Source organism: Sesamum indicum, linkage group LG6 (genome assembly GCF_026168435.1).
Source record: "Sesamum indicum cultivar Baizhima isolate 11 linkage group LG6, ASM2616843v1, whole genome shotgun sequence".
NCBI classification, from domain to species: Eukaryota; Viridiplantae; Streptophyta; class Magnoliopsida; order Lamiales; family Pedaliaceae; genus Sesamum; species Sesamum indicum.
This window is the reverse complement of record NC_142662.1, coordinates 22,130,250-22,250,587: the sequence shown is the minus strand read 5'-3', so window position 1 is coordinate 22,250,587 and position 120,338 is coordinate 22,130,250. Positions and strand designations below refer to the sequence as shown.

The window sequence follows — 120,338 nt, the reverse complement described above, 5'->3', positions numbered from 1 at the left end:
GCTTTCGTACGAACAATTCTACAATCATTAGGCAACTTGACACAACTTGGATCAGTTGATCTCTCAATCAACCAGCTAAGGCGGAGATACCAAAAGAGCTTACATGCCTCACATTCCTTCAAGTCTTGAATCTTTCCAACAATTAGTTATCCCAAACGGCCCTCAGTTTCAAATATTTTCAGCAGATTCCTTCCAAGAAAACATGGGGCTATGTTGTTTCCCTCTCAACATAAGTTGCAGACACTAATGAAAACAACGATGTGCGACAACCTAAGACGGAATTAGGGACGACAATTTGGAGATGGAATTAAATCCGTCTTTATCAAAGACGGACTTAGAGACCAAAACTTTTCTTTATGATAAATTATTAATAATTTCTATATTAGAGGCGGATATATAATTCTGCTAAAGTATGTTACAATTCGTTTCTATATCCGTCCTGATACTATTAAATGATTGCTTCAAACATTGGGATGGCTGGCACTTAATTTTTTTTGGTTATTTCCGTTTGCATTTTCGTAGCTAATTTATTTTTAATTTAGCCACAAAAATTTCCGTCTTTGATGTTGTAAATAGGAACTTTTTTATTTATGAAAATATTAAAACACAAAATAAGAATTTTTTTTTATTTATGAAAATAATAATTAAGTTGTAAATTTTTATATAACATGATAAAATATATATGTATATTTGTATAATTATAATGCATTATTTAATTTTAATTAATTACAATAAACTAAAATTAAACTTTTTATTAATTTTTTTTATTTTAATAAAAAACACTAATTCCTTTTAATGTTTTCTGTCACCAGCCACCACTCCTATCTTCTTTTCTCTCAACATTTTATCTCTTGTCAACTCCTTCTTCCTCTCACTAAACCCAACTGAATGGAAAAACTAAATTTTTTTATATATATATATTTTAATTTTATTAATTATATATATTCTATATTCTATAATATATTATATATTATATGTTATATATTATATTATATATTATATGTTATATATTATAGATTATATCAATAAATATATATACATATATATTGAGAATTGACTAAATTTAACTCATGAACCCTCTCTCTCTCTCTCTCTCTCTCTCTCTCTCTCTCTCTCTCGTGTTAACTCAACTTCAACAGTCTCTCCTGTAACTCTCTCTCTCTCTCACGGCGGGAAAGGGAAAAGAAAAAGGAAAGCAAATCTCTAACTCTCTCTCTCGCTTGCGGCAGCTACAACTCCATCGAGACAGCTTCTTTCCGACGTCATTAACAGGTAATTTTTTTTCTTTGTAATTTTTTTTACAATTTGTAGAGAAATTTGAATACTTTGAAGGTGTTTGTTGAAATGCTGATGGAACACCGCTATGTTCTTCTCGCTGGAATATTCATTTTTTTTTTCCCGAAATATGTTGAAAAAAGAACGATTTGGCTGATTCACATGCTTCTCCACATGTATTGGGTCTCCATTCGGAACAAATTTTGTGCAGAATCTGTTCTTCACTTCTACATTAGGAGAATGGGTTTTGTGAAGGTGAAGCATTTGTTTTGATCATTACTTTTGTTCCTCCTCATGCTTTGCCCTCTCCATTCATCAGATTAGTTCAAATGATAAGATTCACAAGTAGGAATTATGCATATGAATGGAGCTAAATTCAAAATCTCTGGAAAATGAACTGCCTTGTACTCTGATGAAGGCCTAATTTATTAAAGCATACTCTGATTAAGGTCGATATTAGGTCTATCTCTGTCCTGAATTAACTCTCCCTCTGAACTAGTTAATAAAGCATACACAAGTCCCGATTTACTGTTGGACCCAAGTCAGAAGTTTATGTATGAAGCTTACTCAACTCAAATGTAAATATCGACCCTGCATCTCTCAACATTGAAATCTGAGCTGATTTGTTCTTTGTTAAAGTGTATTAATACCTCAAGAATCTTGAGTAAATAAAAAAAAAATAACTATGAAGGCAAGTTTGTTCAATAATGTACAATGAGTCTTGAGATCCGTCGAATAGCACATCTATTTGGTTTACTAAATGTTTGTTGGCTATATATTGAAACATGGTAGTTCCTAAGGCTGCAATAGCTAAAGAGAGGAGCTGCTCGTCTTAGTTTGTTGCCTTGGAAACTTCTGGACATACTTTAGAATGACTTTTGTGGTAGATTTGGCTTGAAGAAGCTTGAAATTGTTTCTCAGAAACTAAAACTTCTGGACATACTTTAGCATTAGAGTGCATTATGAGTATCTTTTTTGTTAATATTTAGTGTTCTTGGTTTGAAAAATTCAGATTTTGGTATTAATTGAATGTATTTGATGGTATAATGACCAGGATATTAATTTGGGTATAGAAATTAAAAAATCTACCAAAAGAAAAATAATAAAAAGTTCGACAGAAAATTTTGGGAGTTTAGAGGATTAGAGGCGGAAATATGTATTAAAAGCGGATTAGAGATGGAACATATTGTGTGTTTCAGAGACGGAATTAAAGACAGAATCAACAAACAAAAATTTTACTCTCAAAGACGGATTAGAGACGAAATGTACTTCTCATTATAGATGGAATCAGAGACGAATTACTCTAAAAATTTGTTCTTGTTTGCCGACAGAATCAGCCACGGAAATATTCGGTCTCAGAATTAAAGACGGAATATTTCTGTCGCTAATATTTAGCCACAGAATGCGGCGACGGATATTTCCGTTACTGTTTCATTTTACAGACGAAAATCATAGTTTTAAATATGAAATTACCCTGTTTTCTTGTTTGTTGTTGGCTTAGGACCAAAGCTTCAATGACCGAATTGAGCAAGCTTTCAAAAGATATTTAACCCCAAACACAGGAGAAAAAGAGACGGAGGAAGAACAACTAGAAGACGCCAATGCTGATACTATACAACAGAGTAAGGAAAATAGTCATAAATGCTATGTATGATATTCATGCAATGAATAAAAAAGGAGATTTTCCTGAGTATATTGTTTTAAAATCAAGGTATGTGATTAGCAGTAATCAACGAAAATGCCATACATCATTATTTTGAAAAAGGGTGGTTTTGTTGATGCTCTAATTCATTAATTCTTTGTGGCTGAAAGAGATACTAATTTTTCTTTTCTTGCAAAAAGACTGCATATAGGAAATTGGAACCTTCCTTGCAAATAATAAGAAAAATAATGACTCGTAAAATGATGGCTAATTGCAATTACAAAAGTTAGAATCTCACACATATAATACATTTAATATGAAGGGTAAATTACAACCAATTCTCTCAAAGTTTGACATAGTTACGAATATTATGTAGTTTAAAAAATTACAAATACCTCCATGATGTTTGATTAAATTATGTAATCCTTGGATGAAGGTATGAACTTATTACCTTTTCCCTTAATGTAAGTTTGTAAAAAAATCGGGCAGGATGGATGAAAAAATTATACAAATATTACCACTTAGTCCATAAAATAATTAAAAAATAGTTATAGTTCTTATTCCACAGGACATTTTGATCAGATCACCACAAAAATTATATCTTACAAAAATTATTCAAAAGTAAAATATTAATAGATTCCCATTTTTTAATTTATGTTATAGAAATTTGGATAATAATTAGAGATAGCATTTAAATTTACTTCACTAAAAAAGTGTAATAGGAAGGTTTATTGTTATATAGTTCTCTCCGTTTCATTTTATAGGGATAATTAGACTTTCCTCCCTTAAAATTTAAAGTAATTACACATAGACCCCCTATCGTTTGGGAAATTACATCCAATATTTCTAAAATTTGCTTAGATCTAACATGTAAGTCCCTGTGTTAGTTAGAATTCAATGAGTTTGCTAATATTAACGAAAATACTGAATGAAAATTAAAGTATTTATCTTTGATCGACTTATTACTAACTTACTGTTGGTCAAATAATTTTTTCGGACTAAACTACCCTTATAATGGTGAAGATATACCTTCTTACATGCATTATCGTATGAATACTGGGTAATTTAATTATAAAAAATTATTTAACTTGCAATAAGTTAGTAATAAGTCAATTGATATTAAATACATATGTTTTTGTTTTTTTTATTAATATTAGCAATTCGATGAATCTTAATTAACGGTGGGACATATTTGTTAAATAGAAACAAACTTTAGGAATGCTAGACGTAATTTTACAAATAATTAAAAATCTATATATAATTATATTAAATTCCAGGAAAAAAGAACGTAATTATCCCCATTTTGTATCTCCTTTTTAAGTACTTCAAAAGAGAGAATATCGAAAGCTGTTACATCATAACTTATGAACACTTGGTTGTGTTATATGAATAATATAAATGACTAAACTAAAAAAATATAGTATCTGAAGTTTTTTCAATAACAAATATACTAGGCTGGTCTCTAATTGTATTTAAGAAAATAATATTAAAAGTTCCAAAAATAATCTAATTAATTATATAGTAAAAATTGAATACTTACTCTGACACCCTCTAAAGTATAATGAATTGTGAAATTACATAAATCACACTTTCATCTTTCATAATTACACTCATATAAATGACATCCCCTGTATTTCAAAACTTGTGGTTGAAAAATGCGAAAAATGAAAAAATATGGACTGTTTTACCCTTAGCAAAATAATTCATCACCTTTTTCTTTTGGTTTCTTACATATGCTTTCTCATCGTAATTTTGTATGGACTTATTAACTATCTAGAAAAAATAAAATAAAATAATACATTTTATGTCTGAAGAAAATAATAATTGAGGAATACTTATTCCTTACTTATCATATAATTATATGAATATAGTCAGTAAATATAATACCATATAATAAAAAAAATAATTGCTTTTTTACCTTTAATGAAATCTAAATGATGGAATTTGTAATGCTTCTAACGTTGTAAAGGAATTTGGTGATTTCCTGTGATTGAGTTTATTGAAATCTATTTGTGTAAGAGTCTTCCCAGAAAGAAAGGCAGAAACAATTAGTCAATTCTGTTAGTCTTTTTTGGTCGTTAAATATATTTTTCTCTCTCAAACTATTAGTCAAATCGCACAACGATCCGATTTTATAATGCCTATTTCATCTTCCATTTTATTTCATATGCACAACCACGTGTATAAATTTTTCTTTTTAAATAAAATACATGATATTATTTTTATACACATAGCATGAGTATATTGAATGGAGTAGGAGAAGGAATAGAAATTGTAATTAAAAAAAAAAATACAAAAAACTTGATCGATGAAAAGTGTTCAACCCCTTATTTTGTGGAATTAAAAATGTATTTTTATCATATATTACATGAAGTAATTTTTTTTCCATACAAATTTTATATTATTATACTATTTTCTAAGCTAAATAAATATTATTTAGTTTTGCGTAGCATATCCAAATTGTTTCTTGTCCCTACTTTTTCATATTTTTGGTATCCTTCCATCTATATCGTATCGTAATCATGTTTATATATTTGTGTTCATACAAAATTTTATATATCTTAATTTTAAAAAAAAGAAAATTAATATAGGTGAAAATAAGAGGAAAGTTTGTACCCGAATTGTTGTTTATCATTAATTGTGCTATCACAACAGATATTAAATAGTCGAAGGTTTCTATATGAAGGTGGAATTATGAGGTTTTTCCTATGGAATTTATAAGTGAAATGTTTTAAGTGTTTCACTCATTGTGACAAGAACTTACCATCTTTAGAAAATAAGTGACATAATGACTAGAAAAATTATTTCTGCAACAATACGGTTTTATTTATGTTATGCAGATTAGAACACTAATCAGGTTTTATTTATTTATGTAATTTTACTTGAGTAAAACGTCTAATACGAGTTGATGATGTAGGCAAGAGTCGTTTTTACTGATGAAGTGCCTTTTTAGGACAAAAAAAAAAAAAAAAAAACCCTCGTATGGAATTAGAATGGATAATATCTCTCACAATGGGGCACCAATCGCGTCACATACTATATACATTGACATCTAGTTTGTTTTATTTTAATCTATTTAATTTATTTTTATTTTTACATTACAAAAGGGAGAATAATTTAGAACGTTTTTATGTCTTTTAACTCTTTTTAATGCCTCACGAAATATACATTATTAAATCCTATATCTTAATAAATAATTTAAAAATAGTATTTTATTTGGTGTTAGAAACATACAAAATTAAATGTGGCAAGATTCTAATGAAAATTATTTTCAAATTGCTCTCTTGATGTCGGCCATAATTAATTTTAAAAAAAAAAAGAAGTGAAAGAAAAAAAACAAAAATAAGTACTCAAATCAATTTATTGTTACTTGTCAATTGTGTGATGAAGACTAATATTCAATAGTCCAAAATCTGTAAAATCTAAATCAAGATGGAGTGTTAAAAGGGTAAGAAAATGGGTACATGAAAGAATATTGACTTGACTTAATTGGTCCCAACCTACTTATGTAAGAAATTATGAATCACAACAGCTGGCCAATTTTGAATGTTGCCCAAAATACAACTTACTCATCTGACTTCAGACCTACCTTGCAAGAAGCTTCCCACCACTTCAATTAAATCTTTTCTTTTTTTTTTTTAAGAAAAAAAACAGTAGCATAATAGTTTGATTTTAGAGTTAATTTATGCATAAAATTCCTAAAACAATGTGAAATTATATTTTTTTAATATCTTTTTGAAATTACACTTGCACTTTTTCAGAAAATTTTCTATTTAAATCTGACTTCCTTCTTTTAGAGTTTGAACGAAAATACTGACGCAGTAAATAAATTGCATAAATTTCAATTTTGCTCCACATTTGACATTCCCATGTATTTTATACTTATAAGGAGATAAAAATATCATATTTATATACAGGATGAGGTTAACATTATTATATTTCTCACTTATAAGTATAAAATTATTATATGAGAATGTTAAATAAGAATAAAATTACGGCGACAAACTTTGGGCGTCATCTGAGAAGCTGGAGGGAAATGAACTTTTGGAACAACTATAATTTAATGGCCATTTCAAAAGCCGGTCCACATAATGTTACTGGCGATAAAATTAAAAAATTTGGGGGCAATTTTTTTTTAATTGGCCGTTACAAAAGTTATTTAATATATATAATAAATAGTTCGAAAATTATATCTAATTTTATTTAAGATAATTTCTAGGATTCACTATTTTTTAAATTAAATTTATTATTAAGTCTAAAAATATATTAATATTTGGGCACAAACTATAAAAAAATATTTTTTGAGTAAAAGTATTAGATTATTTTTTTATTAAATAATAAATTATTTATTAAATTAAAATTATTTTTACATTCGATTATCAAATTTAATTATGATATTTTTACTATTTTGTTATTTTCTACTATTTTTATTTCTCTACATTTATAAGAACTCACTATTAATTAATAACTTGTGTTAAAAGAACAAACTCTCCATACAAAGACTTTGAAAGTCGTCGGCATGTAAGAAACATGTATGTTTATTTAAAGCCACATGCCACTGACTCATATTCGTGCAGCCATCCTTCACTATGGGAATTTCTTTGCATTCTCAGTGTTTCTTCTGCTTCATATGCATACTTTCAATATTTTGCATAACTAATTGTTTTATTCAAAATGCTTACAGCCAATGCCTGCAGAATCAAAGAACTTTGTTGCTTCAATTGAAGAACGATCTTATATTCAATAGCACTGTATCAACAAAACTGGTGTTGTGGAATCAGACTCAAAATTGTTGCAATTGGGACGGTGTGGAATGTGATGGTGCGGGGCATGTGATCAGTTTGCAGCTCGATAGTGAGGGAATTTCTGGTTGGATTCATAACATGTCTAGTCTTTCCGCCCTTCAATACCTGGAGGAGCTAAGCTTAACTTTCAATGACTTCCAAGGTCAGATTATTCCAGGTGGGATTCTCAACCTCAAACATTTGACGTATTTGGATTTAGCAGCTGCTGGTTTTGGTGGACAGGTTCCAATTTGAAGTTTCACTAATGAGGAGATTGGTCACTCTCCGTCTCTCATATAATGACGGTCTAAAAATTGAGAATCTGAATTTGAAGATGCTTCTTCAGAATCTAACTGAACTAAGATACCTTTATCTTGATGGCGTGCATATGTCATCAACAGTTCTTAATTATTTTGCTAACTTCTCACATCTGACTATCTTGCATCTCCGTTCGTGTGATTTAAAAGGCTCATTCCCTGATATGATCTTCCAAGTACCTACCCTAAAGATTCTTGATTTGTCGAATAACTTTTTCACCGGTTCAATCCCACCATTTTACATGTACAAGAATCTTCAATCTGTATATTTGAGTGGTAATTCACTTAGTGGGCAAATTCCCGAGTCTTTCTTCACACAAGAAAGGCTTGTCGCTCTCGTCCTTTCTGACAACTTCTTCAATGGTACGGTTAAGCTAGAAAGGTTTCAAAGGCTACAAAAACTTAAAGTGCTGGACCTTTCTTACAACAATTTGTCTGTTGACACAAGCATCACTAATAAAAGTTTGTCAACGTTTCCCCAGTTATCATTTTTAGCCCTAGCTTCTTGCAACCTACATTACTTTTTTGATCTTACAAACCAACACAGACTGGAGTTGTTGGACCTCTCAAACAACCAGATAACTGGGGAAGTACCTAATTGGATTTGGGAAATTGGAAATGGAGCACTTGACATGTTGAATCTTTCTGTGAATCAGTTGGTTGGTCTACAGAAGCCATACCACATTTCTAGTTCACTTACTTATGTGGACTTACACTCGAACCTGCTCCAGGGTGAGTTGCCCCCTCTTGCACTTAACACTGGAAACTCCACTACCAAACTTGTTTGCTTGTCTCTTGCAAACAATAGCCTAAGTGAAGCTATTCCGACATCCTTTTGCAATGCTCCTCTACTTAAAGTTCTTGACTTGTCTGCCAATAAATTGAGCGGGAGCATACCGCCTTGTTTGGTGGAAAAAGTTGAGCAACTTGCTGTGTTGAATCTTAAGAGGAACAACATCAGTGGCCATATACCGGATACATTTTCTGTCAATTGTAATCTACAGTTTTTGGATGTAAGTCAGAACTATTTAGAAGGGAGCCTCCCAGTGTCCCTGGCCAATTGCAAATCTTTACAGCTCTTCAATGTGGGAAACAACAACATCGATGATGGTTTCCCATGCATGCTGCCATCTAGCTTGCTTGTCCTCGTGTTGCGCTCCAATAGATTCCATGGAGAAGTGAGATGTAGCAGAAGCTGGACAAATCTCCAAATTATTGATATAGCTTTTAACAATTTCACTGGTTATCTGTAAACTAAATGCTTCTCGGGAATGATGCTAGAAAAGGATGCACGCCTGGAAAGTGACTACGTTCACTACATTAGACCATTTGGTGATGATTACGATGGGGGAGTGAACGTAATCGTCAAAGGGGTAGAACTGGAGTTTTCGAAGATTTTGACAAAGTTTAAGGCCATTGATTTCTCTTGCAATAATTTTCAAGGGGAGATACCAGATGCAATCGGTGATCTTAGATCTCTTCATGGTCTCAACTTATCCCACAATAATTTTATAGGAACAATTCCAAAATCATTGGGTAAGTTGACGGATATTGAATCAGTCGACCTCTCAATGAACCAGCTAACAGGGAAAATACCAGAAGAGCTTACATGCCTCACATCCCTTGCAGTCTTGAATCTATCCCACAATCAGTTGATCGGGCCAATCCCAAACGGCCCTCAATTTCAAACATTTTCAGCAGATTCCTTCCAAGGAAACACAGGGCTATGCGGTTTCCCTCTCAACATAAGTTGCAGGCACCCAGGCGAAACCGACAACATGCCACCACCTAATCCATATCAAAAGGACGAGGCCATCAATTGGGATTATGTATCTGTTGCACTTGGGTATGTTGTTGGCTTAGGAAGCATTCTCTGGCTGCTTTTTTTTTGTCGAAGCTTCAGAAACAAGTTCAATGATCGGACTGAGCAAGTTTTTGAAAACATATTTAACCCCAAAGACAGGAGAAAAAGACATCAAGGAAGAGTAAGAAGAAGACACAACTGCTGATGATGCAAATGCTCTTTGTTTTTTGTCACAAAAGCATGAAAAATAACCAAAGATATTTTCCTGAAAATGTTTTCTAAGATTTATCAAGTTGATTTTTAATGCAATAACTCTTGTTACATATACTGTTTAACATAATGTCGGATGCATGCAAAGGGCCGTTACACATATTTACATATACTTCTTGACATAATTTATTTACTTCATAAAATATATTTGCATATATTGAGCTTATAAATATTTTTTGTGTTTCATAATTTATAAAAAATTATAAATTATATATATTATTTTTAAAATAAAATGTCAGTAAAATTTTAAATTACTAAAAATAGTTTGGGGAGATATCTCAATAAAGCATAAAAAAATATAGAGGTAAGTGAGAAGGGCATTTTTATCTTATCAATATCAAATTATTTTGTGAGGGATATTTTTATTACCTTTCATATTTTAAGGTGTAAATTAGACAAAACACATAATTGAAGGGTGCAAAGTGTATTTAACCCTATTTTTTATCAACAAAAGTTGGTTACTCTAAATATAATAAAGTCTCAATTCCCTGTGCAAACAAAGAAGATTTGTAACTGATTAAAAAGTCAATAATATATTTAAGGTCAAATTTCTTCATTAATCCATCATTTTTATCTTTCTATTTGGCTTTAACTTTTCATCGTTTTAATACACTGTCATAATCTCTCATCTTCTAAATAAGTTTTAGGATAAATTATATTTTATCTTTTGAACTATTTGCTATCTAAATAATCTTTTTGCATCAACTTCCGTCTTAACTTTGTAAAATTTGCAAGTTACCATATATGATTGTTTCTTGATTGAGTTTTAAGCCAAAAACAACTCACATGCAATGTACTTGGGCAACTGAGAAATAAAAAATTTGTCTTAAAATATCACATGTACACAGCATTTGATGTTTACCTGACATAAAAATCAACCAAAAAATTTTCATATATGGTAACTTTTAAATTTAACAAAATTGAGATGGTAAGTTGATACATAAATATTCAGATGGCAAAAGGCAAAATGAACATAGCTCACCAATGGCAAAATATAATTTATCCTAAATTTTATTTTAATTCTTAACCATTAAATCATAAATAAAATTAATATAAAGTGGATAAAATATTTCACTCTTCATAAGTAAAATTGTAAAATTTCACGCAATAATTCACCCCAAGAACTTTTGAAATGACTTAAAGAATAATAATACTAAATATTTCAATACCTTAAAACCCAAAACATATATTTTTCCAAAACTTAGAAAAGCTATATAAAGACAATCCCAAATGAGGCGATTAGGACAGCAATTAATCTATAATTTTTTACTAAATCTTAAGAATTATAATTAGATTGTGCCTATTTTATTTTTTTTAACTTTTTATATAATTGAGGTTTTCTTTGAATAATTATTTAAATTTATGATTATATTATAAAATAATATAAGTAATAAATTGAACGCAAAAAATTATAACTAGAAAATATAATAGTTAAGTACATTTATGAACTTCAATAATAATTTTTTGAACAAGCCTATAATAATAAACTTAAAAATTTAGAAGTAAAATAATAAAGATAATGATTTTTAGAGTTTCAAAAGTATAAACAAAACTATTAGAATATCTGATGGAGACTGTCATGTTCGAATGGACCAACCAACAATTATTGAAGAATTTGTGGGATTCTATCAACGGTTATCGGGAGGAGAACGGAGAACAAGGTTTCTTGATCTACGGCACTTGAGACCTTGGCCTCGCCATAATATCACTGATACTAAGGCTAAACAACTCACTGCACTAGTTACTAAAGATGGGGTTAAAGCAGCCTTCATGTTGGCTCAGGAGTTGTTTATTGGTTATATAATCAACAGTGCCTGCCTCCACGATGTACCTTGAAGCTTGATATCAGAAAGGCTTATAATGTAGTCGATTGGGATTTCTTGATAGCGACACTGAACTTGTTTGGGTTTCCTCTGCTGTTCATATGATGGTTTGAACAATGTGTTACAAAATTGGCATTTTCTATTTCTTTGAATGGAGGTATCTATAGATTTTTTTTACCGGGGCCCGTAGGTTGAGGCAAATGGATCCCATGTCCCCTTATCTCTTTGTCCTTGTCATGGAAGTATTTCGGATGATATTGCAGCAGCTTGTTAAACAAGATATAGTGTTTAACTTCCATAGGCATTGTCGGGAGATTGGACTATTTCAATTATGTCTAGCAGATGACCTATTGCTCTTCTGCAAAGTGGATGAGTCGTCTATTCGATTATTTCATCGTGGACTCCAGTTGTTTGCCTCCTTATCTGGGCTTTGTGCTAATCTAGATAAGAGTCATCTCATTCTAATAAAATCAACACAAGGGAACAGCGAGACTCTTCTCCACCTATTGGGATTTCAGGAAGAAAGTAAGCAATATGCTATCTCGGGGTACCATTGTTATCGTCGAGACTTACAATGTCTGAGTTGTCAGCCTCTATTTATTAAAATTGACAAACGCATTAAGGGTTGGGAGAGGATCTAATTATCATTTGCAGCTAGAGTGCAACTTATCAAATCTGTCCTCACGACCTTAAGTGTGTATTGGAGTTTGGCATTTATTTTGCCAAAAGGAGTACATCGAGAATTTGAGAAGAGGATGAGGATATTTCTTTCTTTTTTTTTGGCAAAAATCCTCCTGTGTTTAGGCAGGGGGGTTTGGCAGACCCCTACCTATTTATTACCTCAAAAAAAACTATAACATGTACAATTAGAAAACAGTAAACAAGGAGTACTTACTCCCTTTATAGTCAAAAATTCTAATCTATGTGCAACTTCAGTGATGACCCAGAAACAAATAGAATATGACCTATAGACGTTCCCATCCCTTTTATACGGTGATCGGACTTGAGGTGTAGTCCCCACCGCCAATCTCTCCCCCAATACCCGACTAGAAATCAATCTCAAAGCATCACACAAGCTCACCGGTGAAGGTAGGGAGTGCCCAGTTTATGTGGTTTCCCTCTCAACATAAGTTGCAGGCATGTGGGTGACCGACAACGTGCCACCACCTAATCCATATCAAAAGGACGAGGGCGTCAATTGGGATTATGTATCTGTTGCACTTGGGTATGTTGTTGGCTTAGGAAGCATCTTCTGGCTGCTTTTCTTTGGTCGAAGCTTCAGACACAAGTTCAATGATCAGACTGAGCAACTTTTTGAAAAGATATTTAACCCCAAAGACAGGAGAAAATAACATGAAGGAAGAGTAAAAAGCAGACGCTACTGCTGATGATGCAAATGCTCTTAGTTTTTTGTCACAAAAGCATTAAAACCAACCAAAGAGATTTTCATGAAAATATTTTCTAAGATTTATCAAATTGATTCTTAATGCAATAATTCTTGTTACAAGTTGATATGTATGATTAGTAGTAATTAACGGAAATGCCATAATTTAGCATATTTTTGGCATTAAATTGGGTTTATATCCCCATATGTAAAAACCGAACCCACACCCAATCTATATTTTTTAATGGATTGGATTTAATAATATTTATTGAGTCTAGCTATGAATCGTTGAATTAGTCTATAAATCTGGATAGTATCTTACCTAATTAATTATATGCTAGCTTACAAACATACTTTTATACACAATTATAATAAATTTATATCATGATCTTTTTTTATAATATTTCATTATTTTAATATATATATATATATATATTGTTCAGGAAGCCTTTTATTTTTTCTTATATAACATAATTTAATATCATACAATTTATATAATATTATACTAATTTTCTTAATATGTACAATTAATAAAGCACCAATTAATGGCCTATGGGGTGTGTGTTTTTAATATATTGACAAATTACCCTATTTAAAAAAAAATAATTCCAAATTAGTTTTTCCTTTTATTTTTCAACCAACCTCTTAATTTAGTTATTTAATTTTTTCCTCTCTTATCTTACATTTCATTTTTACCTTTTTCCGGATGTTATTAATTTTTCCAATTTCAATTATTTTATTTCTACTTAGTCTTACTTTTTTTAACATATTATAAATATATAAGTAATTGTACAATTAAAAACATTATGTTATAAAGAAATTAATAGATTTTTATAATTTTAAATTTAGAAACTTAAGCACATGCAGATATAAGTACACTCGAAGAAATTAAAAGGAACACTCGAAGAAAGTCTTGCCAATGAAAGAAAAATGGCAGCTTAAAGCCACCTGCCATGAAACACGTTTGTGCAATGACAATTTCTTTGCATTCTCATCAGTGTTTCTTCTTCTTCCTCATTTAGATACTTTCAATAGTTTTACTCAACATGCTTGTTGGGTATCAATCCTCCAAATTTCGAACCAAGTCCAAATAACTATTATACATTTTGATAGGGTTTGAAAACCCCTTATACAACAATTTTCATAAATTATAATTTACAAATCTATACAGGTACAGTAATATAATTACAGAAAATATAACACAGAATAAAGAATAGTTAGAATACACAACGGTTTATAGGAATAAGGCTCAAATAGCCAGAACCAGTCAATGTAAACCAAAAGCCACAAAGGCCACAAAGGCCACAACACTCACTCGTGATTGTTTGGAACCATTGAGTCATAAAAACACCACCACTGCCACAAAGGCTATTAGATTAACTCAGGACCACAAAGGCTGAGATCTTTTAAGATCTATTCAACCACTAAAACTAGTTTACGAAAAACTTTAGAGAACATAAAAGGAGATTAGAGGGAGGAGAAGGATTTTAAGTTCTGGTCTCAAACCAGACTGAAGCCAACAATATATAGGGAACAACTCATTTAATTTCGAAAGAAAATCGAGGAAGAATGATGGTGGAGGGAGACCCAATAATATTGATTAATAATATTGATTACCATAATTTTTAAGCCTTAATTATCATAGTGTAGTGAGAGCTCAATTGTTTTTGTAGTGTTTCATATGCATTTATTAATGATTATAAATTTAAAACAATGAATAATCATTATTAATCATAACTACATAAAATTGATATAAAAAGTTACTAATGAGTCCAGTATATACACACACAAGTATATAAATACACACACAGATTAATAGCATTTAAAGTTCTATGGCATTCATTCAATGTACGTAGAGTTGATGAAATATTAACAAAAGATAGGAATTAACATTTTAACTCCACCATCAAATCGCATTTAAAGTTTGATGCCATTCATTTAATGACGTAGCCAAACAAATTAAATCACCCAAAAATTGCAATCTTTTAGAGTTGATGAAATATTAACAAATATAGGAAATTGAAAACTTAACTCCACCATATAACATTAATATTCTAATTATTTTAAATGAATATGAATTCATACGTTGAATTACTTAAGATGAAATTTATACTTATAATGGTGAAAATAAATTGACAGGGTTTGAAAACCCCTTATACAACAAATTTCAAAAATTATAATTTACAGATCTATAGAGGTACAGTAATGCAATTATAGAAAATATAACACAGAATAAAGGAGAGTTAGAAAATATCTCTATCGTTTGCATGATTAGAATCAACATATCCAACTAAGTTCACACCTTCAATACACTTTGTAAATTTTATCTCATTATTCATGGAACCATTTAAGTATCTTAACAATCATTTAAGAGCTTCCCAACGAGGAAGACCCACATTTGACATATTCTTACTAAGACAAAATTCACTGCATCGCAATATCAGGTCTAGTGTTGACCATTGAATACATTACTAATCCAATAGCATTTGAATAAGGGATCCTTTTCATGCATTTCTTCTCAAAATCATCTTTAGAACTTTGATTTTTACTGAGTCGAAAATGAGCAAATAAAGGAATAGAAACAAGTTTAAATTTGACTCTGATGTCATGTTAAATAACTACCTCACTATTTAATGCAATACATACATACATATACATTGATACAAAAAATAGAAAAAGAAAAAAGATAAATTTATTAATCACACTACGAAGTGAAACATTTGTTTCGATAAAGAAAAATCAGGTTTGTAGCAAATCCTTAGCGAGTGTGACCCTCAAGTTTTGTGTATATTAGGGGACCATTAATTGTATATTGGGAGACTTGAATTAGAATCAGAATTATGGGACCCTCAAGTTTTGTGATGTTCCACCACCACCACCCTCATCAGTCATCACAGAAATAAAATCCAAAAAACCCATCAATTTCTCCAAAAATGGGGGAACAGTCTTGTGATGTATTCTTTCGTACTTATGTAACAAATTATGAATCACTACAGCTGGCCAACTTTGTTTGTTGCCCAAAATACAACTTACTCATCTGACTTCAGACCTACCTTGCAAGAAGCTTCCCACCACTTCGATTAAATCTTTTCTTTTTTTCTTTAAGAAAAAAAACAGTAGTATAATAGTTTGATTTTAGAGTTAATTTATGCATAAAATTCCTAAAACAATGAGAAATTATATTTTCTTTAATATCTTTTCGAAATTACACTTGCACTCTTTTAGAAAATTTTTTAGTTAAATATGACCTCCTTCTTTTAGAGTTTGAACGAAAATACTGACGCAGTAAATAAATTGCATAAATTTCAATTTTGCTCCACATTTGACATTCCAATGTGTTTTATACTTATAAGGAGATAAAAGTATCATATTTATATACAGGATGAGGTTAACATTATTATATTTCTCACTTATAAGTACAAAATTATTATCTGAGAATGTTAAATAAGGATAAAATTACGGCGACAAATTTTGGGCATCATCTGAAAAGCTGGAGGGAAATGAACTCTTGGAACAACTATAATTTAATGACCATTTCAAAACCCGGTCCACATAATGTTACTAGCGATAAATTAAAAAATTTGGGGGCAATCTTTTTTTAATTGGCCGTTACAAAAGTTATTTAATATATATAATAAATAGTTCAAAAATTATATCTAATTTTATTTAAGATAATTTCTAGGATTCACTATTTTATAAATTAAATTATTATTTAGTCTAAAAATATATTAATATTTGGGCACAAACTATAAAAAAAATATTTTTGGAGTAAAAGTATTAGATAAATTTTTATTAAATAATAAATTATTTATTAAATTAAAATTATTTTTACATTCGATTATCAAATTTAATTGTGATATTTTTACTATTTTGTTATTTTCTACTATTTTTATTTCTCTACATTTATAAGAACTCACTATTAATTAATAACTTGTCTTAAAAGAACAAACTCTCCATACAAATACTTTGAAAGTCGTTGGCATGTAAGAAACATGGAAGTTTATTTAAAGCTACCTGCCACTGACTCATATTCGTGCAGCCACCCTTTACTATGGGAATTTCTTTGCATTCTCAGTGTTTCTTCTGCTTCCTCTGCATACTATCAATATTTTGCATAACTAATTGTTTAAGTCAAAATGCTTACAGCCAATGCCTGCAAGATCAGAGAACTTCGTTGCTTGAACTGAAGAAGGATCTTATATTCAATAGTTCTGTATCAACAAAACTGGTGCGGTGGAATCAGACTCAAGATTGTTGCAATTGGGATGGTGTGGAATGTGATGGTGCGGGGCATGTGATCAGTTTGCAGCTCGATAGTGAGGGAATTTCGGGTTGGATTCATAACATGTCAAGTCTTTCCACCCTTCGATACCTGGAGAAGCTAAGCTTGGTTGACAATGACTTCCTAGGTCAGATTATTCCAGGTGGGATTCTCAACCTCAAACATTTGACGTATTTGGATTTAGCATATGCTGGTTTTGGTGGACAGGTTCCAATTTGAAGTTTCACTAATGAGGAGATTGGTCACTCTCCACCTCTCAGACGATCTAAAAATTGAGAATCCGAATTTGAAGATGCTTCTTCAGAATCTAACCGAACTAAGAGAGCTTTCTCTCAATGGCGTGCATATGTCGTCAACAGATCTTAATTTCTTTGCTAACTTCTCACATCTAACTAACTTATTTCTCAATCGGTGTGGTTTAAAAGGTTCATTCCCTGATATGATCTTCCAAGTGCCTACCCTACAGAAGCTTGATTTGTCGGATAACTTTTTCAACGGTTCAATCCCACCATTTTACATGTCCAAGAATCTTCAATTTGTATATTTGGATGGTAATTTACTTACTGGGCAAATTCCCGAGTCTTTCTTCACACAAGAAAGGCTTTGCCGTCTCGTCCTTTCTGACAACCTTTTTAGTGGTACGGTTAAGCTAGAAAGGTTTCTTAGGCTACAAAAACTAACAACACTGGACCTTTCTTATAACAATTTGTCTGTTGATACAAGCATCACTAATAAAAGTTTGTCAACGTTTCCCCAGTTATCGGTTTTAGCTCTAGCATCTTGCAACTTATATAATTTTCCTGATCTTACAAACCAACACAGACTGGAGTTGTTGGACCTCTCAAACAACCAGATAACTGGGGAAGTACCTAATTGGATTTGGGAAATTGGAAATGAAGCATTTTACATTTTAGAACTTTCTGCGAATCAGTTGGTTGGTCTGCAGAAGCCATACCACATTCCTAGTTCACTTTTTTATCTGAACTTACAGTCAAACGTACTCCAAGGTGAGTTGCCCCCTCTTGCACCTAACACTGGAAACTCCACTTCCAATCTTGTTTACTTGTCTCTTGCAAACAATAGCCTAAGTGAAGCTATTCCGACATCCTTTTGCCATGCTCCTCTACTTCAATTTCTTGACTTGTCTGCCAATAAATTGAGCGGGAGCATACCGCCTTGTTTGGTGGAAAAAGTTGAGCAACATGCTTGGTTGAATCTTGGGGGGAACAACATCAGTGGCCATATCACTCGAAACTCCACTACCAATCTTGTTTACTTGTCTCTTGCAAACAATAGCCTAAGTGAAGCTATTCCGACATCCTTTTGCAATGCTCCTCTACTTGAAGTTCTTGACTTGTCTGCCAATATATTGAGCGGGAGCATACCACCTTGTTTGGTGGAAAAAGTTGAGCAACTTGTTGTGTTGAATCTTGGGGGAAACAACATCAGTGGCCATATTTCGGATACATTTTCTGTCAATTGTAGTCTAGAAATTTTGGATATGATTCAGAACTATTTAGAAGGGACCCTCCCAGCGTCCCTGGCCAATTGCAAATCTTTACAGGTCTTGAATGTCGGAAACAACAACATTGGCGATGGTTTCCCATGCATGTTGTCATCTAGCTTGCGTGTCCTTGGGTTGCGTTCCAATAGATTTCATGGACAAGTGAGATGTGGCAGAAGCTGGACAAATCTCCAAATTATTGATATAGCTTCTAATAATTTCACTGGTTATCTGTACGCAAAGAGCTTCTTGGGAATGATGCTAGAAAAGGATGCACGCCTCAATAGCGACCACATTCACTATAGTGGAGCAAATTATTTTGGTGATTATTACCGGGCAACAGTGAAAGTAATCCTCAAAGGGGTAGAACTGAAGTTTGAGAAGATCTTGACAATCTTTAAGACCATTGATTTCTCTTGCAATAATTTCCTAGGGGAGATACCAGATTCAATCGGTGATCTAAGCTCTCTTCGTGGTCTCAACTTATCCCACAATAATTTTATAGGAACAATTCCAAAATTATTGGGTAAATTGACGGATATTGAATCAGTCGACCTCTCAACAAACCAGCTAACAGGGGAAATCCCAAAAGAGCTTACACGCCTCACATCCCTTGCAGTCTTGAATCTATCCAACAATCAGTTGATCGGGCCAATCCCAAGCGGCCCTCAGTTTCAAACATTTCCAGCAAATTCCTTCCAAGGAAACGCAGGGCTATGCGGTTTCCCTCTCAACATAAGTTGCAGGCACGCAGGCGAAACTGACAACGTGCCACCACCTAATCCATATCAAAAGGACGAGGGCATCAATTGGGATTATGTATCTGTTGCACTTGGGTATGTTGTTGGCTTAGGAAGCATTCTCTGGCTGCTTTTCTTTTGTCGAAGCTTCAGATACAAGTTCAATGATTGGACTAAACAAGTTTTTGAAAAGATATTTAGCCACAAAAATAGGAGAAAAAGACATGAAGGAAGAGTAAGAAGAAGACGCAACTGCTGATGATGCAAATGCTGTTTGTTTTTTGTCACAAAAGCATGAAAAATAACCAAAGAGATTATCCTGAAAATATTTTCTAAGATTTATCAAGTTGATTTTTAATGCAATAACTCTTGTTACATGTACTGTTTAACATAATGTCGGATGCATGCAAAGGACCGTGACACATATTTACATATACTTCTTGACATAATTTATTTACTTCATAAAATATATCTGCATATATTGAGCTTATAAATATTTTTTGTGTTTCATAATTTATAAAAAATTATAAATTTATATATTATTTTTAAAATAAAATGTAAGTAAAATTTAAATTACTAAAAATAGTTTGGGGAGATATTTTAATAAAGCATAAAAAAAATATAGGGGTAAGTGAGAAGGGCATTTTTGTCTTATCAATGCTAAATTATTTTGTGAGGGATATTTTTATTACCTTTCATATTTTAAGGTGTAAATTGAAGGGTGAAGAGTGTATTTAACCCTATTTTTTATCAACAAAAGTTGGTTACTCTAAATATAATAAAGTCTCAATTCCCTGAGCAAACAAAGAAGATTTGTAACTGATTAAAAAGTCAATAATATATTTTAGGTTAAATTTCTTCATTAATCCATAATTTTTATCTTTCTATTTCGCTTTAACTTTTCATCGTTTTAATACACTGTAATAATCTCTCATCTTTTAAATGAGTTTTAGAATAAATTATATTTTATCATTTGAACTATTTGCTATCTAAATAATCTTTTTGCATCAACTTCCGTCTTAAATAAACTAAAATTTGCAAGTTACCATATATGATCGTTTCTTGATTGAGTTTTAAGCCAAAAACAACTCACATGCAATGTACATGGGCAACTGAGAAATAAAAAGTTTATCTTTAAATATCACATGTACACTGCATTTGATGTTTACCTGACATAAAAATCAACCAAAAAATTGTCATATATGGTAACTTTTAAATTTAACAAGATTGAAATGGTAAGTTGATACACAAATATTCAGATGGCAAAAGGCGAAATTAACATAGCTCAACAATGGCAAAATATAATTTATCCTAAATTTTATTTTAATTCTTAACCATTAAATCATAAATAAAATTAATATAAAGTGGATAAAATTTTTCACTCTTCATAAGTACAATTGTAAAAGGTCACGCAATAATTCACCCCAAGAACTTTTGAAATGACTTAAAGAATAATAATACTAAATATTTCAATACCTTAAAACCCAAAACATATATTTTTCCAAAACTTAGAAAAGCTATATAAAGACAATCCCAAATGAGGCAATTAGGACAGTAATTAATCTATGATTTTTTACTAAACCTTAAGAATTATAATTAGATTGTGCCTATTTTATTTTTTTTAACTTTTTATAAAATTGAGGTTTATTGTGAACAATTATTTAAATTTATAGTTATATTATAAAATAATATAAGTACTAAATTAAATCATGCAAAAAATTATAACTAGAAAATATAATAGTTAAGTACATTTATGAACTTCAATAATAATATTTTGAACAAGCCTATAATAATAAACTTAAAAATTTAGAAGTAAAACAATAAAGATAATGATTTTTAAAGTTTCAAAAGTATAAAAAGAAATACTCGAATATCTGATGGAGAATGTAATGTTCTAATGGACCAACCAACAATTATTGAAGAGTTTGAGGGATTCTATGAGCTGCTATTGGGAGGAGAACAGAGAACAAGGTTTCTTGATCTACGGCACTTGAGACCTTGGCCTCACCATTATATCACTGATACTGAGGCTAAACAACTCACTACACTAGTTACTAAAGATGAGGTCAAAGCGGCCTTCATGGTTGGCTCAGGAGTTGTTTATTGGTTATAATCAACAGTGCCTGCCTCCACGATGTGCCTTGAAGCTTGATATCAGAAAGGCTTATGATGCAGTGGATTGGAATTTCTTGATAGCGACACTAAACTTGTTTGGGTTTCCTCTGTTGTTCATATGATGGTTTGAAAAATGCATTACAAAACTGGCATTTTCTATTTCTTTCAATGGAGGTATCCATGGATTCTTTACAGGGGCCCGTAGGTTGAGGCAATGGGATCCCATGTCCCCTTATCTCTTTGTCCTTGTCATGGAAGTGTTTTGGATGATATTGCAGCAGTTTGTTGAACAAGATATAGAGCTTAACTTCCATAGGCATTGTCAGGAGACTAGACTATTTCAATTATGTCTTGTAGATAACCTATTGCTCTTCTGCAAAGTGGATGAGTTGTCTATTCAGTTATTTCATTGTGGGCTCCAGTTGTTTGCCTCTTTATCTGGGTTATGTGCTAACCCAAACAAGAGTCATTTAATTCTAAAAAAATTAGCACAAGGGAACCACGAGACTTTTCTCCATCTATTGGGATTTCAAGAAGCAAAGTTACCGGTATGCTATCTTGGGCTACCATTGGTATCTTCGAGGTTTACTTTCTCTGATTGTCAGCCTCTATTTATTAAAATTGACAAATGCATCAAAGGTTGGGAGGGGGTCCAATTATCATTTCTAGCTTGAGTGCAACTTATCAAATTTGTCCTCACGACCTTAAGTGTGTATTGGAGTTTGGTATTAATTTTGCCAAAATGAGTACTTTGAGAAATGAGAAGAGGATGCAGACATTCTTATGGGAGGGTACCTCGTCAATTGGGTATCAAAAGGTGGCTTGGAAACAAGTTTGCTTACCAGTAAGAGAAGGAGGACAAAGTATTCACGACATTATGGCCTTGAATTATGCACTCATGAGCAAACACTTTTGGGATGTCATCTAGATAAAACCTCGTCCATTTGGGTTTGTTGGATTCATCAATATCAACTATGTGATAAATCAGTATGGACACTGAATACTCAAACGGAATCTTGGAGATGGCATAAGCTACTTCGTCTACGCACGGTTCTTCAACCATATATTGAGTATCGGATTGGAAGTGGGGAAGATATCCTCCTATGGTAGGATCCGTGGCATGAGCTTGTATCTCTCATTCATAGATTTCCTCAAGGTCCTCAAGTAACAGAGACAACCCTCGCTGACCCGTTTAACTTGTTCAATTCCAATGGAGCATGGAAGTAACCCCTCACCACTGACTCGAAATGCTTAGAGATTCTTCATTCACTTCCTACTATTCATGAAGGTCATGATAGGATCATGTGGCGACTGGATGGGGGAACATTTATGAATAAGACGACTTATCGGCTATTCCTCCCATCGGGTCCCAAATAAATTCTTTGGTTGGCCATTTCGAGACGATTATCTACTTTTGACAAACCATGACTTAGTCATATGGATGGGATTTGTATTCTTTGAATTGGTGGACAACTTGAAACACACTTTCACTTATTTTTCAGTTGTCGATTTTCACGCAATGTATCAACGATATTAGACAGCATTTGCGGCTTACATGGCCTAACCGCAATTGGGACATGGATGTTGCATGGGCATAGAGTTGATTTGTCACCTAGTATTAGTATCATAGCGCTGTTTAGATCATGGAAAATACCTGGTTGCTTACTCATGCAAACACTCTATACATTTGTACCTTTATATATTTATGAAATTTACTTTACCGAAAAACAACATACAAATACCTCCTCGTCATTTGAAATATTTATAAATACCCCCTAATTTTAACATACATCTAACAACGAACCCGCTCCGTCAACCTCCATTAGGTTTTCACCCAATTTTTAAGTTCAACCGACCATAATGCCATTTTTAATTAAGAATTATAATTTTTTTTAAATTTTTTAAAATATTTTTATGAACTAGTATGAACTATTTATTTTAAACACCCTCAAATTTGTTTTATAATCTCTTGAATTTTCTATTTTTAAAAAAAAATTCAAGAAGATATCAATATTTATCTCACTGTCTCAAATGTACTGCATAATTATTTCTATTTGAATAGAAAATTTATAATTTTTAAAACAATAAAAATAATATTTATATACAATTATACCTAAGTACCCATAATTTAGCCTAATTTTTATGTTAAGTGTCTGAAGGCCCAAATAGGATAAATTTTTGGAAAGCAACCATTTTCAAATAGTTCAAATCTTCTCTACACTAAGACATCTTAGTAGATAGAAATACAACTCCAAAGGTTGATCATTTACAGATGGTTTTTTTATTGATACAGTGGAAAATTGTAAACCAGCTTTATAACACTATACTTTCCAGCCAACAATAGTGAAATGAGGTATGGTATTAATAAATTTACCAAACACCACATATATACCAGTAAACCTTGTGGCAAACACAACATTGAAACCCAAACCGAAGAGGCTGAAAAATTGAACACAATTCACAACATTGAAACAAAATCCTCTGTCAACAGTTTTAATAAGACTAAACAAGATCAGATTATCATAAAAGAACATCCAAAAAAAACAAATGGAAACAGACAGCTGTGTCAACTTCTAGCCCGCGGAAGATATCTTAAGCAGTTGGACCCTCGGATAAGAATGCCCTTCCTGGTTGACGATTCGCCAATGGCCCATGACATCCCAGAAGCTGCAAGAGACAAGTTTTAAGTTCCTTATGTCGAATGCAGGTCCCAAACAGCACAACAGAAGTTGCTATCAAAAATCAAACTGTGACAAAACGGTATGAAATTTTGAAATTCCATTGCGTCTTTTTTTTTTTTAACGTAACAAACCTTAGCATTAACACCATCAGGAAGAATCTTGTTTTCTGATTTCCATTTCACATAATCATTGCGGCTGAATTTTGTGAACCCCCTGAAATTAAGAACAGAGCAACACACACATCAGAGGTTCAGTATGAATCACATTTAATAGATCATTTATCACAAGTTAACAAAACTATTCTTGCACAAGCAGGCATTAGGAGATTAGCATACCACTTGCGGCTCACAATAATCTTTTGCCTGCCTGGGAATTTGAATTTGGCACGTCGCAACGCCTCCTGAGCATGGTTGCTGTTGCCATCTTTGCAACGAACAGACAGTAGCACCTGTCCGATAGCCACACGAGCACAGGTACCCTGAGGCTTGCCAAAAGCACCTCTCATGCCAGTTTGGAGCCTATCAGCTCCAGCACATGACAACATCTTGTTGATACGCAGCACATGGAAGGGATGGACTCTGACCCTCAAATGGAAAGCATCTTTTCCAGCAAACTTGGTCATGTACTTGTTACACGCAATACGAGCAGCTTCAAGTGCCTCACTGGAGACATTCTCCTTCTCCCAACTGACCAAGTGCACACAGAATGGAAATTCATCAACACCCTTCTTTTTCATACCAACATCATAAATCCTGATCTTGGGATCTGGCACACCACGGCAATACCGCGATTTTGGATATGGCTTATTCTTGATTTGACGGTAACATCTTGCAGGTCCTACAAACAAGAATCAGCCCATCATTGTTGACTATACATTTTTTATATCATTCTCTAAACATATGCAGTTTCCAACGTCCACAAGTCAATCTATCTTATAGACAAATTTATTAAAATCCAAACCATCTAAATACAGATAAGTAAAGCAAAAAAAACATTTTTATTTATTCCTTTCAAAAACTTCAATCATAAAATTCGTTCGGAGTTATTCCTCAAAACATACCACAAATACCTAGAATCTAAACAACGCTCACCAAACCCGTTTCTTCCGGCCCCGCCCACCTCCACCTTTCTCCCCGACCAACGCCAGTCCCGACCTTGCCCCGCCACCGTCCCCACTCTGTTGTCCACCCCTGCGCAGGCCAATCTCCCATGCCCGACACTTGCTCTCCATTTCTTCCCAGCAACTTAGGCTTCAAATAAGGAAATATGGTTGAACCGAATTTCTAGGGGCACCGAAGAGGGCGAAAGGGCGTGGATCCAACAGAGCATACAGACAAACACAACCAATCATACGCGCATACGAAAAGAAAAGCCAAATTCAAGAGAAACGAATCTATAGCTCAAATTACAAAACCCAAATCCCAATCCCATCTCATTCAAGGCAACACAAATCCATACATAGCCAATAGCTCAAATTACACCAGAAAAACCTAAAATCAAAAGCACAATTCATATATCTTTCAAGATAACACAAAGTAGCATCATTTCATTTTGTGCTCGAACAGAGCATACAGAAAAACACAGCCAAATACGTACACGTACACAAGAAGAAAACCCAAATTAAGGCAAGTTGTGGACTGAAGAAACTTACTTCTTCCCATGGCGAAGTCTCGGTGGCCAATCCAGGCTTCAAGAACGAGAAAAACAGAGCTAGGGTTTTGGGGTACGAAATGCAATTTATAAGAAATTTAGAGTGTGGGCTTACGTATGGGCTTGCGCCATGGCCGCCCCATTCTTTGAAAAGTAGCCCTCTGGAAATATGGGCTTACTTGTGGCATTTGGGTTCGGATTTTTAATTTAATTGCTCATATATAAAGAGAAAAACAAATATTTTTTCCTTTTCTTTATAGAAACAATAATTACATTATATCAAAAAATTGTTAATAATAAACCAAAAATAATAAAATTCGAGCTCAAAAAATTGCTAGTAGTATATTCTGTAATGCATATGGAACACCGTCTCAACTTAAAGTTTAAATGCTATTTGAGCGTATTACAGTTCGTTATAAGTATTGTAACACGTTTATCTTATGTGTTAATTTTATATCAGAAATTTTTTATTTTTTTTTTATAAAAAGAGTGACAAATTTACAATGAGATTCAGACCAAAATCTATTGCTTGGCCTAACTCTCATAACATGTCAGACAATCATTTTATCTAAAAATTTAAATTATAATGATAGAGAATAATTATATGATATTAATATCTCTACGGTATTCAATAAAACTATTGGATACCCCTCCAGCTGACTGGCCAGACTCATGCAACACTGCAGGTGTCTGGTTAATTGGGTTCGTCTTGGGCGAGTAAAAAAGTAAAAAAAAGAAAATTCGCACTTTACAATTATGTTTACATAGACCATAAAACTCGTTCGACCACGACCACAATAACAATAGTAACAACAACAATAATACATAAACTAACATCTAAGACAATAATAACAATTACGATAATTTTTTGTTGGTACATAATATATATGTATATATATGTAAATGACATATTAGTTAACTAATTCTTGGTTATTTCTAATTTTTTTCATTCTTTTATGCAAGTGATAAATGAAAGAATTTAATAGATTGTATCATTGTATTGTTGCAATTAATGTGTTTTATGATCATCTTATTTTATTTTAAATAATATTTTTTTTAATATTTAACATTATCATGATTAATTTTTTATATAATTTAATTTGAAATAAAGACTTTTCGCAACTTTATTCATAAAAATATTTGTAAATTTATTTTATATTGATATTCATTTGTATTATTTTTTTATAAATATATAACCATGCATAAGTATTTATTTTTTACCAAAAGTTAAATTGATAAGAAAACTGATAGTGACAATAAATCTAGAAATATTAATTATTGTAATCTAAATTAGTTAGTAATATAAAGCTGTAATAAGCCAAATCTCATAAGGTGACTATATACTTAGAAGTTATATTGTAGAATGCTTTTTGAAATGTGAGAGAGACTCATAGAGTGAATAATATTATTCTTTATGTATATTTTTATTTATAATTTAAAATATGTATTTTGAGACTAAAACTTTTAAATTTTATTTAATTGTACCAGTAATCGACTCTATACGAAACACTACAAAAATTGGCTAAATCCAATTTTTCAACCACAATTTTAATAATTGTCGGATTATATTTAGACACAGCTTTCTAAAAAATCATAAATATTAGAGCGCGTTTGGCTAAGTTTTTTTAAAACATCTTATAAGCTCCTACATCTTATAAGATAACGAAAGATGAAACATAAATTATGGATCAACTAAGCCCTCTTGGGGACTTTCTTAATATTTTTGGAGCTTATAAAATGTTGAATCTTATTTTAAAATTGCGTTCTAAAGTATTTAGGCAAAAGTGAAAACATCTCATTAGATGTTAGGGTGTCTGTCATAATAAGGTTTTTAATTGGTAAAATGATTAAAATGGACATGTAGACTATTAGAATCAAATAGATTGTAATTTCTTGACATATTTTATTGTAAATAAATTTTAAAAACTCTTTTATAATTAGTATAAATTAGTTTAATTTCAAATAAAAAATTAATAGATAATCTTTTTGCAATAATAAAAAAAATGATGAATTATTACCTAAACTTTTTGAATAAAAATAATATATACATTCATGATATTCTAACATTAACATAGATATATAGATATTTTCTTTATTAATGCAATGATTATTGCTAATTGTGTAATTTATAATATTTTAAATTTATATTTTTAGAGTAAATATAGTATCAATACTAATCTTATTTTTTATTTAACTATAATAATTTATTATTAAATAATAAAGTATTTACTTTTTCCGAATGTTAGAAAAATTAAATCCTAGAGAGAGAAAGAGTGTGTATGTGCCACTCGTATGAAATATTTTGGTTCTATTATATTTATGTCCTACTCTTGAACATCATTCTCATTTATTGAACTGATTTTATTAAAAAAAAAATAAATATTAGATAGTTTTTATTGTTTTTCATAATGTTTTGTCACAAGAAGTAAAATGCCCCTACAAAATTATGTTATTTAACATTATTTCATATAAATCTAATAATTCTTATAAAAAAATATTTATAAAATCTCTAATATTTTTTTTTAAAAAAAGAAAATCACTATCTCCCAATTAAGGGTGTTGTTGCCCTTTCAATTAGGTTTTATTTGGTTCAGTGAAAATAAATGAGAAATGAAAACGAAGAAAACGAATGATATTTCTTTAATTATTTGGTACGACTATAATTGAAAGACAATTAAATTTTAAATACTTTCCCGTGTTTTTTTTATGAAGAAAATAAATTGTGAATAAAAAATTATTTTTTTAAACTTTTATCAACTAACCGTTTTCTTATTATTTTGTATTAGAAATAATAAGTTAATAATAAAATAATTTTAAATTGCTAAAAAAATTAAAATATACATTCAGCTTCATTTCTCCTTCATTTATTTTTCTTAATTAGGCCTGTCAATGGACGGGTATCACCCTTCTCGGATACGGACCCAACTAATACCCATAGCATTTTTTTTCATTCTCTACCTATACCTTATCCTATAAAATACCCATAGGATCTTACCCAAATTATACCAAAAAAAAATTGGATACGGTTTCGGTCTTACTTATTTAAGACCCATTTGTTTTTTCTTTTACAATATGTTTTAAAAAATTAAAAGTTCTCAAATTTAAATTTACATTCAAGTCAAGCAATGAAGACGTAAGAGTTGTTTAGTGGATTCTTAAGACCCGTCTGGTTAATAGTATTAATTATTTATGATATCGAGAAAAGTTCAAACTAAGAATGAAAAGAGTTGATAAAAATAAATGAAATTAAGTATAACATATCTGACTTTCATGTAAACCTCATAAGTACTGTTTGAATTTATATTTGCATTCAACTTTGATTTGATGATTTTTAATAATTTGAGTTCGAATAAATTTTATTTATTCAATATATTACTCGAATTTAACTAAATTAATTTGCGTCTATATTCTTTTATTTCCTAAATGTCAAGTTAAATTTTGCTTAATTTGATCATACAATTAATTTTGAGTAATTACAGAATTAATATGAAAAACTCTTAACATATTTGATTAAAACTTCAATAAGTAATTAATATAAATAAAACATGTAATGAACGATAATATACTATTTAAAATTTTCAAATATTAAATAAATTTAGCCGATAAATTTAACAATTTTAAATTACTATATAAATATATATCTTTGGACATTAGACTATCAATACATGAGTATTTTAGCGTATTAAGCCATTACCTATACCCACAGGTATTTTAGGACATCAAACTCTATTCATACCCACTCATTTTTAGGATGTAGGATAGGATATGGATATGGATATCGATATGAAAATTATTTTTTGGGTATGAATAGGGTAATACCTACTCATTGACAAGTCGAATCCCTAACCAAATATAAAACTTCTTAATATACATCCCTTTTTACTTTCATTTTTCTTAAGGTAAATTACATTGGCATCCCTTGAAATTAGGCCAAAATACACAGACACCCCTTTTTTTAATAAAATTGCGGCTAGACCCCTAAGGTTATAATTGAATTACAACTACACCCTCTTACTTACACAAATACCTCTTGAAAAACATTACACTAACATCCGTCGGGGATTTAATTGTAATTTGCACAATACAGGAGGTGTTTATATAATTTGACTTGACCTCACACGGTGTTAATGTAATTTATCTTATACAAGAATAACAAGTTTTAAAGTTCAGCAATTCCATTGTTTTAGGAGATTTTCTGCTCATCAGTATTTTTCAAATGGAGATGTGTTGCATTTGACCCAATCTGATACAATCTATGTCTCTACACTAAAACCAGTAAGCTGTTTTCTGCTGATGCACAAATGCAACTAAAATAATCACTGTACAGAGAACTATGACAAAACACCATTGATGGAAATCACCTGGGAGCAACGGTGGGGATGGCTCCACTGACAAGATCGCTGCTGGAGACATCTTGTGAAACATAAGGAGTCCTCAATGTAGACGTTGATGATGATATTGATGACGGTGGAGTCGGCACCATTTCAGGCTTGCTGACTACGGATTCCGTTATCTTGGAATCAGATTCTGGCATCATGCTCCATATGTTTTCAAGTTCTCTGACCACTACTGCCATTGAAGGCCTCTCATCCGTTTCGTCTTGGCAACACTTGAGCGCTAGAATAACAAACTTTTCAACACATTCGGAAGGATAAGAGCCCATCCGCTCGTCAATGACTGAGAATATCATGCCTGAACGGTATGCAGTTTTGACCTGAGGAGATAGTCAACAATGAGAGAAAAGAAGTTCACCCCATCCAAAAACAAACTTTGAAGTATTTTAGTTGGATTGAACTATTGGAATGACGTAGAAGTAGGCAATGAAAGCCGGTAACATGATTGGGTTGTAATTAGGTTCGAAATAACATTGGGGGGGGGGGGGGGGCGGGGGGGGGGAGGTGAAAATTTACAATGAATCTTCAATGTTCTGTGTTACAGTTGTCCCTGAAAACCATATGGTCAGAAAGGAACTTGTAATATAAAACATGACTGCAGGTAGTGTTATTATAGTTTTCAAAATCATGGGTTTTCTTTGTTTCATGACCAAAAACCTTGGGATGCCTCTATGTAATTATCATTATTCCTTAAACGTGTCAAGATATGAGAAAAGCATTGTGGGAAATGACATAGTACCTCTCTCACGATGTTTTTGCCATGAAAAATAGGGTGCATTCCTGTTATCAGCTCCATGAATACAACCCCAAGGCTGTAGACGTCACTCTTATCGGTCAGCTCATGAGTTAGGAAATACTCCGGATCAAGGTATCCCTGCAAAAATCAGACATTGGTATTTGGTAAGTAACATAACTTGAGTTAGAGGGTGTCTGGCTAAAGCTTATTTGAACATCTTATAAAATGTTTTTAGATATGAGCTCGTCAGATGTTAAAACTCTTAAAATTGTTCGCATGAAAAAAGATGATGCAATTAATATTATCAAATAAAATTTTAAAAATAAGTTAAGATTTCCATACTCTTTCCAAAAATGAGCTTATAAGCTCCTAATATTTTAGATCTTACAACATACTTTAAAAAGCTTATAAACTCGCCCTTCGTTTATATAGTATATTATCATTTTAAAATCAAGATTAAACCATCAAAACCAGATGTTGCTTTATTATATATTAATGCTTGCTTTCTCTATGATTCTTACCGGTGTCCCCTTGACAACCGTAGATACATGAGCAGGCACAGATCCATCAAGCTCCGGCTCTGGAGCGAGACGTGACAGCCCAAAATCAGCAACCTTGGCGGTATACTTAGAGTCCAACAATATGTTGGTTGCCTTGATATCCCGATGAAATATTGGAGGATTGGCTTCCGTGTGAAGATAAAGGATGCCTCTGGCTGCACCTAATGCTGTTCTTACTCTCATAGAGAAACTCATAGGCGCTTTAAACTTACCTGTAATATCATGAATGTCGTATCCAAGCACCATACAAAAGGGTTTAATATCATGATATATTATTATGTTACTCCTACGTAACATATGTTATAAAGTAGAATAAAAGTTAAAGAAACGAAGTTGAGGAGAAGGCTTTCAATTTACCAGACAGGTGATCTCTCAACGTGCCATTAGACATGAACTCATAAATCAACATCTGCATCGCGAAACATACAAATAAACATGAGTAGCTAACCCTCGGGCAAGAATTGTTACGTAGTTGCAAAACAAATAAACGAACTAAGAGGATGTGTTGTCTGGGTGAATTTATAAGTTTTTTTAAAACATTTTAAGATGTTTTGAGAGTTTACAAGGTCATTTTTTTTTTTAAGAAAAAGAAGAGCTTATAAAAAATTAAATAAAAAAAATATTAAGAGCTTATAAGTTCTTTAGAAGAAAGTAATAAGTTTGAAGAAATATCTTCAATCTAATTATAAATTTGGCTGTTGCTAATATCTTATGAGCCCTACTGTTATATTTTATCCAAACGTTTGAAAAACTTATCTTCAGAATAAGATTTAACATCTTATACGCTCTGAAAACGTGTTATAAGATGTACAAGCTCATGAAATCTTTTAATAATCTTAGCCAAATACCCTCTAAGTTACAATTCACCAGGAAAATAATAATACAACATGAAAAACTAGAGCTTTAAAGGCGTACAAGTTCTGTTCTCATCTTAGCATTTAGTGACTTCAACGTGGTAGTTAAGTTATTTAAAAATGACTTTGATAGAAATATTATGAGTGCCATTAAACTCATTAATTATTTGTTATTTTTCTTTCATCTTGTATCGATAAAACATATATTATTAGCATATTTTATATGTTCAAAAAGAAACAAAATGTAACATTCGCATGGGGTATTTGAACTCCAACTTTGAACCGTATGTAAGTTATACGTAGAAACAATAACGGTACCTGTTCGCCTTCTTCGTCACAATATCCAATCAACGACACCAAGTTTCTGTGGTGTAATCTCGACAAGAGTTCTATCTCTGTAAGAAACTCCTTTTCACCCTGCAGTGATCCCTCTTGAGCACGCTTTATTGCCACAATGGTTCCATCAGCAAGAGTGCCTCTATACACCTTCCCGTAACCTCCTTGTCCAACCAGACTCAAGCTACTGAAATTATTTGTTGCCAGTGCCGTTTCAGCATAACTAAAATCTTTCACGCCATCGATTTTGATGGATATCCTAGATACTGCGGTAGAACGTAACGACGGATATCATATAGTTAAACATAGGGTCATCGAATAAATTATTTGATACACTTACATAACTAAATGAAGAAAATTATGGTACTCACGCAAATGTCTTTTCGAAGATTGGTGATGTTTCTGGATGCGGCGTCTCAAGATAAGAAGCGAAACAAATGCAGATAGAGTGACTGATCCAGCGATTGTTCCTATAATAATGCCTGCTAGTGCTCCCTTGTTTATGGACGATGGAGACCGGTGGAATTCTGCAACAGAAACCAAGAATTAAAAGCAGCTGCATATAAATGCTCATACTAATAAAATAACACTAAGCCCAGAATCAATTATTGGACAATGATCTTCATTTTACTTAAAAGACAAAGGTGCTTGAGTTCGAGCATAACTATGTTAGCAAGTAATTACAGTACACCATTTTTGGAGGAAATGCACATATAGTCTACAAGGCCTTTTCATTCCTCTCCAGATGTATACAAAAGATTCAACAAAATCTTATAATAGGAAAAGATCATTTTTGTCCATAGAGTATAGGAGAAAGCTAAATAAAATGAAGTGCTTCAACTTATAAATTCAACACGAATAAGTTTCTACTTTGATGGCAGTCAGTCCCTCCATAGTTCCTATAATAGTTTACTTTCTTAAACAGTATAAGCACGGGCAAAAATGACATTGTAAACAAAAGGTTGGTTATTATCAGCATGAGGAATGAAAGTATATTTTTCCGAAGAATTGCTGGCAGAAAATTATCTAATTTCATCAAGAAGGCGATATCTCCCAGCTAAGGCATGTATTGTGACTTCTATGATTACTTCTACTTCATGCAATTGTCTACTGAAACTAGGGGATATATAAGAAAAGGAAACATGCCATCTTCATAAGGATCTGGAAGTGTGTAATTGAGAAACTCGAAAGGTCCAAACACTGGGTTATCGCGAATCCTCCACCCACCAAACAGGCTAAGAATCCGCTCAACCTCACTCCTGTTGAGCAACTGTTTGCTCTTATTTGCGTATGTTGGGAAAATCTTCAGGTACATTCTAAGACGAGGCCCCTTTTGCCATGCAGCAGAATCGATCTGAAGCTGATGTAGATTCAACCCAAGTCCAGAACCTAGGTTCTCCTCAAATTTATTGAAATATGGAAGAAAATATGAGAACCCAGGACTCTTTAAGCGATATCCAATGTACAGCGGAGCAGCACAAAAGCAACGGATAGCAGGAGATGCTGGGGCATACTCGTACGGAGGTGGACAAGACTGAGGGCAATCATTGAGTCTTGTAATGTTTACGGTATTACTGAAATCTACTTCATGTGGCGCGCAGAACTGACTTACGTTCTCATTTGAGCATAGAGGATTCCCCTGAAGTCTGAAATAGTTCATACAGTATAAGATGAAGAAATGCACATCAAAAGTTCTTCAACTATCAGGAACATGACCAGCTTAGGAAAGAAATAGACTGCAAAAGTTGGAAGCTATATAAATGACGAACCCAATGGTGACGTTGGGAGGTACCGAAAGACTGCCTGAAATGTTTGAAAACTTATTGTTCTCAAAGTCCCTGCAATAAGAAGTACAAATTCACACATTACATTTGAGAATCACTTTGCAGTCTACTTCCTATTTGACCATCAATTTTCCCTGTTTGGGGCCTTACAGAATGAGCTTCTCGGATGCATTTAGAGTCCTGTTTTGCCAAATGATGGACGGGACAGGACCAATCAATAAATTATTTGCAAGTGACCTGCACCACAAATGTGCAGTTCCAGAACTACTTAGTCCACCAAATATTTTTAGAAACTAAAATTCTCATAACGAAATCTGGTTAACTAGTGAACTACTCAATAAAAGTAAACCACCAGGAAGGGAATTTATGGGTAGATGCCATTCAATCAAGAACATAAAATTGATAGGAAATTGATGAAGCCTTACAATTTCTGTAAATGGGGAAGCTTCGAGAAGGTGGCGGGAATAGTTCCATTCAGATTGTTGTAAGAGAGATCACTGCATAGAACAACAAAGTATTAGTTCCAGGCAAAAATTCATATGCTTTAAAGAATGTCCTTGTGAATATTGTTCCAGAGCATTTAACAAGCTATAAGTCTAGGGACAGTTTCTTACATAGTTGTGATATTCTCAGAAAGTGCACCAGTTGGTATGGGTCCACTAAGCTGATTCAGGCTTAAATCTCTGAAATAGAGAGTGCCTCAAATGAGAATATGAGATAATAGTTAAAGAGCATACTAGCAAACTAGTTAACAACCCGCAAATTGTCTTAGAATGCTGAAGTATAGATTCTCTTCCAATATAGATGTTCAAACAGGAAAATACAGAAGCTGGATAAATGTCAACACAGTAGGGTAAATGTACTAATCTAATGAGTATTTACTTACATGTAAGCAATATTAGACATATTGCTCCAGTCAGGAATTGACCCCCGCAAACTGCAGTTCCTTAGACTCCTGATACATCCAAAAAACTGAAACTATTACCAGCATTATCTCAAAATTATCTGGACTTCCCACTTTCTTCTGGAACTTCAACCTCTCAAAAAGATTGAAAGATCATTGAGACCATAATCTCACGTCTAAGTCTATCTCAAAAAAGCAATTGTAGGCATAACTAAAGAATTGGTTTATGCCATGCACAACTCAGAAAGAAATTAGCATAAAAGAACAAATATAGCATCACATGAACTTACAATTTCACCAGGTGAGACATGTTGCCATATGAAGAGGGAATTGTACTCCCATTAAAGTTATTATTGTCGAGTTGACTGGAAAACAAACGAACAAAACAACAAAACAAGATTAGAAGCACCTTGGTTGCATGTGCACTGATTTGTTCAGTAAATTTTCAGAAGTTATAGTTAATCTTCTTTCCCTCAACAATAGAAGAGCCTAATAAACAAAAACGTATGAAAACAAAATGCATGATATTTAGGTAAGAATATTTTTCAATCAAATCAGAACATTAATGAAGAGGAAAAGCAACACATGCATAGAGACTGCGAAAGAAATTTGGGATGGAAAGGCAGGAACTAAACAAGGTTTTACTTGGAAAAAGCCTGAAATTATGACTTGCTCTACAGCTTCGTTTAGAAGAATATTGGTGTCCTTGCAATTGTCAATTGATGAGATAACTATAATTTTATGATCAATTAGTTCATCGCATTACTGCAAAATGGTTTAAACATCACAAATTCTGTGTGATTCTCCTATATTAGAGCATAAAATGAGACCACATGCTAAGTAGAAAGGAAAAGGCATCCAGAAAGAATCACCAAGAAGTCCCTCCAAATTCAGCATAAATAAGATTTTACTGCATCCTTCTGAGTGATTCCTAGAGGCCTGACCCCATGAAGTTCACAAGATAGGTCGTAACGAAATTGTTGTCTAGAATAGGGTGCAAAAAACCAAACTTGGCGCAGGCTTAAAAATAAATCATTAAAAAAATATTACTTCTTAAAGTATTTATTAAATAAATGACTTTAACAAAATAAACTTTCATTTTGATTTTAGATATAGAAGATATTCTTAATTTTGTATTGGAACCAAGAAAGTAAATTAAAGAAGTAGAAGAGTAATGAACACAATTTAGATATTAATAATAATCTAAATATTCTTTTGTTAATTAATTATACAAAAAACTTGAAGAGGTAGAAAGCAGCATTTGTGAAACAATTAAATAATAACCTACTTTTCAAAAAAAAAAAAATCATGTTTTAATTGTTAATCAGTTTATCGATATGAACGTACTTAACAAAGACTTAGAAAATGCATTTACACGCACAGAGAGATACACACACATATATATATAACTTGGTTCAATTACATAAATTAAAAAATAAATTAATATGAAAATTTTCAGTAATTTTAGAATATATGAATTTTACAAATAAATTTTCCAGGAGAAAATTTTTATTTTAAGTTAAATTATATAAAAAGTTAATAACAATATTTAATATAAAAAGATAACGATTAGAAATTAAATGAAGAAGATTTTGAAAATAAATTCTAAGGTAAAATTAATAACAATTTACATATCACATATTTATCAATAAAATAAAATGTCAAAGAAGCTTATAAGTCAACATTAGTTCTTCTCATCTGTAAACTCATATGACATAGAATACACAATAACACAGAAAATTTTAATCATTATTACCATATCAGAATATCCTTATCTTTTGCCATTAATTTAGGGACATTACGAAATCAATACATATTTACAAAGCTTTGACAAAATTAACTATCAATATATACATATTTTGTAAAACATATGTACTGGATAATAATGAAAGGTCATTGTTATTCCTACGAATGTAAATATTTTGTCAATTTTATTTGCCAAAGTTCTTTTGGATTGAATAACAAAAAAGATAAATAACTGCAGAAACTATTAAGCTACTTTGTAGAAGTTAAATGAGAATCAACGAAAAATTAATATTAACACAAAATAAACATGATTTTATATTATATCAAATACATACTTTTTCACAAAAGAAAAGAAAAAGAAAATATACAATATGCAGCAATCGAGCTTATTTATATAGACGTTTCGCACAGCTTTAGAAAAATATACTCTTATGATGTAAATTTAAAAATATAATATTGATTGAATAATTTTTATATGCTTTATATTATTTTAATGTATGTATTTGATATAGTACCGAAAGTATAAAAGTACATAAAACTTCAAAAAAATAATATATATATATATATATGAGCTTCCAAACAGGGGCAACACTCAACCTTGCTTTTCAGCTCCAGTTCAACAGGACTCGACTCATCTTACATCCCAAATCTTAAGTGTAAATTTTTTTAATGCATTATAAACTATATATCCATTTATCATAGAGACTAAGGCAATTTCAGGAGGGAGAGAGCAAAATGAGAAGTTGCAAAATTTTGTAAAATTTTAGCTAGAAAGCAAACTAAGGATAGGGAATCAAAGTTCATGCAAGTCTACGGCTCCCTTGTCTTTCCTTTTCAAAGGATTAGTCAAACACCTATAAGATCATTTTTCCATCTCTGCTTGGCGTACATAGAAGAAAACTTGAAACTTCAAAGTGATGGGAATACTTCTGGCAAGAAGCATCCATACTTACTAGCTTCTAGACAGAAATCTTGTTGTCTGACTTCTTTCTTTTTCCTATTTTGTATGTTAAAATTTCCCACCACCTTTTTCATTTGTCTGTGGTTAACTTCGAAACAATCGGAACTTAACTTTCCGTTTGCTCAATATTCATCAATCAAAAGTACGAGAACCGCACCAAACTTTTCTCGGATTGAAACTCTGGCATTTGGAAAGATATAGTTGCCTCCTTTACAGTCTTTGGGAGTAAATTTGCATCTAAAATGCGGTGGCAAGTTTCAATTCATAAAGTTTTCCAATCATGTAAATTCTGCTTATCCTATAAAATAATTAAATAAATCTATCTTTAATCTTTGCCGCAGTTCGAGCTGTCCAGCAGCTATCAATTATGATAAAAGAGCAACAAAAAAAGCTTATGGATTCATCATCAGCTTCGTGACAGCTTCATATTTACCTTTATGCTTATATATCTCAATAGGTGTATGGTTTCAGATTAGTTGGCAAATTAAGATGCATCTCACTTCAACTTAGCAAAATTTTTAGTTAGAGCTTCTCAACCATTACCTCAAACATAAAAGAAGAAATCTTGCAGTTTTCAGTCCAATGTACACACATAACACCATACAAAACAATATGCACTTACAAGGTAACTATAGTAATCATATGGATTCCATACTCATTGAATATCACCATCCCCTGAAATATTCTAAAGGATTAAGCTTCCAAATTCCAATAGGTCATTTATTCTATACATATCTGGCATCCAATTAAGCTTTCATCGGGGTTCTAATGGAGTGTCTTTTCTGTACTTTATACAACTTGATATAGCTATCTAAATCACAGTAACAACCATTGTCAGTGGAACTTCTAATGCAGCATGAACAACACCAAATGAAAGCAATCTTAATATCTTGTAGTATGGAATTTTCATACTGGAGAACATTAATTCTTGAACTCCACTTTCACCACTGACCCACTGAGCCCCCTTGTTTATCTTCCATAAAGGAAGTTATTAGTAAATTAGTATAAGAAAATACAATTTTAATTTCCAAACATTGTAACATTTTCTAATAAATATCATCACAGACACTCATGTAGTATCAAGAAAATGCCAGTTTAACTATATCAGGTTACATTAGATTATCCCAGACCACCAAAGGTTCACTAGATTGGCAAACCTGCGGCTTCAAGCACTATCTAAATAGAAGATATAATGAGGCAAAGCTGGCATACAGTATTAGTAGATGAGGCAATTCAGACAGTTGAGGTGGAAGATCTCCTGAAAAGTTGTTATTGTCAAGCAACCTGCAAAAACTTCAAGTCAATGACTAAGATAAGATGTCATGTTAGTGTTAAAATAAACAGCTGTGTGACTCACAAATGAACAAGAACTGGAAGTCGAGACAGCACCGGTGGTATTTGCCCACTGAGTGAATTATTGTTCATGTGACTGATCAGAACATAAAGAAAAATATGAACTACTGTAAGGCCAACAACCACATCAGTTATTTGATGTCTGGAAATGAGAAATAAAGAAATATGATTACAAGTGTTTTGCTTTGCTCAAGTTAGCAAAGGACAATGGTATTGGTCCAGATATTTGATTCTCATCGATTTGAATTCTGTCCAAGTTGGATAGATAACCAAGCTCATCAGGCAAGAAACCAGTTAGTTTATTTCCACTTAGAAGCCTGAAACCAGAGAAAGGAAGCGACTGTAAGAATGGAAAATACATTGCACTTTTATTTTATGAAGCCAAAAACACAATCAGATCTGTGGCATCCGCAAAATAATAGATGAAATGTTTTTCTCAACAATGAGGATTGTGAAAAAATCTGTTCGATGGGATAACATCCGGTCATGAATTTAAAGGAAGTTATCCATGACCATTTATCAATCAATTGACAGAGTAGTATAATGGTAGGAAGGGCCGAGAAACTATTTCCACTCACAGCAGCTCCAACGTTGTAATGTTGCCTATCTCCTTTGGAATAGTGCCATTAATATTGTTCCACATAAAATCCCTACAAAAGATTAATAGAGCAATTCAAAAGAAGGTAAAGCCACAACCACTATAACAAATAAGTTATTGAGGCAAAATATGCCAAAGCCCGTTAAACGCATAGAATAAGAAATATTGTACTCACAGTATCTCCAAATAAGATAATCGACCAAGTTCTGGAGATAAACTTCCAGATAGATTGCTATTTAACAACAACCTGTTGTTGAAGGGAAAAATGGAAAAGGCATCATTAGGAAAAGTATAAATCCAGATGCACTCAAGATGATCTGACATGTGGAAAAATTCAGAATATCCACAAGAATATGGATTATGCACATCATACCAATAAAAGAAAGGAACTTATACGGCTATTTACATCCCAGAAACATATGAGTGATTTTTTTTTTAACTTCAAGAGAGATCATATTCCTTCTGCGTGCACATTTTATTCGTATCAACCCCATTTAGTCTAACGTAGACAGTGGGCAGCTTCTGCACATTGTACACTTGGTTTGCTCTCTCTCATGATTTTGTCATGCAGCATCTGTTTATCAAACTTGCCATTATCATAAAATGGACAGACCTCATTTCTGTGTATAGTGATATTCCCATTATGTTGGCTTCTTATCTAATGACATGGCACCAAGATAATATGTTATGTTAAATTATTAATCCAAAGCCAATATATGTGGTATACACGTGCAAGTAATTTAGTCGAAACTTTTTCCTCTTTTGTTGATTATTGTTAGATAGAAGTGACATTTAGTATCTAATATCTGTAACACTCTTCTGTTCACTACATCTTGGTAACTTCTTCAACCACTTAAACATAACCATGTGCAAAAGGTGAGTCCAATATTTTGTGAACTCAAACTACGAAGCCATCATGTATAAAAGTATAGTGTCTGGGAGCATATGCAAACATGAAATCATAGTAAGGCATCAACAAAAGGTTTTGTAGGAAACTTCTATTTTTTAAGTATAGTAATCATACAATTCTTTAATGTGGAAGTAACCGTCACTGAGTGTAATATTATGGCAGATAATGCCAGTCCAATTTGAAGTGCATGGATCCCCTCTGTTCCAGTTGCGGAGATTTTTGTAAGGATCAATCAAACTCCCCTTGATGGATCGCAATGCACTCACTGGAGACAACATTGAAAAGTCAAAATAACTTTAATAAAATTAAAACTATTTTATCATGAATCCATATAGCAATTATGATTCACTAAATTAAATTTGAATCAATTTTATGTTTTAGTTTTCTAATTAAGTTGAGAACTTGCACAAAACAAAGATAATCAATCAGGGAAGAACAACTTTGTCTTTCAGCTAATAAATATAAACTGAATAGTTCCATATCAAGAAACCACATGGAATTTTAGGGTTATAGTTCATACGATCTGACGACCTGATGCAAAATTGATGTCATGACCATTACATTTAGCCAGAGCATTAGCATGAATCATAAGACAACTTCTCCCAACAGATTTTCTGCACTAGTAACAGCCTAAGGGAGAGTACATTTCAAGATTTTGCGATGTGTAAAAGTAAGCGCAATCACATGTAAGTCAACTTTCAAAGAAAAACCTTATGAAAGCATGACAAAGCTGTGATGGCCGCTTATGCATATTGCAATAGAGTTTGAGAAAATGTGTCAAATATAAAGTGGAAAAGATGCTATTCTATACAGCTCAATCTAAAGGGTGCATAAAACTTGTCATTTACTACAGCAGTTCCTTAGGTTTCACTGCTACAGTCACAATAACACTACCAATGGCTATCATATCATATCTTCTTCCACATAAGTTAGTTCCTAGTGCCTTTTCTTTGGATGAGAGATGACCGATTCTTCTATGAGGCCATATTACAAGAATTCAGGCTACACATAATTGATAGAGTACTGTTAATCTGGAGCACTTTACATATATTTCCAACAGTATATTGAACACTTCCAAAATATAAGAAACTGTAAGAAATAGAGAGAGCAATGAAAAGGTATTGGAATTTCGGCATAAGAAATCTGAATGACTCTTAGTAGATCCTGCAAAGCCATCTTGCTACTAAAATTGCTTTCTCATTCAATGTGCTGTACGTTTTTGAGTTACGATAAGGTTAACTTTTAAGCACATTAAATCTAGTATTTATTAACATACAATCATCATTCTATGAATTTTTCCCCTTAATTAACAGAAGTTGGTGATTTACATGGCTTTTAGGCTAGATTTCCAAGAGGAAGAAAATAAGAAACTATACAAAAGTATACCTTCAGCTGGATGCGTTCTTTTGCTTTTTGCGCTGATAAACAACAAAGACAGACACAAGCAAACAAGTATGTTTCTTCCAAGCTTGCCAGAACTTAGCTGTGACGTTCCAAGACACACCATTTCCCCGAGATTGTTAGTCATCTCCTACACTTAGCTCAACCTGAAACAATCAATAATAAATGGAACTGAAAATTCACTCTCCATCACAATCTCCAACTGCCAAAACCTCTACTAATTGGCAAGTAAGAAGCAGAAGATTTGAAAAGTAAATAACTATTCCAAGTGAAAAACCCCTCTTGAGAGCTAAGAAAGTAAACCAAGAATCCACAAAAACAGAAACTTGACATTTCCAAGACAAACACAAAGAATCAAGTAAACACAGCCCATCTGTCTCCAACATAAAACAAACAACAAACCACAGAAGGGCTTGGTAAAATACAAGAGAAGTAAACAATTTGGCCTCCAAAGAACCCATTTTGACATAAAAACATCTTTACGAGTATATATTTGAAACAAAAACACAGAGATGGAATACATACTTGCACGAGTTTGCTGCAGGTGTTCTTGCAGACCAACAAAAAGGGGTTCTTGGAATCTTGAAAGGGAGAGGCAACAAACGGCAGGACACCCGGGTTGAGTTGACTGACTCGCCATTGATGGATATAGATAGCTACATAGATATATGATGGTGGTGATATGCTGGTGATATGCTGGTGATAACGGCAGCAGCCATACTTTTCCTTTTGGTGAAAGTTTCAACTGTAAAATATTGAATTTTATACACAACAATGAAAAAGATCATAGCACATAGTGGCTCGATTCCTGTAATTTAATCCTGCATTGGCTTTATTGACATTTGACTTTCTCAAAGGGAGTTGTTCTTGTTGAACGGCCTTTCCCCCTGTACTTTACACTCTTTTAAAGTTACATTATGTGGTAATGATTGTGATAAAAGTGTAGGATGGGAAGAAAAGGAGAATCTTCCCAGTTCACATTTTTACTTATATTCAAGGGATTATTACATCTACCTCCCGTTAAGCACGGTGTAATTATAACTAAACTTTCTGTAATTTAGAAAATAGGTAATTATATTTACACCCCTTAAATTACGATTCGTTTACATAAATTACTTGTATCTTTTAAATAATTACATATACATCCACTAAAATGTCAATATTACTTACACAAACTACCCTTTTTTTAAAAAAAATTACACTCAAACCCTAAAAACTTTAGTATCATTATACAAATTACTCTTATTTATTGGCTATCAAGCGTAGTTTTTGTAGTTATGCAAAAGATAGGATGATTTGTGTAAATAAACGATAGGTAAGGGGGTGTAAATATAATTATCCTTTTAAAAAATTATATTTAGTACTTTTAATATTTATTTCCGTCCAACAAACTATCATTGTAAGAATAAAACTTCATTTTACCCAAAGATGTATAAGGTAGCTTCATCATAAAAGATTTATTTGACTTACAAGGTCAGTAATAAGTCAATCAAAAATAAATATAAATTTTTATTCAATTTTTTTACTAATATCAATAAATTTTGTAAATTTTAGCTGACATATGAATCGATTTATTATACAAAACAAATATTAAGAGTACGAGATAGTATCCATAATCCCCCAAAACTATACCCTTATTTGTCTTTACTCAAATATATCTTATAGGTCTATAAATGTAAGTTTATTTAAATAGTAGCAACTGCCAACTTCTAATTTCTTTTTATTTTTTTAATATTTATATGTAAATTTTTTCTTCATGTTATTATGATTAAAAGAAAAATACTTTTCTTATAGGTTTTTAAATAAATATATTAAAAAAATTGTACTCTACATGTGCATCAAGTGTGTTCGACTGCTGGTTATTTATTAAGAATGAGATCTTTAGAGTAACTATCACGTAAAATACGAATTATCTAAACTGCCCTATTTATTATTTCTTTTAAAAATTCACCACCTCTTTTAATTTTATTGTTAATCTTCTGTTTATATACATTTAAAATTAATTCATTTTATTAATTTTGATTGCTTATTCATTTTATCATTTTTTTCCTTCAAAATATAATAAAAATTTGAATTATGCACATAAATCAAGTATGCTTTAATCTATTGGTACAATATTGAACAATTCTCTTTTATGGGGTTTTTTTTTTTTCTTGGAAAGACGAGTCAATGGGTATGACGAGGAGTGAAAAACGAAAAATTTAAGTTAGAGGTATTTGATATTTTATTTGATGTAAGGGAAGAATTGTATCACGGACTAATGGAAGTACGGAGGCTAGATCCTTAATCATCGATAATAAAATGAGTTAAACTTGTAATGAAGTACATTATAAGTGAAACATTTAATAAAGGATTTCGAATAATTTTAAATTAAAAAAAATTGAAATTCATCAATATTTTACATAACATAATTCAAAATGGGAGTCGAAGACTTTGAAATTCATATAAAAATTATTCAAACAAATCAAAAAAGAATTTGTCGTTAAAAATTTAAATTATTTACTTTCAGATCCACCAATACATACAAAATATAAGTAAAGTGCTGTAAAAATGTAATACTAAATAGAAATTAGCATTAATAAAATATATGGTTGAATTTTCTATCAATTTTAAAAGTTTTCCGACATTACTATTCTGATTTAATTTTTTTAAAAGTTTATGACCTTATAATTATGACACTTGTATGAGATTTCACAATTATCTAACATTTCTCTTTATATTTTCATGCAACTTATTATCATTAATTTTAAAATTAATTACACACGGATCCCTTTTAAAAATATAAAATTATATTATTTCTAAAAAATATTTCAAAATTAGACTTACATTCCTTTAAAAAAAATTCGTTGTAAATTGACCCCTCTTTTGTTAGAGCTTGAACGAAAAATTCACAAAATTTTAATTTTACCTCTTAATTCAACATTCCCCTAATAATATTTTTATACTTATGAGGAGGTAAATGTAATATACAAAAAGTCAAAAGTGCATTAATGTAATAAAATGTCATTCCCGAATTATAGTCATTAGATAGAAAGTCACCACTGATAAATGGAAAAATTAGCCATCTTTGGTAATTTTTTTACTTTCTATATATAGAGTGAAGGTAACATCATTGTTGCGCCTATTTTTTAAAAAAATAGGATGAAGTATTTGAACAAGACATAAATGAAAAAATGGTGATCACCTCACCATATTTTTAGTGGTTCGAGAAATAGATGCAACAATGAAGTTTACCTCACTCTATATTTATGAAGTTAAAAACAAAAAAAAAGGGGTAAAATGGACTTTGCCTCGCTGAATTAATCCTAATGTAACACTTACCCCTAAATTAATAAATGTAATATTTATTCTCTTGGTTGGATAAAAATGCGCATCATACTGTGAATAATTATATTATTTTTAATATATTTTAGTATTTTACACAATAAATTATTTTTTAAATAATTTTTTTAATAATGGAAGAATTTAAATTACAAATGGTGTACAAATTAATATATAATAGATACACAATAAATATAATATAATTAACAAAAGGCTACGTGCTTTTTAAAAAAATGACAAATATATATATGTTTAACCAAAAGTTAAATATTTTAGAAATAATGAATAAATATAAATATTTTATCATAGGTTTTTAAAGAAAACATATTCAATTTTTTTTTAATTTTTATCTAAAAGATAAATAATTAATAACTTAATTTTATTACTAAATTGATAAAATCTTTTTATGATTTTTTTTTGGTGTATTTTTTGCACTCATTCATTACTTCACTTCGAATCTGTAAAGTATAATAAAATTTAAACTATTTAATTCACTAAATTTCTTTTAATTCATTCTAATTAAAAGAAATTTTCCCAATTAATTTTTTTAATTAAACTTAAAATGCAAAAATATTATAAAAAAAATTCTTCAAACTATATATATAATTAAGGGCAAGATTGTTAATAAATTTAATTATAGGGGGTAAGTGTTATATTTGTTAGTTTAGGGGGTAAATGTTACTTCAATAGTTCAAGGGGCAAAGATTATTTTAACCCCCCCCCCCCCCAAAAAAAAAAAAGGATGGCTAGTTTTGTCATTCATAAATAACTACTTTTATTACAAGGTTGTAATTTGACAATAATATTTTATTACTTTTACATCTTTTTGATATTATATATATATATATGTATATATTACATTTACCCTATTATGAGTATAAAAATATTATTAGGAGAATATTAAATGAGATATAAAAAAAATTATATAATTTTTTTTGTTAATTTCAATATTTTTCTTTCAAACTCAAATAAAATGGGGCTAGTTGTATACTGATATTTCTTAAGGGTGTGGAAGTATCATTTTAAAATTTTTATTTGAAAATTTATAATTTTATATTTTTAAGAGGGTCTAACTGTAATTAAACTTAATTTTACTATAATATTTAAATTTTATTCAATCATTAAAATTTTCACAACGTTTAAATTTATTCTTTAAGCACTATCGCCTTTTCTTCACTAGCGCAACAAGCTTCCGAAAAATTTTATAAATATATTTTTATCCTAAAATCATGATTAGTGATCAAAATCGCATATACGAGTCAATAATGAATATAAAATTACGACAAATATCGTAACTCGTCATATTTATAATTTTAAAGGTATAGGAGCAAATATATTTTGTGGCAGAGGCCATCGTTGACTCCATAATTATAATTACACAGTAGCTGCAGACCATATTATTATTATTATTTTCTGAAATAAAATGTCAAAATAAGTAATGTCATAGTCAAGTTGCACATCAATTTGTTAATTGAGTATTCATTAATTAATTGCTGAGAGTTGGCGTTGATTGATATTTTTTAGATATTAAAATGGTTTCTTGACTTTTTTCTCTTATGAAAAAAAGCTTGTGTGTATACATATCTAAAAATATATAAAATATCTATGGATCTAAAGAGAGACAGAGAACATTTTTTTTTTATAATTATATTTAATTTGAATGAATTGATTTGAATTTAAAATTTTCAAGTTTATTTGGATAAATTCAAATTTCTAAGGATTTCAAATTATTCAATTCTATTTCTTTTTTTGAGTATTGATGAATTTTAAATTATTATATGATAGATTTTTTTTTAGAAAATACAACAATGTCTTTGAAACAAACAGTATATTATTACAACATTTGATTTTGCATTACAATAATCGTTCTAAATCAGTCAACGTCTTCAAGTGGAACAAAAAGAAACAAAAAATACAAACTACTATAAAAAATAGACTAACATCTACATGCGTAGGAATGAAACTCACGACATTTTGATTGTGAGACCTCAACCTCACTATCCAATTAAGGAATCATTAATTATTTCATAGATATTTGGCGACTGAGTAAATGCCGTAAATGATTGATGGGTAAAACCCACTTTATGCACGTAATATCTAAAATACCCTTAATAAATGGTATTTTAGTCATCATGCACCTTAGATCCGCGTCTCCCTAATAAGACGGGTCGAATCAACCCAAACCTGGACCGAAATCCCACCTGAAGACCCCGACACTAGAACCGCCCGATTAAGAGTGAGGGCTGGCAGGATAACGCCACATGGCGAATACAACAATATCCACATGGGCCCTATAAATACTCAAAGACGCCATATTTCGAGGTAACCGCATCATTGATTTTTTGACATATTACTTCTAATCGCACATTTTTACATCGATCACACCAACTTGAGTGTAGGAGGGTCGTTGTCGGGGCACACCCGACGAGTTTCACATTCTTGTTTTATTCTCAAAAACCCAACACTCGATCTTGGTGGAGTTAACAATTAACCAAGAGGTCAATCCTTGCGATCGTATAACTCGAGCAAGATTCTTGAAGTTAATTTGTATATAAAATGACTTTGATTTATTTCCCTTGTTTCTTGATCTCATCGTTACTAATGTTTATATTTTATTTCATTTCCAATCTCAATCAATTTTTGGGTGAAAAAGTCGTGGGAGTAATTAGTTTTTTTTGAAAATGAAAAAGTCAATTCAAAATCATTTTAATTGCAAATCAAAATCAAGTGCAAAATTGAGTTTGAATTGACCATTTTGATGATATTATCATTCTTATTATTAAAGTCTATGGTCAATGTGATTGAGAATAATAACGAATTATTTTTCATGTAGAAAACTCAAAGATAAATATGTTATATATATATATATATATGATGGATATTATGATATTTGAATTTCCTCACGACAGAAAAATAGTTGTTGTCTCTAATTTGTTAATATATATATTCCTAATTATCTATAAGAACAAGTTTATACACAACTTTATCATTGATAATTTATGTTCTGCCAAGAACAAAATTATTATTATTATTTAATTTATATTTTTAGTGATATTTTTAAAATCATCATATGAAATTTTATCACTAACACTACAAAAGGAAAAAAAGAAAAAAAAATCAGTATAGTATAAATGACTGCGTAAATAAAACTATCAATTATAGTAAAAAAAATCAATTCTAAAACTTAAAATTTTTGCCAATCATATTTGCCGTATTTTTAACTATGATCTAAATATTTAATATGATTCTAACTATAACTAATGTATTGATCTTCATTGCAGAAACAAAAGCTACCGGTCGTTGTGGAGGAATAATTAATTTATATTTGCTATGATTTTATTTTTTAATTACAACTTTTAATTGTAATAATATTTTTTTAGTGCAATATTATTTTTTTCTATAGTATATAAAAACAAAACTTTCATTAAAAATATAATAATGGAGCCGAAAAATAAATTTGGATCCGAATAAATTAACATGTGGGTATTATAAAATTTTAAGAAATTTATTGAAATTAATGGATCACGTCAGTATGAAATATAGACTGAAAAATAAAATAAATAGCATGTGGTGCACGCGATTGAACAAGAAAAATAATTAAACAAGGCCCCTGCTTCTTTGAGAAATTAGTACATACTGACTTTTATGCCTGATTATTTCCTATTTTTTATAAAATTATTTGTAATCATCACCCGTAATATTTGTGCATATATAATCAGATAGAAATGATATAAATTTAAAAAGTGAAGCAAGTAAAGAATACGAGTAAAAATGAAAGAATAAATATAATAGTATATCAATGATTATAAAATAATATAGACCATTTAATAATCGGTGATTGTGATGTTACAAATTGCTATTTATGTGCGAATTTTTTTTTTTATATTAACTAGCCGTCGTGACACGTCGTCTCTGCGTGCATATAATAAATATTATATCATATTTTAAAATATATTACGAATAAGAAAAGATAAATATAGACCAATGCATCACATTTTCAAAAACATAAAAAAAAAAAAGAAAGAAAGAAAGAAAGCAACAAAGACAAAAAAGAAAATAAATTTAAGGGTATTATTGGTATAATAATAAAATTCGTGTTGCGGACTTGCGGTATCATAACCGCCGTTTGTGAGAGAAAAGGCTTTCTGTAAATAAATAAATACTAGTAATTTACTCTGTGTGTGTAACTTTTATAAATACTATTTAAAATTTTATTAGATTTATTATCTAATAAAGTATATATAAAATAAGGAGTTACTATTAAATTTATAAAAAAAAAAAAAACTTGTGACAAAAAAAAAGATGAATAAAAATTTAAAAAAAAGAAATAATTATTATAAGATAATGGGGGTGCGACGAAAAATGAAAAATAATAAATTAAATATAAAAAAATGTATCAAAATTACTACTATTTTCAACACATACTTATTTATCTTTATTTTTTCTCTCTATCTCCACAAAGCACAACAAAACACTCAAAAGACGAAACTAAGCACTATGCAAAGACATCCTCTCTCTTAATATATAGTATAAATACATACATGTTATTATGATGGAGCATTTCACCAAAAAAAAATGGAGTTGCTAGTAATTTGGGTTAATATCACTTTTGGTTCTTCAATTACAGTACGCCACTTACGTGGATTTGATCTCTCATGTTTCTCCCTCATCAGACTTAACCTCTCATGTTTGAACATTTCATGAGATATGACCCTCGTCATTAAAAATTTATTAAATCTAACGGATTTATAGGAAAAAAAATTCCGTGTGGATGCTAAGAAGGGTTCAAAACTTGGGTGATTTTGTTGGGAAGGTGGTGTTGGTTTTGTTTTCTCTTGTTATTAAATACTTTAAATAAGGAATAATTACACTCTCCTTCCACGAAGGTTGGTGTAATAATACGTAGATCATTTGTTGTTTGAAAATTTTCATCTAATACTCTTAAGGTTTGATTTTGTCTAATAAATAAGTTAATCTACTAGTCAAAATTCATCCAACTTGCTTATATTAATAAAAAATTTGAAAAAAATTTATATTTACCCCGGTTGACTTATTACTGATTTATTATAGATCAAATAAATCTTTTATGACTAAATTACCCTCATATGTCTTCACGTGTTAATGCACGTGAGAAGGTATATCTTTGCCGTTATAAAGATAGTTTAGTCAGAAAAAAGTGTTTGACCTGTTACAAGATAGTAATAAGTCAATCGAGGTAAATTTTCATTTTTATTCATTTTTTTTATTGAATATCAACAAATTAAGTGAATTTTATTAACGAATGGACTTATTTGTTAGATAGAAGCAAACTTAAGGAGTGCTAAATGTAGTTTTCCATACCACAAGGAATCTAAGTGTAATTACATCAAACTCTAAGGGAGGAGAGTGTAATTATCCCTTTAAATAATTCATTAATCATGTATTAGATTTTTCCATTTTATTTATTAATATATATATATATGATAGGGGTGTATCATATTTACTTGGAAAAAGATATAAATAACCCTTCACAATACTAAAATACCCTTGAAGTCCTAGGATCTACATCTTTTTTATCGGCTCCCGTACTCTGCTACCCATGAGCCCATAATTTGGACCATAGATCCTCTAACAGCTCGTAATTGGAGATGATGCCATGTGAATCAAGCACTTGGACACATTTGGCTCTATAAATACCCTCTCTCTACTGTATTTATGGTATGACACCTTTATAACAATCTACTATATTAAAAATTTCAAGTTCGTAGTATTCTATCTCAATCTCGAACTGATTTAAGTATGGAAAGGTACCATACTAACCTAACGTGCTTTTCTTTTTTTAATCTTAATTACCATACTTTGAACTAGGAATTTGAAAAAAATTAATTAACGTCAAAATCAATAGATCTAAAACTCATCACATGTTATTAAAAATAATTCAACATCAAAATGGAAAGATTTTAAATCTTTTGGGACATAAAATCATCCTAACAAATACAACAGAATTATTATTACCAATTGAAAATTTTTAATTCCAAAATTCTTCAATCCAAATTAACATATAACATTTTGTAAAATTCTAGTCCATGGTCTGAAAAACTCGATTTAATTTTCTATTTAAAATTGTGTTGCATTTTCTATTTCAATTAACACATGCAAGTCACGTGTATAACGCTTAAATTGAACAAATAACATAATATTTGTACACATAAGATGTATATATTATATAAAATAAAAGACGCAACATGTTTCGAAATAAAAAATTCAAACCACTGAATAACCAGCGATGTGAGATAAATATTTTTTATTTAGTATTAAAATAATGATCATATTTTCGAACACCCATAAACAAACCCACACAAACAAACTACGTATTATATGGAATTGATCGGTATAAATGTACAATTAACATCTGTATGTATTATAACTCGTAAACATATCCCATCATCATTTTTTACATATCAATTTATTTATCGAAATAATAAACGTTATTATTCAAACTTATAATGAGAGACTCAATTATATGTAAAACTAAGGGGAGTGAAGAAGAGAGCCTCCACATAATTGTCTACACTAGAAAAGTAAGTGTCCTCGTCGTGCTTGTACACAACTTGGGAAGCCCTGGCCATGTTAAGTGCGACTTTAATGATGGCTAGTGGCATCCCGTTCTTGGCGATCAGCTCCCCGTTCAGGTCTTTCCACAACCCATATATATCTTCCAAAATGCGACTTCTGCCTTCCTCTTCCGTCGCTAACTTCTTCTCTCTCATCAATAAGTGTATGCTCGATGCAAGATCTCCTCGTTCCTCTTCCTCCTGTCCATATTCATGGCATGACATAGTTTAATTTAATCAGTGCTTTGTCTCATCATATTTACTTACAGGAGAAATAAGATTTTTTGTCTCATAAATTAGGTCTGCTTCACTTTGAGTCTCATTCGTTATGGAATTAACACTTTTAATTTCATAATTTTAAAAAGTTAGCATTTTTTTTCTCATTTGCTTTTTTGTCTATAGTTTAACAGTGTAACAACATGCCCAATACATCGTTATTAAGTACTCCCATAGTTGCATATAAATGCTCGACTTAGCCTACTTTGTTTACTTGTAGAAGACATGATTCTTTGTACTGCTTGTACTTGACTTCAACTTACAAAAATATGAGAAGTGTGGAATTCAATTTTTGTAGGCGATGAAAGAAATGTCCTTTTCTTTGCCCGAATTTCCTTCAAAATTTAAATTATTTCTCTCAAATGTAGTTATATTTTTCCTTGAAAATAGTTCCAAGCTGGAAAAACTGGCCAATTATTCTCTCCAGCAAAAAATGCATAACATACAAAAAAGTAGATGAGGATCAAAAGTAATAATTTGTAAGTTACGGAATTGAAAGTGCTAATCCTGTAATTATTCGATCAAATTTTATTATTTTCCCTCGAACTATACTATAAATTAAAAGCAAGTGGAAATGAAGGGTAACATACCTTGGCGGTCCCAAGATCATCCCAAAGGCGGAGAATCCGGCCGGCAGCGGAGAAGAGCTTAGGGTAGGGTTTGAACAAGAGACGGGCGTTGTGGTCCGTCACTCCTTCCCCAATTAAGAAGAAAAGGTGCACCAAAGCCATATATGCACCCGCCGTCGAAACTCCGTTCTCTATGTACTCCTCCAAGTTTGGTGCACTTCCGCCGTTGAACCACTTCGCCTCCACCATAAACCCTTCAATCATGTCTATCCACTGCCATATCCATCCATATATATATGATTTGTGTGTTATTCATATAGCAAGATCGATTAATCACTCAAGAAAACCAAAAAAAAGAAAAACAAAGAGAAACCTTAGTGATAATAGATGAAATGTGAATTTTTATTTATAGTTAATTATTGTGATCAAAAATAAAAAAATTATAATAAATATTAATTAATTATGGCTACGCATTGACTATTAGTTGTTGTTTCTATATAGACATAGATTGAAACATTAATCATAACTAAAAATCATAGCAAATATTGATCAAATTTTTACATTGGTTGTAACATAGTTTTTGCCCGCAGTGTTGTGCCATAACTTATAAAAAGCCTCATTTTCAATCATCCTGCTAACTTCTTTTAGGATTTTGCTTTTCTAAAACATGTACAAGTCACGCGGCTGTTATCCTTTTAGAATGCAAGGAAATAATCACGTGAATTATACGTAATGTATTCATCATTTTCCTATCAAAAGTTGGTAAGCAATTTGAAAGTGACAATTTTTTTCAAAAATATGAAACTATTATCGAAAATCTCGTATATAATGGGACTAAAGTATACATGGCCGCGATTATGATACAAGAAATGCTATTTCTCCTAAATAGACCTATAGATTTAATTAATACTCCCAATCCCTTCTTTTATTTTCACTAGATTAATAAATAATATAGCTATAACAATATAATTATTTAATTATTCTACCCAATAAAATAAACTAATAGAAAGGCATCATAGCTTACCGTAGATTTGAGATATGGAAGCACACTCCATCCATTCTCCTTGAGCACTTTGTAGCATATTTCATTTGTGGTGTTGTACAACGCCATGTAGCATATTTTCATGTACTCGGGAAGAGTTTCCATTGCCTCCAGATCCCATCTGTTCAGACATTCGTCGTACACGTTTATGTTAAACGACAATTTCATCTAAAAGTTTAAGTCGTTAAATACGAAATTCATTTGATATTAATATTTTAACAATCCATTTGGATAATTAATTGATCACAATTAACGAACTAATAAATAATAATAATAATAATAATCTGAACCTTCTGATTGCATCAGTGAAGAGCAGGAGTTCGTCCATTTTTCCATAAGTGTCGAAGATGTCGTCGATGACGAGGAGAATGGCGATGGTCTTGGCGAGCTCTATTCGGCAGGTGGAGTATTTGGGTTCAGGAAGCAGGCCAACACTCCACAAGAAGCACTCCAATGGCCTGTCTCGAGCGAAGGTCAACTTGTCCACCAGCCCCAACTGCGTCCACCATCTGAAACAAGTGTTTTTCATCACTATTTCGTTAAAAATAAGGTGAAAAAATTATTTCTTTTTTCATTTTTATTTACAGTTTGCGGGTTTGAATAATTTAAATTAAACAAGTTTAAACCAAAAAGCTATAACTTAATTTTTTATCCTTAATATTCTCGTTTTCTTTATGAAAATTGAAAAAGAAAACAATATACAAGAACTAAATATTAATGGGTAAAGTAATTATATCTCTCTATTATTTTAGTGATCCGACAAGATTGTTTGGGGGACAAATTACAAAGTATTCATATGTCTAACGTAAATTGAGGACTAATTATAATAAATTGGACGTGGTACGAAGTTTCATCTATTAATATTTATCAATTTTCTGTCCTATTCGTTATAAATGTAGTGAATGTTGATTAGACATGTCTATATATATATATATATACTAAACTTTTGTTTTTAATAGCAATAACATGATCTAAATTAAATTGGTAATCATAAAGATGAAGAAGAAGATTCTTTTCCATAAGCAATAGCATATATAAAATAATTAAGACAAAACAACAAATTCATTTTTCGTTTGATCATACACAAACTAATCATATGATAAGTGTATAATACTTCTCATATAATTATTGTATAGTTAAAAAATAATAATTTGATCAAACTTAATTAATTTGAATGGGAATCATCATCTGATCGTAACATTGCAACAGGACAAAATATATAAGCTTGTACGTCTAATTAGATAGATGTTCTTGATTTTTACTTTGTTTTCAATAGATAAACAAATGAAAAGGTTGTGATACGAAATGTGATACGATTGATTACCTGGTGATTTCAGCCAGCTCCATTTGGTGTTGAGCCTGGACCTTGTTATAGTCCAATATTGCTAGTTCTAAAAGTTCTTGATCACAGTCGCTTTGTGCAGCATATTGATCAATGTATCGCCTAGCTTCTAACCTAGCCATTCTCAGGTGTCTGGGGAGCTCTAACGCTTGAGCCACCTGCCCCTGGAGTTGCGGTGGCAGCTGAGGAAGTGAGCGTTGGAGGTGTGTTTTGGTTAACTCCATGGCTTTTTCCAATATTTCTTCTCCATTACTTCCCAAGTATGATGCTTCGTACAAGCTCAATAACCCTAATTTATCGTCGGTTAGAGACTCCTTGAATTGTCCATTTTTGTCCATGAATTTTAGGAATACATCTGCATCAAGAGTTGAACAAATTAGAGAAAATAGCTTAATTTCTTGGATTAAATACAATGGATCCCCGTTATAGGCAAAATAACCCCCTAAATTAATATTCGCAAATTTCATAATTTTATATTTAACGCGCCCATTTTATTTCAGAAGTAAGAGGTCTACCAGGACTAATCTGGAAGCCGTTGTGTCGGAGCAACCGGAAGCGTAGAGCCGTGGTGAAGAGATCGTCGTCCGTAGACAAGGCATTGGAGAACTCAGCCTGCAGTATGGCATTGATACCATCCTCCAAATAGTAGGCGATCCCCAGTCGTTGGATCGTGTCGATTAGTTTCAGTTTCTCCACGGCTGCTGCTGCGCTCTGCAGCTGCATTCCAACTTTCCCCAGCAAGTAGTCTCTCCTCTTGCTGCCCTCATCCTGTTCCACAGGAAATAGCTGCACATATGCACGCACCACACGTCACACAACATTAACATAGAAGGCCGTAAAAAAAACAACACGACCTCCTGAACTTTATTAATTTTAAAATAAAGTGCAACGTAACCCCTAGTGCGAGAGAAAATAAGCTTTTTCTTTCAAAAATTTAAATGAGAAATTTTTATCTAGTAGTAATTAAGACGTGCATGATTGCCTCCCGACCTGCACATCAATGCACGCAAGTACATACCGTAGGTTGACGTATGTATTTGAGTAGCGCACCGTTGGCTGTGATCATGGGCGCGGCAGTGGGTACCGACATGGGCATCGAGGACGAGGAGGACGAGGACATGCAAATGCAAGTACGGGCACGAGAGACGAGGATGGGGCAGTTCTTGGGAAAGGATGATGATGGGGTGTTTGGGGAAGTATAGAATGAGCGTGAAGATAAGGATAGGTTGCTCCTGGGATAAGCCATCAATTGTTTGTATGGTTTTGTGAGAAGAGTGTTGGGAGGGGGACTATATGGGATCCGGAGTCCTGCAGGTTTTAGTTTAATCTTCATACTCAATAAAGAGCGCGCATGCCCAACGCGAGGGCAATAAAATAATGGCGGCTCTTGTCCTCGAGGCTTCAGATTTTCTGACCGGCTGGCTGCTCCATACCACAAGTATGTGAAACCGTCAACCCTTTGTTCAAGTTGGCCTTGTACATTTTTGGCTTTTTTTTCTAATTTTGGTATGATTGAATTGGGAAATTTGAGTTCGACTATGATCGGATTCGAATTTATATTTATATAGTAAATGTTAATGTGTTTGTTACATAATTAATGTCTAATTAAGAAGAGTGATCGATCACATAACAAATATATATATTATAATTCCATATGTTCGATTTGACTAAATCTGATTTGTGTTAGGATTTTTCGTTAGAGATGAACGGGATGACTTAAGTTGGCTATTTTGTAACGTCAAAAAATAAATCTTGTAATTATTGAACTTACAATATATTATTGTGGTCACACTATAAATTAGTAATTCATATTCTATAATATTTTTATAAGAATATTTCTCCCTTTTAACCCATATTTCTTATTTAATATGATTAAATTGAAGTGTTTCACTGTGAGTTGTTCACTCAACTCTCTTACCTCAACCACAAAAAGGAGAGGGGGGAAAGAAAAAAAAAAGGAAGCAACATCAAAGATAAAAACAGAAAACCTCAACCTTCTACTATAAAATCTACTATGATGAGATTGGCATTATAAAAATATGGTGTATTTTGATATAAGTTACTTTAATTTAAAATTGACAAATCAATATTATTGGGTATCATTAAACAAAATCAAATATACAAAAATTTAATTCTCGACCTAAGTTAATTAATATTTTTCATAGTTATTACAATCAGAAACTTTGTCAAGGTTTTAATTATGAACTAGCAACTAACAATCATTGTGCAAATATGTATTTTTTTATTTTAAGATCGATAACAATTATGATAAAAAAATTATATTTCTTTCAGAAATATGTACATATATATATCTCAAATAAAGTAAAATTAATACTTGAAATTTGAAATAAAGGAAGGTCTAAATAATTAATTTAATTGTGTTGTAGGTTGCTCAAATTACTAGATTAATTACGTTATGATTTTTTAGTATGTGGTCTCTAGAAGATTAATTTATAATTAATTATTGTAGTTAAAAGTAAAAGAATATTATGAATATTAATTAATCATAATTATACCATGATTATTTTTAATTAATTGCAACCAAAATTTAAATTTTTTTTGGATTATATTGCTAAGTGATTGAGAAAGTACGGAATAAATGTTAGCTATATATATGAAGTCATTTTTAAACCGCCTAAAATTGAATTGTACGTGTAGAAAAATGCAAGCGCCCCCAATAACATACGACACGTGCAAATATTACCATGTGATTTGACATTTGACTTAATTTTTGTGACCTCAAAAAATAATACTAAATATTGTTTCTTTCATTTGTAAAGTTTTTCAATTACTACCCATATAATAAATATGTGGATGATATTCATATATGAAAAAATAAAATAACTTTTATGTTCTCAAAAATAATATCGGACATTTCTCGTTCATTTTAACACTTTTCCAAAAAAAAAAAAAAATTAAATCTACCAAGTATAAATCACATTACTCATACGCTTTTGAAATCATTCAATCCTCTTCCTTATTTTTTTGTTAAGATCGATCGAGATCTATCATGATTTTAATTATATTAAAAATATTTAACGTAATTTTTAATTATGACCGATCTCTTAACAAAACTTGCATAAACAATAATTAATATCAGTTGTACAATAGTAATTAATTAATTAGTATTTATTATAATATTTGTGATAAAATATCTTATTTTTTGGAAGGTGTTTTATTACTTTAGGAAGGAATTAAGAATTATTAATTAATTCTCCATTTAACAAATATTCTAACATAGGAATGAACTAATGCTGACGTCTAATTGCTTCAACACAATTAAGAATTAGAATGAAATAATAATAGTTATTTAAATGAGTATATGTACATTAATTACTTCAATTATTAATTGGAATCAAATGTCGCACAATTTTGATTTTTTTTTTTTTTTGTTACGTACAATTTTGAATTGACTAGAGTATATTGACGTGGTAGGTTTAATTGATTTTTTCTAGATATACATAAATATATGAATTTCAATAATCAAATCAACGTCAAGTTTTGCGATCTGATTATGTCACTCTCTACATGCTTATGTATAATAAATAAAATTTTAATAATAATTGTGTCAATATGTACATGCGTATATATAATAAATAATTTTTTATATTTTTAAATATATTATAAACTAGCATGAATCTTGTACATTGCATGAAATTTATAATTTTCTTATTCGAAAATTATAAATTAATAATGATAAGTCATATTTTAATAGTCGTCCTACTATATATAATAGTCCAAACTTATCTATACAAAATTTAATATTGAATTTTTACTAAGTTTATTTACAGAATATATATTTTAATAGTTTTACACATTGAGAAATTAAAATTCTTTTATAAGTTTCAAGTTCTTATTCAATTAATAAAATACATTATGTAAAAGTTATTACTCTATTACCCTCATATATTTTCTCCTAAAAAATATGATTCATATTAAACAATCTATTAATTAAATTTCTCAAAGTAAGAATAAAGAAGCATTAGCAACACCATTCCCCCCCCCCCCCCCCCACAAAAAAAAACAAAATTTGATTCATATTAAATACATTAAATAAAAGATACTATCATATTTGCCTTACGATATAAACTATTTCTGTTGAAAAAAAATATAATTCGTAATAAATGTCCCTTTTGTAATCAATTTTTTGACCAAAAAAAAAATAGTATCATCTTTTGTTTTCTTCATAAATAATAAATTTAACAAAATTTAAAATTAATAAAATGTAAAGATATTTATATTTTTAAATTTTATATATACTAAGAAAATTGAAACATTAGAAAAGAAGATACAATAGCAATATATACATAATAAGAAATTTCTAATAATGTTGTGCTCATTAATTATTATTGTTATAATTTTTTGTGGCCCAATACCCAAATAATGACAAGCCCACTTGGTGGCCCACCTACTGAACCAACCCACTTGGAGGCCCTCTACTCAGACCCGACCCACCACCCGTCCGACCCAGGTTACTAACTATATATATAAATATATATATATATATATATATCTTAATCCTAACCCTAATTCTATTATTCCCCTCTTCTCTTTCACCTTCCGTCGATTGCTCTTTTTTTCTTCTCTGTACGCCTTCCATGGCTGTCAATCCTCTTCCCCTTTCCACTGTCGTGGATAACAGTGGTTTTCCAAAGCCAAATCTATGGCTTTTGGAAAGTCGTCCAAACTTTCCTTTTCAGACCCAATACACTTGGAGGCCCTCTACTGAACCAACCCACTTGGAGGCCCTCTACCCAGACCCGACCCACCACCCGTCCGACCCAGGTTACTAACTATATATATAAATATATATATATATATATCTTAATCCTAACCCTAATTCTATTATTCCCCTCTTCTCTCTCACCTTCCGTCGATTGCTCTTTTTTTCTTCTCTGTACGCCTTCCATGGCTGTCAATCCTCTTCCCCTTTCCACTGTCGTGGATAACAGTGGTTTTTCAAAGCCAAATCTATGGCTTTTGGAAAGCCGTCCAAACTTTCCTTTCCTACTGTTTTTTCTACCCCTATAAGAGGAGTCTGACTCCTCACTCTCTATAACCCGAGCGAAAAATTTAAGTTTCCTCTTCTTATCTCTAAGTTCTAAGTGAACGTGAGTGGTGGGTCTGGGGTGATCATGTGTTGATTTTTGTGATCTAAGGTTCAGTTTGTGTTGATGAGCAACTGTGAGTTTTGGTTTTGGCACCTGTTGGATCTGTATTGATTATATCAGAGCTGTAAGATCTAATCAATTAATCTTAATTATTGTATTTTAAATTTTAAAAAACAAAATAATTAAGAATTTACATTTTACTAATTTTAAGTATATATTATAAGTTATTATTTTAAAATCCCCATCCCTATCCTGCTGCCCTCTCCACAAACCCCCATCCCCACCAGCCGCCTCACAAAAGTATCGTCGCCAACGAATTTGGTGGCCTTGTTGTTGCCCAAATTACAGGCTACGCTCAGATATATTGAGCAATATTGTTATCGCAGTAGCCCAAAATAGTGTAGTTCAGGACCCAGTCCCCTTTGGGCGTTGGCGGACGCTGTGGTCATCGTCCATCCTTTTATTTTTTTTAATTTTTAAAATTTTGAATTTTAAAATTACTAAAAAAATTAAATTAATTAAATTTAAAATAATTTCAAATATAATTGAAGGAAAGTTTAAATATCAATTTCAATAATGGTAAAATTAATTTAAATTAATATTTTTAACTAAATAATAATTTAAATTATTAATAATATATAATTTTTATGATTATTAACATTTATAATTTATTAAGATATTTTAAATTTGAAAAATAAATTTACTATATTAGTTTTTATACTGTGATTTTAATATAATACTTCAATATAAATTATAAAACTCCAAAAACTTATATATATTTTATAGTTTTTTAAGTAAATATATTTAAATACATACGTTATTTTTTGGATAGATGAAAATACAAAAAACAAAACACCCAAAACAAGTAAAAGATGTATATGTGAAACATATATAAATACCATGAGGGTATTTTGGATGGTGTTTGGCTAAACTTATAAGTTTCTCAAAACATCTTATAAGATGTTTGAGAGCTTATAAAATCTCAAAATAAGATGTTTTGGATCTTATAAGGTCTTCAAAAAAAAAGTTAAATTTCTTAACTTTTTTATAAGATTTTATAAGTTATATAAAATTATTATGTCAAAAGACAAAAATATCCCTTTTCATATACTCACAAACACTCTCTTCATTCTCTCTCTCTCTCTCTCTCTCTCTCTCTCTCTCTCTCTCTCTCTCTCTCTCTCGCTCACACACACACACACACACACACACTTTCTCTCTCTATAATTTAAAAAGTTTTTTACTATTTAATTTTTCTAACAGTCAAAAAAGAGAAAATACTTTATTGTTTAATAATAAATTATTATAGTTAAATAAAAATAAAATTATTATTGATATTATATTCCTTAAAAATTATAAATTTAAGACATTATAAACTATACGACTAGCAATAATCATTGTATATTTAACAAAGAAAATATCTACTATATATTTATACTAATACTCGATTAGCACGAATGTATATATTATTTTTATTCAAAAGTTTAGGTAATAATTCGTCATTTTTTTTGTTATTGTAAAAAGATTGTCTATTAAACTTTTATTTGAAATTAAACTAATGTGTACTATTTATAAAAGCGTTTTCAAAAATTTTAAAATAAAATATGTTAAAGAATAACAACTTATTTGATTCTAACGGTATAATGTTCATTTTAATCATTTCACTAATCAAAGACCTTATTAGCAGTTAAAAAAAATTCAAATTCATAAAGAGTACGTGTAATACATATCCCGTTAATTACTAAAAAAAATATTTTTTTACTGAATTTTACAAAATATAAGTGGAAATTTTACATATTTTAGGCATTAATATAACAAAACGTGGTATTTGATGCTGACTGAAGCTAATGTAAATCCATTTAAAGTGCACCTGTCTAGAAGGATGAAGAAAAGGCAAATAATCATCATATCACACCAATCAATACTGCAATAAATAAATCCACCTAAAAAAGACAAGACTGATAATGATACACTTTATTTTCTTGACTTTACTGGATATTATATATATATACCACCTCGTACATTAAGGATTGCAAAATAAGAATTCTAAATATAACTGTAGTAAAAAATATTCCAAAATTTATTTATTTAAATTCTTTTTTTGGCAATTGCAAGACTCAAGTCACCAAATTCTTGAAAGTGGCAGGAATTAGGGTTTTTTGCTGTTTGGACACTATTTTTTTTTATGTGCCATGTAAGTGCTTACATAGAGAAAAAGTAAAATTATATAGAATTAATTTTGAATTTTCTATTATGTATATAATTATAAAAGTAAAATTATTATTTTATATAGTGTAAATTAAAATAAAATATTAACACACACAAACCCCACATCCCCCCACGTATCCAATCGATCCCCCCGACGTCGCTGTAGTCCCCTCACAGGAGGGGACGATGGTGTCACCAGCTCCAACAAAAGGGGGCGAAGTTGCAAGCTGGGGGCGACAGTGTGGGGGTAGGGATTAGGGGGAGAGTCTGGTGGCGGGAGTGGGCTTCAGTTTAGGATGTTAGTTTTTTAATTAAATTGTATTATATAAAATAATAATTTTGTTTTTTTATAATTTAAAATTATCTATAATATAATAATCTTATTTTTTATAATTTTACATATTTATATTTTATTGTTATTTTGATAATATTTTTTCATTGTCATATTTAGGATCTTTGATTTGCCACCTTTTAATAAACGGGAAAGTAAATATAATTAAGTGTATATATATATATAAAGAGAGAGAAAAATGCAAGCAAACTCTTTTGATATCGCAAATGAGCAAAGTACTCCCTCATGAAAAAATAAATAGCGATTTACCTCCCTATATTTTGTAAAATATAATAATTTACCTCTCTATAATTTTTAAAATGGGGCAATTTACCTCTTTGTATAAGGAGGTAAATTGCTTCATTTTAAAAAACAAATATAAGAAGATAAATTGCTATATTTTTTTCATAAAAAAATAACATACTCATTTTTAATATCATATAGGATAAATTATTATTCACGGTACAGGCATGGATGTTGGTGTGAAGGGAATTAATGACATGGAGAGTGGTCTTGTTTGGCGACTTTAGTTTAGTTGATGTTATAAAAGCTGGATGAAATTGATGGAAGGCGCACCGTGTCGTCTGGAGAGCCATTGAGAAATCGTGTTTTCGGGGGGGTGGTGCTGGGGAGATGTTGGCCACATGGTTTGAGCGGCACACAGACATCCAGCCCATATATTTCAAGCTGTGTGTTTGAGTTGGCAAATTATTAATTCTTCCATCCATCAATCTCCCTTTCTCTATTCCTTCTTTTGCCTGCCAATAATTCCCATTGCATCCCTCAACTGTTCACACTTGGCTAATTCAATTTGATTGAGGTAAATATTTTCCCACATATATATATATATATAGACTGGAAAATTTTAGTTGGAATTTAACTCGATAAATTACAACGAATTATATGATAAGTGTAATACATTTGTTATGTTATTTATTCGATTCGATTAAATTTAGTACGGACAAAAAATTTCTATATAGACTAGGCAATCGGGTTGAAAAATTTCATAGCAAGCTAGTAGGAAATATTAAAAATCATGGAGGAAAATAGCAAGAATGGTTTCGACTTTCGAAATTGGAAAATGCTGCATATTGTGAAATAAGATGAAACTGCAATAGATTGCGAAATAAGATGAAGCTGCAATAGATTGCGAAATAAAATAAAAGATTGTAATAGATTATGAGTAAGGAAGGTCACAGATTAGCTTGTTGCCCTTATTCAATAAATGATAGCCTTACGTCAGAATAGCTGAAGGAAAATATTGTACTCTCACACTACTCGTCATCAATAGAGTCCAGCTATTCGTATAATATAGCTTGTCTTTATTTGAGATGAGTGATGTATATTGGTAATATATATTTAGTTGTAAGGGTAAAAAAGTAATTTTAGTATAAATTAGGCACATATTGAGTACATACAATCTACCACACCATATAACTCTCAATACCACTGTAAGTACCAAAAATATAATTCTTTAAAAGAGACTACTATTCATTGATTGACCTTCATGCGTACGGAAATTCTCCCTCTAAAACAACATTAATTTCACCTGGTATGCAATCGTATCGTGGGTAAAACTCTCTTTTTATCCTTTCATTAAAATCACAACCACGTCAATGAGCTAACTACAAAAAAAAAAAAAAAAAGAAAGAAGTAAAAAAAAAAAAAAGACCTAACCGACCCGATCCAGGATTAAGTGGTCTTGGGCCACTCTGTCTCAAACGAGCCTAGGCTGAACCAAACTATTTTATTATTGATTCAATTCAGTCATGGGTTGGGTCAACCCAACTTAGCTCACTGTGCATCTTAATTTTATGTGATGGGATTAAGTTGGGATAGATTAATAATAGACAAAATATGGGGTGTGATTAAATTGCCGTACTATATATCTTATTTATTTGTATTGATAAAATTTAGGATAAAATTAAAGGAGTCAGTGATTAGCAGTGGCTGCCACCATTTCTATATACTACATGTAATATATATGTAAGTTTTATTTCAAAAATTAAGTAAAAACTATTTTAATTTTTAAAAGTCTAAAATTTAAAAAAAAATATATTTTTATTTTAATAGATATAATGATAAATATTATTTATATCAAATAATATAATTTTTTTTATATACTTTTTTTTTCTATTCAATATTTAATGAATATATTTTATAATAAATATTATCAGAACATATTTAAATTAATAATCCTTCAAATTAGTTAATACAATATAATTGGTAAAAGAAAAATATTTTAGATTGAAGAGGGAAAAAAGATTATTTTTAATTTTTTAAAAATAAAGAAAAATAATTTAATTTTTAAAAAATGTGAAAATAATAAAAAAAGGTATTAAAATTTATTTTAAATATAAATAATAGTAATTTTAGTATATAATATAACTTAATGCCACATGGCTACTAATGTCACTTCAGATTTTATTTTATTTTAATTACAACACTTTTCCTAGTTTGAAATGCTAAGTCATATTCAAATGTTATTTTTCGACAATTTTAAATAAAATTTTGCGAACAGTATCCTAAAAGCGAGCAAATTAAAAGATTAAAATATTATTTTGCAATCCTAAAAAGTTAAAAGATTAAAACGAAGAATGATTAAAAGTTAAAGGACAAAAAATGAATTTGATCCAAATAAATTAATACCAACATATTATTAGTGGAACCCGAACCCGAACCCGAACCCTACCATATTAATGGGGCGGTTTTAGTTTTGCGAATTAAGGGTTTTTTTAAGTCAATAGAGAGGAAATGAAAAGTGAAAAGGTAAGGGAAAGGAAAATAATAACAATTTTCTTACAGGTTATTTGGTATAATTAAAAGCAATCTAAATATCAAATACTTGTCTTTTATTTGGTACAAGAGAAATATAACGAGAAGAAAATTTAATTTTAATAATTTTAATGATTAACTATTTTTTTCTTTTATATTAAAAAATAAGTTAATGTTATACTCAAATAATTTTAGTATATAATTTTTTTAAAAAAAATTATTATTTAAAATATTAATCAAACAAGAATAAAAATATTCATCAAAATGAGGATTATGTATTTATTCTAAACTATTTAGTTTAAATAAAATAAAAAGTACATCAATGATCGATGATGTAGTAGTTTTTCTGCGATTTGATTATTTTATTCTAAAAAGTTATGTATCAATATTATGTCAACGGGAAGAAAAAAAGAATTAAAAAAATATTATATATATGGATAATTGAGTTAATAAAAATAAAATATGTATTATGTTATACTTTTATTTTTCTACCCAATTTTGAACTGGAACGAAATTGGATTCTGGAGGAGTTTCATCGATAAAGGAAGAAAACTCCAAAAAATTATTAGGTGCAATGTTGAACATGTGTTGAATACAGACACAACTTAGACATAATGTCCACGTATGCAAAATAAAAAAGAAGGACAAAGTATCGGTCGGACATGTTTAGGATTAATTCTTTTTATAATTTCAAAAAAAAATTGGGCTATTTTTAAAAATAAAAAGAGTTTTAGATTTAATAAAAAAGAAAATAAATTATTTACTCATCTCAAATTAAAAATTTTGGATCAAAATTTACTAAAAAATTGAGAGATGGTAATGATGATTTAACTAATTTTGATGATTAGAAAATTTTTATTGCGTACCTTTTTGAAATAAATTGATTATATATATTTTTACACCACATTTTACAAATTTAGATGTAAGAAATATTTATTTTATATTTTATCTTGATGTATTTTATATTGTATATTTTAATTTTATAAGAAATTGATAATATACATAAAAAAATGAATATATTATATATAATCGCTATGTCATGGTTGTATTCATTTCATATCGTGTTCGTGTCCAACCATCACAGAATTTTTATATACATTCAATTTTACTTTTCCTCCCACATCTCCCTAATTTTACTTTTCTTCCAGCTATTCTCCCTAATAAATACTAATTTTTTTCTTATATATTTATTTCAAATTTTTACTTTTTTATACACCCATTTTTCATCCAAACCAAACAAAGCATAATTTTTTGTTACATTAACCTATTATTTCCACAGTTTTCTTGCATAAAACTCATGTTACTGAAGAACAAAATTGTGATTCAGTCGCATTCTTGAAAACGATGGAAGTGAAGAAGTTCTGCCTTTTAGAGTGTAAAATCACCAATGGGGTCCGATCAAAAAGCCAAAAGATGAATACGAAAAAGGGATTATTGGATGAAAAAGTGCTACTTCAGTCTTCAATCCATTGAACTTTTTATATATACCCCGTCAACCTCTTTTCTCCCTCATCTCATAATCACTATTTTTCCTGAAGTTCGGCTGATTCTTGGATAGTCATGCCCAACCCCATCAAGCACAACAGCAACATCTCTCTCGCCATGGAGAGAGCTGGACAATGGTAATCATCACTAGCTCCTCAAAACCTTGTTTCTCTTTATTGCAAACACAGCAGCTCTGCTCTGGTTTTCTTATCTTTTCTGTTCATTGATCTGAATACAGGGTTTTTTCTCAAGAACTTCCCACTGATGTTGTTGTGGAAGTAGGGGAAATGAGCTTTTCTCTTCACAAGGTACATTTATGGGGGGGAAAGCATGGTTCTTGAATGTGAACTTTCTGTGTCTTCTGATCGTGAAATTTGTTTTCTTGCACTTGGGTTGTGGCAGTTCATGCTTGTAGGGAAGAGTAATCACATAAGAGAACTGATTCTTGAATCGAAAGATGTCGACTGCGCAAGAATAGACCTGTCGGGCGTTCCTGGGGGCGCTGAAACCTTCGAAACAGTAGCAAATTTTTGCTATGGTTTCAATTTTGAGATCACGGTTCATAACGTGGCAGCGCTCCGGTGTGCTGCTGAGTATCTGCAGATGACTGATAGCTATTGCAAGAACAGTTTTGCTGGGAGGACTGAGGATTTCTTGTCCCAGGTAGCGTTGACAAGCATGTCCGGCGCCCTCGCTGTGCTGAAGTCATGTGAAGAGCTGCTTCCCATGGCGGAGGACCTCAAAATTGTCCAAAGATGTGTTGAAATTGCAAGTGCAGAGGTACTACCTCAAGTGTTTGTTCAAATTACTTACTGAGAAGGTCGTATGGTTTGTAGATAGTAACTAGTGGTTTGCACAGAATATATGGAAACGTTTGCTGACCCATTCTTGGCTCTTTTGCATGTGATAGGTTTGTTTCGAGGCTAATTTTCCAAGTCGTTCACCTCAAAATTGGTGGGTTGAAGAGCTAACAACCGTAGGCATAGCCTTCTTTGCAAAGATCATTGCTTCAATGACGTGGAGAGGTGCAAAGGTCTTTACTCTAGCTAGTGTTATCATCGCATATGCTGAGAGATCACAATGTGATCTCGTGAATGACCACTCTCGAAATGGCACAGAATCATCATTGTATTCAGGGGAATCAGATACCAGGACCCGACAACGGGAACTTATTGAGTCCATAGTCGCTCTGTTGCCCTTGGAAAAATCTGCCTTTCCCATAAGGTTCTTGTGCTCTCTCCTGAGGACTGCAATTTGCTTGAGGGCAGACAACAGTTGCAAAAATGAGCTAGAAAACAGGATATCCATGATCTTAGAGCATGTGACAGCTGACGATCTTGTGGTGCTGTCTTTCACATCTGACGGTGAGCTGTTTGATCTTGAGAGCGTGAGGACGATCATCTCTGGTTTTGTGGAGAAAGAAAAGAGCATAGACGTTTTTAGTGCCGATAATTTGGGGGAACTATGCTCCAGAGCTATGCTGGGAGTTGCCAAGACGGTCGATACATACCTGGGGAAGGTTGCTAATTGTGACGAACTTAGTATTGCGAAATTCAACGGGATCGCGAATTCGGTGCCCAAGGCAGCAAGGAAGCTTGATGACCATCTTTACCGTGCTGTTGATATCTACTTGAAGGTCAGTCCCATCCTTAAAATTGCTGATCTGATGATTCTGATTAGTGGTAGAAAATTTCTATTGCTTCACTGCTAGGACTTTGAACCATAAGATTTCGAGTTCACTGCTTGGATGTCTAAAAGGACAGCCTTTACAAGTTCCATTGTAGTTTAGATAATATGTAACCAGTTTGAATAGTCGAGTCGAGTTTGCTAGACATAGTATGAATATATCATAGAATCACTATATTTTAAACCATCTTAGTAAGCAGAATAGGCAGATGACCCCTGCTAGTCAAGAATATAGTCTTCTCCAAGCTAAAACATGTTAGTGACAATTACAGGCTCATCCATATCTAGATGAAATCAAGCGCTTGAAGGTGTGTAGTGTTATGGATCCTCTCAGACTATCTCACCAAGCTCGGGTTCATGCTTCACAGAACAACCGTCTACCAGTGCAGATTGTCCTCCACGCCCTCCACTACGACCAACTCAAGTTAACAAGAGGCATATATGATGATCACTTGTTGCTGGATGCCCCAAGAGCAAGAAATTACCTGCAGATTGATGTGTCCCTTGTCAAAGAGAACGAAGCTTTGAGAACGGAGCTTCTGAGGATGAGAATGTGCATGCGAGATATGCAGAGAATTCAGGGGACGCCATATAGAAGTAGAGTGAAGAAGCACACTTTCTTCTCTTCACTGTCTAAGACCTTGGGGATCTTGAATCCATTTAAGCACGCACGGAAGGATACCTCGAATGTTGATGATGAGATGGTAGATTCAACCACGCTTAGAAGGGGAAGGTTCTCTATCTCTTAGGTTCCCTGTGCGTGTATGTGTTGTGTGTGTGTTTCTATCTTTTTTTCTTTTTCCTTCTCATTTTTGTTGACTTGGTGGCGAAAGAATAGTATTCCCTGCAAAGCCAATGTTTTTATTGGAAGTGTTTGATAATATCATATGGAAATGAAGTTACCTCGTTTAGTCGTTAGCGATGCTATGGAAGATTATAACAGAGTGTATATCAATTTATACAGTCAATTTAACCAAAATCCTAATGACGATTTTTTGCATACTCTCCTCCATACCTCTTGGATGTCCTCGTATATTCATTTTGATGCTAGTGAAGAATCAACGTTCAAATTCCTTAGATGTGGTACTGAAAAGCACATCTGATTATTATTATTATTATTATTTTTTAACTTACGTATCCAACTACCACATACACCCTGTTAATGAATTTTGAACCCAATATCTCTACAGTAAAATATTGAGTTTCAAATTATTGGGATGTTCCGAAAGTAACAACATATGTGTGACCCCTTACTTTCACTTTGAAGCTATTTATGGACCTATAAATATTTGAGTCTTAAGGCAAACATTTACCTTTCATTTAAAAAAAAAAAAACAAAACTAATAAAAAAGAGTGGCTTGAACATCTAACAAAAAAAAAAAAATTTCAAAAAGACTAGTAAAATGATCTGAAAAAAAAAAAAAAAAAAAAACTTGAAAGGAGCAAGCCAGCCCAACTCCAGTGAAGGCCTAAATAAGAAGGAGTCCACGTGGAAGCACGATGGCAGTCCATGTAGGATCAATCGTCTTTGCCATCCCTCTCGAAGGCTGAGAAAGTAGATAAGCATCAATCGCTAAAACTTTCAAAACATGGCAACTTGAGAGGAGAAATATGGGCTCAACCCTATCCCGGTTGCAACCTTCCGATCGAGGAAGGTGGAGTCCTATCTATGACAAGGTATCCTTCTCAATTGAATCCAAAATATAGGGGATTATGCTTCATTACTGAAGGCCTATGTATGTTTACCTATAAGATATCAGACTCTAAGAGCCCGGAAGAATCCATCTAATTTTACACTTAAGCACACAAAACTATGCATTTGTATATGATATGATCAAAATTAAGGAAGTGATTATTCCAATTCGAGTAGGGATGGAGCTCCAAAAATTACGGAAAGAAGATGAAGTTTTTTCTTGAAATTGTTCTCTATCATTTCTTTTCTTCATTTCCACTAGATATAGAGGAAAGTATAAACATCTTTTCTAAGAAGAGGAATCTCTTATTTGGACCTATCAATATCTCATTTTTGGATCTAACAGAATATTTCATTGCTTTAGCATCATTGTTAAAGAACACAAGTTGTTCATAAATGTGACTAATTGAAAGCCCGAAATTAGAGTATGATCGATTAATTTTATAAGTTAGTAATTTGTTCCTTAATTTTTACAAAGTATTATAATTTTGTTTTCTAAATTGAGGTATAATTTTGATTCTAATTTTTATAAATTTGTTACTATTTTTGTTCATTCAGTACCTTTTTCTTAATATATTTAAATTCAATTTTAATGATTGCCTCAAAAAATTTGGATATAAAATTAATTTTGTCCAAAAATAGGGACCAAAAGTGTAATTTACCCAATATCCTTGAAGGAAGCCAATAGGCGGTGCTTTTACGACGGCGTACGCTTCACATTTCTCCCAAATTAACAATACGCAGCCCCAATACTTCAGCTTTTCTTGTTCCCCACTCTTTCAATTCTTCATTCTCCTTCAGCCATGGCCGCCGCGATGGTGCTCGACCCGAAACCTTCCCAATCCCAACCACCACCCACCCGGCCCGTACCCGAATCGGACGCATCCTTCTCCGCCGACCCGGATGAGGATCTGTACTCCCGGCTAAAGACGCTGCAACGGCAACTGGAATTCTTCGAGATACAAGAAGAATACGTGAAAGACGAGCTGAAAAATCTCCGCCGCGAGCTGCTGCGCGCACAGGAGGAGGTGAAAAGGATCCAGTCGGTGCCCCTCGTCATCGGTCAGTTCATGGAGATGATCGATCAGAACAACGCCATAGTCGGGTCGACTACGGGTTCCAATTATTACGTCCGGATCCTCAGCACTATCAACCGTGAGCTCCTCAAGCCCTCCGGTTCCGTCGCGTTGCACCGTCACTCCAATGCCCTCGTGGACGTCCTGCCTCCTGAGGCCGACTCCAGTATTTCGCTCCTCAGCCAATCTGAGAAGCCTGACGTTACTTACAACGTAAGTCTCTTCCCTTTCTTTTTTATTCCCTTCTTATTCTTTTCCCCTTTGCTGGGGCATTTTAAATTAGGGTTTTTAGATTTTCTTTGCTTCCAAGTGAGAATATTCGCAACTGTTATATTTAGTGTTTGGCTGAATATTTTGATTTAGGTATGATGATTTAAGTATTTACTTGCTGAGCTGATTAACAAAATCTCAATTTTTCTATGTGAACTTATAAGCTCTTGGAAGGGTTTCTATTCTAGGTAATAGCACCTCGCTCAAATCTTGGAAGTGATTTGATACTTCGAGAATTTCTTTGAACCAAACTTGGCCACAAAGCACAATTATTTCAGGTTGGGATCTGATTCAGTTTGTCAAACCTATTCTATGGGTTGAGAGTTGAGTTAATCTTAGTCGTAGTACTTTATGGTTCTTGTGCATGATGTAAGCGCAGTGGCATGAGCATCCTGCTTCATGTACCAGAGTTGTGGTGAAAATTTTCTCTTGTTCTTTATCCAGGCAAAATGGACACTGCCTTGTCATTGTCCATAGCTTACAAAGTTGTAGCAATTCTCTCTTCTTGTTATTGGATTAGGCACATGTCAAGAGGTGCTATATACAAACATCTCTTGATAACCAAGTTACCAAGAAAAAACAAATCGGAGGCTCTGAAATTTAGAATATTTGTGATGAAAGAGTACTTAGCAAACACTATGGTTGGACTAATATTACTTGTCTTTTATGACATGATTAGTTTGCATGGTCAGTTGCATATTATTTTGATGTTAGACTTGTTCATATTCATAACCCAAAGTTTTTGGTTGATCAAATTATATTGCTTGGCTATTGAGTTTGGTGTGTCCATAAATCTCATAATAAGTGCCTAAAGATTCATAGTGAACTTCGATGGGAGTTTCTCTTGAAGCAATAACACGTTGGTCTAGTCGCCACTGGAGCCACAAAGGACTATTACAATGAGAGTTTTTTGAAATTTGCTTTGATTGTATTGTAGCGACTGATTTTGTAGACGGGTAAGGTATGGTTTCCAAAGGAGGGAAGGAATGGGTTTAGTTTGGTTGCTCATAAAGTATGAAAAATAGTGCTGGTGGCACTTTAGGGGGAGAAAGAGAGTGGGAGAAGGAGAGTAATTTGATCCACACCAATTCAAGGATTAGGTTATTTACTAATAGTACTAATGTAAGACAATTTGATGTTGGGCTTCGTCCATATGAGGAGGGATTCTCAGAAGTTATTGTAAATTGTTGACAAAATGTGAACAGCGAGGTAAGACCTAGATGTACTGTTATTGAACAGCAATATTTGCGTTGGTTACTAGTCATGGAAAAGGATGAAATTAGGTCCCACTTTCCATTGCAGCGGAGGACTTTGTGTAGATAACTCTTGCACCCTGGCTAACAAACTAATTATTGTTATGCGGGAGAAGATGCTGCTGGAGTACAAGTGCATGCTAATTCGTTGGCTATAGCCTACAGGAGAAGTTTTTTATTACTTGTAACGTACTCTTCTATTGGCAATATATGGAGTAATACTAATAACCTCAACTAGGAATGTCATTTTAGTTGCATGTTCGCAATGCTAATGTCAACTTGCCTCTTCAGTTTGGGTCAATGATGATATATGTACCATTTGGCGACTTGATGCATAGTCACATTAATCTGTATTCACGTTGAAGCTTGATATAAAATTATTAAAGGTTGATACCTCATACTTTCGTGAGTAAATTTGACCCGGTGGAATGCTAGTGGTATAACATTTATTTGTTTCTCTTTCTTCAATCATCAATGTTAAGTTACTAATCCATCTGTTATAAGTTTGTAGTAATTTAATAAGCATGAGAACAGCTTCTTACTGCCCCAATTCTCTGAAGTCCTTGTCTCTCCTCATGAATCACAAATAAAGAGAAGATGGTATTCACTTCTTAAGTCACAAGTCTGCACTGTCAGCAAATTCTTTGTTTCTGTTCAACCTCTTTGGTTGGGGGATATTAGTAGACGTATCATTTAATTAGGCAGAAGGTCACTCACTTATTCCCCCCATGGCATAATATTAAAAGCATTGGAAGCATATCTAATAGATTTGTTTAATTCAAAGCAATCTGTTGTAATTCCCCTGTTCTAGACCTTGTTATTGTGCTGTAATAGAAGGTATCCATGATTAAAATTTCATGTATGGTTTTCTGTATAGATAGTGGTTGCCATGATTCACTTTGTGTCATGTGTCCAGTTGATCTTTGTCCCCTGTTTTGGCTAAATATGTTTTGTTTTTCTTTTTATGAAATTATGTTCAGCTGTGGATTTATTTCTCTTTGGTGATTCTATCAGGATATTGGAGGATGCGACATTCAAAAGCAAGAAATCCGTGAAGCTGTGGAGTTACCTTTGACACATCATGAGCTGTACCAACAGATTGGCATAGATCCTCCTCGTGGCGTGTTGCTCTATGGCCCGCCTGGCACTGGGAAAACCATGCTTGCCAAGGCTGTTGCGAACCACACTACTGCATCCTTCATCAGAGTTGTTGGCTCAGAATTTGTTCAGAAGTACTTAGGAGAGGTATGTTAAAAGTCGATTGAGTTATTACTCATGCACTATTACTCGTGATTTTTCTGGGAAATGGCTAGTTGTTATTTCTTTCTTTGCCTTGAGAAGTTTCTGGCCCAGAGATGTAGTTTTCTACCTAATTAGTCATACACCTGAGTTTTTACTCTCCTTGAACATTGAAAAGTGAACAACAATCACGTGGCTAGTGTAATTCTCTTCCCATGTAATTTAGTCTAGCCAAACCTAACCTAGTCCTGACAAGGATTTCCCCAGTTATCTTTGTAACTGTGTAGAATTTGGTACTGAAATTTCAGCTGCTTGGAATGACTTGCATTCCTGCCTTTTCCAATCTTTGTTGGTCATAGACTGTTTGTTTCTTTGTAGAAAATGATGGATTGGAATGGGTAAAAGAATTTTTTCATGGTACTTTTACTTGTTCTTAGGATTATCTGTACATACTTTTGTCACTTTTTGTGGTGTTACTTTGTTTTGCTTTTAGGAAGATGTGGCAGTTGAAGGTTTTATTGTTGTCACTATATCCACATAACAATCGGGACTGACAGTCCAAAATGTCTCCAGGGTCCGCGAATGGTTCGTGATGTTTTTCGACTTGCAAAAGAAAATGCACCTGCAATTATTTTCATTGATGAGGTAGATGCAATTGCTACAGCTAGATTTGATGCTCAAACTGGAGCTGATCGAGAGGTTCAGCGAATTCTCATGGAACTTTTGAATCAGGTATGTTGAGATATAGATGAAGATGAAAAGTAATAGCAACATATGAAGATAAAATTTTCTTTTCCTGCAAATTCCAATTTACTTTATCAAGTTGACATATACTATTGCCTGCTTGTACAAAAGAGTGGTTATCGAAAGCATCCATGTCTCATTGTATACCATTAACATTCTAAGTCATAATGTACTTTGTCTTTACAGATGGATGGATTTGACCAGACAGTTAATGTGAAGGTTATCATGGCGACGAACCGAGCCGACACTTTGGACCCTGCCCTTCTACGTCCGGGAAGACTTGATCGTAAAATTGAGTTCCCTTTGCCAGATAGACGTCAAAAGAGGCTCGTCTTTCAGGTGAATCTCGAAGATCATGTACTATTTGATTGTTTGCGGGTTTGAAAAATAAACAGCATTATATTAAACTGTTCTCATATCTCACACACAAAAAGAAGTCTCAACCCAATTAACCTTTAAAAGAGGAGAAACTGCGAGGAAAGAAACTAAGAAGAAAGGGACTATCCTCCTCGGTGAAGGAGAAAAGAGTTCATAGATGCTTTAACTTCTCTATCACCATCAACTGCAGTTTCTTTGTGTTGCTATAGTTGATAGAAAATGGGCCCTGTTTGCAGGTCTGCACTGCTAAAATGAATTTAAGTGATGAGGTAGATTTGGAGGACTATGTGTCTCGGCCAGATAAAATCAGTGCAGCTGAGGTCAGTGATTCTGCTCACTTTTGCCACATTCATACAGAGAGAAATCAAGTTACTTATTTACAATATTATATGCTAGAGACCTCTTCCTCTGATCTCTGCCACGATCCCCCACATTTGAAGCAATCTTAATGTTCATTGTCGATGATCGATACAGCTATCAGTCTAATTGACCATAACTACATTGTTTACTGGTGCAGATTGCAGCTATTTGCCAAGAAGCAGGTATGCTTGCTGTAAGAAAGAATCGCTATGTTATACTCCCCAAAGATTTTGAGAAGGGTTACAGATCCAATGTGAAGAAACCTGACACTGATTTTGAGTTCTACAAGTGATTTAGTGAGCTATGGGGGAAAATGTTAGACGTATGCATTCTCTTGCCCTTTGATTACTGTGTTGAACAATTAAAGGAGAAAGAGAAGAATTTCTGGATTCTGTTAGACAACCAAATTTTCAGTCAAGTGTTTGTCGCTAAACTGTAACTTCTATTATCTATGAAGTAGTTGCTTCATGGATCAATTATTATCCATTATATTTCACAAAAGCAGACACTCTTTGCATATTTCAATATTCTATCATTGTTCTTATCATAAAACATGTTTACATGATTCTGTTCATCAGTCGGCTATCCCCATTCCTATTTGAATTTATGTTCTATGGCGATGCTCTCTTTTTGGCCCTTAAACGAAAAGATTATCAATTGCTCAGTGAGGGTGTTCCGGCACTATCTTTGTTCTAGTTTGTTTATGTTGTTTGTACTGCCTGCCATGTATCAGTAGTAATGCTGTTATTGGTAGAGAGATGTTTTTGCATCTTTTAAACGTTTTGTTCTGAAAGCGAAACAATGCTCAGCATATAGTTTTGTATGGAAGAAAGGCTCTATAATTATATATTTCTTCCGTGTGATATTCCATGGCTGAAGATGCATGCACATCCTTATCGTGCTACATGTCATGCTATTTATATGAATAATAAAACATCTTTAAAACAAAATCAACCGACTTGATGTTGTCTTGTACAATAATACAGAATACTAGGATTAAAAAATATTTGTCAGTAGTTGCATCATCGACATCAGTTCATCAACACATTATTGCTTGGAGTATTGTCTGCCCAAGATAGCAAAACTGGAAAGCTCAAATACATGTGTGTGTGGAATTCTGGCAGCTAGAAGCTTAAGGATACCTAATAGGAGAATAACAAAATCCAAGATAACAGCCTGGTAGGCCTTTGCTCATTATTTTAATGTGTGGGGATTGGGATAACTTGTATTGTTATGGCGGGGAAAATGTCATCATCACATTCACATGTCCATAAAACATTAGGGAATTGTTTTCTTCAATGATTGCCACAGGACTACTTCCTACTTGTTTTGACATAGTATAAAACTTTCAACTTGCAATGATGATATGCTTAGCTATATATATATATATATATATATATTGTATCCCTTTCAAATTAATTGATTAAAGTGCAACTACTCTTGGTGGTGTAGATGGACATTACCCTCTCAGCTTCCACTTGTTTGTAGGCTTGTGATGGCCATCTTATTCTTCTTTATCCCATCATGCTTTTGCTCATTTTTTTTTTATTTTTAATAATCAGAATGTATAAATTACTAAAACATATATGTCATGTGCATGTCAGCGTTGGTGGATGTTGAAAGAACTACTTTGTACGTTTATCTTACATACATTACTTGGAATATAAGATAAAATATTGGAATGTCTTACTGATTTGGTATTTTTTGCACTTTGTTTTTGGGGTGTTGTGTGTTGTGATTGTTTGATTGTTCTAAGATAATGTGATATTTGACGTTGTGTTGGTGTGATTTATTAGTTGCATTAATTTAAGAAATTTTCGCGTTTTAACTTAGATTAGGCAATAAATATTAATAGATAATTACATGATTTTTTTAGATTTTGATATAATTACATATAAATTCTTTGCGGTTTAATTTACATCTAGTACCCATCAAATTTATTTTTGTCTAGATAAATCGTTCATAAGTCACATTTTTTAATTTTATGATATTAGCCAGAACAAATTGAATGAAATTTTATATTTATTCCTGATTAACTTATTTTTGAGTTATTATAGGTTAAAATAAATCTATTTATGATCAAATAATCTTGAAGATATATCCTTTCACATGCATAAGCATGGTCAGAAAAAGATTTATTTGGTCTACAATAAGTTAGCAATAAGTTAATCGGGTGAATATATATTTTTAATTAATTTCAGCAATTTCGATGATCGTAAATTATAGAAAAATCCATTTGTGGAAAACAAATATTAGAGTTAAGGTGTGGTGTCTCTCATACTAGAAGATGAGACTACTATATATATTGTTTTAAATCATAAGGAGTTTATATGTAATTAAAACAAACTTAAAAAAATAATTATTCATAAATTATACTCTTCTTAATTCAACCCGAATACAATAAAGCAATACGTCCGTACATTTAGTATGAGTAGATAACTACATTCCGTTGCATATCATCATGATTAGATTTGAATCAATTTATATCAAAATATATTATAATTATTATATAATTTTAAAAAATAATTAATTTATTACATACAATTATATTATGATTAGTTTAATTTGATCGGATTAAAAGTATCCGAATAAATGATTTCTTATTATTTTAATTCCGACAACAAAAGATAAAGCGGAGAAACAACATAATATTTTAAGATTGCGGCATTATTAAACTCCTGAAGCATAATTTCATTTAAATATATGTAGGTATAATTGGGCAACATCTGGCAGACCTGCAATTTGGAGCTTTGAGCTTCTGCAGCTTTCCGTAGGGAAACAAATATAAAATTTAGATTGGTATTTTGATTGTTATTAAAAATTTTATTGATGTACCAATCAGTTTATATTATTATTGAAGAGTTTATTGGGATATTCATTAATTTATTAAGATATTTATGTAATGATATAATCAATAATTATTGTGTCTACATATATATATATATATCTATTTTTATACTATTATAAAAAAAAATTATCGTACTAATTTTTGAATACTCGAATTTACCCTTTATTTCATGTTTTTCTTTTAAAATTTTTTGGTCATATTAGTATTTTCAATATTTTTTAATAGTCTCACAATTATATATTCTTTTTCCTCGTAACTACCCACTACTTCACATTACTCTCTCACGTTACTTCTCCAAATTTATTATAATTTATAATTATAATTTATTCTTTTCACAAGTTTTTTTCTTATCATCTCACGCCGAGTTTCCTTTATATGCTTGTGGGAACTGCGTGCAAAAATAACTAATTATTATAAAAAAAAAATTTATTATACTAATTTTTGAATAACCAAATTTACCTTTCATTTCGTATCTTCTCTTTAAAAATATTTGGTCAGATTAGTAATTTTAATATTTTTTTAATAATTTTATAATTATTTTTTTTCTTAACTACCCACTACTCTATATTTCTTTCTCACCTTACTTCTCCAAATTTATTATAATTAATTCTTTTCATATTTCTTTTTATATTCCACGCTAAAGTTTTCTTTTTATATGCTCGTGAAAATCGCGTATCACAATAATATATATATATATATATTGCAAAAAAAGAGATGTAAGATTATGACTGGATAGTCAGCTGGTTTCCAAAGAAATATTTTGAAAAACACATATTTCTTTAATTAACATACCCAAAAAAATTAATATTTATTATATTTCTTTAATTAACATACCCAAAAAAAATTAATATTTATTATATTTCTTTAATTAACATACCCAAAAAAAAATTAGTATTTATTATATTTCTTTAATTAACATACCCAAAAAAAATTAATATTTATTACATTTCTTTAATTAACATACCCAAAAAAAAATTAATATATATTATATTTCTTTAATAACATACCCAAAAAAATTAATATTTATTACATTTCTTTAATTAACATACCCAAAAAAATTAATATTTATTTTCTATGTACCTTAATTAAACGTCTAACTGTAGAATTCCCCATAATTTATTAATGAATAGAATAAGATAAGAAAACAAAGGGTAAGACAAAAGTAAAAGTAGCTCTTTAATTTAATTAAAATAAGATTGTGATGCAGTCAACAATAATTGATGTTTCACTATAAAAAGGCCTTAAAATTTAATACTCCATATCTCTTATGCTCTTTTCAGACAATTAATGACCCACCAATAACTCCATACAGTATTTATTGATATTAGTTTTTGCGAGGGTGACTAAAATATTTGTCAGAATTAAAAATTATGGCGAATGTTTCTATCATGGCTAAGAGCCAAGACGAATACATTTGTCATGGTGAATGAGGTAAATTTTTGCATCAATTTATTTAAGCCAGATTAATAATAAATTACCAAGGGTTTTAGTCTATTGCATTTAAACTGTAATCAATAGTAATTTTTTTTAATGACCCCGACGTTTGTTTGTTTCCATAAATTGATCCATCAATTAGTACGAATGAAAATTCATATCTGTTCAATTGATTTATTATAAATTTATTTCAAGTTAAATAAATATTTTCTGAACAAATCCCTTATAAAGATAAAAATGCACCTTCGCACATGCATTAACGTGTAGGATTTATATATAGATAATTGGTCAGAAAATATTTATTTGATCTGCGATAAATTTGTAATAAGTAAATCGGAGGATAAATATGAATTTTTATTCATTTTTTTTGCTGATATCAGCAAAATTTATAAATTTTATTAATTAACTAATCTATTTTTTGACGGAAACAAATGATAGGGGTATTACATCTAATTTTTTAAAATTTATATAAAATTACACAAAATCTAAACGATCTAATTATCTTTTTTTTGTGTATCAAAATAATATTTTCATTTCTTCAAATAAAAATATTACCATAACAAATATCATCGCATTCAGTGATTTGACACCGGCAATTTTCACACAAGAACAACATTGTATATATAATTATATAGTGCATGGCACAATGACCCTAGTTATATGCATATAATATATATTGTCTTACGTTTTGAAATATTTTATAAATAAAAATAAATATATAAATCAATACATCATATTAAAAAAATAATAATAAAGAAACAGAAGAAATTCAACTTAAAGTATTACTGAAACAACAAAAAAAAATTAGTGTAGTGATATTAAATGACTTGGAGTGACTTTTGTAAAAAAATAATAATAATAATAATAATTATAATAGATTTATAAATTATCTAACTAAAGGTATAATTATCATATTTAAATAATAATGCAGTGATGTCACTAATTATCGACTATGAATACAAAAACTTATTTTTTTTTTATATTAGTATAGATATACACATTTCTTTTCCTATTGAAATAGGAGGGAAAAAGTTGGAAGTTGAATTATTGCCAATTTCAAAATTAAATTTCATTATAAACTAATATATATAAGGTTTAGAGGAGAGAGAGAAAATAGAGTCATTCTTTCACCCATTCACAAAATCCCACATATTAATTATTTGGGGATAGAAATATTTATTCAACTTTCTTGATGATTGCACAAATAAAAGGATAAATTACAACCACTTACCCTGAAATTTGTCGTAATGATAAATATTGTCTCATTGCTTGAAAAATAACAAATACCTACCTGATTTAAATAAGGTTTTCATCTAGAACTGGCCAAAATGCCCTTCTGGATTATAAATTATAATTTTTAAAAATATTCTATGAACTAGCAAGTAGTCCCTATAGATTATTTATTTTATCCACCTTTAAAATCTTTTATTTTTTAAAAAAAATCAACAAGAATAAAATAGTAATGTTTCACTTTATTGTCTAAATGCTATATAATTATTTTTTATTCAAAAAGAATATTTATAATTTTTCACACAATACGGGAATATTTATACTTATAATAGTTTACATGGACAGTGTTGCATGCGTGTTGAAATGTTGGAAGATGTTATTTATTTGTTTGTGTATGTCATTTGATACTCTTTTGGATAATGAATCATATAATGACTTATATCGAATCTTGCTTGACATGACAAAAATTTATTCTTTTTTATATTGGCCGCAAATTATTGGTTAATTATATTTTGTCATTTAAATTATACTCATTTTTATATTTTACGATCGAAACTTTTTTATATGTTAACTTATCATTCCAACTTTATGAAATCTGCACTTTGCCATATATGACAGTCTTTTTGTTTATTTTTTTGCCAGAAAAAAATTTCATATTGTGCATACGTAAAAAATATTACATTACATAATCTTTAAGTATCACATGTACACGGCATATGATATTTTTTCGACCAAAAACTTGATTGCAAAATAGTTATAAATTAAAAAATGCAAAATTTTATAAAGTTCAGATGAAAAGTTGACAAAAAAAAAAAAGAAAAAAAATAGATACCATAATATAAAAATAGTCATAGTTCGAACGACGAAATGTAATGTTGAGTTGATAAAGAAATAAATGTTGAAATAGAGAAGTTGAAAGCCAACTCAATGAGCTGTAGAACTTGAGTCAGGATGAAGAAATAAATGTGGACAACTATTTTGGAGTAAATATAATGCATGTCCCACAAAAGATAAGGAAAAATGAAAAAATATATATTTTTTGAAAAGTTTTTTAAATAACCTTAATTAACAAAATAAAATATATTTTACTGAAGTAATTTTAAATTATAACCGAAATATTTTTCAATAATTTCAGTATATTTTGATAAAAAAATTACTGTATTTTCATTCTTCTTATATACGTTGTTAGCTCCAAAAAAGAGCGTACGTGTTTGAATTAACGCATAGTATACATCAAACAAAAAAGGGGGAAAAAACACCATTCTTTGAGATCTTTAAATGTTCAAAAAGTTAAAATTCGGCATATTTTGTCGAAAAATGGTTAGAGGGACCGAATTGAAATAAAAATAAAAATTTAAAAATGCTAAAGTTAAAAAATAAATTTGAGGAATTAAAATAATTCTAAACAAAATTTAATAGACCACATATAGAATTTGCATTTACTTTTCTTGCAATTATCTAATTTCTTTTGTTCGTAATACGAAGGGGGAAAAGAAAGGTTATCATATGATTTATATACAAACTTTGTGCTAACATGACAAAATTCTCAATATATACTATAATATATTAACAAATTAATTTAATTTAATCATATCAATTATATGATTATATGCACTAATATTTTATAAGTTCAATACATTTATTTTATCCAAACACCTTTAAGTATTTGTTTTTAAAATAAAACCTAATATTTTTTATAATCTCTACAAATATATTATAAACTTTATGAATTTATAAAATATTTTAGTGTTTGAATAAATACTCTCTCATTTTGTCTACGATCGTAATATGTGTCAACGAAAATTTCAATAAATTATGTTCCAAGTACTTTTTGTTTAGTTATTATTATTAATTGCCGTAACACATTGTCCTTGTGTGTATATAATAAATAATTTTATATACTTTTAAATATATTTTAAATAGAAATTAGATATATTAATTAGATAGTTAAATTAATATAAAATTTAAAAAATTGAACAAGTTAATTATCTTATCAGTTGACGGATATTTTTGAAATCACAAAATGCAGCGGTGTTAAAACCACCACGTTGTGTCTGTATCACATTGTTTCTTTATAATAATATAAATTACAATCGAGGGCAGGAGTTAGGCCAAATAAAAGAATAAATTATAATGAACTTTCCTAATATTTAATATGAATACCTCTCATTGTTTGAAATACTAATTGTTGTGGCATGCCGTTTCTCGTGCATATAATGAATAATTTTTTTACATACTTTAAAATATATTAGAAATAATATTACGGATAAAAATAAGCTATATAGATCAATACATTACATTATAAAATAAAAAGAAGAAAATAAGAAAAAAAAACTAATTTATCAATTAATGTAAAATTTGGAAAGTTAAATAAGTTAGTTATTTCATCGATTAAAGGGTATTTTTAACTTCATAAAAAAATAGTTCAACAATGTCATTAATCGCAGTTTATGAGTGTGTAAGGCATTTTCTTTTTTATGTGAAATATTACCAATAACCTCTGATATTTGATGAAATTATGTACTCTTTGATGGATTATTGAAATTGACAACTTTGTTATTATTGTGTTTCTTTTTAAAAAATTATAAAAAATATCAGACGAGATGGACCAAAATATTTAAAAAATTATAAAAAAATTTGTCCACTTAGTCCCTAAAGAAAATTCAAAAAATTTTAAAAAGTAAATAAAATTATAATTTATAATTCATAGCTGCATTTTGGACAGTTTACTACAAAAATTAAATGAAAATCTAACAGAGACTACCCAATTGGATTATAGTTGTTAAACAACTATTAAAATCAGGAAGGTATTGATAATTTTTTAAATAACAATGATGTACTTATAATTATACTAAATTTGGAGCTTCTAGTTGTAATTTATCTTTCTTTTTAAAAAAAATTTACGTGCAGAAATTGTACATGAGAGGGAGGCATATCAGAATATAAATAATTTTTAATTTTAAATGAGGTTGTTGTTTAACACTTAAGTCCCAAACGACACATAAGGTGTATTTGATTATCGAAAAATATTCAATTAATTATAGTTATAAATAAATTTAAATATTTAATTAATTAAAAATAATAATAATAGATACGGACGGGATGACCCATTTTCCATATGTTGCATTAGCCATAATGTCAAAGGAGCAGACTCTTCCTGACCTTTGAAATTCAATTCTTGGAAAATGAGTTGAGCCAGGTCAACAAATTGACCCTCCTTATTACTTATCAAATCAATCGAAATGAGATATATTTTTAATATGTGATTGAATGAAAAATTAAAGTATAATAATAATATAAAATGGAGGGTAGTAGCATAGGTTTGACTTAGAAGTTTCTGGAAGAGCAGTAGAATCGTATGGTAATCATTCTTAGGCTCAATTACTTATTTATTATAAAAAATTATAAAAATAATACTTTTTTTAATATATAACATAATTGTAACGAGTCATGGACGCTGTCCACAACTCGACACATAATTTTTTTTTTAAAAACCAGCCGTCAAGCGTGGACGCTGTCCACAACTCGATGATGGGAATTTTTTTTTTCTTAAATAAAGGAGTCGTGGATGGAAATCACGATTCTGAGTCATGGTCTCCCTCCATGTTTTTATTTTTTTTAATAATTATATGTAATAATTAATTAATAAAAACCATGCAATTACAAATTTAAATAGTAAATTAAAATAAATCAAAATATGAAAATTGTATTAATTAAGAAAATAGAATTTATCTATACAAATGTAATAGTATATAATTTTTTATACAAATGCAAAAATACAATTATTTTGAACAATCCTGCACTGACACATTTGATCGTCTTAAAGAATCTCCTCTTTGTTGATCTTGTTGTTTTTTATGCATTTGTGGCCGGTCCATCTTGTTTTGAATACGTGATGTTTGATTTCGATCAGGACGTGTAGAGATACGAATAGTAGTATTGTAGACCAACTTAAATTCCGGGACATCCTAATAATCTTACGACTGCATAGATTCAAAAGACTTAGAATATGTATTTTTGTAAGCCATCAGATCATAATAATCCTTAACATATTGATGCAACATTAATATTGTATGCAGCGCATACTTTTTGAGCGTGAGAGTAAGGGATACTAAATTGAATCAACTTGCTGCATGAACATCTCGATTGACATTTTTGACAATATAGGTGTTGAGTCTATGTCCATAATTGCGTTTAGTGACGACCGAGGCGAACTGCTGAAAGTGATGGTATTTCGTGACCGTATGCTCAACACATCATTTCGTGTCGTCATCCTACTGACAGGCGTGTAGAAAACGAATATCAACCTGGAGATGCACCTATATTGCAAATTATGATATGTTATATAATATCACATGCTTTATTTTAAATACTTTTTTTTTACATTAAAATTCATTATTTTTCTATAATTTTCAAACAAAAGAGGTAAATGTCCTTAAAGCAATTTGTCAATCTAGACTACTAGATATTGAAGGGTACCACCAATTGGTGGACCGATTCGCACATGGAATACAAATTAGCAAGAAAGCCTTAACACATCAGCCACAACAAATTATAACGTTATCTGATAATGTTCCCACCACATCCCAGGTGAAGGAGAAGTTCTAGCTGAATGTCTACTGGTTCAGTTGAACGTAATAATGTTGAGGTGGATATAGCTGGTCCTTCTACAACGTATATGCCTCAAAATTACTACGTGCCTCAACCGCCACAAGATGGTTGGTTCCAATCGGCTCCATATATGCCAAGCCATGCAGAAGTTTATTCTTCACATGTAGATCTTAACATTGGCTTGGTATTAAATCAATCATATGCACCAGGATATAATATTTCACCAATTTTATTCTCATCATTTAGTGCATATCGTGATAATGTGGAGTCCAATTCTGCAGCATCATCAAGTCGGTTGCACATTAATCCTGGTGTTGAAGATAATGATGAACAAAATGAGCTAATACAAAATGTGAGCAAGGAAATAAAAAGACCCTGATATCAATTCCACAGACGCAATTGTGGGACGACGAATATTTTTAATATTTGTATTTTTATTGTAATATTTGTAACAAATTGTTGTAATTATAATGTTTAACTTTATCACTAATAATTTTAATATTTTTTTTAAAAAATTGAGTCGTGGAAGGTATCGAGTCGTGGACGCTATCCACGGCTTCGCCTTTATTTAAAAAAAAAAATTCGTTGTTGAGTTGTCCACTACTTAGCGGCTGGTTTTTTTTTTAAAAAAAAAATTATATGTCGATGTCCACAACTCGTCACAATTATGTTATAATATTAAAAAGAAATATTATTTTTATAATAAATAAATAATTTAGCCTCATTCTTACCAAAACTATTATAATTAATTATCATAATTAAAAATAAAAAATATTACTTATAATTAAAAATTACGATAAATATTTTGATCCACCACTACAATCATGTCAAATGTCGACCAATTATATTGAAAATCTAAATCTTCGTATTTTTTTGTCATAATAGATAGTATTAATTTATAATAAATTTTAAATTATAGTTATTTGTAATATAAAAAGTAATCTGCGTTTTTGTAGTACAACGTGTCCTGACTGAAAAAAGAAAGGAACCCAAAGAGAAAGAGAGATAGAGAATATTGAAGTAATAATCTCTCCACCAACTCGTCATAATTTTGGGCAGTTGTTAATTATTACACCAACCCCCCACCCACAACAAAAGAATACAATTTTGGCTCCATCCACCAAATTGAGACCTTCTATCTTAAAAGTTATAGGTTTGAATCTCATTATATATCTGGGATGTTGTTATACTGTATATTAAATTTTGTCAATTATAATAGTAGATTTTATTTAAATTTTATTTATTTTATATTGTTGATCGATATATGATTGTTGTAATTGTCTTTGTTATGTATTAATATTTAATGAGAATAATTATAATTGAGTTATTTCAATTAATAATAAGTTATCCTTTCTAATTATTAAAAAGAAAACACAAGAATACAATCTTGCCCTATTTTTTCCTATCCAAAATTTTATTAATTTTTTTTAAAAAATAATTAAAGCAATAAGGTAGCACCACAATCGACACAAGTAAAAACGATAATTCACTCTATTATATAACCAATTAGTTTAAATAAAACCTCGATTTAAAATATGATTGGTCTAGAAGCTTGGATCTGCCCTAGTTGAGCAGGTTTCTAAGTTATAATCTCTCTTGAGGTTTAGTATTTTGGAATCCGATCCAAACTTAATACGTTTTTAATATTCTTTATAAATATTTTACTTAGACAAGTGTTTTGTACTGGTTGCAAACAAGGAGTTTGGGCGAATCATAAGCCCTAATGACTCTTCTTCCTAGCGATGCGTCCTTTTAAAACAAAACTATGAACTCCATACAAAATTTAAGTGGACAATACTTTATGCAATAAGGGTCTATCATATCACAAGCCACATTTTGGCACTAAAGACGATGCTATTTGCTTGTCCCAGACCTCAGGTCTGAGAGATCGATGATGTAGGCAAGCGTCTTATATTGGTTGAAACAAGAAATTTGAGTGGTTTATAAGCCCCAAAGCTTCCTCTCTAGCGTGACATCTAATAGGACAAAATCGTTAGATTTATAAGAAGTCATAACAAATATTACTCCGCGCAACGATGCTTCGATCAAGTTGTAAACCCCACAATATTTACATGACGAAAGTTATATATATATATAAAACTTTTGTATATATTTCATTTATACCCCATAAAATAAATAAAAAAAGTAATTCTTTATATATTAAAATCAATATATAAAGATAGTTTGTAGGTTTATTCATATATAAGCAACATCTTGCCATCTACTTTGAAAGTTCTAACACTAGTAGAGCCTAAGATGAATTTAGGAAAAGAATATTTATTTTTCATTAATATAATTTGCTCATGTTTATAAAATTATGATAGTATTATTTTTAAAAATTTGAATTCCTAAACATAAGTTTTCATTTTTTTTTATATATTGCCCCACTTCTCCTCCAATTATTTTAAATGTCCTTAATTTGAATTCAATGTATACATATCATTTTGGATTAACTACCTTTTGCACTTCTGGATTATATATACACTCTTATTGAAAAATAACAAAAATCTTCTCTGATAAAATAATTTGACATTGATAAAACGAAAATAGTCTATATCATCATTATAAGACATTTTGTTACATTTTATAACTTAGAGGAATAAACGTACTTCATACCTAAGTTATGGATGCAAAATGCATCATTTTTTGCTTTTTCAAACTTTCGCTTCTATGTATCCCAAAGTTCGAAACTAAAACTTCTGGATTGATCTCCAACTTTGACAAATCCGTCCCGAACCCGACACGGTTATGGTCCGGAGCTCGGACCTTAAGTCAAGGCAAAAATAATTTATAAAATATATATATATATATATATATTATATAATTAATTTGTTGTGATCCAATCAAATCTGGATAAAAGTTTCCGGGTGGATGAGTGAGTTGAGAGTAGTTAGAGTGCGTATTCATTCATAGTACTGCTTGTAATAAAGTCCACACTCTATAAATGGAATCAAACCATTTTCCCCTCGGTTTCTGACAAACCACACCTCACACCCCACCCAACCACTCCCCGCACACCTCTCTCTCAGTGATTTGAGTGAATCAACTTCACCAACTCTCTCTCTCTCTCTCTCTCCATTTCTCTATTCGCATTCCCACCTCATTCATTATTTACTATCAAGAATAAGAAATTGGGCAGCAGCAAAATTGAGCTGTGAGCTGGTTACTTCATTTCTATTTCTGGATCTGCGAATTCTCATTTGCAGTTTGAGTTCTTGACTATAATGCGGTCGCCAATGCTGCTACCTGGCGGTCTGGGCCATGTGCAATCCTCCCTTTCTGCTCTCTTCATTAACTGCTCTGTGAAGATTAGGAGAAGAATCCCTGATTTTGACCGCCGTTCTCGGTAAAACCCATTCGATAAAGCCGAGAAATTTACACAAAAAAAGTCGAAAATTTTTCTCGGCTCCCCGGAATGCTTCGAGGTAACGTTGGAAAACCCTTTAACCTTTTGCTGCTTTCTTGTCAGTTTTTCAGTGTGTTGTGTGTGTGTGTTTGGTTTTATGATTTTGTGCCATTGATGTCGCTGAAAGCAGCAAGAGAGATGTTTCTCTCACAGATCTGAGTGAGCTGATTTGCATACCTATGTTACTGCATTGTGCAATTGAAGGCAGTGTATAAATTTGTTTTAGAGGAAAAAAAAAAAAGACGAAGAATGTCTGCAGGTTTGTTGTTGTTGTGTGAGCTTTAAGGAATCTTGATTTTGCTTGAAAAGTAATGTGACTTTTGGTTTGTTTATTACTACATATTTACTGCAGAAAATGATCTGTGGGAGTCTCTTTTTTATCTTTTATGCTTTCTCTTTTGCCAACTTTGTTGAGTGGAGGAGAAAGTTTTATATCTGGAAAGAAGAACGAAAGAGGTCTTCTTGGCAGTTTTTACACTCGAATTTGGAGATAAAGAGAGCTTGGAATTGAAGCAGTTGTATTTGTTTATGTGTTGAGGCTGTTTATATTTTTCTCTTCGTTTGTTATTTGTTTCTATTGCAATTAGCGGCTTTTGGGCTTTTTGGTAGCTTGTTTTTGTGATATTGAGAAAAAAGAATACAAAATACCTTAAAAAAGTTCGTGTCTTTTTTTTAATGAAAACGAGGATGCATTGTTTTCATTTTTTATTTGAAATTAATGGAGAAAGTATAGACATAGCCCACTTCTCTGTTTTAAATTCATAACAAATTATGGGAGAAACCAAAGAAAAAGCCTTACTTTTTATGAACAATTTTTCGTAAAAGACTAGAGAGCTACGATGATCCAATTGTTTTCCTAAAGAATTAAAATTTATTACCACTTGATTTTCTTTTTTTTTTTTTTGTGGAGAATAGAAAGTGTCGAATATGTTAATGTTTTCTAAATCTTCTCTTAAAACATAAAAATATTGGTGGAAAACCATTTATTTGAAAATAATATTTAAAAGATTTAGAGATTAGTTAGTTTTGAAGCAGGAGGACTTAGCAAACAAGCATACAATGTTGAATACAAATTGATGGTCATTAATATTGAACAATAGGATCCTTTTCAGACATGTAGTTGTCAAACTTTAGGATTTGTGAAGTCGGTGAGATAAATTTAACAAATTTAGAAATCTTTTCTTTTCATTGAGAATAAATTTTGAAATTAAAAGCATTAACTATAATTTTTAAGGCAAAAAAACACTTTTTTCTTCGATTTAAAAGACGATAAATAGAAATTCTTTGGTAGAATAACTCTTCCTCGGTTTCATTAGGAAGAAATAAGAAAAGCATGAATGTGTCAACCATTTTAATGCCTTAACTTTTATGGTGCTTCATAATTTCTGAAATTTTGTAATGAACTATTAAGAAAGCTGCAACTTCTATCCATATTCTTCTAAGGTAAGCATTTCAAATTGCTCCATTGAGTGAGAAAGTTACGGGAAAAAGTGAATCCTTGGCCTTTTCCATTTCAAAACACCTTACAACCTTTCTCCAGAACTTCTGTAAATACGAGCTCTTGATAATGTGCTTTGCTTTTGATGTATAGAGTATTGTGAAGACCAGGTTTCAAAAACTTTTAGCACTAAAAAAATTGAAATTTTAATAACTTTTTGTTGGAGAGCTACGAGTTTAATATTTAGTGGTTCAGCTTGAATGGAAAAAGAAAAGCATAAGTTTATATGTTTAGCTACTAGGTAAAACTCCATGCTTTACTATTATCTTGCTTAGTGTAGTTCCTGTCAGCAACATTTTGAGTTTCCAAAGAAAAATTCCAGTCCGGTGTTTGAAGTGCTTCATCAAGGATTTTCATCTATGACATGTATTGACTGGTTTTCCAAACGAGAATTTTTGTGATTATGATCATGAACGAATTTATAGCTGCAACAAATCCAATAAGGATTTTAATGCAACAGAAAGCACGTGAAGTTCCCCAATTCCATGGGAGAAAGAATCAAAAAGTCTTTTCTATTAGAAAGCTTCTTCTCGTAATAATATTTGAATTGTTTGTATTTTATGCCTTTAAGGCTGCAATGCAAAGCTTCTAGCTTGGTTGACTGTTGATGTCTTGTATTTTCATTGGATTCTTGTCTTCTCCTATCATAGGAAAGGAAGTAAGCAAGCATAATTTAATAAGATTATGAGTTCACCTACAAAAAACTTGTTTTTTCCCACTTCTTATTTGTTGTTATTATCAAAGAAGTTTTACTTTTTCTTTCTTCCCTTTTCAGCAACACTCAGTAGTCAGCACTTGTTCTTCAATATTTTCAAATTTGGATTCGTTATCATCTTTATGTTTTATGTTTTTCTTTCTGTATTTATTCATTGCTTTCATTTCTCTGTTAATAAGCTAATTTTATGTTTTATTGTCTCTTTTCCGACCTTACTATACTTACCTTGTCTTTTGCTGCAGTGGATATCTTCATGAAACTCTGCTCTGCCAATATACTTCTTTCTTCATTCTTTGTCATTGTCTGTCTTCTGCCACTGGCTCTTGGCGATCTGAACTCAGATAGACAAGCCCTTCTGGCATTTTCTGCCGCTGTGCCCCATGGCAGGAAGCTCAACTGGAATGCTGCTTCCCCTATCTGCACGTCGTGGATAGGAATCAACTGTAGTGAGGACGGTACAAGTGTCATTGGAGTGCGGCTCCCTGGGGTCGGACTTACTGGTCCGATTCCCAATGGCACTCTCGGGAAGTTGGACTCCTTGAAGGTTCTTAGCCTGAGATCCAATCTCCTCAGTGGTAATCTGCCTTCTGATATCCTTTCACTCCCTTCTCTCAGTTACCTCTTCCTCCAACATAATAACTTTACTGGTGATATTCCAACTATGATTTCGCCTCAACTTGCTGTCTTGGATCTCTCGTTTAATTCATTGACTGGAAGCATTCCACCAACCATTCAGAATTTGACTCAACTTACGGCATTGAGTCTTAATAACAATTCGCTTTCTGGATCGATTCCTGATCTTGGGTTCACACGTCTAAGACGTGTTAACTTAAGTTACAACCATCTTAATGGCACCATTCCATCTTCTCTACAGAAGTTTCCCAGTTCTTCTTTTGTTGGAAATTCTTTATGTGGGCCACCTTTGAGTCCTTGTTCAAGTGTTCTTCCTCCTTCCCCTTCCCCCTCCCCCAGAGCCTTTCCACCTCCTTCAGGGGCCCCTCAAACACAAAGCTCCAAGAAGAAACTTGCACTGGGAGCTATCATTGCCATTGCCGCTGGAGGTGCTGTACTGCTGTTTCTGGTTGTTTTAGTTTTATTTATTTGCTGCTTTAAGAGAAAGGAGAGTGATGGTGCGCCCACCGTGCCGAAAGTTAAGTCTTCTGGTGCCGGGAGGAGTGAGAAGCCAGGAGAGGAGTTTGGCAGTGGGGTGCAAGAACCTGAGAAAAACAAGTTAGTGTTCTTCGAAGGTTGTGCTTACAACTTTGACCTTGAGGATTTATTGAGGGCCTCGGCCGAAGTGCTGGGTAAAGGTAGTTTTGGGACAGGGTACAAGGCAATTTTGGAGGAGTCAACGACAGTGGTTGTGAAAAGGTTGAAAGAGGTAATCGTCGGGAAGAAGGACTTTGAACTGCAAATGGAAATGATAGGGAGAGTCGGGCAACATCCAAATGTTGTGCCTTTACGTGCTTATTATTACTCCAAGGATGAAAAGCTCCTGGTCTATGATTACTATCCAAGTGGCAGCTTGGCAGCTCTGTTGCATGGTATTGACTCTCTATAACTCCCATAATTTTCTAGCCCTGTATATCATGTTTGATATTATTTATAGCCTATTAGAAAAACCTTTCTACACGACCGTAATAGATATCTCATATGCCAATACTTTTTAAGGAGCATTTGGCTGGGTCAACCTCCAGTTCTTTAATCCTTCTAATTAGTAAAATTCTTGTTCAGCAAATGATTTTTATTGTTTTCTTCAAAAGACAAATGCCGAAAGCAAGTAATCGACGAACTGAAAGAACTAAATGTTTCAGAATGATTTTAGTGAACATGAAATGCAGCAGACTCTTGTTTGTTGAAAAGACAGTATCACGAGCATTGTTAACTAAGTATATCCTCTGTTCCATGGACATCTATTCTTGTAATCTTTACCCTATCTGTTTTCACTTCTTGTTCGATTCCAACTGAACAGGAAACAGGACTGCTGGACGAACTCCACTGGATTGGGATTCAAGAGTCAGGATATCGCTAGGGGCAGCTAGAGGCATTGCTCACCTGCATGCTGCAGGTGGGGCAAGATTTACTCATGGAAATATAAAGTCCTCAAATGTGCTCTTGAACCAAGATGTAGAGGCTTGCGTCTCAGATTTCGGGTTAGCCCCTCTCATGAACTCTCCTGCCTCATCATCACGGCACACTGGGTACCGAGCGCCAGAGGTGATTGAAACAAGAAAACACACTCACAAATCAGATGTGTACAGTTTCGGGGTAATGTTACTCGAGATGCTTACAGGAAAGCAACCAATTCAATCCCCTGGCCGCGACGACATAGTTGATCTCCCTAGATGGGTACAATCCGTCGTTCGGGAGGAATGGACGGCTGAAGTTTTTGACATCGAGTTAATGAGATTCCAAAATATTGAAGAAGAGATGGTGCAGATGCTGCAAATAGCCATGGCTTGTGTTGCAAAGGTGCCGGACGCACGACCAAACATGGACGAAGTAGTTAGGATGATAGAGGAGGTGCGGCCATCCGACTCGGAAAACCGGCCATCATCCGAGGAGAATAAGTCGAAAGAGTGAAATGTGCAGACCCCATGATTCTTTGGAAATGATTCTGGTTTCTGATGACATTTGTTGTTTAGGTAAATTCTTACCTCCCTGTGAAGGTAGGTTAGGCTTATTGTTTAGGGTGTGAATTTGTGAATTGCCAAATTACATAGGGATGTGTTTCCTGTAATGGATTCAGTAACTTGTGGATTATTGTTTCTTAAATCTTTGGTATACCATTTAATTCTTTGTTGTGGAAGTTTTGTTATTAGCAATATCCACTCCAGAAACACATTATCACCAGGGAAATTTGGTTGGAAGTGGGTATGATATGTTTTCAAAATGCAGATATATATATATATATATACACGGTAAATTATAACCACCTCTTTAAAGGTTTAATATAATTACAAATAATGTCCATTTAACGAGTTCATTTCGTTAGGTTTTTATCTAATTTTTGTGGTAAATTGATCAAAATGTCATTGTGAATCATAAATTGTAATTTTATATATATTTTATAATTTTTTAAAATATTTTTATGAACTAATATTATTTCTAGATTATTTATTTTACCCAACTTCAATATTTTTTATATTTTTTCAATTATATCTTTTATTATTTAAAAAAATACAATAAAAATAAAATAGTAATGTTCACTTCAACATCTAAGGGCTACATAATTATTTTTTATTTAAAAAAATATTTATAATTTTTCAAAAACTTAAAAATAAAAAATTAAAAAATGGCTACGAACAACTCCCCCTACTTTTGCAACTATTCCATAAATTTACGTATAGTTGTAATTCTTTTTTATAATATATAAATATCTCAAAATAAGTTAGGAATTTTCAAATGATAAGAGCTTAGAGGGTTGGTAGGTTAATAGCAGTGGAGCAAGTTCAAGTCTAAAATTTGACAACATTTAAATTTAACTCTCATCATATAAAAATTGAAATTATTTACAAAATTTCATATATTAAATAAAGAATGACAATAAAATTTGGATGCAAAAATAATATTTAATAGTGAGGAGGGAGTTTAGGGGATACGAGTGTTTCTCACTTCACATTCCAAAAGCCATGAAATGAACACACACCAAACGGGTCGGGTAGCCGCACTTGGATCCGAAATGGGCGGGTTCTTTGTGAAACCGACGGCTGCTTGAGTCGATTATGGGTAATCCGACGGCTTGGGCGGGTTTTTTACGCCCGAATCCTTTCCTGCCACAGGGACAACGTATAAAGGTGAAATGGCGTTGATTGTACGCCATATTCTCTTTATTCAGAATTTTCCAGAATATTGTCAGGCCCCCCCCCCCCCCCCCCACAGATTTTCTTCTATAAAAAATTAACCCTACTATTATATAAAACCCCCTGTTTCCATCTCAATCATTTCCTCCTTCCTCACAATTGGCCCAGTTTTCCTGCTCCTTGTCCGCGACCTCCGCATTTTTTTTTCTATATTTTGAATCAGGTAATGTATCCTGATGTGCGTAATTTCTTGGTTTTTGTTTGTTTCTGCTTGTACGTTTAGATCTTTGAATTGATGCTTTGGTTTTCATGTTAATATGTTTGGATTCAGTTTTCGTTTTGTGTGTTGAGGTTATGATTTATCTGATTGTTGCTAAATTTGATTGGTCGATTTGGTTTGGTTGGGTGTTTGTTTGGAAGGTTGAAAAGGGATTTTGATGGCGTCGAAAAGGATACTGAAGGAGCTCAAGGATTTGCAGAAGGATCCTCCGACGTCATGCAGTGCCGGTATACATCGTTATCTTTTCTGATGGTTACTGTTGTTTGTATATTGAGGAGGAGTAAAGAGTCTCCAACATGTCGATTCATTTAGTTGGTATCTTATTTTGCTGACATCTTTGGCTGCTCTATGTTGGGTAAAATTTTATGTTGGTGAAAACTGATATTTGTTGCAACTGACACAGGGAAAGTGGAGATTGCAACTGAGTAAATAACTTGAAAAAAAAAAAAATCTTTTCTAGAGTACTCAATTTCAAATTTTTATGCACGAAACAACTCTAACAAATTTTTGGCATAATTCTCCGTTTGGTGGTGCGTGGCATGCTTTTAATTCATAATAATTCCTGTCTAGTGCTTGATGTGGCTTGGTTTAATAGATGTTCGGATAAGTTTTCAATTGATTTGTTTGGAGGGTGTTGTTGGCGTGAGCTTAATTGTTAGAACATCTTATAAAATATTTGGTGTGTTATAAGATATCGCATCTTTTTGAGGGCTTATAAGATGTCACGAGAGTGTTTTGTAAAAACTTTTTTTGAAAATAAGCTTTCGCGTTCCTAATATATTTTTGAAATCCTACTGACATTTTTCAGTTTTGATTTATTTTACTTATGAAGTGATTATTACTAACATTTTATTTACTAGTATTATTTTATTTTGTTCAAATGCGTACATTATATAGACTGTATAATCTTACTTTATTCAACCAATTCCGAAGCTTACTTTTAAAATAAGATTTAAAATCTGATGAGCTACTGAAATAGCTTATAAGATGCCTGTGCTTAGAAGATCATTTTGAATAATCTTAGCAAATACCCTCTTAGTTAAGATTGCATATTTACATAGAAGAGTTTTCTTCAAGTGGTTGAATTGGTCTAGGTTCTATGAATTGCAATGAAAAAGAAATGGTATATAGTTAAGGAAACATCTAGTTACTGCCTTCTTCAGTGGTAGACATTCGCCCACTCTGATGTGTCGAATGTTGGTCAGACACTCATTACTTTTTGTTTACTCTTGTTGTTCTTGGCTATGATACGTCAAGGCTTTGTCTGGTCACAGAGCAATTTTCTATATACCTGCTTCCTGATCGTGGTAACCAGAATCTTCTGGTCCATTTTCTTGCTTTAGAATATCCCCTTGAATTTCAATTTATCCTTTATTACATATTTAATATAGGTCCCGTAGCAGAAGATATGTTCCATTGGCAAGCAACAATAATGGGGCCTTCTGATAGCCCCTATGCTGGGGGTGTATTTTTAGTTTCAATTCATTTCCCTCCTGATTATCCTTTTAAACCTCCAAAGGTATGGTTATACTTCCTTCTGTAGCTTTCTTTTTCTTGCAATTACGAATTAGTCTTGAATTTTGATGACATGAAACTTTGTAGTGAAAATGATCCATCAAAGTAGTCTAAAGGCTGCTATCTTTTTTTGCTGGCTTATATCATGAAGTTGTTATTCAGAAGTAGCTAAAAGCAAGAAAAGAAAACATAAAAACATTTGTATTCTGTAGTTCTTTTGTATGGTACTGATTTTGTTATGCTAGGTTGATTTAAGCATGTTCCTTTGCTCAATTTTTGTCAATATTTGTTCTTTTGTATTCTGTAGTTCTTTTTGAACAGTGCTGATTTTGTTATGCTAGGTTGATTTAAGCATGTTCCTTTGCTTAATTTTTGTCAATATTTGTTCACTATGTGGAAAAATAGTTTTCAAAATGCTAGGTAGGTGGTCTTTTGCCTAGGCTAGTAGGTGGTCACCTGGAGAATGCATGCAGAATGCTTTTAACAAATTAACAGAAATAGATAAAACCATTAAAAGAAATAGCACTATATTCTATTATAAAGCTTATCTTTCTCGCCTCTTGGCACAACTTCGGAAAGCTCATGTTCTCTTTTAGGGAAGCTGTGTTTAACACCAGCGCAGAATATCCTTGCATTTTGTTTCAGCACGCTTTTGCTTGACATACTCCTTTTGTGTACCAATACTCCAGAATGGTGTGGATGTTGACATGTTGGGAAAACAACGAGTGATTGTTTGATTGTATTCATATATCTTAATTTCTTTTGGTAAATATACCAGTCATGTGATTTTTTTTGCGTGCACGAAGTTAGTTCTCATGCTTGTATAATTTATACTTACACTTTGAAAGTATTACTTAAATGCTCATTGGTATTTGATTCTTATAGTTGGTTCCCTGTTTCCCAGTGATCTCATAAGGTGATTTTTCCATTGTCGTAGGTTGCATTTAGGACAAAGGTATTTCACCCTAACATCAATAGCAATGGAAGCATTTGCCTTGATATTCTGAAAGAACAGTGGAGTCCAGCTTTGACCATCTCTAAGGTAGTAATGAGCAATGGCTTATTTTGCACCTCGACCTACTTTCCCTAGTTTCTTGCAATTCTCATAATCCAATGCAAAATTTGTGACTCTGATCATTCAATTTTTTTCTGCTAAATGATAATGCTGATACACATATTTGGAAGGATACACTGTTTATATGGAGACACTTTCCCTAGAATTTATGGTTAACTGAAAAAATAGATGTGATCATAGGAAAATCATTAGGGTTTATATCGTTTGGAGTACTTTCCTACATTGTCTAACATATTAATATAACACTGTTGGAAGATCTGCAATGAATTATGTCAAAACTTGGAAGCATGCTGCTCTATGTTTTTTGATGTCCCGACCTTTTTTAGCTGATTAAGTCTCAAACAGTTGCTTGGTTATCATGCCTGAATCCTTTAGGACTTGGCTTGTATTGCCGCCTTCCGCCCACATGTAAACTGGGGAAAAAAATGCTGTTCGCTGCAATTTTCTAAGAGGTTTAATTGCTAGCCATAAAATTTCACCAACTGTTGGGCATTGGTTTCTAAGTTTTAGTACACGAATTGGTTTGGTTCAGGGCGTCGATAAGAAGTAGAGTAATTTTTATTTGACAATATAAGCTACAAAGTCGTTTCAAAATCTTTAGAAGAGGTGGCCAAAAAAGTGTGAGCCCTATTTCATAACATATTCCAAACAGCCATATCGCATTTGGTAATGTGGATAAGAATCGATGCAACTACTATAACCATTGCTAGGTTTGAACTGCATTGGCTTATAATGGTGTTTCAGTATATTTTTTTTTTAGGCTTTTTGGTGTTTCCTTGAGTTCAGTGGGAAGGCTGGGTCTGAACTTCTTATATTGATGTATTGGGTCCCAACATAGGAACTTGAACTCATCTAATAGGTTAAATTGAGTTAAGACTCTCCAACTCCAATTGTGTCTGGAGAGAAGAAGCAGAGAACAGATGTTCCAATTTCCTCCAACATATATATCATTACTTATGGTCTTTCTGAATCTCTGTGAAATTTGATGCTAGGTCCTGCTGTCCATCTGCTCCTTGTTGACGGATCCAAATCCTGATGATCCTCTCGTACCAGAAATTGCTCATATGTACAAGACAGACCGGGCCAAGTATGAGGCCACCGCCCGTAGCTGGACACAAAAATATGCCATGGGATGATGGTGAATCAGCAGTACCTAGCATGTCCGAAAGACTTTGCAGTTCCAGTGTTTTCCGTTTATGCTTGGGTGAAAAAAGAATAAAATAGAAGTATTCATGAGGTACTTTGCTTATTTTTAACTCTCAGGTTAATGCTGGGAATGTACTGACTCTCTCGATTTGCTCAATCTTTACTCCAAATAGAGTCTGGAATGTACTCGATCCCTCAATTTGTGAATACACGCTGAAAAAGTTGCTAGGATGAGAACTGTAATGTAAAATGTCATTTGATGCTTTCCGCATATTGTTGATCAATGCATCCGTTACCTTCGTTGAAATCCATGCCAATTGAACCAATTGGGAACACAAATTCCGTCGGGATATTGGGGCATTTGTTCATCAGTTTCATGACAGCAATATTATGCATCATTGTTCGAATCTAAACTTTAACTGCGTTTCATACATGAATTGAATCTTCGTGATGCTTGTTTCTTGGATGAGCAACGTGAATTTGTTAATCTAAGTGTACTCATGGTGATGTTTAAGGATCAAGGTTTTTTCTTGGAATTCCTTAATCAAAGTGAAGTACTTGTGATGTTTAACGACTAGGTTGCTTGCGTCCATTTTTGCCGACTGCTATTATTTGCAGGACACGGCTAACAAGTACTTGTTGGCTAATCTGCACAAGAGTTTAGCCGATTTAATGTGCTTGTTTGGTGCTTCTGCCTGCTTGTGTGGTTTCATGGTTCGCTTCCTTGTTGTTGCTGCTTGGTTTAAACGTATTCTAGAGATCACTTTCTGTTGTTTCTTTCATTTCAGATTTATGACAATTTGACTTGGTTTCATGTCAGTTCCAGCAGGAGTCTTTGAACTATATAGAAGCAGAAGAATCAGTTATTGTTGATTTCAGATAATTTAATGAATCATAGGGAAGTTGAAGAAGCTGACCTTGTTTGATTTTAATTTAAGGTGTTTTTTATTTTTGGATAACAGAGATGATTTATTGTACAATTTCAACATTTTTTTTTAATTATATATTGTTGTAAGATAAACAAATGAAAAGTTAAAATATATGGTCTGTGTTGTTCTGTAAAGACAAGCAGCACTTCTCCTACAGTTGCTCAATGAAGAGTTGAACCACCAAACCATTTATGATGGACTAGTGTAGTGTAGACCTACCCTCCCTCCTATGCCTAGCCCACTATAATACCAAACCAAACCATGAATTGAGAGAGATATTAGCTAGTGATCATGAGGCCTAATATGCAAAATGCTTTTTCTTTTAAATTTCAGTAAAATCTGATTAATTACTACATGATATTGTAATTTAAATACTAATTGTTATTTCTAATTAATTAAAAGTAAACAAAAGAATAAGGGAATATTTAATTAGCAGAAAATTCTTGTGTGTGGATGAAATAGGCAGCAAATTTTGTTACTATTGTAAACCTTGCAAAAAATTTCATTCTCGTCAATACCGAAATGACAGTGCATGAGACTTGGCAGTGTGCGAGTATGAATATTTTCTTCTTGACTTTTAACAATAAATTCAGTAAGACAAAAGTATTGTCTTTAAATTTATATTACACTATACCATAATGCGAAAACATAAAAATGGAAGCCTGTATGTCGATTTAGGTAATAATGATATATCATTAACTATTACTTAATTGAAATATGTCAAAGTGCTAAAAGAGCATCTCATTTATTAAGTTATATTATCCATTATAAATAATATATTTAAATAATTGAATACGTTTAACTGAAATATAATTAATATTTTTATTCAATTATAAGTTATAAAAACATGATTCAAAGAATAAACAAGATTATATGTTTTTTTCCTCCTTGAGACGAGCCGTTGTTTAAAATACTTAATTAAGTCAATTAAATGCGAGATAGAGGGGGAGGAAGAACAAATCTAAAAACGGCGTATCTTGTTTAAAATAGCTTGGAATATTTATAGGTCAAATGTTCGTATTTGTACAAATTCATGTACCGTAATTTTCACCTTCTAATTACATGATAATCTACGATTATGATTCTGAATTAATAGGATTCATATAAATATGATTCAATTCGAACAAAAAACGTAAAACCTTGTTTTGTTAAAGTATCTACACTTATGCGGGAAATTTGATCTTTTCATTATAATTAACATATTCCATAGAAAAGATTTGCTAAAACTAAGATCGTACCGAATTTAAAAGAGAAACTTCTTACTCTTGGCAAATATTTTTCGATGAAAAATAAAAGAAAATGAAAATTGTCAATTACATGGAGAAACACGACTCTTATGCATATACAACTCTCACGTCCGCTAATACCTAAACACCCCCATGTGTCTCCATGTTAGGTTGTTGCCAATTACTGACTTTTGATTCCATAATTTCAAATGTTGTCTTCCTTTCATCATCACCCAATTAATATTTACTCAAAAAAAAAAAAAAACAAACTACTTTTGCTCTAATATTACCGAATATCACTAAAATATTGCCCATTAAATTGTGGGTTAAATACAATTTAACTTGTATGATATGTAAAATGAATAAATAAATCTTTACGAAAAAATAAAATAGCAAAATATATATCCCCTCATGTTTCGAAAAATGAAGCAAATTATCGTATGGCTTCAATAGGCAGTTATTTGCTTCATCTTTCAAAACACAAGGAACAATTTGCTATCTTATTCTTCATAGAATCTTTTTTAATTATTTCTCATATCATATCTTTTTCCCATAAAACTAAATTGCGAGTTCATAGTCGTAAATTTCATTATGATAACATAGAATATTTGTCACGAAATACTACTTAATAATTTTAAAATTATTGCTAAAAATATAACTTATGAAAACTAATTAATTATGATCTTATCACCATACAGAGAATTCCTAGTGAAAATACATATCCATAATAATAATTCAGTGACACTAAATGCACTGGTAAAGCCTATAATGCAGCTTTCTGTACTAATTTATTTTCAGTATACGGTGACTATGTTATAGAAATTTGAAAATTTGGATTAATAGATGTAATATAAAGAAATAATGGAATCCTCACACAGTAGTAATAATAATTGCGAGTTTGGTATTAGGAGACAAATAATAATTAATATATTGGGCTTAGTTGACAAGCAATATATATATATAGTTGGGGTGGACATGACCCATTCTTTGCTTTGCTTCACCGTCAAGTCATTGGCCAACCATTTCTTACTTTTCCATGCATTATTGCTCCCACTTTTGGGAAATTTTCTTATATATATATATGCTGGCCAGTCTTCCATGTTATTTCTGTGTATATATAATAAATAATTTTTTATATTTTAAAATATATTTTAATAAAAATAAAATATATAAATCAACATGTTATATTTACAAGAATAAAAAAAAAAACTAACTCTTGTTTTGAAAGATTTATTAGAGATGAGTGCATGATATTGCTTGAAACATGAGAGAGAATGATGGATCCAGAAGTCATTGTTTCTTAGAGGTGTTTTTATGCATGTAGACATAAAAATTGGCATTTTCTACTTGACACAAACAAGCATTGCACTTGAATATGAGGTTTCACATACCAAATTCTTAGTGATATCATTTTTCGATTCCTCATCTTTGGCACTGTCGATATTAGAAATGCAAACTTTGATGATATTATTTTCCAATTCATGGTATCTGACATCATCAATTTGTTGGGGCTCTATCTGTTGAGAAACTTCATTCTTTCGATCATCTGTTTTTATGTATCATTTTTGTTCGTAGCTTGCCACAATAACATTGACTTCTTTTTTCTTTGTTCACAGTCTTGATTGCCACTATCTTATGAATTCTTGTTCCATGTTTTGTTGGGATTTTTTTTATTTAAAAGGTTTTTTGATGTTAAAGACGTTCATACGGTAACCAACAATTCGTCTTTTTTCTCATAAGAAACTCATGGTCAAGACCAGATTCCACATCAAGATTCTTGTTAAGCCATTTCTACTGAAACTTTTCTTCCTTGGTCTTCTTTTTTTTCTCGGCTAGACAATATTGGGAAAAGTTCCAGAACTGGTAAATTACTGTAATCAATAAACTATCCTCGTATTAATCTGACATCTTTAGAGAGTAGATGGTTAAGTATCTTCAATGTTTTGAATTATTGCCTGAAATTAAGATTTATTATCATGGACATCATAACCAATCAAATGAACACTCTGTGGGCCAATAACTAAGATGGTCAAGTCATAATTTCATCAAATTCCAACTCCAAATAGGCATGTCTCCAAAGATTGCCAGGTTAGCATTTCATGCCAATCACTGCAATGTCATACACCAAACATGAATTTGGACATACACTTTACCAAATCCAGGTAGTTCGAAATCTAGAGGTGGTGGGATTACGAGTCTCCACTTATCTGGCCATGTTAAAATCATCAATTAGAGTTAATCCCACCATGCACACAACCATGACCATATTCCAAATTTGTAGACTCATTATGTTGAATATGATTAGATGTTATATGAGATATGTGTGTTTCATATTTTTCAACAATACCACTATTCTTGGCACTATTAACAACCATCATATTCTCATGAAATTGGCATTTTCTACTCAATACAGACAAGCATTCCACATTAATATGTGGTTTTACATCAATAATAAGTAGCACCTTAGTGATATTATTTTTCGGTTCCTAATCTTTAGCATTTTCAGTATTAGAAACAAGAACTTTTATGACATCATTTCCAGTTTATGGTTTTTGGCATTATTTATATTAACATCATGAACTTGTTGGGACTCCATCTCTTGAGGAATTTCTTTATGCGGATCATTTGTTTTTTCATATCATTCTTGTTCTCAACTTGCCCTAAATAACAATCAATTTTTTTTTTCTTTATCCATAGCCCTGACTGTCACCATCTTTTGACTTATTGTTGTGTGCTTCTTTGGTATCTTTTCTTTAAAGGTTTTCAATATTAAAGACGTTTATAAGATAACCAACTTGTCTCTTCTCTCGCGCAACTCATAATCAAGATCAAATTCTACGTCAAGATTCTTATTAAGTCGTTTCTACCTATTAAGTCGTCAACCTGGAGTTCCACATATATACTTGTCCTTCCATTAATGACCTGATAAGATACAGAAAGCAATTTATCATCACAAACATGCACATTTGCTCCAATATCAATCAACCAATCAAAAAGTTCATTATACAGAAACCTACCCTTCAGTTGCTCCTGATCTAGCACCGCTAGAACCTCCCACAACCATATTGACAGTTGTTTGCATAGTCTTGGTATTTTTAGTAGGACAATCCTTGGCCTAATGTCCAACCTGTCCATAGTTCCAGCAGGGTTTGCTTGTTTTTGGTTTCTTATTTTTGACGGCCTTGCCTTCATTGGTGGTTCGGGTTCACATTATTCAATTTATTTTTATCGATTATTAAATTTGCCAGTAGTTGGTGCTCAACAAATATCTTATAGGTCTGATTTTTGTGCTCTTCCTCTACACTAATCGCGACCATAAGATCATCCAGAGAAAGTCTCTTTCTAATACTTGAGCATCATGCCAAAACTTTCCCGAGATTTGAGAAATTTATCCACTATGGATATGACCAGAAACTTTTCAGGAAGCTTCGTCTCAACATCAGACAGAGCATGCTCTTCAATATAATATTTTTAGTCCAACTCATCCCACAGTGATTTTGCAGTGCAAGAGTCTGAAGAATAGACATTGAAGAGCGTATTTGACATTGCTAACAAAATAGCCCATTGACCTATTTGATCTCTCTCAGTTCACTGCCTAATCTCAACAATTTTAGGATCGGTTTTCAATTGATTCAGGTCTAGTCATCTAAATCACTATTAAAAGTTCATTAATCACCAACCATATTTTCATTTGTTGCTCCCAGTATTTGAAAAATTGGCCTGAAAACTTTTCTGACAGACTGGACAAGTCGACTTTTAGTTGATCGGAATAGCAACAGAAATGGGATTGTCCATTTTAATAATTAGGAATAAAAAGTAAAACACAGATTTTTAAAATAAAAAAAAATGAAAATTAATGTGATACAAGTTTGGAAGTATTTTCCCACATGATAGATACAATAAATATAATAAATGTGTCAAAGTTGGTAATAATTGTTGAAGTTTGGTAGAAAGGTAAACATAGACAAAATTGTAGAAATTTCCATCACGTGCCTAGGGGTTTATGCTTTCTTCTTATCTATTCAGGGTTTATGCTTTCTTCTTATCCTATTTATAATTCAGGGTTTATGCTTTCTTCTTATCTTTGTACTGGGCATTTACTATGTGGTTAGGGATGTTGTTATATGTAAGTGAATTCAGATAATCAAGCATACCTGGCACGCCTTATTTTTGATGTTCTTTGCTGTCAATTAAGTAAATATATATTCTTAGCTGAAAAATGAAACATGCTCATATTCATTCAAGATGGATAACTAGATGGAATCTGCTGAATTGCTCTCAATATTTGCATATTTTTTTAAATTTTGTAATCTGGTTAATGGAATCTCCTTGGGATGTTTTCATTGTGTCGAGATCTCCTTGGTAAATTCTGCTATATGCGGATCGCCTTACGCTAAATATAATTTTAATTAGATCCCTTGAAAACAAAAACTATGCTTCTGAAACAGATTAGTTTATTGCCGACTTCTGTATTTAGATTTTGCTTGCTAATTAGATTTTGTAATCATTTGCTTGCTAATTAGATTTTGGAGCATCCAAAATCATTGGCAAGCATACAGAATTAAATGATTACTCTGCTCACAACAAAGCCAAGTCTACATATTTGCTTACTAATTAGATTTTGGATTGGTCTTTGGATATGCATTTATGGTTATTTTTTAATGATAATAATTTCTCTAGCAAACCTCAAGGCAATAAGTATTTCCTTCTCAATGTTCAAATATGAATATATCAGCAAGTACTTCTTTTTCTATAGCCGATTCAACAAGTCCAGTAATGCAAAGTGAGGAGCAAGTACTTGAACAAACAACTAGTGTTACTAATAGAGTTGATACGGAAACTATTGACACAGAAAAGAACATTGAGGAGACTAGTAAAGATGATGAAACTTTAGGACCAAAACTCAAACGTAAAAAAAAAATCAGCAGTTTGGTCAGATTTTACAGAAATAAAGGATGCAGATGGAGTTATGAAGATCTCTTGTACACATTGTAAGAAGATGTATACTAAAACCAAAACTACTCCAACAACTCAATTGTCTCGGCACTTGCAAAGTTGTGCTATGAAAGCAAAAGCTGACAAGTCCAAAGATGGACTTTTGCAAACACAACTTGGTTTTGTCACTTCTAGTGTAGATCCAACTTCGTGTCCAAGTATGTATGTTGGGAAGTTTGGTATGGAGAAGATGAAAGAATCAGTGGCTCATTGGATACTGATGCATGAGCATCCTTTTTCTATTGTGGAAGAAGAGGGATTCAATTTGATGCAAAGAAGAGGAATGCCTAAGTGGCGTGAAATTACAAGAAATACAGCCAAAACTTATTGCATCAACGTTTATGAGGCAGAAAAGAAGAAGATGAAGAGTTTATTAAAAAATGTGAACAAAATCAGTCTCACAACGAATTGTTGGAAATCAAAGAACCAAAAGATCGGGTACATGGTCATTACAGGTCATTGGATTGATGAAAGTTGGCAATTACAGAAGCGTGTACTTAACTTTGTTCACATTCCACCTCCATATCGAGATCTTGAAATTGCGAATGCTATTTGGCGCTGCTTGGAGAATTGGGGTATCGATGGTAAGATCCACACCATATCTGTAGATAACGCGTCTGCCAATGATTCAGCTATTGAAAATCTGAAGATTTATGTGAAAAACAAAAGAAGACTACTTTGTGAGGGAAAACTATTCCACGTAAGATGTTGCGCTCATATACTTAATCTCATTGCTCAAGATGGACTTTCTGATATTAAAGATATTGTTGATGTTATACGTGATAGTGTAGAGTATGTCCGACGATCCGATGCAAGATTTAAAATATTTTCTGAGATAGTGAAGCAATTGAATTTACCAGACAAGAAGTTAGTTGATGATTGTCGGACAAGGTGGAACTCAACATATGAAATGTTGGCTGCTGCAATCAAATTCAAAGATGTCTTCCCAATGTTTGCTGATCGGGAACCACATTATGATATTTGTCCAAGTGCAGAGGATTGGACAAAAGCAGAGAAAGTATGCTCGGTATTAGAGCTATTTTGGACAGCTATGCACATTGTTTCCGGAAGTGATTATCCTACTTCAAATTTGTTCCTTAATGAGGTGAGCAGAGTAAAAGTTTTGTTAGATAAGAAGTCATTAGAGCATGATATATTCATTCAGAACATGGTTGCAAGAATGAAGAACAAGTTTGACAAATATTGGGGAGATACTAATTTGCTGATGTCTATAGCAGCTGCTTTGGATCCAAAGTGTAAGTTGAGAGCGCTTGAATTCTGCTTTCCAAGACTATATTTTTCAGGGAATGTTGAGAGGCAAATTACTATTATTCGGAAGACGTTATATGAGCTCTATTCTGAGTATGTGGCTATTTCTAACATTGAAGACGAGTCAATTGGAGAAGGGCAAAGAAACAAACTATCGAATCGAGATCTTGCAAATGTTGAAATTCAAAGTGGCTGGTCTGAGTATGCTGAATATCTGAAGTCAGTGGAATCTATTCATTCTCAAAAGTCTGAACTTGATATATATCTTGAGGAAAACTGTTATATATTTGAGAAGGACAAAAAGGATGGGAAAGACTTTGATGTTCTGGAATGGTGGAGAGTTCATGCATTGAAGTATAAGATTTTATCGATATTGGCAAGAGATATTTTAGCTATCGCGATCACCACTGTTGCTTCTGAGGCTACATTTAGTGCGGGAAGTAGAGTAATAGACAAATATCGTGCATCATTGACTTCAGATACGGTTCAAGTATTGATGTGTGGAGGAGATTGGCTGAAAAAACGCTTTGGAGTGAAGAAAAAATCTTTGGTAAGTTCTTTTGTATTTTAAAAGTTTTGAACATATCACTATTGTTTCTAACTTATTATAAGTGTATTGAATTTTTATTCATTAATTTGCAGAGTGACAAAAAAGCAATATATGTAAATTTGCCTCTCGATGGTGATGTGTCAAAGGTAACTTCATGTAACTCAACTGTCAATAATTGTCTCAATTGTTGCTTTTAAATTGCATCATGTTGTGACATCTTTGAGATGACTTAATGTGGTGGATTTGAGGTTTGAAGTTTGAGATTTGAGATTTGAGATCGGTCATATGAGGTTGGAGTTGATACTTCAATTGGTATTGATATCAAATTACGTTGTAACTTCTTTATCTTTCTTGTTGGGTTTGCTAATTTTCTAGCAAACCATATTGATAATCTTGTGTTATTCTCATTCACTTGCAAAGAGATATATACATATTGGTTATACGGTTCTAATATAATTTATTATCATTTGTTTTATGTAGGTTTGAGAGGATAGCAACAAGAACGACTTCGTTGCGTGGACTTTGTCACTTTTGAACAAATATTGGTTTAGAAAGATTTTTGAATTTTGATAAATGTAACCAATATATTTTTGTTTAAATAGTTTATTGACAACTTTAATCTTTATATATTGTGGTTTCTATTTGGTTTTATGAATTTAGTAGGCTTGTTTGTCTTTTTAAATGATTAGTTGATTAAAAATAAATTATTGTATAAATGTGCTCAAACTCATAATTGAAAACAAGGTAAATCGAGCTCGAGCTCGAGCTCGAGAATACATTGTCGAGCTCGAGCTCGAGGTTGACCTCGGCCAGCTCGTCGAGCTCGAGCTTGAAGATCCTGAGTCGAGCTCGAGCTCGAGCTCGACAAAAATGGTCGAGCTCGACTCGTTGACAGGCCTACCCGTGCCGATGTATTATTATTAATTATTATATATATTAATATAAAAAAAATTCACAAACAGTAATTTACGATACTACTATAATGAATTTTTGGTTATGTTGATTTATATATTATATTTTTATTTATAATATATTTTGATATATATATATATATATTTTAATTATATACACGTATGAACAACACAATAATTTAATTATATTAATTAAAAAAAAAGGGATTTGACACGTAAAAAAGACCCCATCTGCATCAAATAATTGCAGTAATATATAGTCTACACAAACAAATTATCATGTCACCTCCATCACCATTGTGTTTCTCGCTTGCTTGATCTATTGTACATACATATACACATATACATGTATACATACGTATTTATGTGTTTATATGTATCATGTCACCTCCATCACCATTGTGTTTCTCGCTTGCTTGATCTATTGTACATACATATACACATATACATGTATACATACGTATTTATGTGTTTATATGTATAGGATGTTTATATATATTAGAAATGATTTATTTTATTTTTTTATTATTATATTTGAGTTGCAACCACGAATAGATTGGAATTACAAAAACGTGGACTTCAAATTATCGACCTAGTCAATCTAACCGCTAACTCAGCCTAAAGCATTCAATTTCAAAATTAAGAATAATTAAATAGTACTTTTGGTTTTTGATATTTGTGATAATCCACATTTATTGAGTTAGATTATAAATGAATTTGTATTGTGGACTAATTTGAAATTAAATTTCGGCACGACAGTGATGCAATTATGTTATGTCATTTGTCCTCCAAAATTAACTAATTAAGCTATTCCCTTATACGTAAATACATGTTAGAGAGCTGAAACAAATAGGGAGAAGAGTTATTCTGTCCGATTCTAAAACCCAAAAACATTATGATAATTAAACATAGTAAAAAATCATTTTTAGTTTTAGTGTGCCATTTCTTTTTCTTTTTCCTTTCTTTATTTATTACTAGCTGTCATGGCAGGCAATTCACGCTTAATTGATATAATAAATAATTTTTCATACTTTAAAATATATTATAAATAAGAATAAATATATAAATCAATACATCATATTTTCAAAAATTTAAAAAGTGTAATCGTTCATTTGTAAGTGAATAGTGTCTTTATATATATATAAGTATATATATTATAGATATATTCATAAAAATTGAAAAATCGAGTGCAAATATGAGGATTATTCTGCATCGACTTGTCCTTAAGTTTGAATATTTGGCGTGGAGCTTTCGATCATCCATGCATACTAATTCACTTTCTGTACAATGGGGTCTCATTCATGTATTGATTCTCGATCCTCAAGGAAAGTTATGAGAAGAATTGATAATCATTCTTGTAGACAAATTAATTTTGCATCCAATTAAATAATCACAAGTGTCAGATAATATATTAAGTATCAATTATAATATTTTTTATTTATATTTTGAAATTTATTAAATTAATTCCAAATGTAAATAGTCAATTTAATTGATAATTTAATATATATCTTGTCATCAACTCAATGGCCGACAAATGTCGAAATGAAGTCTTTCGGCCGATCAAATTATGCTTCGCAGTCAAAGATTCAAGCCAATCCAACCGCGCTACGTAGAGCAACTGCATGTTCGCCCCAATCAAATCAAGACGAATATTTGTGATATTTATCTCTTTAAAAATTGCAAACATTAAAGAGATAATGTCAAATTGACCAATCATATCATTTCAAATATATGTATTAATCTCTTTAAATTAAATTATAAAGAGATAATACAAAAGGTGTTCAAAAGCATTAAAACTCTACCTCTTTTACACTTATATAATGGAGTCCTTGAACCTCATCAAAACCCATATAGAAATAGAGAATGAAGAGCAAAGTAAGGGAAGAAGGCCAAATAATTATATCTACAAAGTTCTCCGAGTTCAAAAATATTGAAAGGGGTTCAAAAAGAGATCGATTCTTTCGTTGATGGTGCGCCACAAATTACAGCGTTTAATTCAGGATTACAGGCGCTAAGCCTCGAATTAACATTATAAGTATTTTAATATACTCTCAAGAAAATCCAAATGGTAAATTCACTTTCAAATCATTAAATTCCAAGACAAGATTATAGCATTTAATTCGGGTGGCCTTTGTCTCTGGATATTTCTCGCATATAACATAAACTCAGCATTAGAAAAATTATATATTTAATCAACACAAATCACTAATTAATTATCATAAGTCGCCAACCAACAAATCTATCAAGTACTATAAGCAAGAAGTTGTCATCATTTTCTTTACAACATTTGTTCTCTGCATAATATGATTTTTTTGTTTATACTATACATTTTAAGAGAAATTAATTAACAAGTTATATTTTGTGAAACTAATTAAAAACAGTATATTTACTGTCGAGTAGGCTTTTCCATTTAATGTATGTAAAATATTTAATTAGTCCTTAGTTGTCTTCTTCTCTGTAATGGATGTTCAAGAAATGACTCTTTTGTTTCTTATAATAATTGAATCTTTTTATTGAGTGAACAATTGGCTAATGATAATTATCTGTTGGGTTGAATTCTACCACTAAAAAATAACGAATTCTTTGCATGTGGAACATATGTGCACTTTGCGATTTAATTCCAACAAAAACGAAAATCATATATAGGTCATGAGAGATGTCTTTTTATTATTATAAGTGAGCAACTGAAGGGAATAGTAAATACATATATATATATATAATATTATATATATTAAATGTGAGAGAAAGGTAAAAATATCAAAAAAAAAAAGAAGATATTTTCATAGGAAAATTGTAGTCAAAGTGCGTGTGGCCTAATTTTTGTACGGGGAGGTTTTTTTAACTTTATTTTATATCACAGGGGGAGTATTTGATACTTTAATTTTCATAGGAAATTGTTTGAACATTTTTATTATTACAGGAGGTCTCCGAATTTTTCCTTATTATAAGTGAGCAACTGAAGGGAATAGTAGATAATCTCTTTACGTATATCGGTAATTCCTAATTTGGGACATTATTGCATGACTATATTTTTTATCGTTTGTGAAGAATGTGATGCTTCTACTAAAAATGTTTATGAGTTGGATTTTCTAGATGCAAAATGGTGAGACGGGGGAGATTGATTCCTAGTTATATCTTTCGTGACTTTTGTAGTAAGTTTTTTTTGCATTTGGTCTTAGTGTGAAATCAAAATTAGAAACAGGTCCACTCATGAGACCGAAAATGTAATTTACCCATATTTTAATTGTATTGACTAACCAAGAGAGCAACTGCCGTTATCAATTGGACGAAAATTCCTCAATGGTCCTCAAATTGAAAAAAAAAATAAAAAACAAAAAACAGAACCACATATGGGGCTCAATGTACGAATTGACCTGAGTGTGAGACTAAAATTAAAAATAAATCCACTTATGGGACCAAAAATATAATTTGTCCATTAAGCACATATAGAGCGAGTTGCTGCAGGTTCTTGAAAAAAACAAACTTGCAGCCAGCTCACAAAAGACTGAAGTTTGGATACATGACAATGTACTTTGTTTTATTTTGTCATTGATCGAGTTTTAAATCTTACATCTGACATGCTTAATCTTCACAAAATCTTTATATACTAAATTATTTTTGTTGGGATTTTCACCATATTTCTCAAACTCAAAAGAAACTTTAGTGCTTTCCCACAAACAACGCCAAATTAATGGTACAAAAAATATTTCGGGGTCTAATTTAGAACACCAAAATATATATAATATAAGTTTCTTTCTTTTTTTCTGTTTTTTTCCTCCATCACAAAATCAAAGTTAGTAATACAGGTAAAGAGAACACCTCGGATAATATGATCGAAAAGAAGTAAAAAAATGATGCGGAAATGAATAAAACGCCGAATAGCTTAGCACGAGATATACGAGACTAACGAAGCTGTCATATGGTAGGAGGGCTGGAAAGAAGAGGGTGCCTTTGCATGGCTAGGAGGCCTCCCTCGTGGAGTAATATAAGGTCTCCTTCTTATGGTTATAGTAATTAATACGATGGCTCAATTTTGGAAATAAGCTAGGAAGAAATACAAATGTGCACAAACACAAAAGATGAGAAAAGAATTCGAACTGAAACTTAGACGAATAGGAAGATGAAATCATTACAAAAGATTCTGGATTAGAAAGAAGTAACAGAGAGAAAAGTGACAATACGTATCATCAAAAACCATTCTTTCTTCAATTCGATAAAGATCAAGATAATTTATCAATATCCCAATTAATTCCAGCTTCCTTCTTTACTTTTATTATGGTACCTACTTCAATAACCCACGCTATCTTTTTCAAGAATGATTTGTAATTTTTATGCCTGGTGTCTTGTATAACAAAATATTGGAAAAATTATACTGATATTCCCTGAAATTAAGCCAAATTACACAAGCACTCCCTGAAGGGTTTAGTGCAATATAGTTTAAGGGGTATTTATGTAAGTTTTGCATTTCAATAGGGAGTGTACTTGTAAATACATAAATAACTTCAAGGAATGTAGCAGTAATTTACAAAAAATATAAAGAGGTATTTGTGTATTTTGACGTAACTTCATGCCCAAAGTGTCTCAATATGTAATTTACCATAAAATATAACGACTAGCTTATCACATTCAAAAGTACCCTTTGAAGATATTCAAAACCAAAAAAAAAAAATACTCTTGTCGGTCTTTTAGCAAGTATAAAAGACTAATTCAATACATTTAGGTAGGGAATTAGGTAAGTAAAAAGTCGTCAAGAGTAGAGACATATGCATGATTTTCCATAGAGATTGCTTAGACCATTACTTTTCTTTAATTTCAAGATTTTATAAACCCATTTTTCAGACAACGTTGTCCAATTCATTTGTGATGTGGATGGATAAAAAATACCCAGAATTGTTCAATGAAAGGGACAACGCAATATTAGGGTTTTGTAACTCTAGTAAACATAGTTTATTATTTATCTTTCTAGAAAAACGGATGATAATTAATTTACTTCAATACGTGAATTCGATCAATTCATCAATATAATTTAAAAAATATATATATTACAATAAGTTCATAAAATGAGATAAATATTTACATATTAAAGTATAAATCGAATCTATAGTACCTCAAATTTATTTATAAGATTAATTAACTGGTCATACAAGATAATTACGTATCAATTTTCTCAATAAGTGAAACAACTTAAGCTAAATTAAAATTAAGTAAATATCGAAGGCTGCATTTGATTTGAATTCGAGGGTTCATATTAAATGGATTTAAGATCAATCATAATGTCAATAAAAGAACTCAAAATGAAAGTGCGAGAATAATTTAAATTTTTTTGTGGCATGAATTTATCCAATCAAGTTTGATAAATTTGAAATTCGTATATCCAATATAAAAAATTTCAACACGGAGGTAAATTTAATTTACAAGTTTCCTTAATTAAAATTAGAAACTTTAAAAAATCATAAGTATTTCATTTGTTTACTCAGTGAAACAACGAAATTTCTATTTTATCCTTGATTTAAAAATTAAAAAATAATTAAGTCTATTGAATGATCCTTCTACCCTAGATGTATTTATAATAAATTTTCCTGAAGAATATTATAAAATATAATATAATAAAAAAAAGATTAGTTTAATTATATTTTAAAATTTTCAAAATATTTTAATCGAAAAAATCATAATTATATTATTTCAGAAGGGTTAACTCTATATATATAAATTCGTTTTTCCCAATACTTGTTTCAAGTTGGAACCCAAAAGAAAAAAGATTTGGATTGCCCTGAAATAAATAATATATATGAGAGTAACAAAATTATATATAACTTTATATATTATGAGGAAATGAAAATAAAACCATGGAAAATTTAAAAAAAAAAAAAAGCAAACGTAAAACATAATATGTGATACAAGTTTTGAACTATTTTCCCATATTATGGCTACAATAAATATAGGGTTAATGACACTCTCCTCTCGGAGAATTGGTGTAATTATATATAAATTCTCTATTGTTTGAATAATGATATCTATAACACCTTTGAGGTCTGTTAATAATCTAACAAATAAGTCTATCTATTAATCAAAATTCACCAAATTTGACGATATTAACAATAAATTGGGTAAAAATTGATATTCACCCACAATTGACTTATATTGATTTATTAGAGGCAAATAAGTCTTTTTATGACTAAATTACCTTTCTATATCTTCACACATTAATACATGTGAGGAGATATATCTTCACTGTTATAAAGATAATTTAATCACAAAGAATTTCTTTGACCTGCAATATGTCGATAATAAATTAATTGAGGGTAAATATCGATTTTTATTCAGTTTTTCTGTCAACATCAACATAATCGATGAATTTTAACTAATGAAATGACATATTTGTTAATGAAAGCAAATTTCATAAATATTAGGTATAATTTTCAAATCATAAAAAGTCTATTTCTAATTACATTAAATTTGAGAAAAAAAAATGTAATTATCTAAAAAATATATATATGTTTGAAAGTTGGTGGTAATAGGTGAAGTTTGGTGAAAGGGTGAATATATATATATATACACATTGCAAATTCTGGAATTTTCCGTTCCACATCAATATAATAAATAATAATATATTATGATATAGTTAATAAAAAGAGGGATTTGACAAGTCAAGGAGACATAATTAATGAAGCCAGACTCCTCCACACAAACAAATTATGTCACCTCCATCCCCACTGTGTTTCTTGCTTGCTTGCCTACTACGTTTATATCAAATTACAATTTTAGTCCTATAAGTATAAAATATAATAATTATATTAATTTATATGACAATATTGTTATGTAATTTCAAATGTAAAATTATAATTTCAATTCTGTAAATATAAAATGTAATAATTATATTAGTTTATGTGACAATATTGTTATGTAATTTCAAAATTTCGCACATTGAAAATACAAATGGCTGGAATCTGCTAAAATGATCGAAAATATGCACACGAAACGCACGTGCCCAGTTTAATTGGGTGCATTTTTTAGGCTGTGTTAGCAAATGTTCATCTTTTTTATTTTCAATGTGTGAAATTTTTAAAATTACAGAATAAATTGTCAAAATGAATTCGTATTAAGATCACCAACTCCATATATTTACGGGACTCAAATTGCAAGTTTCCGACTACATTTATTTTACATACATATATATTTATGTTGTACTTATATGAACAACATCCTTTTGTGTGTGTATATATATATATTTGTAACTTTAAAAGAAAAAAACAATTAAATCCTGCAATCTTTCTCAAGGGGGAAGTTTGATCTTTATTCATGATACTCTGTTCTGCTGAAGTTTTAATTTTTTCGTACTATGGATTTAATTTTAACAAAAACAATAATTTATTTTATTTTTTATTATTATTATACTTGAATTGCAACTACCAATGGACTAGAAATATAATATCGTGGACTTCAATCTAACTGTTCAATAAGCCTAACCCGATCGACTAAAATAATAATATTTGTGATGATCACGCACTTGTTTAGTTGGATTAATTTTGGAGTAAATTACAACGAGCTCCTATGAAATTTGGTTTAATTATGAATATTTTTTTTATTATTTTAAAAATTATCAATACCTCTTGATTTTGACGGTCATTTACAATTAGCTCATCCGTTATTTTCCGTTAGGTTTCCATTTATTGTTTGTATTGAACTGACTAAAATATCATTGTGGGCTAAGGACTATAATTAATTTATTTTTTATGATTGAGTGGATAATTTTTTTTTTGTAATTTTTCAAATTTTTTCATCCACCCCCTTCGATTTTTTTACAAACTTTTAGTTTTTTCTAAAAAAAATACAATAAGGCCAAAATTGATAATTTCATACATCCATAAAAAATTATATAATTTCATCAAATATCAGAAGTATTTATAATTTTTCAAATAACAAGAAAATATTCGTAATTATGTCAAATTTTAAGGGAGATTATTGTAATTTACCCTTAATTTTTTAGAGTTATTGAAGTTGTATCATGGATGAGCCACAGTCTTGAAAGTGAATTCCAACGTTCCAGTGGTGCAATCATTTAAGATTGATGGGCTAACCCGACCCGGGAAAATTATTTTAATAATGCAAAAAAATTACTGTGCTGCCTACTTTTTCAACACCTTCAAAACTACTCCATTCTTGTAATTTTTTTTTAGCATTATTAAAATAATTCCCGCCCCACCCCCCACCCCCACCCACCCGTTTTCCAAGATTCATCCACCCACACTTTCAATTGCATGCTTGTAAAAAGTTTCGTTAATGAAACATATTGAAAATTTATTATTTTAGCAATGTGAGAAAAAGGCTACTAGTATTATTGGATAAACTGAATAGAGCAGTTTGATTTATTCAATATTATTAAATAAAACAAAAAAAAAAAAAAACAAAAACTACGTGTTTGATCTCTTTTTCTGAATCGTAAGAGACAATGCTTAATAGAAAAATTCTGGCTAAATGCAATTTACCCCCGATGATATGTTACATGAGCAAATATCCCCATGTGAAAAAAGAAATTAGCAAATTACTCCCTGTGTTTCAAAAAATAAAGCAAATCACCCCGTCAACGGTTTAGATAGGGGTAATTTACTTCTTTCTTCAAAACACAGAGGGTAATTTGCTATTTTATTTTTCACAGGAAGTCTTTTAATCATTTCTCATATCACACAGAAATAAAATGCATTTTTTCTGAAAAATCCTTACCGAAGACAATAATAAAGCAAGTATAATATACTACCTACGTCTTTGATCATTTTTTCTGAACTGTATATCAATTATATGATAAATATTTTACAGTCACTATATAATTAATTTAAGCTCAATCAAATTTGATCCGATGCAGAATTTTCCATACACAAAATACTTCCAATTTCTTCTCATTTTTCCTTTCTTTATTTATTATACATATATAAAAATTGAAAAAAATGGAGTATAAATACGAGGATTATTCTGCACCAACTTGTCCTTAAGTTTGAATGTTTGTCGTAGACCTTTCGATCATCCATGCAGACTAATTCACTTCCAATGCAATGGGGTCTCATTCATGTATTGATTCTCGATCCTCAAGAAAAGTTATGAGAAGAATCGATGATCTTTCTCACTTATGATTTTCTTTTTTTTCTTTTTTAAGTATCGAATTAAATTTATTTCTCATATCGAAGAGTGGATCCGACTCTCACTACCAAAAAGATTATTTTTTTCTTACACTATAAATGATTATAATTTAAAAATTATGATAAAATCGATATTATTTATCACAAACAAATAAAACTTTGCAAAAATTTAAATTTTGATCATAATAAATTAATATTTATCATGATTTTTAATTAGGGTTAATCTTTTCGCCCCGCTTACTGAAACAACAATTAATGACAATTATTTAGTCATAATTAATTTTTTGTATTTGTCATAATTTTTTACTACAATAATTAATAATTAAAAAAAGTCTAATATACTGCATAAAAATTTATAAATTTTTGAAACATCTTATAAGATATTTAAAAACATATAAGATGTCGAAAAATAATCAGTAAAACCTTTTGAAGAAAGAACTTAAAAGATTAACAAATAGGGTGAATTATAGTTATGTCATCTCATAATTTGATATAACTACAACTACAAATACTTTCTCGTTATTTAAAAAATAAAAAATATTTTTTTGATTCTAATGTCCGTCTAACAACAAGCCGTTCCTTTAGTCTCCATTATGTTTTCATTCAATTTTTATAGTAAGTTGATCAAAATGTCCTTTTAGATTATAAATTATAATTTTATATATTTTTTTTAATTTTTTCAAATATTTTAATGAATTAATATTCTCTATCGATTAATTCTTTTACCAACCCTCAATTTATTTATATTTTTTCAAATATTTTTTTATTTTTATTTTTTAAATGAGCAAGGATAAATAAGTTTTAGAATCTTTTAAGTTTTAAAAATATCTCATGAAGTGTTTTAAATAGGGATAATTACCTTCTCCCCCTCAAAGTTAGGTGTAATTACATGTGACCTCTTGTAATTTGTGAAATTACATCTAGCACCCTAAGATTTGCTTCCATATAACAAATAAGTCCTTCCATTAATTGGAATTAATCAAATTTGTTGATATTAATAAAAAATTAAAAAAGAAAATTATATTTACATCCGATTGACTTATTACTGATTTATTGCAGGTCAAATAAATATTTTTATAACCAAATTACCATCATGCGTCTTCACAAGTTAATATTTTCACTATTAGAAGGGCGGTTAATCGAAAAAAAAATTATTTGACCCGCAATAAGTCATAGTTGAGGATAAATATCAATTTTTGTTTAATT

At 31.3% G+C, this 120,338-nt stretch overlaps 9 protein-coding genes and 1 long non-coding RNA gene across 13 annotated transcripts; 7 read left to right on the top strand and 3 right to left on the bottom strand.

Moving 5' to 3' along the window:
• The first annotated feature begins 1,075 nt into the window (after nucleotides 1–1,075).
• Nucleotides 1,076–2,968, top strand: LOC110012190 (uncharacterized). The gene is made up of 2 exons (XR_002287358.2): nucleotides 1,076–1,272; nucleotides 2,777–2,968. It is a non-coding gene; the product is annotated as an uncharacterized LOC110012190 (long non-coding RNA).
• A 4,473-nt stretch (nucleotides 2,969–7,441) lies between these two features.
• LOC105163841 (uncharacterized) lies at nucleotides 7,442–20,202 on the top strand. Its single transcript, XM_020694256.2, is given in 5 exon segments — nucleotides 7,442–7,953; nucleotides 7,955–10,022; nucleotides 13,053–13,140; nucleotides 17,329–17,794; nucleotides 17,796–20,202. Coding segments are annotated over 5 exon segments (5,358 nt in total). The 5' UTR covers nucleotides 7,442–7,506; the 3' UTR covers nucleotides 20,085–20,202.
• Nucleotides 20,203–24,358: 4,156 nt separating this feature from the next.
• LOC105163842 (large ribosomal subunit protein uL16) lies at nucleotides 24,359–26,430 on the bottom strand. The gene is made up of 4 exons (XM_011082333.3): nucleotides 26,273–26,430; nucleotides 24,957–25,458; nucleotides 24,753–24,834; nucleotides 24,359–24,607 (listed from the first exon to the last, which is right to left on the bottom strand). Exons 1-4 carry the CDS (start codon nucleotides 26,280–26,282, stop codon nucleotides 24,533–24,535), a joined length of 669 nt encoding a protein of 222 aa, XP_011080635.1. The 5' UTR covers nucleotides 26,283–26,430; the 3' UTR covers nucleotides 24,359–24,532.
• Nucleotides 26,431–30,395: 3,965 nt separating this feature from the next.
• LOC105163843 (putative LRR receptor-like serine/threonine-protein kinase At1g06840) lies at nucleotides 30,396–43,668 on the bottom strand. Its single transcript, XM_011082334.3, has 21 exons — nucleotides 43,334–43,668; nucleotides 42,794–42,954; nucleotides 41,522–41,672; nucleotides 40,673–40,744; nucleotides 40,478–40,549; nucleotides 40,073–40,216; nucleotides 39,904–39,975; nucleotides 39,759–39,830; nucleotides 36,130–36,204; nucleotides 35,822–35,890; nucleotides 35,550–35,618; nucleotides 35,361–35,432; nucleotides 35,086–35,172; nucleotides 34,921–34,989; nucleotides 34,298–34,797; nucleotides 33,523–33,678; nucleotides 33,134–33,417; nucleotides 32,319–32,370; nucleotides 31,923–32,173; nucleotides 31,405–31,539; nucleotides 30,396–30,985 (listed from the first exon to the last, which is right to left on the bottom strand). The coding sequence occupies exons 2-21, from the start codon at nucleotides 42,933–42,935 to the stop codon at nucleotides 30,629–30,631; spliced, it is 2,901 nt and encodes a 966-aa protein (XP_011080636.2). The 5' UTR covers nucleotides 42,936–42,954; nucleotides 43,334–43,668; the 3' UTR covers nucleotides 30,396–30,628.
• Nucleotides 43,669–52,502: 8,834 nt separating this feature from the next.
• On the bottom strand, nucleotides 52,503–57,252 carry LOC105163844 (putative monoterpene synthase 8). Its single transcript, XM_011082335.3, has 7 exons — nucleotides 56,970–57,252; nucleotides 56,467–56,737; nucleotides 55,934–56,306; nucleotides 54,900–55,118; nucleotides 54,592–54,730; nucleotides 53,589–53,840; nucleotides 52,503–52,923 (listed from the first exon to the last, which is right to left on the bottom strand). Exons 1-7 carry the CDS (start codon nucleotides 57,195–57,197, stop codon nucleotides 52,624–52,626), a joined length of 1,782 nt encoding a protein of 593 aa, XP_011080637.1. The 5' UTR covers nucleotides 57,198–57,252; the 3' UTR covers nucleotides 52,503–52,623.
• A 10,472-nt stretch (nucleotides 57,253–67,724) lies between these two features.
• On the top strand, nucleotides 67,725–70,547 carry LOC105163846 (root phototropism protein 2). Of its 2 annotated transcripts, none has more exons than XM_020694530.2 (5): nucleotides 67,725–67,998; nucleotides 68,100–68,169; nucleotides 68,264–68,641; nucleotides 68,772–69,497; nucleotides 69,916–70,547. In XM_020694530.2, the coding sequence occupies exons 1-5, from the start codon at nucleotides 67,937–67,939 to the stop codon at nucleotides 70,294–70,296; spliced, it is 1,617 nt and encodes a 538-aa protein (XP_020550189.1). In that variant the 5' UTR covers nucleotides 67,725–67,936; the 3' UTR covers nucleotides 70,297–70,547. The 2 variants fall into 2 exon arrangements, with proteins under 2 accessions (XP_020550189.1, XP_011080638.1); XM_011082336.3 differs by having other exon boundaries at nucleotides 67,732–67,998; nucleotides 69,820–70,547.
• Nucleotides 70,548–71,946: 1,399 nt separating this feature from the next.
• LOC105163847 (26S proteasome regulatory subunit 6B homolog) lies at nucleotides 71,947–77,064 on the top strand. Its single transcript, XM_011082337.3, has 6 exons — nucleotides 71,947–72,529; nucleotides 74,854–75,084; nucleotides 75,652–75,810; nucleotides 76,009–76,161; nucleotides 76,437–76,520; nucleotides 76,718–77,064. Exons 1-6 carry the CDS (start codon nucleotides 72,044–72,046, stop codon nucleotides 76,850–76,852), a joined length of 1,248 nt encoding a protein of 415 aa, XP_011080639.1. The 5' UTR covers nucleotides 71,947–72,043; the 3' UTR covers nucleotides 76,853–77,064.
• Nucleotides 77,065–89,639: 12,575 nt separating this feature from the next.
• Nucleotides 89,640–95,111, top strand: LOC105163848 (putative inactive receptor kinase At5g58300). The gene is made up of 3 exons (XM_011082338.3): nucleotides 89,640–90,108; nucleotides 92,545–93,846; nucleotides 94,275–95,111. Exons 1-3 carry the CDS (start codon nucleotides 90,099–90,101, stop codon nucleotides 94,883–94,885), a joined length of 1,923 nt encoding a protein of 640 aa, XP_011080640.1. The 5' UTR covers nucleotides 89,640–90,098; the 3' UTR covers nucleotides 94,886–95,111.
• Nucleotides 95,112–96,171: 1,060 nt separating this feature from the next.
• Nucleotides 96,172–101,249, top strand: LOC105163849 (ubiquitin-conjugating enzyme E2-17 kDa). Of its 3 annotated transcripts, none has more exons than XR_016065687.1 (6): nucleotides 96,172–96,328; nucleotides 96,526–96,612; nucleotides 97,777–97,904; nucleotides 98,838–98,942; nucleotides 99,968–100,212; nucleotides 100,942–101,249. XR_016065687.1 is itself a non-coding variant. In XM_011082340.3 (5 exons), exons 2-5 carry the CDS (start codon nucleotides 96,543–96,545, stop codon nucleotides 100,109–100,111), a joined length of 447 nt encoding a protein of 148 aa, XP_011080642.1. In that variant the 5' UTR covers nucleotides 96,172–96,328; nucleotides 96,526–96,542; the 3' UTR covers nucleotides 100,112–100,428. The 3 variants fall into 3 exon arrangements, 1 of the variants encoding a protein (XP_011080642.1); XR_016065688.1 differs by having other exon boundaries at nucleotides 100,910–101,249; XM_011082340.3 differs by lacking the exon at nucleotides 100,942–101,249 and having other exon boundaries at nucleotides 99,968–100,428.
• A 6,227-nt stretch (nucleotides 101,250–107,476) lies between these two features.
• On the top strand, nucleotides 107,477–109,576 carry LOC105163974 (zinc finger BED domain-containing protein RICESLEEPER 2-like). Its single transcript, XM_011082510.2, has 3 exons — nucleotides 107,477–109,090; nucleotides 109,183–109,236; nucleotides 109,571–109,576. The coding sequence occupies exons 1-3, from the start codon at nucleotides 107,492–107,494 to the stop codon at nucleotides 109,574–109,576; spliced, it is 1,659 nt and encodes a 552-aa protein (XP_011080812.2). The 5' UTR covers nucleotides 107,477–107,491.
• Nucleotides 109,577–120,338: the final 10,762 nt, after the last annotated feature.

Coding starts and splice junctions, on each gene's coding strand:
- LOC105163846 (XM_011082336.3), top strand. CDS start 67,937: ATGCCCAACCCCATCAAGCACAACAGCAACATCTCTCTCGCCATGGAG. Junction 67,999..68,099: donor ATGGAGAGAGCTGGACAATG/GTAATCATCACT, acceptor ATCTGAATACAG/GGTTTTTTCTCAAGAACTTC. Junction 68,170..68,263: donor TGAGCTTTTCTCTTCACAAG/GTACATTTATGG, acceptor GGGTTGTGGCAG/TTCATGCTTGTAGGGAAGAG.
- LOC105163844 (XM_011082335.3), bottom strand. CDS start 57,197: ATGGCTTATCCCAGGAGCAACCTATCCTTATCTTCACGCTCATTCTAT. Junction 53,841..54,591: donor TTCCATATCTCAAATCTACG/GTAAGCTATGAT, acceptor TGGATATGGCAG/TGGATAGACATGATTGAAGG. Junction 52,924..53,588: donor ATGATCTTGGGACCGCCAAG/GTATGTTACCCT, acceptor GAATATGGACAG/GAGGAAGAGGAACGAGGAGA.
- LOC105163842 (XM_011082333.3), bottom strand. Junction 24,835..24,956: donor ATTATTGTGAGCCGCAAGTG/GTATGCTAATCT, acceptor TCTTAATTTCAG/GGGGTTCACAAAATTCAGCC. Junction 24,608..24,752: donor CTGATGGTGTTAATGCTAAG/GTTTGTTACGTT, acceptor TGTCTCTTGCAG/CTTCTGGGATGTCATGGGCC.
- LOC105163849 (XM_011082340.3), top strand. CDS start 96,543: ATGGCGTCGAAAAGGATACTGAAGGAGCTCAAGGATTTGCAGAAGGAT. Junction 96,613..97,776: donor TCCGACGTCATGCAGTGCCG/GTATACATCGTT, acceptor TATTTAATATAG/GTCCCGTAGCAGAAGATATG. Junction 98,943..99,967: donor CAGCTTTGACCATCTCTAAG/GTAGTAATGAGC, acceptor ATTTGATGCTAG/GTCCTGCTGTCCATCTGCTC.
- LOC105163974 (XM_011082510.2), top strand. CDS start 107,492: ATGCATGAGCATCCTTTTTCTATTGTGGAAGAAGAGGGATTCAATTTG. Junction 109,091..109,182: donor GAGTGAAGAAAAAATCTTTG/GTAAGTTCTTTT, acceptor ATTAATTTGCAG/AGTGACAAAAAAGCAATATA.
- LOC105163848 (XM_011082338.3), top strand. Junction 93,847..94,274: donor CTTGGCAGCTCTGTTGCATG/GTATTGACTCTC, acceptor CCAACTGAACAG/GAAACAGGACTGCTGGACGA.
- LOC105163847 (XM_011082337.3), top strand. CDS start 72,044: ATGGCCGCCGCGATGGTGCTCGACCCGAAACCTTCCCAATCCCAACCA. Junction 72,530..74,853: donor AGCCTGACGTTACTTACAAC/GTAAGTCTCTTC, acceptor TGATTCTATCAG/GATATTGGAGGATGCGACAT. Junction 76,162..76,436: donor AAAAGAGGCTCGTCTTTCAG/GTGAATCTCGAA, acceptor CCCTGTTTGCAG/GTCTGCACTGCTAAAATGAA.
- LOC105163843 (XM_011082334.3), bottom strand. CDS start 42,935: ATGACTAACAATCTCGGGGAAATGGTGTGTCTTGGAACGTCACAGCTA. Junction 34,990..35,085: donor GCATCCGAGAAGCTCATTCT/GTAAGGCCCCAA, acceptor TTCTTATTGCAG/GGACTTTGAGAACAATAAGT. Junction 33,679..34,297: donor TCCAGATCCTTATGAAGATG/GCATGTTTCCTT, acceptor TTTCTGTTGCAG/AATTCCACCGGTCTCCATCG.